The sequence below is a fragment of the Gymnodraco acuticeps genome, unplaced genomic scaffold (assembly GCF_902827175.1).
Source record: "Gymnodraco acuticeps unplaced genomic scaffold, fGymAcu1.1, whole genome shotgun sequence".
Taxonomy (NCBI): Eukaryota; Metazoa; Chordata; class Actinopteri; order Perciformes; family Bathydraconidae; genus Gymnodraco; species Gymnodraco acuticeps.
In genome coordinates this window covers 725,790-869,968 of record NW_022989949.1, presented here as the reverse complement: position 1 = coordinate 869,968, position 144,179 = coordinate 725,790, and the positions used below count along the sequence as shown (strand labels likewise).

The window sequence follows — 144,179 nt, the reverse complement described above, 5'->3', positions numbered from 1 at the left end:
CAAGTATTTACAATAACTTAACCATATGGGAAAAGCACAATGACTGCTATTGAAGTCGACTACTCAGCGTGCGAAAGCTCGAGTGAAAACGACAGGCAACACTTTTCAACTTCACGTCTGAGGGAAAATTAAAGTCTGGCGCTGAGGGAACGTTCATACAAGTCATGAGTGGCAGGTTGAAGTGGATACTTGACACACACACACGGAATTTTTGACAGAAATAATCTGCCAGACGTTTCAATCATCTCAATTTCCTTCATGTATCATTTCTCCTCACAGAGCTCTGTTGACAATAACAGCCATCCTAGACTAATGACTTTCGCAGGATGACTTTCGTGGCTTTTGTTTTGACACCAAGAGACAAGGCAATAACTCATCACATCTGCAAAATGTTTGTGGCGAGGACAGGATCAGGAAGAAGGTAGGGAATACTGCTGAGAGACAAATTCTATATCAAACCTGCAGCTTTTACTAATCTATCTGGTGCCACTTTCTGCCAACATAAGATAGTCAACCTTAAGTTTTGCTATGTTTATCCTGTGCAAATCAGACATTAAAAACAAAGAATGCAGTGGTGAAGCTTAAATTAAGTGCTTGTCAGTTTGTCTAACATCACCTAGAACATTTTTGTATGCATAATAGCCTTTACCCATGTTTAGAAAGTTGGCTTAGCTTAGCAAAATCTCAAGAGGCTAGCCTGGCTCCGTCCAAAGGTAACTACATATTCTCTTCTCTGAGAGTTCAATGGTTGCTTGGCCACCTAACAGTGAAAAACTCCAGGAAGTCACTAATGGAACTTTGCAAGAGCGGGAAGGCAGATCCTTTTACCTTTTAACAGAACCAGGGCTAGCAGCTTTCAGTCCTAATGCTAAGCTAACTGGCTGTTAGCTTCAAATTGTATGGACTATACAAAAGTGGTTTTCTTTCCATCGACAACACAGTAAATACTTGTTCCCCTGAATGTCAAACTAATCCTTTATATGGGTACAACGTAGCATGACCTTTATACTAATTTCAGGACACTTATAGGAACAACCACAATGGTTGTTCTAGTTTGTAAAGGAGACATAATGTCAATCAGGTCTATCCAAATGTACACTTAGTTTGTGGCGGTGGGAAAGTAGGCAGTGTTTAACCTCTCTTTATGTCTTTTTTGACCCAATTAATTGCAACAATACAAGTATAGGACAAAGGCTCTTCAGCCCACCTTCAACTGTGGCCATTCGTACAGCTAACACTTTAGCCCTTCGATATGGTTGGGCAACACCATCAAGTTGAAGCATACTGAGACCTTTAAAAGCACTGTCTGTTTGTTACTTTTAATATTGCTTTGATGTCCAGAGGTTGATGAACAGACACACTAACGTTCAATAGAAATATTCAAAAAAGCTCCTGTTTCAATTTCAAAGAAATGCAATTGACTCTGTAAAATGAGCACTACTCCAATAATGGACTCTGTTCTAGAACAAATGCCATTTATTTTTCCCCGGATGGAAACCTGGCTGTAGCTGAGTCAGGACAAAACTGCCATCGAGAAAACTTTCCAGAGGAGAAATGATAGGTAGGAGTAAGAAGGAGAAGAAAGAAAACCTCCCCACATGACCTGAAAGCAAAGGACGTGGAAGAAGGTGAGCTTCGATTGTGAAGATTTCATCCGTCAGCAGTGGAGAGAATAAAAGAATAAAAGAAAAAGGGAAAGATAGCTCGCCGCGTCTTTGAAACTTTATGCATAAAAAAAGGGCACGGCTTAAATGGAGACGTAAGCTGATGCAGTGATCAACTCAATATACCTTGCGAGGAGGCTTTTTCCTAACGTTGGGGGAAATTAATTAACCAAATATCTGAACGCTTTGTTAATGCTCTCCACTCTTATCAAGAGGCTAATTATCGCTATCAGCCTCCTCTGTTCGTCAGACGGATTATTAGGCTAATCAGGCTTTCCCCCTTTGGAGACAAGGTTTTCACTCTTCGTCGGAACAAAGCTTGTATTGTCCTCCAATGACACGGTGTCAGTGTTGAAGCCAATCAGTATTTGTACCTCGTAATGCTGCTGCGATGGGAACAGGACGAATTTGCGCTTAGTGGGTCTCTTTCAGTTGCCTGCATGCTTGAGAACTAGTTTGACTGCCATTAACATTTGGTGGATCATACTAATTGGATTATATCTGTGATATCCAAACCATTCAAGGGCTTAGTTTGTGAAGCATTTGTTGCTGGAAACCCCTGGAGAAAATGCCTGACCATGAAGTATGTCATTCGATCATTGATGATAATGATAGTGAACTAAAGTTAAAGGGCAAGTTGCTGCTCCAGTGCATTCTGGAATAATTGATATTTTAGCATCTCTACAATGAATTTCTTCCTGTATTATTGCTCAATGTTGTATGCTGTAGAAGTATCTCAACATGCCATCACTGTTATTCACAGGATCCTACCAGATCTGTTTAGCATTGTTAAAATGGTTGAAGTCGGACTTTTAACACAAACAAACTGAGGGACCAGGGTTTAGCAGCCCTGCTACATTAGCCTTGCAAAGTCAGCCTACATCTCACACCAAAGGCAGCAAATCTGATATACATGTGCTGAGATTTGATAAAGCCTGACTAGCCATGTGAATAATGAGCGTACGTTTGACGCTTAGACAGATTGCTTAGCCAAAACGCTGTAAACCGGGGGAAACAGCTAACACTGCTCCGTTTAAAGCTAACTTTATCTACTAGCTTTCTTCTCTTGGTATTTCACTGGCTGGAGTGATGACAAAACACCAGAAAGCCACTGCTATTAAACAAACAAGAAATGATGTACTATAAATGAAACCACGCTAGCTGTTTCCCCTTGCTTCCAGCCTTTATGCTAAGCTAACCAGATGCTAGCTTAAGCTTCAAATGAAACGGAGTGATAAAAGAGTGGTATCACCTTTCCTTTCACTCACAAAAAGGGCAACGTATTTCTTCACAATTAAGTTGTTGAAAAAGCAGCATGATTTTTTATCACATCAGGATATATTTAACACTTCCATAACAACAATGGTTTTCCAACTTCCTCTAATGGGGTAAAGGGGAGAAATGTCAATTAGTGAAAAATACTGCGAAATTGTAGGCTGGCTTTGCAAAGCTACGACTGCTCTGCTGTACTGTACAAATAAATAAAATGTTAAATGAAGCTTCCATACATTTTGTAATATTTGCAAATACTTGAATGTATTTGGTTGAACCTTCCTACAGCATCAGACGGGTAGTGAAGACAGACTGGATGATATGAAAAGTGTTTAAGGTGTTGTCAACTCTCTGTACTGTCCAGTGTGGCAGAGCCCACCCATCTGGCACTCCATGGAGGTCAAAACAATGTATTTGCAAACACTCCGTGTGCCAGCCCGTACTGTCACAGTGGCATTCTTTGGCATGTGAAGGGAATGCAGAGGGCTCCCCCGGCTCGTTTCCTGTGTCGCCTGCCAGCCGAATAAATCCCTGGCATCTCAAGGGGAACGTCATTGGAATTGTATCTGTTTCCAAGTGGAATGTCTGGGTCATGGATTTGTTTTGGATTTCATGAGTGGCCTAGAATATTCACACTTTCTCCCATAATACAACAGGCAGATGCTGTTGTTTCTTTTTTAAACATAAGCTCTCCTCGAACAATGAGCCTAGACATGCACACACAGACACGTGGACGACATTTTCTTCCACAGTAATAGCAAGCTGATTTGCAAATTTGAGTCAAATTGAAAGCATCTTCCCTACGCACCAGATAAACCATATAAGAAATCTTGAAAAGATATATACTAAAAACACTTCACGAACTAAGGCACTCCAATTTTCCATTGTCCTGAATGCTTTCAGTTTGCAGAGAGGTAGAGGCAGATGAAGCTGTGCAAGGCGCCTTATCCACCTCTGCATTGTCACAATGCTTCAAAGGTAGGCGGGAGATGAAAGCAGGTGATATGAGCAGCCTGTTAGGATCGGAAGATGGGACTGGTGATCTGTGTTCTGCTTCTTCAAAGGGAGAGAAACCCGGATAGAGAGGGAGAATAAAATGGGCACCAGCTATTGGTTCAAAGGCAGCTTTCCCACAATACAAAGCACCGCCTTTCACTGGCTTCCGAAGCGGCAGGCTGGTGTATCAATAGGACCTGCAATGATTGTGGGGTAAAACTCACTCAGTGGGTTGATTGATGGGTTTTTTCTTAAAGATTCCAAATGTTTGTTAAGATGGAGGACATAGTAGTGAGATGGTCCTAGACTGTGTTCCTGCGACAAACCCCCGGCCTTGCCTCGTGTTTAGAACCTATCGTCTCTGAGTTGCGTTGGGGACTTGAAGGGCTTGAGCCCCAGTGTCTTGCGGGGGTGAGCCCTCTCTTTGGTAACATCCAGGGGTCTGCTGCAGGCCGCCCAGCCCAGGTCGATGAGGGGCGAATCGGCCGGGTTGAGGGGCGCTATACGGAAGGTTGGCAGCGTGGGGGAACCGTTAGTGGAGCACGGGGCAGAACGGGAGGTGGGAAAGGGAGTGGAGAAGGGGTCGAAGGGAGAAGCCGTGTCCGAGCCGCTCGAGGGGTCAGCCTTGAGGGCGAAGGGGTCGCAGTCCGGTGAGGGGAAGGGGTCACAGTTGGTGAAGGGGTTGGTAGGGGAAGGCTGGTAGCCCAGAGGGTTGCTGTCAGAGCGGTGCGGGCTGCGGCCCCCAGAGGTCCCGCCACCGGCTGAGATGAAGCTCCAGGGGTCGATGCGGGGGGCGGATGGGGGACGGGCGAGGCCGGGGGATCACGCTGACCTCCAGGCGTCGGGTTTTGGGGCTGGAGAGGGCGGGGCTAGGGTGGAGGGGAGAGGGCACAGGAGGCTTATCATCAGGGTCCTGTGAGTCCTGGCACAAGGGCAGGTCCAAAACTGGAGGGAACAGAAAGACAAAGCATTAAAGGGACACCATTAAGGATTACACAAGGTTACTGGATAGGTGAATACAGAGTAGAAAGAATGTGGAGGCTAAGGTGCTCTGATTTTTAGTCACCTAGTAATAATCAAGCTTTAAATACACTGGGTCCTACATTTCCCATAGTGCAAATCAGAAGCATCTTTAAGGTTTTCTGTCAAATAGTTTCAGTCTCAAGCAGAATTCCAAATAGTATTGGACTTCTAATCAAGAGCCACAGAAGTCATTATATAATATGTCAACTGACCAGTACTGTCGAATGATGTATGATATAGGGTATGTCCATTGTGTTTACATGTGTGTTGAGCCCAAACATTGATGAACTTGCACCCAAGATGAGATGCCAAGTATCTGGCTTGAACTAGCATCACAGAGCAGCACACTGAGTTTCAATGGATGATTCCTTCTGCACTTTTTCTCTTGAGACAACAGGGCATGTTTGGTTTGTTCTTTGAGGGAAATTGTTTTTTTGAAGCTGTTGTTGGCCTGTGGAGAAATGTAATCATAAGAGTTGTTTTTTATAGGCAATAATTTAAGCTTTGTTTGTTCCAGGTTTAATATGTGCAATAACTTCATTTCAATAAGTTTTGCAATAAACATTGAACCAGTCCGGCCCTCGACTAGTACTGATTTAAAAAAATGTTGCCCACTGTGTATTTGAGTTTGACACCCCTGCCTTAAGGTGTATGTTTTAAATGCAAGATAGTCGTTGTATTTGAGTTGTTTGGTTTGTTATTATTTTATTTATTAAGGATATTTTAATATTTTCCTTCACATTCCAATTCTGAAGTCTGAATATTCTAAATAATGTATTAAGGTTAATACTGTTTGACACCCTGTTCTTGCCTTTTTATGCTAATATATTATTTGTGGCATAACATTTTCCACATTTTCCTAAACAGACCATGAGATCATTTATTGCAATTATTTCTGGGACAACATATTGTCAAACTAAATAAGTTAATGTGATGCAAATTCATCTTTATTTCTATAATCGTGTGGGTTTCCTTTAAAAAGGACACATTTTCATAAAAATGCTGAATATTTTAAATATGAAAAACCTTCACATCTTCTTCTGTTTCACCTTCTTTCCTAAGGAGGCTCTAATTGTTATTCAAATTCTACTCTCAAACCACTGCAGTGTTGCACTGGTGCTCTTTTGCAAAACTCTCCAATCTAAAATATGCATTTGCGTGCTAAAATTTTGCAAAACACATAAACCTGTAGGATTAAAATGATTCAATCCAAAACATGAAAGTGTTACATTATTAGTGTAAAAAAGAAATGGAACAAGCAAAAAATGTGGATGTAATGTAACTCTCAAATTAATTTCAACATAGGGCCGCGTAACAAGTTGACAGAGCTGCAACAGCAAGTGTAAATTAGCACTGACAAGAACATTAAACTCGGAATAAATCAGCCTGAATGAACATTTGCTGTTTCCAAATGGGAAGTGTCTGCCAAATGGCGTTATTTACATCAACAGCAACTCTCAGAGGCTGCTCGGCTATTCAGCTGACACCAAAGAAAAAGAGCATTCAGGAGTCACACGAGAGCAACCGGCAGTGAAGGATTCCTCTGCATTCATCTCTCTCTTTCAAGCAAGCATTTACTGCCGGCAACCTCGTGGCAGTCTGTCTATGCATCTGAGTCATTGCAGGCAACAAACAAGATGTTTAGCTAAAACACCCGCTGCTTAACTACGTGTGGCTTTTTGCCTCTGTGCGCCCCAATGTAATGAGTGCATGCGGTTTGTGAGATTACGGTTGTTAGCAGAAGGAACAGGCGAGGCATGTCTGCTCAGTATCTGGGGGCAGCGCTGTAAGAGCCTCTGTGTGGAGAATCCAAGCTTTGTGAGACAAATGGAGCAGATATAGAGTGTGAAATGTTACCAGAGGGCACTCTTAAAGCCCCGGTAAAGCCCACTCGCTCTTAAAAACAACCTATACCCACGCCTCCGTCATTACGGCTCTAAACTGTGTCGGAGCTTCTCAGAAATGCACATTATCTCTGGTTAAATACAAGTGAATGTAATGTACAGTGGATTCAAGTGTTGCTGATATGCACATCCCTGAATTTGAACAAAAGCATAAAACATGCCTCATGAGAACACTCCACTCTCATGTAATTATAAGGACGCTAATCCCTCTTGAATGTGATCTTTAGCATGTTTGAATTCTTTACACTTGTTATATAGGCATACAGTTGTCATGCCTCAAAAGGAAAAAGTGCTTGAACTGGAGCGTAAATACACCCGACATGCACCCAGCCAAACTATAACAGGAAGTGACCTGTGCACCATTAAGGCGACTTTGGCTGTGCAGATGTTTTGCATTAATGTTCAACTTTGCTTTAAAAGAAAACTCTGACTTGAAAGAGCAAAAAACAAGAGACGCTTGGATTTGATTGGTATTAGCAGTGAGTATGGGGCCAGCTTTTACCTGCGATATGCAAATAGCAGAAGACCAGCTTTGATGTAAATGAAAAAAGCTTGTGCAGCATTAAAGCCTCCCTTGTGCCAGACAGATCTTCCTTTAGAAAAGTGACAATAACAATTCAAGCTGTGAAGGAACATTGTCATGCTGAAAAGGTACATTTTTCAAGGTTGGATCCAATTTCAGTGCGAGGCCTCCTTAAAATATGCTCTCAAGAAAATGCAGATGAATCACGCAGATAAATTAAAAACCAAATCATGGATTCGATTTGGAGAGGAGACTCATTTTAAAAGGAGCACTCCAGTGATTTAGTGCAGCACTTTCATAAAGTTGAGGAAGAAACAAACAATTTATAAAAAAGAACGTTCAAAATCAAGCAGCAGACATTTGACTTTTAGCCTTTAGTATGAGTCATGCTGCCAAGCTACTGGGCTTCCTTCACTTCCCACAATGCAACTGTGCAATATATACCTGGCTACTATATCTCAGAACTGTTACAGGATGTGTATTTTGTAAATTGTGTAATTTTTTGACATCTCACAACCCCAGTTAGTAACACAGGCTATTATTGGATGTAGTGCCCCTTAAGGGTAGAAGAGTCCCACTGACCTAGCTGGGAGGCGTGCAGGCCGTGGCTGGACCTTCTCCTCCGCTCCGCTCTGTGCTCACAGGACTCACAGCCCACCCCCCCATTAGTTGACTGGGAAATTGGGGTCCATTCCCCTGGGCTGGCCTTGCTGTGCCGAATGGGGGTCCGGGGGCTCTGAGGGCTGTGCGGCATCTGCGGCGTCCGGCGGCCGCTCCTCTCACGGGGGTTTGGTGGAGGCGGCGTCAGGGGCAAGGGCTTCAGTTCCTGGTACTGCATCGCTAAATCTAAGAGTGGCCTGGGGAGCTGCTCCGAGGTGGAAAAGGTAATGAGATCGTCCACCACTGGGGGGTCTGAAATGAGGGGCATGGGCAGGGAGATCTCTGGTTCGGAGGGGGTGTGGTTCTCTAGGGAAGGGAGGTTAGTTCGAGGTGGCACCCTTGGGGGAATATCCAGGCAGCGGCCGAGTCCTATAGAGGCCACGAGGGAGCCGTAGCCCAGTATGGCCCGGTGGGTGCCCTTAATGAGGCCCCTCCTCTCAGGCCTGGGGGAGCCAGCCGGGGAGGACCCCCGCTCCTCGCTGACCGAGTCTCGCTGAGGTATAGGGAGCCGCAGGCTGTCCTTCACTGAGGCGCCTGCAAAGAGAGGAAAATGTTTTAGAAAGACGGAAAAAGAGACGAGCCATTTATAATTCATTTAGCTTTTATGCATAATTCATAGTCATGGCAGCGTGAATTGTAACAGTGGCTAATGGAAGATATGCGGCTGGCGGTTAGCTGCTGATGGAGGCCGTTAGATACCGTTCTGAGCTGTGGGCTCGGAGGGTCTGTACTCCTCAAAGTCATCCTTGGATTCACCCCCCTTGTTGCTGTCGGACTCCAGTAGCTTGGCCCTCATAGACAGACTGAAAAAATAAAAAAGGATTTAATCATGATCATTAATGCAGTAGAGTTCAATCCCACATTTTAAAAGGTTGACATGTCAAAGAAAAGACTGTACCTGCTTTCCTGGGGACTGAGGCGCAGGACTTTGGGGCTTTTGGGGCTTTTGGGGCTCTGGGGCCTCCAGTGAGGGCCAGCCCTCAGGTCCCCATTGGCTTGTTTATGAGAAGGGGCCTCTATGGGGAAGACTGGGCTCAAACCAAACGTCCTGTTGTTGTCACTGGGACTGACTGCAGGGGAAAGAGGACAAAAAGAAATGATGTACGTTGGAAAGTCATCAGTATGCATCCTGCTTAGCTGTATCTTAATGAGGTGTGCATTTTTTAAAAGGCAGTTTACGCCAATAAATCGACGGCAACCCTGTAATGATTTCCTACACAATGACCTTTAATTGACTACTGCTACAGCTGGAACTCAAGTCATGACAATGCATTTTTTCTGCGCATATTTCTGCACAGCTTAAGTTTCGATTAAAAAGTCCCCATTATGCTTTTTTGCTTGTCCCTTTCTTTGCAGTGTGTTACACAGGTACATACATGTAAATAGTCTGTAAAGTCTAAAAGTTCCCTCTCCCGCACACTCTCCCTCCCTGCCAGAAACGCCTCCATTGGACTCCTTTGTTTACTTCGTAACATAGTGACATCACTACAAAACACTCACGCCTCTATTGGCGAGCACTCCAACACATTGCACGTGATTGGTCAACCGCTTAGAAATGTTGCCTATCACAACAGAGCCGGCCAGCTAACCAATCAGAGCAGACTGGGCTCTGGTTTCAGACAGAGGGTGAAAAGAGGTGCTGCAGCACAGGCAGTATGAGACACATAAAGGGCCCCTGTAACTCTAACCTAGTGTTGAGATGACCCATCTTATGGATATAGATGGTAACCTCGAAGTGGTTCGCAGAGCAGATCGTGTGAGATGAGCCAAACCAGAAGAGGTGCAGATTGCTAATATAAAGTTGAGATTTCACATGGCATTCACACACTTTGCACAGGCTCCGTGTCGACGCCGCTCACTACTCACAAGTGTCTCACAAGCTGGCCTATGCAGCTCTCACAAAGTGTGTGAACGCTGTGTGAACGTTTATTCACACCCTGCATGGAGACCCTAGGCTTCCTGCCACAACACCTCCCAATAAACAGACTCCATCGCACCCTTCTGAAAACCTTATGCAGCATTCTCAGCAGTAACACCTGACATGTTAGTCAAAAGAAGAGAACCATTTCAACTTCTCTTTTATTTCACTAAGCTACGGTGCTGCATATTCCCTCATTCATCTGGCTTCATTTCAGAAATGGGAAAAAGTAAATATTCTCTCTGAATGGATATGTTGTATTATTTCCTTTGGCCCTTGCTACACGGCAGGCCTGGCTGCACTTTGCCTCCCATCACTCTCCAATCAAATGTTTTCAAAGCAATCACAGAGGTCAGGTGATAGTGGCAGCAATGCAATTTCATCCCGATCGGGCCGTGGCTTGCAAACACAGCGTGTTCCTCTTTTAAAAAACACAATTTACGCAACGTGTTACTTTTAATGTCATCATGTGTTGATGGGATACTTTCTATTCACAACATTTGTTTTTTTAGACTTCACCATTTTATCTTCTGCCCATACTATTTGGGCTTTTATAAAAACATGTTTACAAGCTTTATTGTTTAAAAGCACTATTTTTCTCATAATGTCCACCTGAATCGAGTTGTAATGGTTATGAATTTCTATTTTAATTAAGTTGTTCAATGTGTTTCAGCACATGACACAGACAGCTAAAAGTGCTAATTGTTCCCAGAGTTTAAAAAGTCCCTAAAGAAAATTGGAAAGTTTAATTTGACTTGTTATCTAAGAAAGGCACAAAGAGAGAGGTAATTTCCAAGAGGTTTCATTGTGCTCTCCTATACTCATTTGTATTAACATAACACAAACCCTGTTGAATAGACTCTGTGGAGTAATACAAATCCATTTGGCAGCTATCTAGACAAATACGTTTGCAGAGCCCCAGCAATAAATCACTGCTTACTACTGAGAGGGCAAGCATAAATACCCACTAAACACATTTTAATGACAAACACACTCATGCCTTAGTGATAGCCATTAAGGAAAGTCATTAGGAAGCAAAGGAAACCCGCCTTCTATTTGAAGAATAAATGAAGCTGGCAGATGTTGCAGATTTACTAACCACTTTTACACATAAATGTTTCACTGCAATTTGTGCTTTTTTGTCAACACCCGCTGGTAATTGTTTGGGGGAAAAAACTCCCTTCCACTGCCTGTTGCTTTACCACAAATGTCCTTTTGGGTTTTGTTAAGACGGCCTTCGACCTACTGGCTACAAATTCCCTCCGAAGGGAAATGATCCCGGGGCGTTTGTCTAGGAGCCAGACAAGCATAAGAGTTCTGTAAAGCTCTGCCTCCAACCCTCCTCAACCCCTTCTCCTAGAGCAGTGAATTCCTCCCTGCTTATTTTTAATTCAGTAAACCGCACTGTAGCCCACTACATGCATATAAAACTTTGCACCCTTTTTGCCTGGAAAATACAGCTCAATGGCTCCCCCCGCTGCAGCACTGAGTGAACTGCAGGCAGGGGGAGCAGAGCGGGGCTGCAGTGGAAAAAAGCTGCTGAGAGGAAGTCAGATAATATTTGGACTGGAAAAGACTGTTGAAAAGGGAAAAGGCTGTGTGTGTGTGTGTGTGTGTGTGTGTGTGTGTGTGTGGTTGTGTGTGTGTGTGTGTGTGTGTGTGTGTGTGTGAGAGAGAGAGAGAGAGCAGTAAAGCAGGGGGGAGCATGGGAAGATAAAAAAGATGAGTGGGTGGTTGAGAGCACATGAAAGGGGGGAATTTGGAAACAGTGAGGAGTAATGCTGCAACAGATACTGTGAGTACACGCAAGAAGACAAAGGATTCTTCGTTCTTCAGAACACACACACACACACACACACACACACACACACAACACACACACACACACACACAACACACACACACCCCACACACACACACACACACACACACACACACACACACACACACACACACACACACACACACACACACACACACACACACACACACCACACACACACACACACACACACACACACACACACACAACACCCACACACACACACACACACACCACACACACACACACACACACACACACACACACACACACACACACCACACACACACACACACACACACACACACACACACACACAACACCACCACACACACACACACCCACACACACACACACACACACACACAACACACACACACACACACGACTTCACTCACGTTGGATTGCACGGAAACGGCGAAAGGAGGGTGAGGAGCCTGAACCCATATCAGGAGAGTTACGCCTCTTCTCCAGGCCTGGGGAAGCCTGCACCGTGATCTTATGGATGAAATCTGCAACACACAAACAAAAATGTTAGACCACCTAAATACATACATTTGTTTAGCCTTCATCGCTCTGCTTAACATTTGTACATTCAGCAGTTGTTAGTTTGGTTGTTAAACTTTTTTTCGGTTCCTTTTTTGTCCAAAATAGTCCGTACTGACTACCAAGGAACTGGACATTCAGAGCAATACATATTCTAAGCTTGGCACACAATGTTTCTTTATGTCAAAGTGTGCCGTGTAAGCAGATTTCAATAGCCTTATATTACATGGCTCATTTGCCTGCTGGCCATTTCATCTCAAACATACCAAGTAACTACTAGCTGTGGCTAACAGCATGCTACTGCTGCTACAACTTGCTAGCTAACACTGCTACAAATCTGCAGAGCTCAACGTGTCAGGAGGGTCACTTTATTTAAATGAATAATAAATCCCTAAACATTTTTATTTCTGCCCTAAATTGACTTTTTATTTAATTAACTTGTAGAGTTGTTTGCCCCATAGCTCCGTAGCAATTAGCTAGTAGAAGTAACTATTGTAGCAGCAGCAGCTGCAGCAGCAGCAGCAGGAAGTACTTATTTGCTGATGAGAGAAGAAGGCAATACTGTTAAAAAGAAGCCTGATGAGTATCAAGAGGGAAATTTAATCTAATACATTATTAATAGATTTAGACATTCATTCTGAAAATTACCTCATATGAATGTGCCCTCAATATATCAATTTCCCCTCCTAAATCTGTCATTTGTACATGTGGATTTCTTAATTCCTTTCAATTTTAATCAAGGGTTTGTGCCTTTAAATTATATATATATGCTTACTTTTAAAGGATATTAGACTGCTCAATTTTATTTGTGAGAGTGTGACTGACACTGACGGATGTAAAGAAGGAGATACCACTAATAACAGTTAATCAACTAATACATGTATCTTGACATTATGACTCAATCAAATTCACTAATTATAAATTCGAGGGTAGCATTTCAGTAAGTGTAATTTTCTCATTTACTGATAGCATTAGCAACTAGCATTAGTAGGGTGAGTAGGGTCTTGTTTACAAAGTTGAACAGTGTTGCTAAACTAGCTTGTTAGCTAAATAAGCTAACATTTGATCTCTGGTTTATTGAGCTGACTTAAGCTATGTAGAACCTAGGGCTGAAGATTAAGAGCCATTTATTTTACAGTTTTACTTGGAGTGCAAATAGATTTTCAGCCATACCACAGCACATATATCTCCCCATCACCAGGCTATTTGTATCTTTATATATTTAGCCACTATACAAGCATGAAGGAGCCACATTTGTGATGCATATGCAAAGCCTGTATTAAGCTTTTAGCACAACCTTGAGCAGTGTTGGGACTAACGCGTTACAAGTAACGCGTTACTGTAACGCCGTTATTTTGGGCAGTAACTAGTACTCTGACGCATTACTTTTTGAATTCAGTAACTCAGTTACCGTTACTACATGGTGCGTTACTCCGTTACTGCGTTAGTTTTTTTATATAGTCAACAGCCAGGCGAACAGAGATGAGAACTGTACTTAAGTACAGTACTTGAGTAAATGTACTTTGATACTTCCTGTGTCACATGCGGAGACGGGCTGTGGGCGTGTTTGTGTTGTTTACTAACAAGACGATCATGGCGGCGGCGGAGCTCAAGTCTAGTTTCTCCACCTGGAGATATTCTCACTATTTCACTTTTGTCGAGCACAAAGAAAATAACGTTTTAGTTAAATGTAAGTTGTGTCTTGGCGGGTCAAAGATCCTATCTACTGCCCAAACCAGTAATTCAAATCTCTTAAAACAAATTCAAAAACAACATGCTGGGACGAAGCTAGTAGCTAAGACCACAGAGACTCAGCCGACGCCACTCCACCTCCACCTAAGCAACAGCGGCTGGATTTTAACCAAAGGACTGCTAGCCAGGGAAAAGTCGATAAAGCCATTGCACGGTATGTTGTAGAACACATGCAGGCTACTGCTACAGTGGAGTCACCCGCTTTCAGGGAGCTAGTTAGCATGATAGCATGTCCGGGCGGCACACGGCATATGGGACGGAAAACTTTTTCCAATACCTGGAGAAAGAATATACAAAAATGGAAAGCCAGCTAATATCGATGCAATCCAGATTGCATATAAGGCATGTCAAGTTGATCAACAGATTGTATTATTCTCCAATGCAATAACAGTACTGAAATGAAGGCTATAAGGGCATTAATGGGAGCCCTCTTTCAAGTAACGAAAACGTTACTTTTCACAGTAACGCATTACTTTTGGGTGCAAGTAACTAGTAAAGTAACTGAGTTACTTTTGCCATGAAGTAACTAGTAATGGTAACTAGTTACTGGTTTTCAGTAACTAGCACAACACTGGCCTTGAGTATACACTTGAGTTTGGATGTGACAAATACAACCATTACATCCTTAATAAGAACTTTTTAAGAATGTTTTTATTTGTATCTACAGGATTAGGCATATAGGAGTTATTCCACAGCGTCCAGATTGCAAGAGCAACACAGGATGAAGATATGAATAATAATGTTGGACAGAGGAAAGGGAAAAAGATAGTCAGGGAGATATGGCTAGGGAGAGAATAAAAGGGGAGCTAGAGGGGAGACGAGTGAGAGAAAAAAGGGTGAGGCAGGGATAACTAAAAGGAAAGACAGAGAGAGAGAGAGAGGCATGGAGCAAGAGTGAGAAAGTGAAGGGAGGCCAGCCAGCAGTGTATCCATAGACAGGAAGTAACAAGGCGTGGTTGGCTCACTCTTCCCTCTCATCAACCCCCCCAACACCACCACATCACCGCCCTGCTGCTGCTGGGAAAGGCCTAAGCACAACACACACACTCACAAACACACACACACAGTGTGTTTACGCATGCTTGCTCAGCCTAAAATACACTCACACACGCATTGAAACATACTGGATGTGAACTGTGTGACTTTGTGATAGTAGAGGATGCTGCAGTGTGTTGGACAGTTTAAATATCTGCTGTAGTCACATCTGTGTGAATGTTGTTTCAGGGTATGGAAACATTTAAAAGAGTTTGACATTGAGATGGAAATAAAGGACAAACCATTTCAAAGGTTTTGTACAACAGCAGAAAATACCGGCAGCCTGCTTTTCTAAATATCGTCTTTAAACGTACGTGATTCCTGATAGGACAGCAAAGCAAAGCCACAAAATGACAGTTGTACCACAAACTCTCCCTCACTTTCACCTCTCTGCTCTGTATTTATTTTTGCCTGTTGTTGTTATCGTTGCTTCTAGAGACTGAGCCACTAATGGCCCTTGAAATGGGATTTCTCGCCAAGATCGTTGGCCGACACAATCTGGCTGGTTGTTGATTTGTGACAGAACGACTCAAAAACAGAACACATAAACACACCTTGAGGCTGGCTGATCTTCTCGCCATTCTTGCACTTGAGCTTGTGCTTCTTAAAGGTGCCCTTCCTCTTCTTCACGTTGGGTTTCTCCTGGTTCTGGTTCTGGTTCAGGTGGAGGATGAGGAGGCTGAGCTCGCGCTCGAACACGTCCTGCTCCCACTGGGCCAGCTCCTGCTCCCTCAGCCGCAGGAACTCTTCCTGGGACTTCTGCTCCACCGCCGCTCGCTTCAGCTCCTCCTCGCGGCTTCGCAGCTCCTGATGGACGAAGAAGGACAAGTGGATGAAAGAGGAGTTTAATAAGAGCAGGTCCCTATCATGTGTCTGGTTTACAGTCTCATCTCAACCTGGTTCGAAAAGAGCTGCCGAAGATTGTTTGAATTAAACGTTTAATGAGCATTATTGGCTAGCTGAGTAGGCAATTTTTTAAAGTGTGAAATATGACAACCCAGTCAGTTTGTTGGCTGCCCTGTCAGAAATCATGGGACTCAACACGCCAGAACTTCCTTTGTAGTAGTCTTTCTCGCAAGCCAATCAGCGCATACTTTTTCTGTGTTAAAGAGAAATGCACTAAAACGGAGCATTTGAGAAAGAGGGTGAAGAAAGGAATATTCCAACTGACTGTGTGACAAGACATTTTGTAACATGGAAGCATGCAAACATGTTCTGTTACAAACTAATATAAGTTTCTGAATATGAGCATGAAATGTCTTCTTTAAACACTGTATTCCCACATGACACCAAAGTCTGACTAAATAAAATCAACCACATATGAGAATCTAGGATATGTAAATGTATGGATTAATACAAAGGGAACACAAAGGGTTACTGACTCCTGCACTGAGCGCCCTTTTACCTTCTCTTTAGCCCGGAGTTCATCGAACATGTCCTGGATCTCCAGTTTCCAGTCCTCCTGCAGGGAGTGGAAGGATTCCTGCGGCATCTCTTCCTTCACCTGCTGTTCCAGGGCCAGCAGCTGGGACAGGATGGAGCTGAAGCTGGGTCTGCGGTGGGGGTCCTGGTCCCAGCACTCTGTAACACAAACAGCGGGTCAGATATTTCCAGTGGTGGGACAAGTATTCAGAGCCTGCACTGATACCACACTGTAAACTCACTCTAGTTAAAGGAATAAAGTCAAAATGTAGTTAAAGCAGTGGCGAACCGTCAGGGCCTTCAAGGTATTCAGAGAATACCCTGGAACACTCAGATAAAACAAACAAAAAATCGATTTAATTATATAAATAAAATGTATATAAAATGAATAAATGAGAATCGTATCCGTGTTGTTGATCTGTAATATTACAGTGTTACGTTGATTTGTTTGTCCTTCTCGGACCATGCACTACGCATTTCAGTGGTTTTGTGTTAGAAAAGAAAGCAACCAATCAGATCTTGTTCTGGGTCTCTGGGTAGAATATCCTTCAACAAGGTATTCTACATCCTTGATAGAATGCCCTGGCCGTTGCACTGAATGAGAGCGTACATTTGGACTGACAGTTTGATCAACCAATCATATATTGATTTGTAGCCAATGGGCGTATTCTTTCAGAGTTTCCCTCTGTGCCAGGGTACTCTAGAAGGCCCGCTAGTTAACTGGCTCGAGACAGAGGATCTAGAACGAATGCGACGAAGCAATTCATGCCGTTTTATTGTTTTTAACGTTGAAATGACAAGTGCAACGTGAAGATGAAGTTGTTGCGGAATTGTTGTGAGTACAATTTTCAAGACGACAATTCAGTGAAAAGACGGACATTATAATGCCGTGGGGGAGGGGCGGCGGGGGTGTGTGTGTCTACAGAAGGTCCAGTTGTGATAGACACGGTTCGCCACTGAGTTAAAGTATAAAACATAAATGTACCCAAGGCAAAAAAAAATCCTAATACATTTACAAAAACTAATTCAATTCAATTATTCAAAAATAAATTGGGAAATTACATAAATGTTTATAAAAAGGTCTATTTTTTTTCTCCTAATCTCTAAAGTTGGAGAAAGAAATGTTGGCTTGTAACGTTTATAACTAAATATCATAATTTGAAACACTATTTTTGTCCAAAAATCTTAATTTGTAAGTAAATAAAGCTTTAATTGAACTATTCATATCTTAGACTGCACTGTAACTTTTATCCATGTACTTTTTTCTTTTAATGTTTAATTGACAGCACTGTAACTTTTATCCATGTATTTTTTCTTTTAATGTTTATTTTATTAGCTTTTCTTTTTAATGCCATTTTCTTAATCTCTTTCATTTTTTGTAAAGCACTTTGAATTGCCTTGTGTTGAAAAGTGCTATATAAATAAACTTGCCTTGCCTTGCCTTTAACAATAAAGTGGACCTATCATGCTATATTTGAATAATATATTGTAGGGCCATACCTATATAAAACATGTCTTTAGTTTTTTTTTCAAAATACCAAACAGATCATGCATTTTAGCCATGCCTCATTTCGCTCTATTTGCTCTTTTCCAGCCCTGTTTTTGCAAGGGCTGATTCTGCTTTTGTGGCAGACTACAGCGCCACTTACAGGCCTGGCATATGTACTACAGCGTCTCCAGCGCTTTCGAGCGGCAATAGAGTGGCGAAGTTCCTCCCCTTCCGGGGGAGCTCCATGGGACCTTATTTCGGAAAAATTATGTATTGAAGTCAATGGAGAGAGAAAGATTATCTTTCGATCCCGTTTGAATTGTGCCACGAATTACACATATGATGTTTGTCAATTTAAAAGATAATTTTGCAAGTAAAAAAAAAAAAAATGTGTCGTAAAACTGTGAAGTAACACATTTGTTTGTGTGAAACGCTTAATGAACTACATCTCTGGTCTCGCAGACTCTCACAACAACACACGTCACCAAGATGGCCGTCACTACTGTCTTGTCAAAAAAGTGATTGACTACCCTCACTATCACCACAAGGAAACACGTCCAGAAGAATGTCATGCAAAGCTGCCTGTCTTTGATTCTCTCTGAACTGCCTGGTCTTTCTAATGTTTAATGTCAACCATTTGTGCAGATAGCATGAAGTAGAAAAAGATCGCCGATGCTAATGTAGCGTTAGCGTTAGCATTTCTCCCCCGGGCTTAAATGGTGTATTATAGAATGATCACACCGGTGTGACAGTACTCTTCAAAGGGTTCACGAAATATGACTACTACTCTGACTGTTTAACATGTTGGGTTACTTGATGTTACTTCATGTTAAGGCTAATAAAAATGACAAGGCTAAGGCTGTAATGCTAACTAACGTGCTTGCTACTAGCTAGGTAACTAACTTGATCCAGCCAGCCACTCCTGGTCCTTTCATCAGATGGGAAGCGAAAGAACGAGCAAGACCCATTGCTGGTATGATTACAGCCTGGTACTAAGCACACAGGAATCTTGTTAAAGTTATCTTATCTTAGCTATCTCTTATATTTAGCGGAGGAAAACAATTGTGACATCAGTTATGACATCACTTACGGGACTGGGATTTGTAGTCTTTGTAGTTGCGTATTTTTAATATAGGCAAGGCAAGTTTATTTATATAGCACTTTTCAACACAATATAGTCTTATATTTCAACAGTTTTACGACAAACTGACTTTTTTGACATGGAAATTCTTTTTTAAGATTGACAAACATCATATGTGTAATTCATGGCACAATTCAAACGGGATCGAAAGATAAGTTTTCTCTCTCCATTGACTTCAATACATAATTTTTCCGAAATAAGGTCCCATGGACCGGAAGTAGATGGGCGTGACTTCGCCACTCTATGGCCGTGGCCCAACCCCCCATTCCCCTGATAGGTGGAGACTTGCCCATATAGGCTGAGCACCCCTTTTCTGACGTCAGAAAAATTCAAATCTGTATCAGCTCCGTTGCAGCCCCGTTTTTAGAGATTTGGGTATGGAGGAAAAGAGAGAAGGTTGTGTTTTCTGACACTTGGTGAGTTCCCTGACACACCGGGGACACATATTCATGTATAAAAGACGTACAAAAGTGCATTTTGCATGATAGGTCCCCTTTAAAGTAAAAAAGGACAATGTTTTGATTTGACCTCTAGTCGAGTAGAAGTATCAAGAGGAAGAAAGATTAAATATGCAAGTAAAGTCAAAGTACCACATTTTCGCACTTAAGTACAACACATGAGTACTTAGTTACTTTCCATTACTGATTATTACTACACCAACGCACTCTTATGAATGGCTGTCCTTGGACCAATACAACATTGAAAGTGATGGACCTAAGCAGATCAAATTGATGTTGAGGATCATGTGGAAAATTGTTATTTTGTTTGGTACTGAGTCGTTTCCTTAAAACAAAGTGGAAAACATTGTCGTTAAACTAGACCCAATTGACTTGTTTCCAGCAGTTTCACTTCTTCCTAGTGTTTTCTTGAATCAAGAGACCTGAAAGAAGGAAGTAGGTCACTGATCATCATATTCCTTAGAAAAACAGAATTTGTGTTTAAAAATAGGCAAACTATATCACCCTTTTTGTTCGTTACAATTATAAGACTTCCAATCCGGTCAAATTACTTACTTAGAAGTGTTTTCCTGCATTCATGTCCAAAGAGTATCCTGCGATGCCTCTCATTTATATTTACACATATTCCAGCACTTCTGTTAGCATAATCTAGAGTCAAGCTGATCATTTATTCAAACTATGATCCTTAATTAACATGCTGTGGGGGGTTTTGCATAATTTGCTGCAACAGTTTAGGCAATACAAGCAGATCAAAAACCAATCCAATAATTAATTAATCCTCCGAGGTGGCTATCGGTGCCTTTGTGCACTGATCGCTTTTTTTCTAATACAATCGTAAAAGACAAGCAGACATCAAGAGACGGGGATAAGCGGAGAGAATGTGAGCGTACTGTGTCTGTGTTTTGGCAGGGGCAGATAACAGCCTGCTAGCATGTTCCGCAGCACCCCGGTGACATTTCTTTTAACTCCAACAAAGTAATTGGTAAGTTGCACAAGGTGGCGTGGGCACACAAAAACACTTCCTCATCTCAGCCACGACATTAACAACATACAGGAATTTGTTTTCTCAATTTCAACCCTGCTTTGAGGAAATGGAAAGAGGAGACTCCGGTTAGATCTTACGCAAGAGTACTGTCTTGTCACACCACTGAGCTGGAAGTCGTTGCATAAACAGAGCAATGAGTTCAATTATGTTTCCAAACACGTGTCCCACCTGACATGAGCTGAGCGAAGGGTTCGGGGCACGTGGAAGGGATGGGCAGGGTCAGCTTGTTCACTGCCACTCCGTAGGCGACGGCCAGTCCATCAATCCCCTTGTAGGGGGCCTCTCCTGTGAGCAGCTCCCACAGCAGAACACCATAGCTGGGGGGGAAACACACAGGCATGAGACAGGACATCAGGACAGGATTAGACACAGCATAGATCCCGAACACGCATTATACACATGTATCAGCACTTTTAGTATAGTGTTATATATGGTGAAATTAGACCACCACAGTATGTTCTTTCATTTGACTTTTTAGACTTCTGCCATTTGAGGCGGTTTACATATCCATAAGCTGTTAATGCAAACCCAGATGCTTCACAGTGAAAGTCTTCCAGCAAACAGATAGACAATGGCTTTGACTGTGAAGCAGGCCCCTTCCCTGTAGTGTGTTAAATAGTAGTTTGTGCATGTATAAGGTGTGCAAAAGGCTCTAATCCAAACAAATGTCACTGTGTGCTCTGCATGTGTGACTATTAAAGAGGGTTTCATCCCTCCGATTCTATCTATCTCTATTCTATTAGAGGGAGTTTCTCTCCCACACACTCTGGTTTCAGACAGAGGGTGAAAAGAGGTGCTGCAGCACAGGCAGTATGAGAACAATAAAGAGCGTTTTGAACATTAAAGCATGGAGACACGTCACAGTAGAGACACTACATACTAATATGAACCTGAAAATGAGCAGAATGTGTCTTCTTTAAACAATGTTGCGTAAAGATTGTATATGGTTATAGCATCTTTCACATTATTGTGTTTTTGTTTGTAGAAGTCTGACACGATTGCAGGGACCCCTTAAAAAAAAATGTTTCTTCGATGCAGTTTGAAAGGAAAATCGATCATCAGAAAAGTGAATCTTAAAAATGTGCCATAAAACTGGTTCAAATTTAATTTAAGACAGCTTGTGGCAGACAACCCCAATGCATATACGTTGCCGCAATAAACAGAAAGATACATAGGGCTCGACATTATAAATGGCCCGCTGGCCCGGAAGCTCTATTTAGACACCCCGGGCCAGCATAACATACTTTCCACTTGCCCGCTCGGGCCACTAAAAATGCTTTAAAAAATATATATTGTCCTGTGGTATTGGTATTTTGACAAGCAATTTTGTTAAATTGTTTCGTTTATTAACGCTACAACATAGCGTTTCGTGAGTCGGTTGTCGTTGTTGGGTGAAAAGCAAACAGCTGTTTGCTGCGGTGTGCAGCGCGAGCAGGCTCCCGTGAGCGTGAGCGCGCTCCTTCACTACAGACTATCGCGCCACCTAACCATTCGCCAAATGTTTTTAATACCAGCGGTAACCGGCCAAGCGCCGGGCAAAAAACTATCTTCAAATAAAAGAAAGTCACCGGAGAAGTTAAAGGAGAGTGACAGGGAGCATGAGAAGAAGAGGGAGAGAAAGTTTCAGCTTGATCGATGGAGTTGGCTTCTAGTGGTGCAGTGACGCGTCCTAAAACCCTTTTATAATCTATCGATTAGATTTATGATTCGAAAATAATAAAAGTAGGGTAGACATGTGGAGATTATCCGGCTGAACAAAACGTGCATTTATCAAACAGGTTTGTTTTCCACAGACCTTATTTCCAGCTATTTTCCAAAACCCTGTGGAGAAATCCCATTGCTTTTTGCCGAGGGAACCAGCAGCTTACTTCCTGGTTTTATGACGCGTCACTGGCTGCACCTCTCAATATGATGTCAATATAAACAAGGTCTTCTGTCTGCTCTGTACATCAATGCCGACCTATGCTGACAAGTAAGTGAAGAGTAGAAAATATAAAGGTATTGGCTATAGGGAAATGTCCCAGCAGTTTAGGATAATGAAGGATCTAATCTAATCTATTACATAGCCATGTCTAACTCCTAATGACAGGAAGGCAGAAAGCGCATTATACAAATAATAATACTCATAATAATAGCAGACATTATTTAACAATGACCACAATATCATTATTTTAATAAACCAAATATGAACAATTGAGGGAAATGAGGAAGAACTGATGATTCAAATATTGTAGTACAAGTAGTAATGTAGTTAGTTCATAAATTACTATAGCAACAAATGTGTTAATTTTCCTCATTATTAGTCGATGTTTTGGACGAATGCTCCGGGCCAGTGGTTACAATGGTGGGGCCAGTGATAATACAATTCCACCGGCCCAGAGGACCAGTGGCATTTTACCCTTAATGTCTACCCCTGTCATTGTTTTAAAAATAATTGATAATGTAAATACTGAACTCAAAATATAAAGCATAGGTTAAGCCTCTTTTTGACTTTTTAATGCAAAAATGTTACAAATGATACCATTAAGCCTGTTTGAAGTGTTTAATTTGGATATGTGCATTATTTCTATTGACTAAAATGTCCCCAGTAAAAGACTAAAGGGACAGAAAAGTCAAAGTTACATGACAGCAAGCCATTATGTTCAACACTGAACACGTCTAGATATGTAATTGGCTATCTACATGTAAATTAAAACTGAACCAATCCAGTCCAAATACATATTTTTATATTGTTTTATACAAAATAAATCTATTGTGCCAAATCTGATAAGAAACGTTTCATGCCTACAATGCATTGCACAAATCAATGACTGGATGTGTCAGAACTTTCTCCAATTAAACAAAGATAAAACTGAGGTAATGGTTTTTGGAGCCAAGGCAGAACGTATAAAAGTTAGCGCTGAGCTTCAGTCTGCAATGTTCAAAACAACAGATAAAGCCAGAAATCTAGGTGTAGTCATGGACTCTGACCTGAGTTTCAACAGTCACATTAAAACAGTTACTAAATCAGCCTACTATCACCTAAAGAATATATCTAGGATTAAAAGACTAATGTCACAGCAGGATTTGGAAAAACTTGTCCATGCTTTTATCTTCAGTAGACTCGATTACTGCAATGGTGTCTTTACTGTACGGAGGCTCAGTCATTGGTACATGTTCATTTACAAAGCCATGTTGGGTAAACTACCTTTTTATATCTGCTCTCTGATCTCTCGACGAATTGAAAGTACTTATTGCCTGAGATCTCATGATGTTGTTTTATTAAATGTGCCAAGTGCTAGGACTGTCTTAGGGAAGAAAGCTTTTAGTTGTGCAGCTCCACTAAATTGGAACAGTCTGCAAACATGTTTAAAACTGAGCACTTTGGTTCCCCTGCATCATTTTAAAACTCAGCTGGGTGACATGCTGTTTGATACTCATGGTACCTGTCTCTGTAAATAGAGTTTGTAAACTGTACCCTGTACATTATGTTGTTTGTCATCCTTATTGTTGTTCTGTTGTTTTTATGTTACATGTGTAACTAATGTCCTGCAGGTCACCCTTGAAAAAGAGATATTTTGATCTCAAGGGGCTTCACCTGGTTAAATAAAGGCTACACACAAACAAACAGGTCTCACTAAAAAATCTATTAGAAAGCTGCAGCTGATTCAGAACGCCGCTGCTCGAGTCCTCACTAACACTAAGAAAGTGGATCACATCACTCCAGTTCTGAAGTCTTTACACTGGCTTCCTGTGTGTCAAAGAATAGATTTCAAAATACTGCTGCTGGTTTATAAAGCACTGAATGGTTTAGGCCCAAAATACATTTCTGACCTCCTGCTAAATGATGAACCATCCAGATCTCTCAGGTCTTCAGGGACTGGTCAGCTTTCTGTCCCCAGAGTCAGAACTAAACATGGTAAAGCAGCGTTCAGTTATTATGCTCCAAATATCTGGAACAAACTCCCAGAAACCTGCAGGTCCGCTACAACTCTGAATACTTTTAAATCCAGGCTGAAGACTTTTCTTTTTGTCGCTGCTTTTAATTGAACTATTCATAGCTTAAACTGCACTGTAACTTTTATCCATGTATTTTTTATTCATTTATTTTTTCTTTTAATGTTTCTTTTATTATCTTTTACTGTTTTTAAATGCCTTTGTCTTTCATTTTTGTAAAGCACCTTGAATTGCCTTGTGTTGAAAGGTGCTATATAAATAAACTTGCCTTACAAACATCCATACAATAATTGATACAAATGGAAAGTCTAAAAAGTGTTGATTTATGCTTTTCAAAGGATAATTGCTCATTGCACCCTGAGTTACTTCTACTTATGGACATTTAGTTTGCTTTGTTCAGCACATAATACCTTACCAATTCATTATCATAGTGGTGGCAGTACAGAACAAAGACATTGTTTAAAGTGAAATATTTTTGCTTTGTGAAACATGTGCTTGTAAACTCATGCATGCAAAACTCGAACAAATGCACGCACACACAAGACTTTGAAGCCACACAATGGGAGCAGCTCTGTGTCCTCAGAAGATGAAGCGTGGACTTGGATCTCCCACACTGTCAATTACCCCTCCCCCCAGACTCCACTGAGCACTGTGGAGGCTGGCTAAGTGCAGAGTGCAGGCCACAGCCCTTTTTTATTTAGTTATTTAATTACAACTTCCACACACACTGGGCAGAAAAACACAGCTCAACGTCCCCGAGGCGGTCGCTGTCTCCGCGTGGCGGCTTTGGAGACGAGCGGCCGTGGACAAAAGAGAAAGAACGGTAGAACAAAGATCACCCTTCAGCTCTTGCGCATTTAGCCGTTTTCCAGATTGTGCTGTGATAGCTGTGAAAATGAATTTATGTGGGATTGTTGTTCAGAGACGTGGACATGGAAACTCAGAGGATGTGTGCGGGACACTGAGGAGACACTGTACACTAAATAGGGTTGAGTTCCAGAAAATTCCTTAAGTGGCTTCCACCATTTTTGATGTCCTCAAAGACGCTTTCTAAAAGGTTCTCAGTAGCAGCATGTTCAATTGGCTTCACGTAGGCTCTGTGTTGGGCTGCAAAGAACCATTTAGGAGAGGATTAAAAGGTCCAAATCCAATGGATTAAAGTTAAACCATAGCATATGTGAGTAAGTGCTGTAACCACAATGCAGCAAAGCCATTCATGTGTATTATTGCTTTAGGAAATCATTTGTCTTTTCCCTATGCTAATTTAACAATGACACTTAAAAGCCCTCATGAATCCCCTCTCAAGTCAGTTATTATAAAACCACAAACGAGGGACTCTTTACACACACACACACACACACACACACACACACACACACACACACACACACACACACACACACACACACACACACACACACACACACACACACACACACACACACACACACACACACACACACACACACACACACACACACACACACACACACACACACACACACACACACACACACACACACACACACACACACACACACACACACACACACACACACACCACACACACACACACACACACACACACACACACACACACACACACACACACACACACACACACACACACACACACACACACACACACACACACACACACACACACACACACACAGCTATTCCCATATAAAAGGCTGTGGTTAGGTCTGGTGTGTGGCCTCCTTCTCTGTCTATACTGGAGACAATGGGACAGTGTGCTGTACAGATGTCCCGCAACAAAGCACAGAGCAGCTCTTTGAAGGCACGCCGTCACATGAGTGCGGCGGTCTTGCTGCCATCCATCATCCTCGTCATCACTCGCGTCTCCCACCCTCTCTCCCCTGCACTTTCACCCTTTCCCCTCTGTTTCTATCACAGACCAATGCAGCAGGACCACTTTCCTGCTGAGTTGTTGCAGATAATTACTACAGATTACTGTTTACATGAATATAAAGACATTTTAATTGTCTGTAATTGCTCTTGGTGTAGGCTCGGTCATAAACATCACGCCAAAAGGCTGTATTGTTTTTTTATTATGCTGATTTGTATTATTACATTTATGATTATATACTTACACTTGCTATTTTGAGTGCTTAAGTGCATTTACACTGAGAAGTATGACAAAATGCAGAGTACCGTGAGTACCTGGAATGTGCGTGCATAACGGTCAAAGAGTTGAGTATGGAATGCTGCACATTTCTTACCTTCAAAAGGTCGGCTACGTAGCTAAATGCAGCGAACACGGTCGCTCCGATAAAGATAGCACTATTCAAAAAGATGTTAACCATGTGGGGGTTTTCACTAAGAACTAATATACTGTTGTTGGATGAATACCATGAAGTTAATCAAGCAGTGACACGTCTCCATGCTTTAATGTTCAAAAAGCTCTTTATTTGTCTCATACTGCCTGTGCTGCAGCACCTCTTTTCACCCTCTGTCTGAAACCAGAGCCCAGTCGACTCTGATTGGTTAGCTGGCCAGCTCTGTTGTGGTTGGTTAAACACTAAGTGATGTCCCGCCCCTTAGCCTATCAAGTACAATGAGTTGGAGCGCAAGCCAAGAGAAGGGCGAGTGTTACATAGTGATGTCCAATGGAGGCGTTTCAGGCAGGGGGGGGGGGGAGAAAAAAACACAGGGATTTTAGCCTTTGCACAACCTACATAATACACTACAGGAAAGGGAAAACCCCAAAAAGTATAAAAGGGCCTCTTTAAGTGCCAGAGCCCAGGGTGTAACTTTAATAGGAATGAATGGGTTGCCATCTTTGAAGTTGGTATTCAGTTATTCCTAACACGTCCAGGGTTCCTAGCCTAGCTTAGTGAATAGTTGATTTTCAGGGGAAAACCCCAAAAAGCAGTGCCAGCAAGCCCCCGGCTAAAGTCCGGGTTAGCCACTTTGGAATGTGTCAGGATTGTGGCAGAATGAAAGCTTTCTTAGCCCCGGGGCTAAGAGCTCACTTAGCCTAAGCCAGTGGTTCTCAAACTTTTTCTGTCAGGCCCCCCCTTTGGAGAAAAAAAAAAGTCGGGCCCCCCCAACACAAATAGTCAGGCTCAGTAGCTCAGGTAGCTTGACGTTTCATAGAGGGTGCTCAAACATTTAGGGTTTCCCATTAATGTACCGGTCGCTACAGTGGAATTTTCTACTGCAACACTCCCCACGCAAATACACAGTGTACCCGCGACTGTTACAATGAAGGCTCGATAATCAGCTTAGCAGGGGTAAAGTGCTATTTTTATAGGTGGTGTGTGGACCTCACATAGGGGGGTCCGGGGGCATGCTCCCCCGGGAAGATTTCATTTTTAAATATTGAAGTTAAATGCATCAATCTGGTGCACTTTGAGAGCAAAATGAAGAGATCTATGGATACATCTCTCAACACGTAATAATACTGTACTGCATCATATTATTTTCGAATCAATAATTTTTAAAATTATGATTTTTTTTTTTTTTTTTAAATCTTTTTTTTTAACCATTTTTCCTCCTGGTCTCTCGCGCACCCCCTGGCATGCCTCTGCGCCCCCCACTTTGAGAACCACTGGCCTAAGCTAACTTAAGAGAGCAAGGGCACAACAGAGGAAGGGATGAGGATGTGAAGATATCATAGAGAGAATCCACAGATTGAACTACAGTAGGAAATAAATGGCAATATAATAGTGATTGGTGTAAATATTGGCCTGCTGCTGAAATCCAAGTGTTGCAGCATTGATTACTTTATAGCCCTTGAGGGATTGAGCAGAGCATTAGTTCTTTCTTTTATTGGTTGGTGTGTTCAAAGTATCAGAATACACGGCACCAGCAACCACCTTTTCCTTTCAGTTGCATTATTAAAGTGTTTTATGCCAAACGTCCTTGTGAAATCCTGCACGACCTACTTTGTAACTCCCTCACAATCAGAGACGTCTCTGTCACCATAGAAACACATATATTAGTCAGCTGGAGACATGTATCACAGATTGGTGCGTTTAAACTAAGATCATTAGACACGCCGCCGTATTCATTGGCTCGTGATTAAACATGCATATATATAGATATATATAGATATATATAATATTCAGGTTTATTTATTCCACTCAAAACATGTCCTTCAAGCGAAGCAGTAATATGACTTTAGTTCTGCATAAAAATACAAATGTAATAAAAGAAAAAAGGTTTTAAGTTTAACCTTGATTTGGGGAAATTAAACATGTTAATTTCTAACAAAAAACACAATTTGTGTCACTTTGACATGTCGGGAAATACATCCAATTGCTTAGTCCTAGCTTTAGCATACAGACATCAGCATGGTATTGATCTTCTCAGCAATAAAGCAAATTTCCCAAAGTGTGGAAATGTTCCTGTAAGGTGCTGTGATAGGTCAAATACGAGTCTTAATATCCGCCTCACAATAAAACCCTGGAACGAGCTTGAAAATGGTTGTGTCCACTCACCTCCAAACGTCGCTGCCCTTGGAGAAGGTGGAGGACTTGATGACCTCGGGGGCCATCCAGGCGTAGGTGCCGGCGGTGCTCATCTTGGTGGTCTTGTGCCACTCTCTGGCCAGGCCGAAGTCCGTGATCTTCAGCGTCAAACCCTCCATACATTCATTCTCTATGGGCTGAGACAGGAGGACTGCAGAGGAAGAGAAAGACATGTTGAAATGCAACGAAATATATCACTGGACTTTAAAACGCTCCCAGGAGGTCATGTTTTAAGATGGGTTTGTTTGTCTATTTGTTTTCCGTCAGCAGGATTACTACTGGCAAGACAAATTAGAAACCTTGGAAGGCTGTAGCATTTGAAAGGAGTTCACTTGCATTTGACAAAACAACATAAATACAACACTGTCCCTTGTGTCCCTGGCTAAGAAATATGACTTTCCACACATAGAACCACTCAAGGCTGTTGTTGTGAAGCAGCTACAGGAATATGGAAGACTTCATGACATTCACCCCGGGATTAAAAAAGGACTGTTTTTGCAATAAAATGTGGGAGGAAAATAATGGGAATCACAAGAAACGACCAGTAATTGCTTTTCAAAACAAGTTGCACCACAGATTTTCATATTTTCAGAGCAGAGAACTACAATTTGCACCAAGAAAAGACTGTAAACTGTGAAGAGTAATACCCTCATGCAACACAAGACAGAAAGCACCAAAGAAAGACAATATGAATGTGTCATGATGACAAGTGTTAACCGCTTAAATTCCCAAATGACTTCCCTCGGGCCAAACAATAATGCTACTCAAATAAAGAACATAATAAAAGCAACCACTGTTATTAAAAAAGGTGAACACACTATGAGCGGTTGCGAATAAATGGACCAGTGATGACGTAGGTTTTCAGTGTTACTGTACATCTGAGTCAGTACATGTTGCAAATTCTCATTCACGGTAAGACGTTTTTTCTGCAGAGATTTGCATTCATTATTGTGACAGAGAAACTGGAGGGTCTGAAACTCTTCCTAAAACCAAACTCCAAAAGCGCCAGCAAGATACCAGTAAGAAAAAGACAAATACTGCCAGTACGATCAACAGCTGTTATTGTTCAAACCTGTATTGTTAGGATTTCTAAGAATACAGAGAAGGAGCAGTGTTACTACAAGTTCACAAAAAAGCCAAGTCAATTATCATGACGGAGCAAACATTCTTTCGTGCAGAGACGATGACAAATCGTTTTTTGGGAGAGAATATTATGTACATGAAGTTTAATAACTTGCAATGCTGGGAAATCAATTCAAGTTAAAACAATATTAAATCAGTAAACACTTATCTTGCTAATGTCAAGTTAGAGAATATTTTCATTTCGATTACTTTAACAACAATTGGTGATTTGCAAGTTAAAACTGTGATAAAACAACTTTGAAACACGTGTGATGGATGTCTTGTAAAGTGTTGCATTTTCAAAAACACTAACTAAACATTTGAATATCGATAAACAAATGCTGTGGAACCAATGACCAAGTGTTACTACATTCCATGTTGGAAGAAGTACTCAGACCCTAAACCTAAAAGTACAAATACTATGATCTAGTATGAGTTCAAAATGTTACTTCAGTAAAAGTACAAAAGTATTAGCATCAAAATGTACATGAAGTATTCTGCACAATGACCCATTTCAGAATAATAAAAGTACAGAAGTATTATCAGCTATGTGTACTACAAGTATCAAAGTATTCTAAATGCAGAATGGATCTTTTCACAATATTATATTATGGTTATTATGTTATCCTGTTTTATACATGTACGAGCATTTAAGTGTTACTTAAATACTGTGTAGATAAGAAGTACAGTACAAAATTACACCATATCAGTGTATCATGTGTATTTGTATGTGCAAAGTGACTAGTAACTGTGAGTATTACAATTAAGTAGTGAGTAAAAACGACTATATTTCCTCTGAAATGTAGTGGAGTAAAAGTATTAAGTAGCTTTAAAAGGAAATACTCAAGGAAACAACAAATATGTCAAAAAAGTAAAGTAAAAGTACATAAGTAAAAGTACTTAATTACTTTCCACCACTGCCAACATTTTTAAATAAAACCTTTAAATTATTTATCTTAATGTAGACAACTTTTGACCTGACCGAAACCACACTTACTGGGACTTTATGAAACCATAAACCAACCGGAATGTTTTTTTTTTCCAGAAATGATTGAACTTTATTGATAGGGAGTGACAAACCTGACAGCAGTGACATCGCTGAATCAGATATAGATGACTGATATAAAGGAATGGGTCTCTAAACATAGATGCAGCACCAAGAATCCAAAATGAGAAAAGTATACAGTGTATACTAAATGTAATAGCCTTACGAAGAAAACACATTTAGGTAACCAGCGTGTTCTGCAACCGCGCAGCGTTGGAAGGCTTTGTTTTTTATGGAAATAGAATATAATGCTGAGGATGTGGGTTGCTGCGGTGTGACTCGGAATCACATGCCTCGGTATGATCGGCAGCCAGGCTCTTCCCCTTTGCTGGCAGCATGGTCACTGATGGCAGGGCCGGCCGTCACACGCAGGGAGGAGGGAAGCGGCAAAGAATTTGACTTATTATAGGGAAGTAAGTCACTTTCTGACTTTCTGGGCCAGGCACTTATTTCCTTTTTTTTCTCCTGCATATTTGACTGGAAAATCTATTTTCTCCAGTCAGTCTCTCTTTTCCTTTTAATTTTGTCTTTTCCAAACACATGAACAATTCTCTCTCTTTCTGTCTTTGTTGTCTATGTCTTTGTCCCTCTCTCAGACATCCTGTGCTGTGACTCGAAGCCCAGAGGCAGCGGTTTGACGTCACAAAGGAATGCATCACAAGAGGTTGTGTTGTCTGCTGTGTGTGTGCGTGAGTGTGTGAACGTTGAACGGGAGATTTGTTGTTTTCGTAATGTCATTGGGCGACAATTTTGGCACCCAGTTCTATTGAAAACAATAACACCTTCAAAGTTGCAACAGTGCATGTGATTTTGTAAAATGACTACGGGTGCAAAGACGGACAATCATTGAAGGCAATGACTTCCCAATCTTAACAGCCGAGGTATGTCCATCACAGACTTTCGATATTGACTTCTGCCTCAAGAAAGCACAAACAACAAAATACTTAAAGTAGCCAATGGGCACAACAAAACACCTCTACAGTAAGGTAGAAATGCCCGCTCATTTAACCTTCGAGCAGAAAATCAATTTATGTCCGTTCTACGGCTGAGTCATTGTTTTCTGTCGATTCCACAAGCCCCTCAGGGGGGGTTGGTGGGGGGGCTTGTAATTACTGCAACAGGCCTTGATCCTTTACTCCACTTCTTTTGTCCGGCTGCCAGTCAGTGTCTGGTAAAAACAAGCCGCGGTCAGTCACCCCTATTTCCACCAGGGCGCTCCTTCTCTGCGCCTTGACCCCACTTCCAGGAAGTGACGCTGGTATCGGCCAATTAGCCTCCGGTGGCTGGGCCCTTCCTTAAAAAGCAAACAAAAACACAGCAGCCGAGTTTGTCGTTTCTCTCTTGCTGTTCATTGTGCGCAATAAGAAAAGCACTATTTTAGGAAACTGAGGTTGAAAGGGGTCACGTGGCACCAGACAGACCCAGATAGTAGGGGAGTCTCGGGGCTGGGGTACACTGAATAAACTGAAACGAATACTTTAATTAAATGTATCATGTCAACAAATTCCACATAACTGTAAAGTCAATGTTTCAGTGTAGCACAGGCTGAGGTGACAGAGACAGAGAGAGGTGCAGACTGGCGATCCTTTTCATATGATTGAGAGAGATGGGGCAGAGCTAAAAATGGCTGCCAGGGCCTAGAAAGCAGAGCACACACACACACATTCCACATTGGAAAAAAAACATGCACACACAGACGCCTTATACAGGACACTCTCACTAGCAGCCAGCTGTACACAGGAAAAATAGTGTGGGAAGGACACGCTTGCCTGCACATCACTGAACCACACACACACACACACACACACACACACACACACACACACACACACACACACACACACACACACACACACACACACACACACACACACACACACACACACACACACACACACACACACACACACACACACACACACACACACACACACACACACACACACACACACACACACACACACACACACACACACACACACACACACACACACACACACACACACACACACACACAGCGTAGCTTCTCTCGCGGTGCTCGCTGCAAAAGTAGAGCAATGTTCTTTTGCCGCCTCGACGGAGCCGTCAGCCAATCAAATCCCGCGTATGCAAATTTGACAGTACAAGCGCTAGCCAATCAAACCGCGTGTATGTTGGGAGAGCCAGACCGCAGTTATTTCCCATATGTCAAAAAATGGAGGAGAAAATGATCGTGGCGGTACTATATGACCAGTCCCTCTTTACATACAGGGATACAAACCGGAGGAGCCAGGCATGGGGGGAGGTGGCAGAGACAGTGGGTGAAACTGGTAGGTTTTCGCCTGTTAGGAGAGTTTATATCCAGTGTACTTCGTTTGAATGGACAGCTAGCAAGCATAGACAGTATATTTAGCCAGCATGGATGTAGCATGAATGCTTTGCTTTGTATGTCCGGGGCGGGACATTCATGTGATTGGTTGTTGGTCGCGTTGCTCTCGTTGACTCCCCAAGCTCAAGACACGCCCACCGCCAAGCGGCAACGCACGCCGCCGTGTGTAGACTCCGTAAAACACATTCACTTATGGGGATGGGGGATATTTATCAGCTGCTTGTGTGACAGTCAGACAATGAAAACTTTACAGCGGCCGCTGCCGCGAGTTAACGGGAGAATAAACACTGCAGCGGGCAGCACTGCAGCTGAACCACATTAATAAACAATACACCATGGCACTCTGGAGAAAGGTACAAGGTTGGAGAAGTAGTTCTTTAATTTAATCTGGCATCGTATAATTAAAAACTACACGACGCAGTCCTCTATTGATGTTGTTGTGAGCGGTGTTGCGGAGAAAATCAGCTACGTAAAACGCCGTGTGGTTAAGGCACGTAAACGGTTACCTCATGACGCAAACGATGACGCAATGACGCAATAATTCACCTTTGAACCTGCATCTGTAACAATGAGTGGACCAAAGAAAATAAAAGTCAACATTGAGTGCCGAGTGTATAATGAGGAGTGGACAGCTAAATATTTTTTTTACCGATCTGCTACTGGTCCGGCCCGTCTGTCCAATTTAAAACTCATAGTGGCCCCCGAGCCAAAAAGTTTGCCCCCCCCCTGTGCTGGAGAGAACGAACACACACACACACACACACACACACACACACACACACACACACACACACACACACACACACACACACACACACACACACACACACACACACACACACACACACACACACACACACACACACACACACACACACACACACACACACACACACCACACACACACACACACACACACACACACACACACACACACACACACACACACACACACACACACACACACACACACACACACACACACACACACACACACACACACACACACACACACACACACACACACACACACACACACACACACACACACACACACAAGTTGCTTAACATACACAAACATTATCAATGTATAGAAATGTCTCTGCACTTAAGGGACACAGATATAGCCTACCTGTACTTGCATGCACACGGGTCAACAACACTCAACACAATCTATACGTACACAGACTACACACACACATGCAACCAAGAACAGAAACTAACATGTAAATCCAGAGAAGTACACGGCGCATTCTTCTTCCACTTCCTGAGCTAAAGCACAGTGCATCCACAGTTCAGCCTCCCTCCTCTCACCACCACCACCGTCACACCGACTGCTGCATTAGTCAGCTGCTTACTGGATGCTATGTGGCAACATGTTGTGTCCAAATCAGCTGCTGACCTACAAACATTAAGTCTGCGGCTGACATCTTCAAAACTCTACTGAAAAGTTTTAAGTAGTGCACTAAAGTCTGGACAAGATAATGTCAATGTGGAGAAAGTCATGAGAATAAATAGCATATTCTTAATAACCTCCAAGTGAGGATTCAAGGAAATGAATGAAAAATTAAAGATAACGGTTTGACCTAATAATAAACTTGGATTTATGACTCATATTGGGCTTATACAATAAGGATACACAGGGTTCTTATCTGCATCCCCTGCTATCACATTTTAAGGAGCTGTGTTGACAAAAGTGGCGAACAGACCAAGAAATCCAGCTCCCCTGCAAAGGGCAACGGTGAGAATCAGGACTAGATCAGTCTTGCCCAGACAAACAGCCTTCCTGATACAGAGGCGAAACCAACAATGTCGCCACAATAACACTGTGACACTTCTCCATGGCAACAGGAGCCTGTTTGGTACTGTTTGTTGGAGTGTGGCAGTTGCAGATATGACTCCTATGAGCAGCCGCCCGAGAATCCCAGTGTCAGGGATTTTTGCAGGGTACGTTCCAGAGCTGATTAAACATAAGCCCACCTGACTGATAAAGTAGAGCCATGTCGATCCTGAGCAAACACCGACTATTTACATTGTTAACCTTCTTCGCATGTCTTCAAAGAAAAGCAGTAGATATATTTGGATTTCATAGCAGCTGGAAAAACTGGAGCTCAATGTGCATAATCAGTTGAAATAGTTTCAGGGAACTTGCTCTGACGTCATTATAAAAAGGAAGGCTGTTGTTCTTAGGGGATTTCTTTTAGAAACTGAAAAAACTAAATTACAAGGTGGGGCATTTATAACTATAAGAATAAAGGTAAGATGCACGCAATGCTTGCAGATATTGTCCCGTTAGCCAAAGTCACCGACGTTAGCAACACAGAGTTGTATGCTCATCTTAATGCCTTTTTATCCACTTAAAAGTAATGATGTACTTTTAAAAAGGTGTACTGCGTAGAAGCTAGTCCTGGATGTTTTCAATATTTGTGGCTAACATTAACAGCTCCTTTGTGCTTTTTGGGGGGATTTTGACTCCAACCATGCTAGCAAACTTTACTGAGATATTGACACATTAGCCAAAGTCGCCTACGTTAGCAACACAAAGTTGTATACTCTTTTTTATACGCCTTTTTATCCATTTAAAACTCAAGATGTACGGTTTGAATAAACAAACAAGTATAACAATTAAACAGATAAACATTTTCCATGTCATACCTTTTATACCTGAACTAACTAGCGAGGTTGTCAAGCATTGGGTCTTGGCGTGGGGCATTTTAAGTAGGCTAAGTATTTTAGCACAACACCATGTATGTAGCCAAGTGAATATTTAAAATCACCTATACAAGGTTGTTGTCCTTAAACAAGTCAGCTTAAAACATTAAAAAGTCGTCAGGATAAAGTATTTACGAAAGAATGTATGAAGCTAAGGTTAGCCTAATTTGAGAGCCGTACTAACATTTCCCTAGGTCAAATGGTAAATGGATGTTTCCCTGGTTCAATTTTGTTGAAATCACCAACACACCTTTTTCCCCTGCATTTGAAATAGCCATCTCTTTGTTCTTTTGCTATTTCAACTGCAAAGGAAACCCTTGCCAATCTCTTAGAATGAGAACCCTGGGAATATAGGGATGACCCCTAATTAACTAGCTTGACCTGATCAAATCTGCCAGCCAGATTTCATTATAGCCGGCACAATTGAACAGTTGCCAGCTAGAAAGAGAAGACTTTTGAAATCTTTCTGAAATCAATGACCCATTGTTTAAAAAAGCAACTAAGCGGCAAATATGCCAGCATTATCATTGTAAATTGCACGCTGTAGGTGCTGTGTGAGAAAGGAAAGCTCTACAGGCGTAGCAACAGTAACTGGAGGGGGCTTAGCAAACATTCACATTTAGAGCACCTGACATACCGAGAAAAGGGTCAACGTCCCGCTCAAGGACATCTGCTGCTAAACATACAGTTCATGCAGTCCTGTCACAAAGTCAGATCCACAAAGCCTCTTCACTCAGCACCTCTCTTAATAATGTGTTCTCAATCATTCAAGCTCTATCACCATCTCTCACCTCATGTTTCTCACGTATGCCATCAATCATCATGCACCTGTAACTTATTTTATATACTTTCCTATGTTATATATGCTGTAGAATATTGTTTTTTTTAGAGAGCATTCGGATTTATCCATGTTTAATATTGTGTATTCCTTGTGATATATGTCTTTTGTACTGTAAATATGTGTATATATGTTTATTTTTATTGAATATTGTTGTCCACCTTTTAAGTATTTGAATGCCTGAACACACTGCTGATGTTACAAAATCATTTCCCAATTAGGGATGAATAAAGTATCTATCTATTGCTCGCTGCTTCCAATCTCTGTTAGTTAGACCGATACATCAGGCCACTATGGGTTGATCTTTTTCCAACCAGAATATAAGAGAGACTTAAATATATGCAACTGAAGGTCAGAGTTATGTCAGATTATACTATGCATATTGGCTTTTAAACCCGGTTCAACCTAAGCCTCTCTACCTTCCTCCCTCTACCCCCTCCCTGCGCTGCACCCGTAGGCGAAAGGGAGAATTCCGGCAGGGTGGGGGCTTTCCCCAGGAAGAACAGGAGCTTTGTCCCCGGAGGGACGAGGCCATAGGCTGACAGACAGTCTGGCAACCTCTGACCAGGCAGCCAGCGAGTGAGAGAGTGAGAAAGAGTGATAGGGCATAATCACAGACATGAAACCAGCGCTGGAGTTTCGTCTTAGCTCGGGGTCACGGAGTGTAGGAAACAGGCAGCGAGTTCACAAACCAGGCCGCAACAGACTTTTTACTAGAATAGAAGATTCAGCTCTGAGGTGCCATTTCTTCCTCATGACATGAATGTGCAGATAATGATTCAGGGCAAAGTGCACCTTCTACACAACAGGGCTGTCATTAGAATAAACATTCAATCACTTATGTTTGTTTTATTATGACATGAGTGTTATTTGACCAGTGCCAATACAAGAGCCCTTAAAGCGATACTGATACATAACTTTATTTGATCGTTTTTTTTCTACATGCTATCCGACAGTATATTCCCATTACAGTAATGGAAACATAGTGGGCAAAATCATAGAAAAAGCCTTTTTCTTTTCTAGATCTTGGTACAAAATATGTGAATAGCAGGTTATTTTCGGTTCACATACAGCTCTAGTTATTTCATCACTCTAGTACATAGTGTGGTGTTTTGACACACTTAGAATAACTATTTTGATGTAAGACAATCTCCATGATCTGCTAAGGCTCAATGTTGATCAGGTTTGTCAGGTTGACGATGACGGTGCGGTCTGATATCCTAACTGAAGTCAATAACACATTTCTTCCTTTAACAGTTGGGTTGTTTCCAAATGCTGTACAGGAGTATTCTAAATGACTGCTCCTCTAAAGTATCTGTTGCCAGGTAAAAGTCTGTAGGGACCTGAAATCGGTCACTTATTAACAATCTAGTGTTCACGAGTTCAAATGTAACCTTCAGCGCCACTTCCATGCACACTCAGAGGGGGTCATCTCTGGCTTGACCCAGCTATAACAGATTAACAGATAGTACTGCACTGACGAACAAAATTCCTTTTGCACTTATTTCATGTAATACAATCAAACCGCATTTAAACTGTGCGCTCAAGATCAGACTGGAGACAAAACCACTTGAAAGATTGCTATCTTCCTACGTTGGTACTTTTCAAAGGGCCAAGGTATATAGATAGATATGTTACTTCAGGGGAAATAAAACATGTTCAATAAGTTGGTTAATACACTTTTAGAAACCGAATTAGTGATTTGTCCAGTAACATTGAGCACTTGAGATATATTTAGAGAATGACCTGTAACTGGGTGCAGTTTGGGAACAAATGTAACTTAAAAATCAGTTACATCTCTGTGGTGAGAAAGAGGCTGAGAGTGAGGTTTCAGACAAGAGAAGCTAACAAACAATGGAGTTCACTCTGGAACCTCTCTACTTCCTGTGCGTTTTGACACACACACACACACACACACACCTCTAAGCGTGAGTGTCCAGTCATTGTGTTGGCATATCTCATTTTGCACCTACAGTACATAGTGGATGTGAAGGCCACACGGTGCCGATACACACAGTATGAGATCATGTATACTTTCTTATCAAAACTAAGATGTAAGCATATGGATATAACATGGATTCAATATGTATCATTACACTGGTTGAAAATAAGGATGAAAAACACAAAGGCTTGTTTCTTAAGAAAAAATTGCAATAAAAACATTTGAAAAGGAACAAAAGCACTTAAAGTGACCGTCAAACCCCTATCAGGATGTTGTTAGCCTAGCTTAGCATAATTATAGCATAGCTAATTGTATCTTTTTATCATTTCAGGATCTATATTTTCCGAAACTGGATATAAAGTGTTGTATAACCAAGAGCTTTAGACGTGTGTTGCTAGGCATGTTACCCCCAGCCCCCCGAACAAGGGTAGCTGTTCCCCCCCTGCTTCCATTCTGTATGCTAAGTTAAGCTAATCACCACCCTGTTACAGCTCTGAACTTTAAGCAGCTCAACCATAGCTCAACGCAGTATAAATCTACTTTGAGTCAAAATTCAAGATATGAACACACAGAAAACTCAGCTTTGAGAAGCTTTGATCTAAAAATACTTTTATCATCATCACTAGCTTTAAAAAAATAAAAAAAACACAGCTAAACACTTTTGGCAATTCTACTGTGCAATAATGATAATCATGTTGATGTGCAATAACATGTCCAAACCTTAATATCTTCATCTTCAGTTTTAGCCATGGATAAGTACTTATTTACCTTTACTAATAAAGGGATTCTGATGTAATCACCAAATCTATCAAGCTCATGTATCCAACAGGAGCTTGTGTTCTCAGCCTTTTCCAAACTAAAGGATAAAGTCAGCAGGAAAACGTTGCATCCAGGCAGCTGTGAGGCGCTTTTATCACCCACTGACACTCACTCTGAGCCGGCAGCCACACAGCTGATCCACCCACCCCCCCCTTCTCTCCTTGCCGGGACACCCCAGGCACCCAATTGGAGAGGCCAATCTGCAAACTGCTGCTGAAGATGGATGGATAACTTCATGACGATGCATTTTCTGCTACCCTTGACAAGAGGTTAGTGATAATAAAAACACTTTGTGGCGTGGATCAAAAGTGCTCGTAGAGTGATTCAGTAGAGATAGAAGGCAGGCTCTTCATTTATATTAGAGTCCATGATGTATATGTTAATGTACTCACTTGCATTCATTTACTGAAATGTCTTATAACTGTTGTTTACACAGCATCAGTAACAATGAGTTCCTTCATTTTGTACATGTGTTTCCTGTTGGTGGTTCACTGCACTAGTGTCATGTTTTCTTTTATTTATCGAGAAATGTTTTCTCTTTCATGTTTTTTTTTCCATTCAAAGTGGCTTTTTATTTCTTTTAATTCATTCCACTTAAACAAGTACAGCCACTTCCACATCTTGGGCCAGATGTTTTAACCATTGAGAACTGTTCTTCAAGGTACTTCTAGTTTATAGTATTTCTATTTCCTGCTTCTTTATAGATCTACTCGACGTCAATTCAGAGGTCAATGTTGTTGGTTACATTTTTTCGGAAGTTTAGTTATTTAGAAGATTGTTAATACAAAAATGGAATCAACAAATAATTGATCAATTATTATTACAGGTTAAGAAAATACAACTTTATTGCTCCCTAAGTGAAATTCACAAGCTTTATTTATTTTTCTTCAATTTTGTATTTCCGTTAAATTTTTGTCTTTTTCTTCTGTTGTGATTTGCTTATGTGTACAAATATTAGTTTATATACTTAAGTGCATTTGTTTAATGAAATAAGTCGATAAATAAAAAAGTATTAAAAAGAGAAAAAAAATTCACTAGCTTCATGGAAGTAAAGTAAACAAATATAGCTCCTTCTTTACCAGCTGCACATTAAAGTGGATGCACACATAAATGCTTCAATAATTATAATTAAGTGAATAATAACACGTTTATCACTCTGAAATTGGCTTTTGTGCAGAACGCGTACTATTTTAAGTACTTAATTTCTACACTGTGGTATTACTACAGTAGTAGAGTATTTTGTCTAGCACTGAGAATACTAAAAAAATAAAACACGGTACAGCTTTCTGTATAAACATATGCTGTAAAAACATCCCTTCCTTCACGCATGCTGCACATCACGCGTAGCTCAGCTGAGCGGAGTGTGATGAAGCGTTGAGGCAGAGGGAATCACCAATATAACAACATGTGTGTGACATCTTCCGTAATGATTGATAGATGTCTAGATATCAGCCAAATTGTACAAAATAACCCTGCGTTTAAGTTACTTAGTAACATGACTTCTCCCACGAGCCAATTTCCATGATCAGACAGAGGGCATATGTAATCTATGTACTGTAGGGAATATCTAGTCGTAGAATAAAGACAGCACGACTTCCAACACTCAACCAAGGCTGAAGGGAAGTAGCATTGTAGCACATGTAGCAGAGAATAAAAGACTGCTGACAAACTGACCGCAAAAGTCTTAACAGGGGTTTGAAAAAAAACGTATTAAAAAAATGCAGTTCAATGCAGATACTAGGATGTCTTGGTGTTACAGCATGATGGAAAAAATGGTTTGCAAGGAATTAGTTATGGATTCTAAACAATGGGAATGTAGCATTTAAGTTATCCTCGGTTAGGTTGTTGTTTCGTAAATCAGAAACTGATGACGCAGCACTGATATATTTTCAAAAGGCTTTTTTCTTACAAAAAATATTTTTGCACTTGACAGTTTTACTGGCAAAAAATAAATGAGAGGGCTTAACTGCACTAATACGGCTGCCATAACAAAATACAGGTGCATGTTCAGATTTTAATCAGGTTTAAAATCCCCCTATTCCCTTTACAAAATACCTCAAATGTCTAAATTGCCCTCATGATTGCTCATGCTGAACAGGGCGATGGTGGTGTGTGTGTGCAGTGGTAACAGGAGTGCAGTTCACCACACACAGGCAAACACCACACACCCAGCAACCAGGGCTCACACACACACACAGGATGTTTTTAGTGTGCTACCTATGTGTGCTCCACTGTGAGCACTGGGGGCCGTGAATGAAAACATGCTGGTAGAGGGATGTATCAGATGTTTGTCCACTCATGAAAAAAAAAAAAAAGGACATGTTGATCCACGATCTAACTGTGGCTTCTTCCTGAAAATAGGCCTTTGAGTTCCAGCCCAGCAAGTGCTTAGCTTGGCACTTTCCCCACCGTTCTAACTACAGCCTCTGCAGGGTTTTATGGAGTGTGTCGGATGCCTATAGCTGCTTTTGCATCTATGAAGGCTTTGTGCAGATAACTACATAACAGTGTAGGGACGGCAGCCGGACTGAATGAGCCTTTGAGGGCTGTTACTGATAGCTCATGGACTGTAGCTGCAGCAGAAACATAATGTATATGTTTCAATACAGAAACATCTGTAGAAAAAGGAAACGAAAAAGCACGATGTAATCAACCATTCGCCGATACGTTTGTCGAATCCTAACTTTTGGACGTGATGTCAACATGGTGTTAACATGTAGTTCCCCTGACAAAATATACAAAATATACTACTCCCACAAATCAATATCCATGTTCACACACAGTGGATATTCTATGTACGTGAAAAAGCACCACTTAACAATCAACCACTGCTGAAGGGAACTAGCATGTAGCAGGTTAGACTAGCAAACTGACAGCAAAAGTCTTTACATGTTGTTCCACATTCATTTTTAGCCAACGAGGGTGAACATTTTATTATTTGATGAAAACAGTAGCAGTTTAACTACGTGCAATTTCTTTTCACTTGGACTCTACAATGATTGAGCGTTTCCTGTATGGCTCAAGTTCAGAGTAGTAAAGCCATGGAACCTCAAATAGAGAACCACCAGATACTAAAACAGAAATGTCCGTAGACTCATTCTCAGAAATGTGGACACAATATTGAGAGAAAGGGGCTCCTCTACTCTCTGTATTTACTTTCAGAGGAATTCCCGTTATGCCCTTTGGCTTCGACCCAAGCGCCCCACCCTGGGCTTCCTTCAATGATCCCGTTTCATCAGCATCTTCCAAACAGGCCGAAGCGCTTCGCTGGTCATTACCTACAACTTGTAGCTCTTGTTTACAAGCCTTCAGTTAATCCATTACAGTAACAGCTGGTCAATAATGCATCTTCTTTTAATATGGTAATATGCGTGGACACTACTTTATCTAATGCTTTGGTTATGCTGATATGATAAGAGTGATCATTTATTATCATTTTTATTTATTTGGGGGAATTCCATTCCTCTCAATACACCTTTTATACTATCAATATGTTCCACTAATGATCACATTTGATTAGATTTAGAAAAAAAGGCCTTAGGCAGATTTCTCCCTGTATGACTGCAGAGCTCTGACGCAAAATGCCAGCTCTTGTGAGAAGAACTTGCTCCATTATTCAGAGAAGCTGACACCACAAATTAAGACTTAAAGTGAATGCCTCATCCCGTTTTCTACCGTCAGCGCCACTGTCTGATTTGTAGATGTTATTTGAGTGTGCATCATTCCTTTGAATTGCCCTTTTGTTGCGGTACTCCTGCACCTGTGTGTTAAACCTGTCAGCAAACCCAACCGCAACTATACCCAATGACCCCTACCCCCCCAACCACCACCACCACAACAGGATATTTCTCAGTGGCACAACAGGAATATGGCTGTATGGAACATGTAGCGGCAGGCCAGGGACAAAGATTCAGAGAAGAATTAAAACAGCAAGAGGCGGGAGGGCGATAGGATCTCCCGGCGCACAGAGAGCGGGTCTGTGTTTGCGTTGGCCTGCCTCATATACAACACTATTGACTTAACTCAACTTGCTTTAGCACTACAGGAGACGCTTTTACACTGGAGAGGCCTTACCGGGAAAAAACCTCACACAAGGGTGGAGATGCCTAAAGGAATGGGAAGAGGAATGGCCGATGGTCAGAAACGGTTATTGCGCAGAAGCCAAAAAGATGGATATGGTGAAATGAGTATGGGAAAAGAAAGCTGGCTGAATAGAGAACCCTTGCTTCAAACAAAGTGTGAATAAAGGGAGTTACCCTTCTATTGCGCCTAACCAAGGTCACATTCTCAAAAACTACAGTACTGAATGTTTTCCTAGTTAAACAAGGTCGGAGCCACCATTTGTATACACCTTTGTATTTTGATATGCGATCAAGATCTGCAGTAACAGAAAGGAGCTACAGAAAAGTTACTAATCTTTTGGACCGCAGCGGATAGAGCCACAGAGCTGCCTGGAATTATATGCTTCATCCCAAGAATGATAATAACAGAGGGAGGCTGCAATTAAATTCAGGTGGCTCAGTGTTTGGGTTAGCGTTGGAGCAGAGAAAAGCACTTGTTCTGCTTCACGAGAGGGGACAGAAAGCTTTATCAGCGGTACGTCTCTCTGCAGGGTTAATGACAAGGCTCGATGCGGAAACACTGACGCAACACCTTTCCAAGAAGCCCCTGCACGGGATCAAAGTCCAAAGTGTGAGTTGTGGCGGTGCTGAGAGGAAAAAACCCTCCTCTTGAATTCCTGACCTAGCAAAGCATGGCCTTTTGTGCTATCAACAACACATATTTGCATCTCTGCAGCCTTGGCCTACATTTGAGAGTCACATGACTGCAAAAACATGCGTCGTTATACCACTGCTTAGTCATGATGTTCCTCTAAAATGGGTATTTATTACCCCAAGACTGGACTTAATATCATGGTACATGATCAAAAGTTAAGAGGTTATTCAATTACTGAGACTAATGAGATGTTTGAGTTAATAATTCTACTGGAGCCTTACAGTGGAGTTAAACAGGTTGCCTTTGTTCTAGATGTAGCCTTGTAAACACACAAAAAAAACAGTTAACTGACTTGTATGAAGTACACCATGTTCCATCACTGCCTTGGGCCATGTGGCTGTGCACAAGGTCCAATAAATATGTCTTGTTCTTTATTTTCATCAATCCAACACTGTGAGACTGGGTTTAAATGATAAAAGACATATTGAAGGACTTACTGTTGTTGGACTTGAGATCTCGATGGATGACGGGGACGATAGCCTCGCTGTGCAGGTACACCATCCCTCTGGCTATCTGCACGGCCCAGTTGACCAAGATGTGGGGCGGGATACGACGCCCTGCCAGAGCCCGGCTCAAAGCCCCCCCAGAGGCGTACTCCATGATGATGCACAGGTTGGGTTCCTGCAGGCAGACGCCTTTCAGGGCGATGATGTTGGGGTGGGTGAGCATGGCAAACAAACGGGCCTCCTGCCTGACGTTCTGAGCTGTCACGCTGATATCCTCATCCGGGTCTTGCCGTGCGGCCTTCACAGCAACCAGCAGGCCTCTCCATGTACCACGATACACCTTTCCAAAGCCCCCGACCCCGATGACCTCCTCCAGTTTCAGATCCCGGAAATCCAGCACGTCGGGTTCGAACTGGCTAACCACAGCCGGGGTAAGCTCTCCAACCACGGCAGTGCACGGGAGCTTTGCAAATTCAGTTGGCTTGAAAGAGCCATAGTTAGATGGGAAGATGCCCACCTTGTTGTTGACCTTACCCGCCCACCAGCCATCATCGCCCGATATCTCAGAGTCCAGAGACAGGACTTCCACCAGGTCACCTTTACGCAAGGTGAGCTCATCTTTACAGGACGCCTCATAGTCGAATAAGGCCGTCCACACAGGGTTGGTGAAATTCCCTTTTTGTGCTTGATCCAAATTTTTACAGTTGGACAGTGGACCACGACTCAATATGTTCTTCAGTGGCTCCATGGAGCCTCAAGCAGATGTTTTGACTGGATCTGATTTTGCACCCCAAGGGTTTGAAAATAAAGTACAAAGGAGTACTTTATTGCGCCTCGCTCCCTTTCCTGTATTTTTTGTTGGTTCATCAGGGACCAGTGAAATGTGTTCAAAAGCGCGACCAACAAGTGGGCTGCAGGAGAGGATTCACAGATAACTGAATAGTAAGTGTCTTTCATTCGTCTTGACATTACATGTTAAGCTCTCCATTCCACATACAGAATCAGTTGAGAGGTTGCTTTTGTTTGAAGTGTCTTAAAGCTCAGAAAGGCAGTACTGTCTGAACTGATTCTCTGTGTTCAAGTGATGTGTGGTTTCCCAACATGGTTTGAGCACATTTCAGTGGGCCTGTATTTAAGAGGCTCTTGAATCACCTCATTATGGGTAAATGAGCTCTTCTCTTCCCTCATTCAAAATTGCCACCTGTTGAGAACTGATTTTAAGTGGAGTGTAGGGACAAAAATAAAGCTATCCAAAGTTTGTTGTAAAATACCAAATTATTATGGTTCTCGCTAGATGTAGCTGTCCATTTTGAGTTGTTGTGTATTTTTAGCCATTAAGTGCACCACAAGCAGGAAGCGCTGCGAGGCGGAGAAGAATAGCAGGAAAGGAGCATTCAGTCCAGCCAACCAGTGTTTTACGACGAGTTTCAGATCCCACCAGTACGCATTAGTAAACCTAAATCTCTAATAACCGCGTGTGACCGCAACTGTGTGGTGCAGGAAATCCTGCATTCCGTTCAGCTTGACTATCCATAAGTTTACGGTGTCATCTGAAGCATGAACTGGACTTTATCAAAATATTAAAGAAACTTTGTATAGAACCGCCGACTTTGTAACAGGAAGGGCTATCCAAACCTTTATTTCCCAGAGAAACACGCAGTAAAAACAAATCCCGTTAGTTCCTAAGTGAAGTTGAGCGCGTGGCCTGGTCCAGTTCGCGGGTCTTGTTGGTACAGTCCAAAGAGAGCGTTCAGGGCAATAACTCCATCATAATGTATTATCATATTCCTCTTCCTCGGTCAGTGTTCCCTCGTCAGGACCTCGAACCACTTCTACGTCTGTGCTTAAAGTCACAGAGGGTGGGGTTTCAAAACTTTTCTCTCCCAACAGGAAAGGAGTCAGATGACAGGCCACGGTCAAGCTACACGCAATAGGCCTACATGACTTCACTTCCGCTTAGTGTCAAAATAGAAGTCGCTTAGACATGCACAGTTGAGACCTATGGTGCTGGTTGAGACTGGTTGAGACTAATGGCCAGTGGTGGAAGAAGTATTGCTAAAGAAAAATACTCTGTTACAAGTAAAAGTCCAAGTCAAAATCTTAATTAAATAAAAAATAATATAAAAAAACACTCAAGTACCAAGAGTAAAAGTAGCCTACTTGTTGTGTGTCTTATGTTTAAATTAATGGATTATGATTGATACTGTTGCTGGATATCTTCATCTATTACTATATGCCAATGTTGATGTAGTTGATTTATATTTTCTAATCATAAACTATAGGAACTAAAGCTGTTAGATAAATGTAGTGGAGTGAAAAGTACAATATTGGCTTATATGTATAAAGTAGCAAAACGTTGAAATAGTCAATGAAAGTACAAGTCTCTAAAAATTGTACTTAAGTGCACTACTTGAGTAGATGTACTTAATTTCATTAATTTCATCACTGCTAACGGTTGGGGGGAATTTTTAAAAGCTGTGTGCAGGAGTTTTCCTAAAGAGGAACAAAATACCAGCAAAGTCAGCACAAAAAGAAAATGGTAGTTCAATGCAAAAACTCAATAGAACGTTTGGTAAAAAGGAAATCGGCTACTGAAATATGATGAAATTCCTGTATCTCAATCAGCCTAAATAATTATGGGCAACAATGTCAAACTCAGATGAGATAGATACAACATCATAAGTATATGTATCTAGATATTATTATGTGGCCGAAGGACAATATATAAATGAAAACAATAACTACATAATAATCAGCCTAATGCTGCGTTCACACCGGACACGATGCGATATTTGGGGGCGGCGCGATTACATGTAAAGTCAATGCAGAGACGCGGACAGACGCGAATTCGCTCCGACGGCGAGCATGAAGCGGTGGACGCGGCGCGAATCACGCGATTGAGGCGATTGAACAGTCAAACGCGAGAGTTCAATTTTTTCAACTCGAGCGTCAAATTCACGTGACGCGTTCTCGCGGAAGCCAATCAGCGGTGAGGATCTCAGCCTGCCGTCACTGACGTTCAAGCCGTAAGAATCAATGATTTACAATGCATTCTCTGTGTAGATTTGTTGGTCATTTTTTATTGATGCCTTCCACACTCAAATAAAAATAATAAAATGAGCCTCGATTCTGGTCATTAGAACACCTATCATAGTGCACAGATGAGCAGTACAATGATTTCATTATGTGGTTCTCATTTTATAATGTAATTCCTATTTGTGAGGTAAAACCACATTTAATTTACTTCACTATGAATGTTTTCTTGACAACATGTGACAGTTTAGCCTTTTATTTTGAAATTCAAACTTCACGTCCTATTCGGTTATTATGCCGTACTTAACACTGGTGATTACAGAGTTTTAAGAACCTAAAGATTAAGATTCTCAAATAAAAATGTGCCAAAAGAAAAAAAAACACACAGTCATTAATTAAGTATAATATAAATATAGTTGTCAGCAAATAATTAACATTTTTCTGCAAATAATGTACCCAAAATGTACTAAAATACAACCAATTCTGAAAGATAGAATACATTAAGACATTATATCCACTTTATACCTGTCTTTAGCAGGTCAATGTACAATTCGGAAGTCATTTTTATGTATATAACCTCTTTTTCAATGTATGGTTATTTAAAGTACATGCCATTTCCTGTATTGGTATTAACACCCTCTTGAATCAGTTGAGCTATTATGCTTAAATTATATTTAGTCCAAGAACTCAAGGACAGTTAGTCATTATAAATTGTCCGCATAGCCAAAGAAAAGTGCTGCTGTTATGTTTCTATGAGGAGACATTTTCTTTTGTCTGGTGTTACTTTGAACAAAAAAGGAGTTCCAAGTCTTTCCTCAAGAAACACATTTAAAATCCTTCGGCGTGCGGCTGGTTTAATGTTCTTCATGCAGTTTGATGGCCTACTTATCCGACTGAGGTGGAAGAGCTGTTATTGAAATTTCACTGAAGTGGAGTCGGATTTACTGCTGTACAGATCCCCTTCGGATAAAGTCAAATGAAGCTCATTTCAAAGTTTTAAATCCTGGGAGAACAGTCTCACTTTTATTATAACCTTTCTATTTTTGAAATACTAAAGAGTTCAGCAGACTACTTCTGCAGAATATCTTAATGACACTTAATGAAAAATGTACAAACTTTTGCTGACCTGGGATGCAATTTTGAAATGTCACTTAAAGGCTACACATTTGTCCTCCTCTGTTATGACTCATTATATCCAATAATACAGCCTATGGAAGCCCATTTCCACAAGGAATAAAGAAACACAACTCCATTATAAGATGCTATGTTATTTAGTTATTTACAACATGCATAATGTTAATGTTCATTTCTCTCTTTTTGGGTGGAAATGGGCTTTATTACAGCCTAGACATTCTTGAAGTATAGCAACATGTAAGATATCTTTGTAAGATAGATTTTTGTTTAAACACTAACAAATGAACACTATCAACAGAATGGGAAAAAGTAGCAGTATGTATTGTGTTGCAGAGAGGAAGGAAGTAAAGCTCATCATGGATTAAATCCAAAATCCAATTCTTGCCCTATGTTGTTAGTTAGATGTTGGCTTTTTTATGTTTTAAGTGATATATGTACTTTTAGATCTTATGGATCCAGTAGGAGAAATGTTGCCCCTATTTATTAAGAGCATGTGACCAGGTATTGCACATTGCACCTGAAGTAAACAGAAACATGCTAGGTCAACAGGCTATGCTAGTGTTTATATGTATTTCCACAGCTATCTCAGGATTTCTACTGCAGATGCAAATCTTAAAAACATTATTTATTTTTAAGGCTAAGTCAAACAAAAAAAATCAGTTAGCTACTGAGGTATTTAACAAGCATTCTCCAACAGGAGGGAGTGGTACCGTTGTTGGGGACTAGGTGTTCCTGCACCAACACTCCCAGGCATGTGGTCAGTGTGATTCCATAGCAAGAGACGCTCTGTCGTTTATTCATGCTCTTTCCTGTGTGTTCCTTTTTTGATTTGAATGTGCTTGGAGTTTTCCCATGTGTACAATAGGAAATGTGCCGTAAAAATAATGTATGCCATGGCTTACTACCTGTGTTTTTGGAATGTATGATAATGTATGTCCAATGATGGAGAGTCAAAAAGTTAATTTACTCAAGTACTGTACTTAAGTACAATTTTGAGGTACTTATGCGAGTATTCTCAGTTTATGCTACTTTGTACTTCTACTCCATACTACATTTTAAAAGACAATATTGTACTTTTTACATTTATTTGACAGATTTATTAGCTTAGGTTTAGATTATTAGCATATACAAAATCTAAACACATAAATAAACATAATAGTAACCCAGTAACTGAATATATATACGATTCTGAAATGGGCCATTATGCATAAGGGGTACCTTTTACTCGTGGTACTTTTGACACCTATACATTTGTATGTTTACCTAATTAATATTTGGAATGCAGGACCTTAACTTGTAACTATCTACTTTTGCTTAAGTAACTAATCTGAGTACTTCTTCCACCCCTGTATGTCAGAATATCCCACCAAACACATTGAAGCAGGGAAATACTGCTTTATATAAAAATAGCCTATAGCACAAATTGTATTAATGAGTTAGTTCCCAGAGTGCATTCTGATTAAGACCACAGTTTGGCTTAGCCACGGAATGCATTTTATGTTTTGTAGACACACAACTGAAGACTTTTATTCTTGGAAAAGGTCAGAGAACCAACATTTTGCCACATTTTCCCAGGTTTCCAAAGCTAGGAGTGGCTGGGAATCAGAGGGCCATTGGCCCCCACGGCAGCCGTGTGGAAACAGTGTACTTCCTTCTGTTCGCCCCTTTGATGCCCCCCCCCCCACTTACCCTCCCTCCTTCCTTGCCCCATGGCTGCCGTTTGTTTGGACACCAACCTCCTAAAGTCAACCACACACACACACACACACACACACACACACACACACACACACACACACACACACACACACACACACACACACACACACACACACACACACACACACACACACACACACACACACACACCCACACACACACACACACACACACACACACACACACACACACACACACACACACACACACACACACACACACACACACACACACACACACACACACACACACACACACACACACACACACACACACACACACACACACACACACACACACACACACACACACACACACACACACACACACCTCGCAGTCCGCTGAGTCAACGCTTGAGCAGGAAGGATGCAGTTGTTTTTGCGGCCCCGGGTTGCTTGAGCTAGAGAGGGGGGGGGTGCATTTACACGACAGAATGGACTGTTTGAAAAAATAAAGAAGGCAGCAGGAAGAGGAAAGGGGCGGGACACACTGTGGGCTAAGTGTGCCGGACATTTTAAAGTGTGTCCATGACAGTGACAATCGCCTCTCTGTGAACAACGTTCCACAAACCTGTACCGTCTTGTACTTATCTGATTTAAATACCAGAGGAGGCTGCTGTGTGGAGGATAAAACGCAGCGCTGGTCTTTCAGGTTCAGGCACTGCCAGTAAATAAACATGATATGAATCCATGGGAAACTTTCAAAATAAAGAACTCAAAAAGTGCAACTGCCTTTCCATGCCTATGAAATGGAAAAATTAGCACTTTGAAATATTTAGCTTTAAGATGCCGCGGGAGTCATGTTTTGCCCTTCCAGTGAATAAAGAACTGTCTAAAGATGAATGCCGTCACAGATTTGCTTGATGTGGAAGGCTTTTCATCTCCGATATGGAAAACACAACAAACCCCAAACAAGCGTGGCTTCTTTTTCTTAAATTGAAATATGAACTTTATTTTTTACCCATACAAAATAAAAAGAATGTTAAAAGTTTACAATACAGTGTCAACTTCAAATGTCTATTCAGAAACATTTCATACTGAGACTGACACATAACTGGGAGCCCCATCTTTGTGTTTTTCAATGGATACATTTAAAAACGAGGTGGGGGGAACAAAATGTTGAAAATAATTCCAAAAATAGGAGGGTGGCCAGAATAGAAATGAGAGTGGACAAAGGAGACAAACAACTTTAAAAACAAAGTTATGGTCCAAGAGTCACAGTGTACTTCTGATGGGCGATCCGGGGGAATTAAATGGTGCTATAAAATAATATATTATAGCACTAAGCTAGGACTGCGTGGAAAAAGAAAATGACCCTGCTGATATGGTTGGCTGTTTACTTGATAAAACCTGAATTAAAAATAGAAACTGATTGAAAAAGGCTGTGGTTAGCTAACCTATCGTAAAAATACACCTGCTTCCTTGTTTACGTTGCAGCCCGACAATCGGACTGACTAGTGAGATGTGATAAAGCCTGGAAGTAGGGCTCACATTAACAGCAGTCACTCATAGCCAATTGATAACGTGGTAATATAACACTTTATGGGTGAGACAATGACCTCCGTTCCCTTTGTCCAGTGTGCATCACCTTCCTAACACTTTGGAAACTGCTGCCCCTGAACTTGTCTCTTAAGGCCTTGACTGCTGCTGATAGAAGTTGTTTTGGGGGGGCTGATCTTGAGTGACTTGTCCACATCATAATGTCTACTACTGGGAATTGAGGAAAAAGAAAAAAAGTGCCAAATGAAAAAGCTACAAAGCAACACAAACCACACCTATCCTGTCCGCGGGGGCCCATGGCAAAAACAGTGACGACTGCCATTTCTTTAAATCAGTCAATGTTAAAAAACAACCTCGTCGGATTCTCTTCTACAATAAAATAAAACTGCATTAAAAAAAAGGAAAAAAAAGAAATTAAAACACATAATATACAGCCAGTTTTCCGTCTCCTGCGACTTTGTCTTTTTTACAGCCGAGGGATTTGCTGTGAGCGACGAAGAGTCTTTCCCTCCTCAGTTGGAGCAGCCGCGAGGACAACTTAAGAAATCTGAAAATAACGTAGAAAGAGTGTGTGTGTGTGTTTGTGTGTGCGAGTAGTAGTGGTGGTGGAGGAGAAGGAGGGGAGCTAAGAGTCATAGTCTTCGTCGTCGTCGTCGTCGTCATCCTCCTCGTTTTTGTGCGGCTCCGGGGCGGGGGGAGGTGGTACGACGCTGATCATGGAGGGGTGGGGGGCGAAGGCCACTGTGCCCTCCGACTGTGCGGGTGCCATGCTGCCCGGTAGGGGCGTGTCCTGGGGGGCTGCTGTTGGGCTGCGGGGGGGGGGAGGGAAGACGAGTCAATCAAATACAATTTAGACTAACTAGTTATTTACAGCATGTAGTGCATATTTAACACATGGTACATATTTAAGGCTGCTACTAATATTTTACTGGGGATGTGTGTGTTTTATTTTATGAGCCTTTGTTTGCGTCTTTTTAAATATATATCTACACTAATAATTGTTATCTTTTTATCTGCACTGTATCTCTGCTGTTGTAAATGTACCTGCTGTGGGACGGATGATGGTTTTGTGATTCTGATACTCCAATGAGTCAGTAAACAAAAATAAATCAACATATTTTATTCCAACAAGTCTGATAAATGTGGGCAATAGATTTAAATGTCACTTCCAATATTATTTCCATGGACCTTCTTTTCTACATTGCAATTGTCCCGGTGATGAGAAGCTCATTCATTTCCATAGTGTCTAGCCACATCTTTTTTTGTGTGTACACTTTATATGGAAACGTATACAATGCAAATATAAAATATTCAAAAAACCTGCTTAAAATACGAAAGTAATGTAGAATTAGCAAGAGCTGTTTCTAGAGGAAAAACAGCGCCACCGGATATCTGAACATCATTTTTTTATAATTTACAATAGGAGCATTGGACTTACAGTGGACATAATGAAACCAAACAGCTCATTCATCTGTTGTTAAAGTTTCAATGTTGAAAGAAGAAAAAACACATCTTTTGTATTAAAATGATAAGTAAAGATATGATACATACCATTGCTCAATTAAACAAACTTTTTCAGATACAGTGTGGCTAATCTTAGCTAAATTCTGACTGATATTGTTCTGTTACCTACATTTCTGACTGCTTTGATAACCTTAGTTGTTGTGCTACAGTTACTGTGATTGTATTGATTTATATGTGATGGGTCCATACCTGTGGAACCTGGATGCAGCCTGCAGGTTTGTGCTTGACTGAGAGCCGTCCTCCTCGTCCCCGTCCGTCTCGCTTTCTTCCGAGTCATCCTGTTTTATCACAAAAAACACACCAGTGAGACTTCTTACCTCACACACACATCACTGCAACTGTACGAAATATCATTTATAGGCTTGGAAATAAAGTATTTTTCTGTGCTCATAATGTCCAATTGCATGTTCCGGATGATACAACTTGAGGATAGCTTTTGTTCTCTGCATGCAAATAAATCCCCACCTCCTGCTCTGACTCTGTGCCAGACAACTTCTTGTCCTTTCCTTTGGAGCCAGCCCCCCCATTCTTGCGGCCAGACCCGGGTTTTCTACCCCTTTGGGAGAAGACAAAAAAGAACATGTGGATTATTCGGAAAAAAACAACAATTCTGATGTCTTTCCAACACAGCTAGAAAACATTACTTTCAGTTATTTATATTCAAAACATGCTCCACAGCTTAGAGACGATGTTTAAAATAAGTTTACAACTCATTTTAATTGAATCACAATTGAATCAGCAACACTCTTTGGGGTTTTCACTTAATTTATGTGCGATTCTCTGCCAAGCCCTCCGCTTCTATTTAGCAGATCAAGTGTTTGATTTGACAATCAATAATGCTTTCTTCCTTCTACAATCCTCAATAATTAGTTTTCTTCTCTTGTTGTTTGAATCTACTTTACTTTTTTGTAAATAATCTATCTAAATCACAAACGGAATGGAGATAAGGGAAAATCGTTAAGATAACAAACATTTGGCCTTAGTCAATTTAAAGCAGCAGCTGGAGCTCGAAAGGCAAAAGGTAACTCTACTTGTTTCCATATAAGGAGTTAAAATGTGTGTGCATGACTTATCAGAAATTAATGAGTGAAAAATCATGTGGTATACCAGATTAATGAATCAACTTCATCTGCACGACAGACAAAGCTATTATTGTTCTATTCCTTTTAGTTATCATGCCATACAAGCTTGTCAGTGTGTGTATGCGAGCGTGAGAAAGAGACACATACCTGCGTGGGACTTTTTCTCCACCCCCCTCGGTGTGGTTCTCCTCCCCCTCGCCCTGCATGTCTGGCACAGTTGCCACCAGGTCTTTCAAGAAATCAAACTGTTGCTCCAGCTCGATACACTGCTTTCTGTGGAAACACAACGTCCAAGTCAGCACACTGCTTTCTCCACAGACTCGCATGCATTCTGCTTTGAGTAAAGAGTCGTACCATCAAATTACATCTGTGGTATGTCAGTCAGAATGAACTGAGCAGAGGACGACTCCCAAACAAGTCCAACTCCAACACAGTGCAATCTAGACCAGGTAATTTATCAAGACACACAAACACACAAACTTACAGATGCGATGTTGTCATCGTCTTTGCATTCCTAGACTGGGTGACTTGACAGGCCTTTGTAAGCAATGATTCCAAAAAAAGCTCCAGGGCTCTCGCTGACATCTTAGATAAGGAAATGTATATGCAACAGGTTTGCTGACTTTATCAATAACTAACTAAATAGTTTAATCATTTTCTGTTTGATTTGTTAACAAAGTTAATGTTTAAACTTCCAGTCAGATCATTAGTTTAATGACCTAAATGCCATGTACACAACTTAATAAAATCAAACATACTTTTGTGGATTCAAAACAAATACTGATGATTGATACTTGGAACATGCACAGTGAAGCTTTTTGTCAGGAAGGATACAGATAATAACAGGTACTGCTGCAGCCACTTTGCCTATTTCTTCATCAGTCTGCATAATCTTCTTTATCCTTGCCTGTAAGGACAAAAAGGGTAAGTATTACACATGTGTGTATAGTGAGTCAATGCATTGACACACATTTGGAAATAATGAAAAATAAACTTTTAAAGATTTTTTTAAATGTATGAACAATGCTTGTTAACTAGGGTAACTTATTTCTCATACACATTAACGGTACAACACATGTTCGGTTCCCTGATACGAGGACTTTCATTGCATGCATGTTTAGCCCTTTTCATCACTGTCCTGTATTTTAATGTGTGTGCTATCAAAACACTCACAAACAACAGATTTGCCAAGATGTATAACGTTAAGTCTCACTTAGCTTGGCATGCTAAAAACAACGCTAACTGCTGGACTCGCTAGCTAACTTGCGTTGCACGCCTAAACTGTACCATAGGTATCACTGGGACGCAAAGTAAATGGGACAACCAATCATAAAAGCAATTCCGTTTTAATAATGGCACTAATACAACTTACATTTGAGTTGTAAAGGTTTGCGCTTGTTAGCTATTTAGGTAAGCAGACAGGCCAAACCCCGGTCAAGCTTGCTAGACAAGTTAGCTTTCCATCACACAGTATGCTAACGCTGCCTACTCTCAACACCGGTTCAGCGAAGTTTAAACTCACCGGAGGGAATCTGGCGTTGTATTTCTTCTTTTTGCTCGGCATAATTAAATAACCCGGGTGGCTTCTCTAAATTAAAATGGAATACACTGTGAAATATTATTCTATATTGTATAAATCAGCCCCACCGCGCACACACTTGATAGCGATAGCTACCCTGCTAACTCGTTAGCACGTCGTCACTCGTTCCCCGTTGGCTGGTTGCTGGGCTTGGTTCCGCATGGTCCCAGTGCCGTCATTTTGGATCAACTTTGTACAGGATTAAAATGTAAACATGACTTTAACAGTAGTTGGACCCCCCTAACTGCAGTGTGTTATAGTTTGTGTTATAGGTTAACGTACATGCAACAATAACACACATAAACTTCGTTTATACAAACCCCACATTGTACTTTATTTGTATTAACACAGCTTGGTCTCATATTTATGAACATATTTAATTTCCGAGGTACATTTGTAGTAGTGCCTTCTCTGTGCTACATTACACAAGTAGCTACTGTTAAACTGTGGATCATTTTGATGGAGTTTGTCATACAACTCTTTGATACAGAGGTGTGTCAGATGTGAGAATACATTGAAGTTCTTTTAAATTATATTTTGGCTGCTCAAAGCACGACGCTGAAGTTGGCTTCCGATTCAGAGCATCCGATTCGGCAGTTAAGGGGAAAGTTAAGGGACATTTAATTTACAGCGCTGAGCGAACAATCCTCCGTGTTTGAACCTCTTAAATCGCTGCAAAGCCTATTTATTTGGACTGGATTATCCCAGAGGGTCTAAAGATTCTTTATAACCCAGTTTGAGATTTGTGAAACCTTTATTCTATTTGTGAAAATACAAACAAGGGAGATTTCAGTGCTTTTTTCGCATCCTGACCACATTAGACCAGGGGCCTCATTTATAAAGGGATATACGCTCAAAAAATGGCGTAAGCCAGTTTCTACGCAATGTTTGCGATTTATAAAATACTAACTTGACGGGAAAACGTGCGGTCCTCCACGCAAACTCTAACCCATGCGTACGCACTAAGCACAACAACGGGAGAGACGAGAAACTGCGACACCGTTGGCAGAAGGAAGAATGGAGAGACATATGTGGAAATAATATAAACAAAATGTTACCTCTCATTTATCATATATGAAGAATTCATTTTCAAACATTGATTAAAGCCAATCTTAAAATGATTAAACAAACGCCTGTTTGAGACTCCTCAGTGCACACAAAAACATAACTTGGAGAAATAAATAAATACGGATATGTTATTTAAAACCACCTGGAATATGTTGTGTTAATGTTATGAAATGTTTTCTCATAAATGATGCGGTTTTGCATTTCTATAGGTTGTAGATACGAGCATGGTTTTATATACTACCATGTTTAATCATGTTTTATGCCGTTTGCTAAGACTTGATAAGTCGCTCATAAAACACAGGAGGTATGGAAACTAAGAACACCATATGTGGTAAATTGTACAGCTAATATAACACAACACATTAGTTGTATTTCCTTTAACTGGTGGATATAGAGTTGCTGCAGTGGAGACGCTGCGCACAGCTGATCGACAGCTGGGACACAAACCACCAAATATAAAAACATAATTCAGATCCAGTCGTCATGATCCACTCCGGAGGGATTCCCCGATCACTTCTTACAGTCTCTCATCAAGGGGGGGTCTCCTGTCCCCGGTACAAACACACTGCCTGAGGAAGGCTGTGTATTTTTTTTGTCATGAACCTTTTTCGGACCACTTATTTATTTATTTTGGTGACGATCCGACCTCCATGCTGCTACTCTGGTTCAAACTGCATCCACCAAACAATATGATTTATCTCCACCTCCCCAAAATAACCAAAATCTGACACGGTGTGAGATGTCTTTTTTCGCTGTTCTGTCGTCATTTCCTGCGATCTTCTTCATAAAGTCAGTCAAAATGAATGAATGAATGAATGGGCGTTTCTTTGACTATTTATAGGCAAATATGGGCGTTACGTGAAGTCCGCAAAAGCTGCACCGCATTTCGAGTCGGTTGTGATTTATAAGGGAAACCGCAACCGCAATGTTTGGTGAATCGGAAAATGTCGGAACATTTCTGTACCTATTTTTTGGATTTCTACTACGTAAGCAACCTTCCCACGTGAATCCTACGCACGGCGTTATAAATTACATTACATTACATTACATGTCACTTGTTAGACGCTTTTATCCAAAGCGACTTACATACTCAATACTGTGGGCAATCCCCACAGGAGCAATTTGGGGTGAAGTGTCTTGCCCAGGGACACAACGACATGCTGACTGCAGTGGGGTTTGAACCTGTGACCTCCTGATCCGAATACCAACTCACAACCCACTGCACCACAGGCCTCCATAAATGAGGCCCCAGGTCCTGATCTAAAACCACTAGACCTAGACTCATCAAAACTGGACTGGATTATCCCACGGAGGCTAAAGATTCTTTATAACACAGTTTCAGATTTGTGAAACCTTTATTCTATTTGTGAAAATACAAACAAGGGAGATTTCAGTGCTTTTTTCACATGTCGACCACATTAGACCATATAGTATACCATATATAGTATATAGTATATATAATTTAGTATATATATAGTACCATGGAAAGCACCATTTGGCCATTCGTGCCAAAACACATAGCCTATTTATAAACTTCAATATTTAACAGAACATATTTCAAAAGGAAATAGCACAACGTGCCGTTAAATAATAAATCTGAGGCAGGGATATTAAGAGCCCCTCATCCCCCTTGCAAATCTAACCCTGACAAGTGTTTTTTACGAACATTATTGTTAATTAAACAAATGTACAGATTAATTAATTGCTAAAACAAACTGTTTGGGTGCACGCATTAATTACTACTGGAAGCTATCACAATAAATCAATATTGTTCTTTGATTTCTTGTTTGTATTTTCACAAATAGAATAAAGGTTTCACAAATCTCAAACTGTGTTATAAAGAATCTTTAGCCTCCGTGGGATAATCCAGTCCAGATTTGATGAGTGTAAGGTCTAGTGGTTTTAGATCAGGACCTGGGGCCTCATTTATAAAGCGATATACGCTCAAAAAATGGCGTACGCCAGTTTCTACGCAATGTTTGCGATTTATAAAATACTAACTTGATGGGAAAACGTGCGGTCCTCCACGCAAACTCTAACCCATGCGTACGCACTAAGCACAACAACGGGGGAGACGAGAAACTGCGACACCGTTGGCAGAAGGAAGAATGGAGAGACATATGTGGAAATAATACCATAAATAAAATGTTACCTCTCATTTATCATGAAGAATTCATTTTCAAACTTTGATTAAAGCCAATCTTAAAATGATTAAACAAACGCCTGTTTGAGACTCCTCAGTGCACACAAAAACATAACTTGGAGAAATAAATAAATACGGATATGTTATTGAAAACCATCTCGAATATGTTGTGTTAATGTTATGAAATGTTTTCTCATAAATGATGCGGTAAGCAGGAGGACAGCATTACTTTAAACTGACGCCGTGTTGCATTTCTATAGGTTGTAGATACGAGCATGGTTTTATATACTATCATGTTTAATCGTGTTTTATGGTTTGCCAAGACTTGATAAGTCGCTCATAAAACACAGGAGGTATGGAAACTAAGAACACCATATGTGGTAAATTGTACAGCTGATATAACACAACACATTAGTTGTATTTCCTTTAACTGGTGGATATAGGGTTGCTGCGGGGCCTCATTTATAACGCCGTGCGTAGGATTCACGTGGGAAGGTTGCTTACGTAGTAGAAATCCAAAAAATAGGTACAGACATTTTCCGAAATTTTCCGATTCACCAAACATTGCGTACCGGCGAGGAAAGTGCGTGCAGCACTTCCTACGCCGGTTTCCCTTTATAAATCACAATCAACTCGAAATGCGGTGCAGCTTTTGCGGACTTCACGTAACGCCCATATTTGCCTATAAATAGTCAAAGAAACGCCCATTCATTCATTCATTTTGACTGACTTTATGAAGAAGATCGCAGGAAATGACGACAGAACAGCTAAAAAAGACATCTCACACCGTGTCAGATTTAGGTTATTTTGGGGAGGTGGAGATAAATCATATTGTTTGGTGGATGCAGTTTGAACCAGAGTAGCAGCATGGAGGTCGGATCGTCACCAAAATAAATAAATAAGTGGTCCGAAAAAGGTTCATGACAAAAAAAATACACATAGCCTTCCTCAGGCAGTGTGTTTGTACCGGGGACAGGAGACACCCCCTTGATGAGAAACTATAAGAAATGATCGGGGAATCCCTCCGGAGTGGATCATGACGACTGGATCTGAATTATGTTTTCGTATTTGGTGGTTTGTGTCCCAGCTGTCGATCAGCTGTGCGCAGCGTCTCCACTGCAGCCTGTGCATCTCAACCCCCCCGCAGCAACTCTATATCCACCAGTTAGAGGAAATACAACTAATGTGTTGTGTTATATTAGCTGTACAATTTACCACATATGGTGTTCTTAGTTTCCATACCTCCTGTGTTTTATGAGCGACTTATCAAGTCTTAGCAAACGGCATAAAACATGATTAAACATGGTAGTATATAAAACCATGCTCGTATCTACAACCTATAGAAATGCAAAACCGCATCATTTATGAGAAAACATTTCACAACATTAACACAACATATTCGAGGTGGTTTTAAATAACATATCCGTATGTATTTATTTCTCCAAGTTATGTTTTTGTGTGCACTGAGGAGTCTCAAACAGGCGTTTGTTTAATCATTTTAAGATTGGCTTGAATTATTATATGAATTATTCATATATGATAAATGAGAGGTAACATTTTATTTATGGTATTATTTCCACATATTTCTCTCCATTCTTCCTTCTGCCAACGGTGTCGCAGTTTCTCGTCTCTCCCGTTGTTGTGCTTAGTGCGTACGCATGGGTTAGAGTTTGCGTAGAGGACCGCACGTTTTCCCGTCAAGTTAGTATTTTATAAATCGGAAACATTGCGTAGAAACTGGCGTACGCCATTTTTTGAGCGTATATCCCTTTATAAATGAGGCCCCTGGTCTAATGTGGTCAGGATGCGAAACAAGCACTGAAATCTCTCTTGTTTGTATTTTCACAAATAGAATAAAGGTTTCACAAATCTCAAACTGTGTTATAAAGAATCTTTAGACCCTCTGGGATAATCCAGTCCAAATAAATAGGCTATGCAGCGATTTAAGAGGTTCAAACACGGAGGATTGTTCGCTCAGCGCTGTAAATTAAATGTCCCTTAACTTTCCCCTTAACTGCCGAATCGGATGCTCTGAATCGGAAGCCAACTTCAGCGTCGTGCTCAAAGCACATGTACCGTAACTGCACGAATAGAATAAACTGCAACATAATCTAAACGGCAACTAGCTTTACCGCAGTCAGTTAGTGCTGCGCGTGAGCGGAAGAACAACACTGGACAACCAACGCCATCACCTGCAGGTACGTTAAGCCTCAACGTCCACAGTTTGCCATCGTACCTATTATCCACATCCAAAGTATTTATATTAAAACGTTAGGTGTGATATCAAGTTTGCGGTTAAGCTACTTCTTCAAAATTGCAAATAATGTAACCGTGGACGATTGTTTAATGGCTAGCTAGCCGCTTAGCTAGCTTCAAATATATTTTCGTGTTTCGCTTCCTGTTAACTGTATAACTTACACACACAATTGATTAAAAAAAGCTTATAGCAATTAACTTTTGTTGGACAAACGTTAGCTTTAGAACTAGGTTTGCTAATGTGGCAGGCTAGTAAGTTAGCAACATTAGTAAACAATCCAGCGGTTCACTTTAGCCTAGATTTGGAAATAGTCCAAACTAATCGATAATGTGCACATTTGATTTTAATGACTATTTTAATAAAGAACGCATTTCTCATTTCAACAAGGTAAGACGAAGGATTTGTTAAATTCCCCTAAACTAACAGCAACATGGAGGAGGAAGGGGCCCCTGGAGGTGTCGAGGTGGCGACTCCCTTCGCTGCAGAGACCTATGCTGCTGAGGCCATGGCTGCAGACATGGACCCGTGGATTGTGTTTGACTCGAGAAGAACTCCCAGATCCGAGTTCGATGCCTGGCTGAAGACCAACGGGCCCTCCCAAGTGGACAGATTTGGCAATGAAGAAGGTGGAGTCAGCCCTGTGGGGTGGATAGCTGTGCTGGGCCTGAACCACTGCCCCAGCGTTGGGGATGTCACTGGTCTGCAGGAGAGCTGGGAGAAACTTTTGGCCAGCGGCCGGCCAGCCAGCTTCCAGACAGTGAAGGAGCTGGCCCTCAACCACGGAGTGCTCACAGGCAAATGGCTGATGCACTTGGACACTGGTTTCAAGTTGGACAATGCCTGGGAGTGTGTGGCGAGAGCGGCCCTGGATGGCAAGATCTCCCTAGTTAAAGTCAGTCCGCATAACCCCAAGGGAGAGGGCAAGCAGGTCATTTGTGCCTATAACGAGAACTTCACTGACGAAAGCGAGGTCTTGAGGCTAGACTCTGTCATCCGTGCCGCAGGGGTCAAGTGCTCTCTCACCTACAAGCCAGATGTGTACACATATCTGGGAATCTACAGAAACAACCGCTGGAAACTCTGTCCGACCATATACGAGAGCAAATTTGACCTGGAGTGTGTGCCCCGCCGTTCACACATTATCAACAGAGTCACCAATCTTGAAGTAACATAAGTCTGTCAGAAGAAGAGGGTAGTTTTGTAGGATGAAGAAGCACTTCTTGATCCCACGAGCCGACAAATGCTTTTGAATGTCAGTCGCTGAATTTTGATCTCAAGTTCTTCCTTTTGGCAAAAAATAATCTAATTTATACATGTGTTTTCATGCTGTTATATTTCCAAAGTGACCAGAACGGTTGTCACATATTTTGTTATGATTATAATGTGTTCATAAGTAAGAAAATGTATGTTCTTCATGTTGTAACACACTAACACTGATGGACAGGGTGAAAAAGCATTTGTTTTTTGCTTTTACAATATGCATTTGTCTAATCTTTTGGGCTTTATTTTTTCATTAGTACTGAACCACGATAACAGAGTTGCCAAATAAAGTCTACGTTTGAAGACAATTTGTATACGTTGTAGGTTTTATTGTCAAGAAAAGTGTTTTGAATTTTCATAACAGCAAAAAGGCACATATACTATGTTTACATCATATCATCAATGGAATCTGAAAGCATTTTTTTTTACTACAGAGTAAAGCAAGTTGACATACAAGTCTTTAAGGTAAACTGCAGCCATAAGTGTAGAAAAACGGACCAGAGGCAGACAGCAAAACATAATCTGATACAGCTCTGAGTGTGAGCTCCTGCTATAAGCATGTACTTATTAATGTAGCTTGATAATTATATATATATATATATATATATATATATATATATAGACCTTCATTTGGTTTGTAACGCATTACTGTACGTGTTGAGACTCAAAGGCACGAGTATAAGAACATCATTTGTTGCTGCTGACCTTAAAAGACAATGTATTTGTAAGTCATAGTCATAAATGTGGATATTTAACTACAAGGACATTATTTGTATAGACTTACCTCCAGGTGTGATTCAAAACCTACTGCGAACTCCTACCGCTTTAACCAAACATACAGAGTTATAATCACATTAACACTGACCAGAGTTACTACAATTGTACAAAAACATGTTCCACAGAAAATAACATCAACAGGAAAACGTTTGATAAAATGCATTCAGCGTCTTTATAGAACAAAGTTAATGATTGATGCTGAACAATGATATCCGGAAAATAAATGCTACTTATTGAATACCAGAAAGATTCCTTGTTTTGGTGTTATTAAAAAGCATGTACACGGTGAGCAGTTTTGCTACATATCATCTTTTACAAGCCCTAATTAATCCACCCTCTTTCCTTTTGTAACAACTAAGGACTTATAGTTCTGAAGGGCAGATACATGTGGTCTTAGTTTGTCCGTATAAAAATCACTTGGACAAACTTTAAGTCGGGTGTCCTGACACAAACCCAGCTTGGCTTCCATTGTTAAAAATGGAAATAAGACGATCCTCGTCTGCAGACATCAACTCGTCGAACTCATCGAGCACGGTGGAGCGGTGGTTGCCGTTGTTGGACGACATGTCAATCATGCCCTCGTTCTGGAGCAGGTGGACAATGCTGTTGGGGTAATTCATCCAGGTGCTTCCTGGGAGGCCGGCGGGGTCAGATGTGATCTGGGATGCTGCGGCGTGAGCAGCGTAAGACGAGCTGTGAGCTTGTTGGCATGAAGCTGAAGCCAAGATCACAGGGACGTTTCCACCCTCGTTCATGAGGTTCGGGTTCAGGAGGTCCTCAAAGTCGTCCATGTTTAGGTTATCCAGAACACCTGGGGGCTGGGCTTCGGAAAAGCTTGGGAACTCTGGGATATCATCGTCCACAAGTGGTGGGTCCACCCGGTACTGAGAGCCCTGCAGGGTGAAGGAGCTGCTGCTCTGTGAGGAGGACGCACCGGCCTGAGAAGCTGCCGTCTCCTGGGCCATGGCCGAGGAGATGTTGGGGAAGAACTCGTGCAGGTCTGCCAGGTTGACGGTTGAGTAGTCCTGGTTGGCGGTGGACGTGGTGGTAGAGTTTGGCACTGGAGTGGCCTTGGGTTGGGAGCCCAGGTGCAGGCTCTCCATGATTTTCCATGTTTGGTTTGTAGTTGCAGCAGAGACTGGCTCCATCTTGGGCTGGACTGAGAAAAGCTGGCCCGGTTGATATGAGTAGGAAGACTGGGGTTTGGCTCCACTGGCACCAGAGGGCACCACAGCTGCTGGAGACACACATGACAAGCAAGAAGGAATTAAAATTTCACTATTGAAAATCACATTATCTTTATGCAGAAGATGACCTACAAATAATCAGTTTATGGCAAAGGTGTGCTGATCGTTGGGGTGACAGAGGGGATGACGTGTAAATACAAACCCAGGACCACCGCAGATGGAACTGAACCCCAGTCCATGTTTTAGATTATTGCAGGTCAAATTTACTGCATTTTGTAACATATGCAAATGTTTCTTTCAGACATATTAAACAGACTCACCAACTTGTGCGTTCATAGATGGAGGCTTGGTTGTGATTGTTCTCCTTGCCGGGCTTATGTGCCGTCTATCTTGTGGAATGGACACTAACATTTCAGCAGACATGATTAGATTACATTGAAACAGAACATTTAAATACAATATTATATATATATAGCAGTGGTAGTGACAGAAACAAATATGTCATACCACTAGAGAGCATGGGCCCCAGCTTCAGGCTCTGGAACATGTCCCCTGTACGCTTCCTCTTCTCATTCAGCCTGTATTCATCTACAGGAGTTAATAAACAAGAACATCTTAGAGTGACTTCGGCATTTATTTGACATTACAGGAATAATGGGAACATTGCCTCTTACCTGGGTCAGAGGGCAGGTACTGGAAGTCCATTGGCTCGCTGACCTCGCGGTCTGAGGGCCGACGCAGCTGCATCTTGACTCTGATGGGCTCGGTGAGGTTAGCATCGCGGTACGGCGGTGTGCGGAACACAATGGCCACCTGCCTGTGGACGTCAGCCTGTGAGAAAGTGCCTTTTCCCTCCCAGGAGTCCTGGAAGAAGCGCACCTCGATGTCCTCTACAAAGGAACACAGAATGGGAAATGTAGAGAGATAAGATAGAGAACACAAACTTCACATTATTAACAGCACAACCAAAATACTGCAAGTGGGTTCTTTGATAATGATCATATCTTTTTGCTTTGTTTTTCTCAGTGTTCTACAGTTTACTCATTTAGCAGGCACAAATACACAGTGCAAAGAAGTTGTCAATGAACATAGCATGTTCATAATTGAATTAGAACATTGGAAAAAGTGGACAGGGGAATAGAGGAAGACATCTTTTGGTTTGTGATTGAAGTCACTTAGAAATAATGTGTCTGCTTTGCATTACACAAAGAAGACCCTGTGACACAACGAAGCCATCTTATTCTTAAGCACACACTCAATAATATTAAAGTATTTATTCCTTAAATATGTAACCCATCCCATTCTCTACAGGCTTATTGTACCTTTTTGCACTTTGTCACACAGTAGAAATATTTCATCCCCTCCTTTGCAGCCTCCATTGTTGCGGTTGACTCGGCAGATCTTCAGCTCAGCTGTGTTTGGCGCCCCTTTTAGAAAAAAAAAAGCATTTATGAAAACTTGTAAATACCACTGAGCTATTGGGCGACCCTGAAAACCTGTAAATACAAATAATTTTTAACCTGACACATTTAAATGCAGAAAGACTCGGGCTATTATTGAAGAATCAATATTGCAAACCTTCGGCAGGAATTCAAAAAATATATTTATTTTCATTGTATCTTTTCTGTTTTTTGTATTTTTATAAATTCATTATTGCTGTTTTCAATAGTTTTTTTTATGAATCTTGATTTGTAGAATTATTTTGTTATTCATTGTATTTCCTCAGATTTGAATCTCAGCACTAACACTTATTCACATTTTGGACTACCTAAAATATGTATCTAATAAAACCTCAACTTCAACACTGCAGACTCAACAGTCAGAGTTTCTGGTAGCCGGTAATTACCGGACTATGACCGGTAAAATATGCTGAAGACCGGCAAATCTAAATCTCTCCGGACAAAATGTCCGGTCAAAATAATTCCCCCTTAGCGCAATATCGCATCAGTTGCGCCACTTATGTGACAGACAAGAACAGTACATTCTAATCTAATGTCTAACATTTAATGTGGAGAAAGAGATTTATCCTCCTGAAGGGGACATTTTGACCCCTCATGTAAACAAATGCATAATTCTGCGCTATACTTTGCCTCCACACCCCGTTGCCAAGCAACGCTTATTGTTTGGTGTCCTTTGATAAGCAGGCAGTCATATCATTAGCCAGAACTAGCTAGATCTGATCGATATGGACAAAAACGCGAGTGAAGTCTAATCGGACACGAGAGAGAGATCAGATCAGCTGCTGCTGACGGAGACAAGCAGCTCTGCATGATCACCTGCAGCTCTACATGATGCAGCTCTGTGATCACCTGCAGCTCTGTCCGCTGTGAAGGACTGGTGAGCGGAGCAAAACACACACTTCAAGTTAGAACTAACACACTTAGCTATTTTATCTACCTCCGGAACAACCTAACCTAGTTATAAATATGTTTATTCTTCACTGTCGGGTCACTCATTACTGGATCAGCGAGCTGCATGAGACGATACTGACAGGCTGTCAGGAGAGGGAGAGAGGGAGAGAGGAAAAGAGAGGCTCCGTTTATTCCTTTGTTATTATCCAAAGTTACTGTATACTTTTGAATAATGTAGTTGATCTACTATAATTAGTTTGTTTAATATAGAGTCGTTATCAATTTGTTTTAAAGCTCAATAAATAACAAAGAAGACTTTTGACCGGCACTTTTCTCATTTTGTCTGGAAGATTTAAACTTTAACGGACTCTGACAACAGTACTTAAATAATCCTCTCTGAAAAGAAACAATATTCATGTTTGAAACAGCATGAGAGCATACAATCATTTCACTTCAACATTTAAATAAATGTTGAAGTGAAATGATTGTATGCTCTCATGCTGTTGTCCAGTAAATGCTGGACTTAGTGACACACAATTCAGGAAAGAGATGCGTACATACTATACATCTATGTATAGAGCTGTGTTTTGTGGGTAGGGTTTTGTGGTGTGAATGTTCAGCAACAGAGTAAGAATCGAGATACTTGCTATACATATATAGACTAATTCTTGTAAATACCTTGGAGCTGACAAGAAAAGTTCAAGTGCAAAGAGGAACAAAGAGTGTCTGAGGGAGTTTAATGATGTTTAGGATGATTGTGAACTTCCTTACACAGAAACAAAAAGCCCTTCCAGGGAGGAGTGTTCCAGACCAGCTTCTGCTATAAACGCTATGTGACTTGCATTAGATAGCCGTTAGTCTATGTAAACTGTATCTGTCCCTATCAAATAACCAATAAATAAAATAAACACTGGTATTTCCCCCAAATTCATGTTAGTTAACACTGTCCAAAAAATATGTCATATTAAAGAGCTTCTACCCAAAAGTATATTTATAAGCCAGGGTTGCAACTACCAACACAAATGTTATTCCTTCAAATGTCAAAAATATTTAGTTTACAATAATATATGAGAAAGAAAGGTACAGAATCCTCTCATTTGCTGGAATCAGACATTTGTTATTAACATCATTAATTGATTATCACAATAGTCCCCAATTCATTTACTGTTGATTAACTAATAGATCAACTAATGGTTTCAGCTCTGACATTAGAGTTCCAACATCTGCAACATATGTGTTGCCAACTCACTGTTGTCAAAGATGGGCTGCGATACCACAGGCTTCAGGGGAATCAGATCCCCGGTAGGCAGAGTGATGGTGGCCTGGACGCAAAGCCGGACCGCGTTCAAGTCAAATTCCTCCTCCCACACCTTTGCATCGGGAACTGCAGCCAACACACAGCAGGGAAAAGGGTGGGGTTCACAATGTGTCTGGCAGAGCATTGCATCCTGTCATATGTAGGCTATTTACATTTCATGATCTTATTGTAACGGTACATACATTACATTGCATTTAGCTGACGCTTTTATCCAAAGCGACTTACAATAAGTGCGTTCGACCAACAAGATAGAAGTTGAAGAAAACAGAATCATATAAGTACATCAGGTTTCATAGAGCAAAAACATTTCAAGTGCTACTCAACTGGCTTTAGAAAAGCCAGTCCTTTATTAGTATAAAAGTGCTTTGTTAATAAATCTATCGCTCGAAGTGGAGTCGAAAGAGATGAGTTTTCAGTTTGCGCCGGAAGATGTGCAAGCTATCTGCCGTCCTGATGTCAATGGGGAGCTCATTCCACCATCCTGGAGCCAGGACAGCAAACCCACATAGACTTGTTTTTCTAAAATACAGAACCGTTCATATCATAACTATCATGGAATTGTTCCTATTTTGTGTTAAGCGTCCACTGCTGTAGATTCAGAGAAGTTAGTAAAACTGTTGGGACACATTCTATGTTTAGGTGGGTATCATTGCTAATGCTAACTCTACCCAGTTAGCTACTTTTTACACATAGCTAAGGTAAAAGCTACATGCAAATGTGTTGTATAAATAGGTAGACAGAGAAACACAGCGATAAAGTAAAGGTACAAGACTCTTAAATTAAAAAAATGTGTATACATGACAGTAGCTAGCTTGATACTTCTTGAACATATTTTATGCTTAGAACCCACTGCTGTGAACTCAAAGAAATGAGGTAAACAGTTGGAATTTTTTGTAGCAGTGGCTATCACTGCTAATGCTAACTTGTAGCTAGTTCTTAACAGAGCGAAAAAAAAAACTTGCTAAAAAATTTAAAAACAAATGTTTAGGGTTAGGACAGAATGACAAAATCATAGAGCTAAACTATCACACTGCCTTCTTGTTTTAGCATATTTAAAATGAGATTCTCCTTTTCTTTTTCTTATTTTAGCAAGGTTTAAGACAGAAATCTAAATATCAGTTCAGTAAAATAATGGCATCACACTTGTGTCCAACTCGCTTCTCTCTGCAGAACTTACTGTTGAAGGGGTTGTTGTTGGTCTGCAGCCGACACGTGATGGCTTCATTCACATCCTTCTTCTTGACACACTGTATGCCCAGGTTCTGAAAACTGAAAGCAAATACAGTCTTAGACCGAAACCAGAAGACAGAAACCACTGAAGCATGCATGTACTTTCTAACTGACGATATTAATTCTCATTGGTTTTACAGTGAAACAAAGTAATCTAGAACAAACACATATTGGTGGTCAAACACTTAGACTTACAGTTAGGTTACAGGTTGAAAGGACTGAGGAAAGTGTGAGTAGAAACATGCTCAGTACCAATATATAAAGATATTTTATACATCCAATATTATGAATATGTTAATGCCTAACTGATATTTCACTAACATAAATGATTATCTGTTTCTGTTCTGTATATTAATGTTGATGGGCACAAAAAACAACGTTTTATTTGGGAAAATAACTCTCTCTCGCCTAGAAGACCTTATTCTAATTGTGTTGTAGTACTGAGACACTAAGGGTGTTAACCACAAGTTTCAAGATGATGAGATATTATCTCAACTATCAGGACAACAATACTATATTTGCTGCAACAATATGATTGAATTTAGGGTTGTGCTAATATTATGATACAATACCCTGTGCCTATTTGACATAATCTTATATTTATAGCACCCGAGAAAAAAGCTCATTCAATACACTTTGACCATTGTTTTATAGGCCTCTTCCAGGCATTTGAACGGAAAACAATCTATTCTTTATGATCAAAGAAATAAAAAAGACCAGTTATGTGCCGCATTCCCCATGATTAACAATTGTTTTAATATTTATAAGGAGGTGTGTTGAAATTAGGCTTGGGAATTTCACTATAATATTTCATTTCATTTTAATTGTTTATTTTAATAGGGACAATGCACATTAATGACTCTTTAGACAAATAATGCTTCAAGTGTAAATATGCTGGATTTTAGATTTGAGCTCATCCATAGTCCCTGATAAAAGATAAGGGTATTTTTTTTCCACTTTAGATTCATGATATTGGATAATTGAATCAATCCAAATGAATATATCATTACACCCTAATATCTACTATAGTGTGTACTAAAATAACTTATCTAGCTTTTTGTTATGCAATGTACCATTTTCGATGTGAAAAAACAAATGACTAATATAAACAAGTGCACTCACCTTTGAATCACAATACACTGACAGTGGTGGGCAGTACACACTGTTTGTTTGAATTGCATCACACTTCTGATAAAGATAGACAGGTCTCTGCTCAGATAGACTGGTCAAATGATGCAATAATAAACCTTATATCATTGAAAAATAGTCTCATTTGCTGTTATTGTGCATTTCTTGCAAAGCCCCCCCAATGCTTTTTATTTTATTTATTTGTAGCAGTGACATGTATGATTGTCAAGGAGGATACGATACTGAACCGCGTTTCTGTAAGTGGTGTGTTCTGTTAATGTTTGACACATCTATAAACTCGTGATGAAACTGTCGACTAAATGTACACGCCAGAAAACACGTCATCTCCCACAAAGGATGAATCAATCAATTTGAACATCATTTCCTCCAGTTTCTCTTACGTGCGAGATGTTTCTGTCACACATTAGCCAGACATTCACACCCCAGTCTACCTGTGTATTCTTCTCTCCTGCAGGTCTGCCTCGTAGTAGCCATGTTTGCAGTCTTTTCCGACCAGTTCATGCGGGTGAGGTTTGTGGGGTGGGTTCTTCGTCACCAATGAGATGCGAACATGCAGGGGGCCACTGTAGTTGTGCACCTGTGAGAGGAATATGCAATAGTTTCATATTTCCAAAAGGAAATCCGAATGACACATGAGCAACGTTTATTCTGGCTTAGAGGCTAGTTGAGGGTTATCGTCAATGGCCGACAACTGCTAAAACTGACACATTTCATGTAATATCTCAAAAGTTATGTAATGTAGCCCTGTTTTACATTGTAGCATTTTTGTTTTGTCATGGTCAACTACAGTAAATTCCATTTAAAGTTCAAATTAAAAATAATATGTTAAAGTTAAAGCTTGACTGCTTTTATTGTTAAGCACTTTGTAACTTTTGTTAAGACAATTCATTTATGTGATGAGTTTTTTATGTCCATTATAGATTACTCTGCCAATTGTTCTTTTTTTTTAATAAAGAGGCCCTAATATAGGCCTTCCTATCCAGAGCACCTCCATTGGACTCCTTTGTTTACTTACTTAACATAATGACACCACAATGTAACTCTCTCGCTTCTATTGGCTAGCACTCCAACACATTGTACGCTAAGGGGCGGGATATCTCTAAACTGTGGACCTATCTCAGTTCATTTGTAGGGCTGCGTGAGTATGGCCAAGTATGTGAGTAAATCTCACTGTAAACTATTTCATCATCACCAAAGTCGGTGATATTATGACCGATCATAACTCAGCTTATGCACCACACCACACAAACACACCACACACACACACACATTAGCATGGTTTTACGAAACGGGCATACCGTCGGTTACAAGACGGGTCGGGTGGTTACACATCACACACCAACACAACACACACACACACACACAACCACAAACACCACACCCACACACACCACACCACACACACACACACAGACACACACAACACACACACACACCACACACCACACACACACACACACACACACACACACACACACACACACACACACCACACACACACACACACACACACACACACACACACCACACACACACACACACACACACACACACACACACACACACACACACACACACACACACACACACACACACACCTGCTATTTTAAAGTAAAGTCAACACATATCGACCCTAAATATAGTCTATATTAAGAATGAGAAAAATAAAGAGCTTTTTGAACATTAAACCATGGATTCATGTCACAGTAGAAGCACAACATACAAATATGAACCTGAAAATGAGCAAAATATGTCCTCTTTAACAGAATGGACTTGTCAGATATTTCTAATTGCATACATTTTTAACAGCAAGAACAGTAGAGTAGTATTGTTTTATAATAGAGGTAGAGTAAAAGTGAATAACATTATGGGCGATACTTTACACCAACTTTGACCAAAGTGTATTATCATGTTATCTAAGCTCCATTAAATGAAACCTAGAAAACATCCTCAATACATGGAGTTTAAGTCTCACCTTGATGGCTGGGTGGGTCTTGGTGGTTTCGTTGCTCTTCTCTCCGGGGATGCTTCCAGCTGACCGCCCCTCACACTTATACCTGAACCTCATGCCCCTCTGCTTCGGCTGCTCGATGATCTCTATGAAGGGGCCCGCTGCTTGGACTGATGGAGAAAGAAGAAGAAGAATGTGACGTAAATGTGGTGTGGCTGTCTTTTGGAAATACAGAAACAAAGTCTCTGTCCAGATTGTGAAAGCATGAATCACAGAATCAGTGCGTCAACACAGAAATCGGTCTGTTATAGGTACACAGTGTCAAATCTTTACTAGTTCAAAGTCAGAGCCGGGTCAAATTAAACACTAATTATTTACAGGAAACCTTCTTACCTTGGTTGTGCGGGGTCATACCCCATCCATACACAGCTGTGGGGGATAACAACAAGAAAAGAAAGGTTAAACGCTTGTTCGTCAAAATCTTAGAGCAATTAGTGGTTCGCCATTCAAAGTACATTGAACACAGAATACACTGGTAGTGATGATGACATAAACCAAAGGCTGCTTTCCGCACATATTTGTGGTTTGGTAAGGGTTTGTCATTGTGTGGCCAGGGTGGAAATCTACTAGACAGAGCTGTGTCCAAAGAGGTCAAAGGTCGCTGAAAAACAAGGGCTTCCCAGCTAAATATAATAAATCGCTATAAATTGCCTGCCAAGTGCAGAAAGGAGAAGAAGAAGCAAACAATGACAGGCAGGGTGTAATATTGGTGTCAGATTACCTGCCTTGTTGTGAGGAGCCTCCATTGTAATTGGAGCGCTCCGGTTTCAGACTTGGTTAATGAATTGTTAAGATTCATAGAAAGAAGCGGGGTGTGACAGAAAGTCAGGAGGCCGAAGCTCCACCCAAAGGCTAGTAGGACTTGTTTGATGTGAAAGCATTGGTAGGAGGATTCCCAAGTTGTAACATGCCTGCTTCCCAGACCCAACTCATAGCATGCAGTGTTTCCCCTAGGCTTACTGCTTTGGGGGGGTGCAGCCTGAGCAGGGGGGGGGTCAAAAACACTAAACTCACAACTTAAAATGAAAGTGTTTAGTTTATAAAAGAGCACATGTTCAATATGAAAAGTGACAGTAGATATAGATTAGTTGCAATTTGGTGCTATATATATATTGAAAAAAAAATAGTTATAAAAAAAAAAAATTATATATATTTTTCAAAACACCTTGAATTTCAAGGGGGGCTCCGTTGGGGGGGCTCCGTTGGGAGGGGGCTCCTTTTGGCGGGGCGCAGCTCCCCTCCAAGACAATGGTAGGGGAAACACTGACATCACAACAGGCTTTGATTTAGATCAATGTGGATCTTGGAATAAGACAAACCAAAAAGGCCACAATAATTACAATTGTTATTATTTGAGAGGCAAATGAGGGCCTGATGTGAAAGTGAAAGTAAAGGCCTCCAAAACTGACTTAATGTACTAATATCAAATCAGAGATGAAGGAAGTGAGACGTTTGTGTGAGTTATTTTTAACTTTAAATTACCCTAAGAAAAGGGGTTTTGACATGGATTTAATTTCACTGTCTCTTTCCTATCCATATGGTAGACATGGAAAAATCATATACAGTATATTAACAAAGTCAATATTTTTGGGAGTTTAGGTCATTGATGTTGTTGATTGTTTATCGTGGTATTTCATGTTATTTGGCTTGCAGACAAAGGTAAAAGTGGAATCAAATAGAAAGATGGCAGTTTTTAAATCATCACAGGATACTCTTCACATCAGCATGCTTTTGAGCGACTAAACAGCCTGTTTCTATTTGGGACTTGTACAAAGTATGAAGTGCTGTTTCCATACGTCCATCCACTAAGACTGAGGTGGGCGGTTCTCGAGCAGTGAGGACCATTCATAATAAAATAGATTTTCAGAGGTGGTGAAAGTACTCAGATCTTGTACTTAAGTAAAAGTAGAAGTACCACAGTGTAGGAACACTCTGTTACAAGTAAAAGTGTATCAAAATGTTACTCAAGTAAAAGTGTACAAAAGTATAAGCATCACAATATACTTAAAGTAGCAAAAGTTAAAGTAATCATTCCACAGATTGGTCCATTTCAGAATAATATATATGATATGTTTTGATTATAATTATAATGCCTTAAACTAAGTGTTATTACACCTGGTTAAGGTGCAGCTAACTTATATTACTTTGAAAGGTAGCTTTGAATTGTATTCCAGGTGACATAAAGTCTTATTCAAGTGTTGATTTCACATCATTAATCCAAATCTGCAAAGTAAACTATTTACCTCTGGATTGAAGTGAAGTAGAAGTAGCAAAACATTGAAATACTCAAGTAAAGTGCAAGTACCTCAAAACTGTACTTAAGTACAGTACTTCAGTAAATCAACTCAGTTACTTTACACTGCTGGTTTTTTAATTGAAACCAATGCTACCTAGTGGGTTTATGTTTGCTGAACTGAAGATAATTTATCAACAACAACATAGTTTAAATCTTTCAATAAATAGATAGTTAGGTAAATATAAATATATAGATTTTTTTTTTTTTTTAATGAGGTTTTGTATGTTCAGTCACTGAAGAAATCCATGAGTTGGACTAACCCAATAGGCCCTTTGGCAGCTCGAGACTGTCAGGTGAGTTAGCTACACACAGAGGAATAAACACACTCAATGTAGCATACTGTTACCGGATGTAGCAGGTATAAGCCATTAAAGCACAGTAATGTCAAACTTCCTACTGTATGGTAGCGTACTATCCGGGAACTGCAGACTCCCAATGTTAGCGCAGTGATAGCGGGGCTTTCCCCTGTGCGCAAAACAACTCACTGTACAATTTCAGCTCCAGTGTCTAATGTGGGTAAACAAGCCGAGCAGCTTAACCCACTTCCACTCACCGTCCATGGCTGTTTCCGTGTCCGACTCACGCTTCTCCGTCAACACCACTGTTTATCTGTTTGTGTTCTCTTGCTAAAAGACGATGCATACACGACAGTGCCAACTCCATAAACTTCTTGACATTGCTGTTCTGTCGCCTTCCTGGCTCCGCCCACCTCGGTGAACGACAGGTAGTAAAGCTGGACGTTGGGAGGGCGGTATGATAATGCAGGGCTTCCGGTGAGAACAGCGCTGAAAAAAGTCCATATTAACTTCAATTAACTTCAAGAACGTGTATTTTACATGAAAAGTCCACTTTACTGTCTTCATCAAAATGTATTGAATCTATTCGTGAATTGCTGCTATTTCCATCAATGTGTCTGAAAAGTACGGTGGCCCTGAAGTGCAAGACACTACAGCATTTCACAAAACGCCACAGCATTTCAGAAAACACCACAGCATTTCAGAAAACGCAACAGCATTTCAGAAAACACAACAGCATTTCAGAAAACACCACAGCATTTCAGAAAACACCACAGCATTTCAGAAAACACAACAGCATTTCAGAAAACACCACAGCATTTCAGAAAACGCAACAGCATTTCAGAAAACACCACAGCATTTCAGAAAACACAACAGCATTTCAGAAAACACAACAGCATTTCAGAAAACACCACAGCATTTCACAAAACGCAACAGCATTTCAGAAAACACCACAGCATTTCAGAAAACACCAGTTAACAATATTTAATAAGAATGAAATGTACAAATACATACCCTTTTTTTTAAATTGTATGAGAAAAAGGAAGACAAAATCAATAAATAGGATAAAATATAAATAACTATTAAATAAATAATGAAAATAAAACCCAAATAAGACATTAATAATACAAAGTTAATAATTAATAAGATTTAAAGGATTTAAACACCAAATTTAAATTATGAAATAGTAAAATAGATAATACAAGTCGAAACCTATAATACCTATAAAATAGAAGTAAGACATGAGTAAAACAATATAAATAATATTAAAGGTGGGGTAGGTAATTCACTTCAGAAACGCTTTTTGTTATATTCCATGGAATGCTCTTAACATCCCGATAGCAATGAATATATTAAATGCTTTGACAATAAATACATAAAAAAACGTCATCTGTGGAAGCCGTGGCGCTGTAAAAAGCACGACCAGCCTAAAATAACTGGATGGCCGTCTGCACTCGAGCTGGTTTCTCCATTCTTACCTACCCTACCTTTAAGGTCCAAACAACTAATCACTGATCTTTAATGATCAGTTTAATGAATATTAAAAACATAGAAGCTAAATTGTACCGTACAATGTCTGTTCAACTGTTAAACTTGATCTTGAAATAGTTGTTTTCGTTGTCTGTGTCAATTGAGGTAATATATCTGATTTAAGTTTTGACATTATTATTTGTGGACATTGTGCTCAGATTACATGGACTGTGTGTGTTGAGGTTATACGGCTTATTTTGTTTTGTAAAACATTTATCCTACACAAGTAGCCTACTAGGTTAATGTTATTACGACATCATTACTGGGTGCATGTGTTTTCACGTCAATTGACCGTTTTATTCTGAAGAGAAAACCATTCTGTTTCCGGTGCTGTCTCTTGGCTAGCTTGACCCAGCTGCAGCCCTTCGCCTTTTCTCTCTCTGCAGTGCAACCAGTGCAACTCGCCACCACCCACTCAAAACAGTGCGGAAATACCCAGATGACGCACTTGAAAGGAAACAAAAAAAGAGGTTGTGAGTGGGAGAGGCGATAACATAACTTCTGGATTTAGTCATAAACTGGAGAGTGTTACACTCTGCTGCTGCTACAATAACATCTATTTCCAGGCCTTGACATTGACAAAGTAGTGCCATTAAACATGTAAGGCTACTACCTCTGTTTATTAAATAGTATTTGTTGTTTACTTTCATTTGTTCAACAAAAAAGAAATGATTTAATCATCATAAAAACAGTTGATCAAGAAACTTAAGAAACACAATTCCCTCTGACCAGAAGAGGGCGCTGTAGGTGAATAAATCAATGGTGTCATTAGCAGCACTGTGCATTATTCCCCTCATACAACATGTCTCTTGTTTATTAGTTTGTCCCATAGGTTTGTCCACACGTTTCATGGGTCGAAAAAAGCGTCTCATAATTACCAATATTATCTGAGTCAGTTGATCATTTCCCTACAAGCTACCAGAAACGAAAGACACTTGAATATTAAACTCTAAAAGTGTACTCACTAAAGCTCACTAAAGTTTTCAGCTTAGTTTTTTACATTTATATTTTTTAAAACATTATTGTATTACTTTTGTATTCGTATTACATTGTAATATCACAGTGACCTGTTGCGAAGGCACTGGATATTTCGATGCCTTCAACTACTCTCGGAAATCCCAATGGGAAGTTAAAAAAACAACAATACAACAACATTCAGTTAGGCAACTGTTGGAAAGTGGGAATTGCCATCAAACATATTAATTATGTTTCAATATTGAATTTTACAATAATATGCTTGAAAGAACTTGTTAAGATCCTTAACGAGTAATTAAAAGCTCTCCGCTTTCTTTTTTAAGGTAGAGAATAGGGTATCCGAGGCACATTGAATGTAGCACAATAGTCCTAAACGGGAGGCCTGAGTGGGAGGCGGGGCCTGCCCTGCCCCTCTGCCTGCTCCACACTGCGGCGGGCAGAGCTGTTAGCTACAGAAATGGCGGAGGGGGAGTTGGACGTCGACTCGCTGATTTCCAGGCTCTTGGAGGGTGAGTTATCAACCATACTATATTTATATCTACCGGTTGTTGACGACTTTAGTGCTCGAGGATTGTCCGGGTTTAGTTTCGACACGAGTCGACAGAAAAACGGAACGCTCTGGAGTATCCCGCTGGAGGAGTAAACAGGACTAGTTAAGAAATAATAACCAGAACGTGAGACTTGTAATACATTAAGTTGAGTGCTATTGAATAGTTATAATGTTATAGTTCCAGGTCAGGTCGAGTATTGGGGAAAAAAAGAACTAATTAAATTATGTTAGCCTTTATTAATGTTGCAATACTTATTTTACACTCTTATTACTTTGACATGTAGCATAAAACCATAGCTTAGATTCTTAGAAGCTTCTACTAAAATATCCTGGCTCTGCTTATATTTCCACAAGCTTTTCACAACAATATACACTGTGGTAATGGATATCTGTCTTTTAAGTTGACATTTCTTTTAGAACAAACTGCAGCTTGGTAAATAAAGTATGCCGAAACTTCCAGCACAATTGCATGTTTTCTAAAGATACTTAACATATTGGTTGGTTTATGCCGCAGTCATAAGTAAAAATGCCAAGTTTCAAATGGGATTTGGATGGAGGGTTTGTCAGCTGTAAAGAATGCACGTCACAGGGCTGTGGTGTTTATATGGGAATGTTGCTGAATGGCAATGTTTACACAAGGACTTGATGATATTCCATTATAAATAGACCTTCAGAGTGTGTACCCTGTAAGCATTACAACATGAATTTAGTCTGTGACTCCAAGTATTTTGTAATCCCAATGCCTATGTTTTGAAAGTTTCACGTGCGAACATAACACTGTCTTAAAAAGTTTCTGTTAAACACACAAGAGTATGTATTAAGCTGTTATCCTTCACATGTTTTAACATGAATGCAGCAGATTATCCCAAGCTTTATCTTCCTGAATTAAAAGATAATAAAATAAAAGCTTTTCCAAATTAGTTGTGAATGACAATAAGTGCCTCTAATGAGTTGCTGTCTCCTTGGGTGGGACAGTTAGTATTGTATGAGACCGCACTAAAGTAACTTCAGTACTTTCGAAGAAAGCATTGTTGCTCCTACAACACTGCTATGTGTTGGATTCTTAGCATCGCCAAAGCCCCTTTCACACCAACGCGGTTCCAGGGCCGGTTCGGAGCTAGAGCCTGGTAAGCACCGTTTTTCCTGTTCACACCGCAGCGGAGCCGGCTCTTTCCCCCGAAAACCTTCTTACCAAGCTCCAAAAAATTGTTGGTCTAGAAGCAAGAACCGCATACGTCACGCTTACGCCGGAGAATAAATAATATTTGTAACAAGCAGTAGCGCTGAGCAAAGTGACTAGAACGCAACCACACACTTTATAAAGTCAGGCAACACTCACCAGGCTTAGTGTGATTCTGTTTATTTGTACCTTACTTTGTCTTTGACCATCCGTTCGCTGTCATTGATCATTGTGGAGAGCAGGCAGACGTTTTGTTTTGTACTATAGCAGCTATCGGATGGAATCAATACATGGGCTGCACAGGTTGTCATGTCCAACCATCACAAGTAGAATCATAATGAAAAATACGCCCGTAAAATGTGCCTGTAGAAAACGGCTTATGCCACAATAGGATAGCAGCAAGTTGTCTAGATAGTCAGTTTAGCTTCGGTTGCTATGCTAACATCACCCATTTTGTACCAGAGAAACTTTCATAGCAGCGTTGTGATGCCAAACCGCGGGCAGCACTGCAGCGGTCGGTAAATGCCGCTGAAACACATTAATAAACAATGAACCACGGCACTCTGGAGAAAAGTATAAGGGTTGAGAAGTAGTTATTTAATGTAATCTGGCTTCGTATGATTAAAAGCAACACGATCATCGACCCGACGCAGTCCCCCATTGTTGTTGTTGTTGTGAGCAGCGTTGGGGAGAAACGTGATCCGACGTAAACAGTGACGTCATGACGCAGCCGTGGGAGCACCAGTCGGGCTCTGGGCGGTGTGAACAAAACTGGGGCTGAAAAGAAGAACCGGTTCCGAACCAGAAGAGCGCAAGCACGGAGCTAGAACGGGTACCGCGTTGGTGTGAAAGGGCTAAGGGATCCTGTATATTGAAATCCGTCTGACTGTCCTCTCGCCTTTTGTTCTCTACAGAGCACAGAGACAGTGTCCCTCTGTGTCTTCAGCAAACATGGAGGCAGCCAGCATTCATGATCAATTGTCGGTCACACTGAAAAAACTGAAACGTTGACTTTAATTAAATATATTAGGTCAACACATTTCGCCTGACTGTATTAGGTTAGTTGAAAGCAATAATATTAGTTGAACCTGATATTTTTTTATATTTTTGCTTTCAACTAACCTAATACATTTATGTGAAATATGTTGATATAATACATTTAATTAAAGTAAACGTTTACATGTTCCGTGCATTACATTACATGTTACTTGTTAGACGCTTTTATCCAAAGTGACTTACATACTCAATGCTGTGGGCAATCGCCACAGGAGCAATTTGGGGTGAAGTGTCTTGCCCAGGGGCACAACGACATGCTGACTGCAGTGGGGTTTGAACCTGTGACCCCCTGATCCCAACACCAAGGCTCTATCTACTGCGCCACACGCCTCCCGTGCACTACAGATTCTGAAAACCACACACACATGCTGGCAGCTAATGAATGACCACAATGTGGATCAGTACCACCTAATCATCTTGATTGATTTGGACTGACTGATTACATAATAGTGTTTGTTGTGTGTCAGCTGTACATTAACCGCAATGTGAGCCTGTGTTGTCAGCTGGGAAAGGCTATGCTGTAGCTAGTTTGCTGCATATTTAGTTGCTTTTTTTGCAGCAACTAGGAAACCTCATAGAGGAAATTGGAGGGATCTGGCCCTAAAGGCTTCCAGATGTGAGCTGAGAATATATCCAACATCCATCTTCTTTCAGTCACTTTCTCTTTCCATCTAAAGCAGCAATATGTGAAGGCTAACTAATTTTTTCGTTTAAAAAAAATAGTGAGACTCAGGTTGAATAGTAATGTCTTTCCTGTAAAAGTTTTCGAATTCTAAATGTTGTCTTAGCTCAAGCCGTACAAGTTTTTTGCCAAAAATAAAAGGTTGTAGTGGCAAAAAGCAAAATCTGTACTGGAGAGTTTGACCGCAAAACATTTTCATTTTTATGAGCAGATTATATATTTTCCATTCTTTTGAATTTGTCTTGTTGTCTATAGACTCTATAGGATCTCAGGAAGCAGTAAAAAATGGCTGCACAGTTTGCAAAATCTGAAGTTGACATGTTCAACAGGTTTCTCACATTAGACAAGTGTACAAAACAAAGCCAAACTAATCATGTCCAACACTAGGAGACATATTCGGACCACACAGGCAGAAGTACACTGTTAAACTGTCCGCCGTTTATCAGTTTGTCTTCCTAAGGTTTTTGTTTTTTTTAAATAATTGACCTTTCAACAACAAGTGTCTCACAGACACTGATGAAATCCTTTGTATCTTTTAAACAGATTACATCTACAGCCTGCTTTTCATTAAGACCTTTACTAAATGGATTTCTTCTGGCACTTAGTTCAAGGAGCTCAGAAGGTTCCCCTTATCCACTTTAATAGGAGGTTGATCCCCCACTTTTTCCTCTGGTGCCAGTCGGGATCTACATACTCACACACACACACACACACACACACACACACACACACACACACACACACACACACACACACACACACACACACACACACAGCTCTCTGATCTCCTATTAAATGTCAACAGGAACAGCTGCCCCTGGTAGAAATTAACTTACCCTTTTGGTGACACACACAGGGGGAGAGTGTAAAAAGGGCAATACAGTAATACAGTAGAATTGACTAATCCTCTCCTGCAATGTTTATTCATTTTGAACATTGATGAGGTAAAGAAGTATTTAAACCTTATTGACAACAAATACAAATAATTAAACTTCCATACAATTCCATCAAACATGTTTATGATATATGTTCACATAGGCGTGACAATAGTGTCTTAAATTAAATAAGAATCTAAAGACATGCTAGCAGCTGAGTTAGCTTTGGGTTTTAGCTAAATGCTATTGTCGGCAAGCTAATTTGCCTGTTGCACAAGTAATGTTGACCAGCATTTAAATCTAGGATGCTAGCAAGCTAAAATTAGGGAATTAGCACTAAACCCTTAGCAAATTATAATAATTTGAATGTCATTATTTTGTCTTGCTTTTACAGGATATGTGGTCATAAACTCAAGTATCGGATGAATTGGAGTAATGTATGGACATCCTAATACATACAATGCACATGTCCTCCATCAGATGTTTAATAGGGGTTGTCAGGCGTATAGCTGACAGGCTAACCCTGATCATCTGACAACATGGTTTAGAATGAGTGACCACACAGTGAAGCTTTCTGGCCTCTCTGGTTTCATTCGTCACTCTGAATACAATGACTTAGCACCTGCTGTCTTATGACCAGGCTAGTGAGTCACAGTTGAAAGCAACACAATGGTGTATGGATTAATTTACCATCACCATTTGTCTGTATTTAATAAAATGGCATTCATATGTGTGTGTGTTTCTGTCTGTATGTGGATATCATACAGTCAGGGTGGCCACACTTGTTCAGTCATGTCACTGGTACCCATTCCTCTCATGCCATAGTCATCAAATTAGAGTGGAATTAATCCATTTGGTTTATTTTGTATTTAAATTGGCCAGTTATCGTTGACCGGATTAAAAAGATATATTTCGTAAGGCGTGTGTGTGTATGAGGGATCAGAGCTGGAAATGGTTTCTTATTGGTCAGAAATATGGCATGGAAAATGTAAAAACAATACTTTTCTTTTAGCATCGACCTGAAAACACAAAACGAGCACCATGGAGCCTAACGCGCCGCAGATACGTTTGTTGATCTTGACAGTATTCCTGCTTTGGCGTTTCTTGCAAAACAGATGCTGAGATGTCAAGCAAACATCGGACTTTTGGCGAAGTTCCACTCACTGCTTACCTGTTGTTTACTGGTTTCATGTCAACCAATTCGGGCGCAAGGAGCCCATACATTTGTTTCCTTTACACCCTGCAATATTGCTAAAGTACTGGCCAATCCCCATGCAGCGGTATTAATGACTGCATCATTGAGTGTGTGCAGCTAATTTAGAAAAACCTACACTACCTAATTGTTGTAATCACTGGGGTGTAATGACCTGTTGCTGCGGTGAGAATCATTACTGACACATTACACAGTGTTGCATGGCACCGTGGAAACCAACCAGTCATCTGTTGTTTTACTACAAATCTCAGTAGCAGATTTCTCAGCAGAATCACTACAGTTGGTCACACAGCATTTGAGCCGACGGTGTTGCACAGCCTCAGCACACTGAACAAACGGAAACGTTGACTTTAATTAAATGTATTATGTCAACAGAGTTCACATAACTGTATTAGGTTAGTTGAAAGCAATAATATGAAGTTTAAATAAAAAAGATTAGGTTCAACTTAATATTATTGCTTTCAACTAACCTAATACAGTTATGTGAAATCTGCTTCCCTGTGTGTTTCTGTTTGTTGATCTCTCCACAAACAGGCCCCTCCCTCCCCCCTCATTAGTGTTTACTAGTGCTGCATGATTATGTGCAGCCATTACAGCCTTCCCAACATGCTAAACCCACGCTGGCCCAGCCTTCCCCACAACAGGCCCTCTGTCTGGCCTGCCAGCACAGGTGGCCCGTAGGCTTTACGCAGCACAATCAACACCACGGCCCCATCCATCAGCCAGCCAGAGCGGGGGGGAGGCAGGACGGAAAGTTGCATTTAAGAGCCATTTTGTCATATTTGTTTATGAGCAAAGATGTCAGCCAAGTTGTGACCCTGTATGGGAACATAAAGTCTCTCAAAAGGGCATTTCTGTGTATGGGCTGTTTATTTCCTGGAATGGAATGGTCACTATTTAAAATGTCCTTAAATGAATAAAAAGTCCAGTAAGATAGTTATTCCTCACATACATTGAACCTGAGAGCCAGCAGTATAGTATGAGGATGTTTGACATGCAACTCAACAATTGTGCATGACAATATTATTCTTTTAGAATTCTTATGAAAATATGTTTTAACATTTAATGCAAGATCTTAAAACATTTGCACCTCAAATGTTGCTGCAAATCCGCTATGCTTAAATGCATTGTAAAAGCAAAAGGAAGAATGGTCATCAACAGATTTAACATTACCATTGTACAGCAATGTGTAGCTAAATATTGTTATCATAAGCTACTGGTCACAGCATAACTTGTATGGCTGTATGTGTTGAAGCTTATGAATTCAACTTTTCATCTCAAATATGAAATAGTCTTGCAGTATCATAACATGCACAATAATGTTTTCCAAATGCTGATTGGTCAGGAATTCTCAACTTTCTCTTCAGCTTGATGCCACTTTTAGGATCTTTTCTGAACTGAGAGAGTTTAACAACAAATTAAGCATTCAGATTTTTCACAATGCATTGTACGTCGGTGTCACCCTCCTTGTTTTCTCCGGGACGTGGAGCACTGCTGCTGCGTTGCGTGGTGCTCAGGCTGCTGGCGTGGCATTCTGTTATGGAAACAACAATGGAGGAGCCTGTGTGGCGGGGAGCGTTCGGCCCCTGGCACCAAACGTGGCACAGAGCTCACCCGGGCTTTCAGCTGCCCGGCGAGGCTTTCCAACTTACCCTCCCTCCAGATCCTTCTATTCACTCCTCCGCCTTCTCAGACTCCCCACTCAAGCTTCACTTTCTCCCTACTTTTCTTTCGTTTTCTCCTCTCCATCTCTCCCACTCTCTGTTTATTTCGCTCTCCTCTCAATTTCATCCTTTCTTTTTCCCCCACAAAGAATGCCATTCAGCCGTGGCACTTAAAGGCGAACAAAACGGCCTCTGAAAATGTGAAGCCCGCACAGAAATGCCATTGCAGTCGGGATTTCTGCCTCAAGATTCGCTCTCTAGCCAGAGTTGCTTTGTGTCTCTTGTTCACTTGTTCAGGGGTCAGTGTTTTCCATCGGCCCTGTGTGGGAGAGGGTTAGATGGAGGAGTGGGGGGGAGCTGCTGGCTTGGTACCCAGTTGGAAAGAATAGAGAGTGGAGGTGGAGAGCTTAAAAAAGGACTGACAGGGCATTTTATTGGCGCAGCAAAGGCCAAAACATGCAAGTCATGCCTGCTTAAAATTCAAGGCTCTGCTCGGCCCATTAGAAGTTCTTTGCATATTTTTGCCCGGGAATTAGAGGAAGTTAGTGTTTCCAAATTTTCCGTTTTTAAGTAGTATTAAGCAGCACTAAGCAATATTTTTATATCAACAATGATAAAAATGGCTACATGTTTTGTGAAAGTTGACCAAAACTACAGAGACTTCCTCTGACAGGAAACTGCTTGGGGCCCCCAAAGAAGGTAGATTACGAAGGTCCACAGCAACGACAACATGAAACACCCTTTAATTTACTGCAACGACATGTCGGGAAACCCCCTCAAGGGGTCCCCATGCATAGCGCACCGTCAAAAGCTGCTTCATAATTTCAGTTTCGTTGCTCCGCTCCGGGGGGGGGGGGGGGAAGAGTGCTGTCGGAGGTGTCATGTCCCTTCGGCTTTGCCTAGAGTGTCTTGGGGCGCCTCTGACTCAACAGTTCGCTTGAGCTCGACTTAGCATTTTAGCCTTTTTTTGCTCTTTGTTTTGGTCTTGTATCTTACATCATCAGTTTCTTTGACCTGTTAAGCCCCATTCCCCCTGCGGGGGAAAAATCGCAACATCTGCAAGAAACAGCGTCTGAGGGCTTCTTAACATTTAAAAACCTATTAATGTGTCATACCCACGTAACGGGAAGAAACTCAGCTATCAGACAGTTTTTAGCAAAAACGAAACATAAGGGTAATAACAAAGGCTCTGAGTTAGCCCTGAGCAAAAAAATGCTAACACACTTAGCACAGAACTCATGTTAGAATACCCTTATTACTTATCGTATCTGCAAAAACAAGATATCGATTAGCAAGCTGAGATTCCTCAGATTTGACAGGTATTAGTATCATTACTGACCGATCCGAACTCGCGACATGAGAAGCTAACAAAGACATCACACCACGTAGCATTAGGTAGCCAACACGGCAATATGTCTTACCTTTGTTGTTTTCTGATCAAAAGTTGTCTTCAATGGCATTAAAACGATAAAAACGCTGCTGAAGGTTAATCCATAGGTTAATCCAATGTGTCTGTGTCACTTTGAAATGATTTCTGATAATCCATCAGCAATAAACCTAGTTTTCAGATTTCAGAGCATAAGATTTGGGCAAACTGTGTGCGCATAGTTCTCACTTCTCAATGGTAACGTGTGTGTATGTGGAAATTCCCCTTTGATTCTATTGGCTCTAGAGGTGGAGTTGTTTTTGCTAAACCTCTCTAAAAAGGTCAAATGTCACTTGTTTTGCATCAATCTTGATACAGGGTGATTATTATATGTCATAGTTTGGATTCCTAAAGCTTTTAGTCTACTATCCCATCATTCAAGGGTGGTTTTCCACTATAAGTAATGGTTTATTTTTAGACGGACACAATCATTTACATTTTTTTACTATGTTCAATCTGAATTTACTTTAAAATAAAAAAAAATCTATATTGATTCTGACTTTTCTACATCCAACTCATAGGTTTATCATTGCTTTGAGAAAAAAGATTATTAATTTACCCCTTTTAGAAGGGAAGTTATTGTCATTTGTTCTGGGAATGTCATTTTCGAGCCTGAAACCTGAAAAACAGGCTTGGGGCTTAACAGGTTAATCTCATCAACCCTGTTTCCAGGTTCAGTGGGGAGCTGTTTTTGGCTAAAAATCTCAATGCAACTATCTGGTGAACACAGTGGAGTAATCGTTCTTCGTTGTCAAAACTAAAATCCTGCCGACACAAGCACCGTTTTTGAAAATGATCCAAAAAAGTCCACATGAAAACCCCAAAACACCATTAATGCAATGTCATGGCCAGAGGGCAGTTTGGGCGATCCAAAACCAACAGCTAAGGTGGTGAGGTCTATGGGAATGTTTGATAATGTGGAAGTGACCCCCAATTCTTACTACTAGTTCCTACATCCAGGACATGGTTAAACTGTACACCCCAGCGCGTGCACTTCGCTCTGCATCAGCCAAATGGCTCGCTGCACCCTCGCTGCGAGGGGGACCCAAGTTCCCATCAACAAAAACACGTGGGTTTGCTATCCTGGCTCCAAAATGGTGGAATGTGCTCCCCATTGAAATCAGGAGAGCAGATAACTTGCACATCTTCCGGCGCAGACTGAAAACTCATCTCTTTCGACTCCACTTCGAGCGATAGAATTACTAACAAAGCACTTATATACTAATAAAGGACTGGCTTATCTAAAGCCAGTTGAGTAGCACTTGAAATGTTTGGCTCTATGAAACCTGATGTACTTATATGATTCTGTTTTCTTCAAGGTTGTATCTTGTTGGTCGAACGCACTTATTGTAAGTCGCTTTGGATAAAAGCGTCAGCTAAATGCAATGTAATGTAATAGTAATAACACATTTAAAGGTTGCACAATTTTGGATAAGTTAGCCATTGCGTTACATTTCGCCTTATACAATGGGGCAAAAAGGTATTTAGTCAGCCACCAATTATGCAAGTTCTCCCACTTAAAAAGATGAGAGAGGCCTGTACTTTTCATCCTAGGTATACCTCAACTATGAGAGACAAAATGAGAAGAAAAAAAATCCAGAAAATCACATTGTCTGATTTCTAAAGAATTTATTTGCAGATTATGGTGGAAAATAAGTATTTGGTCAATAACAAAAGTTAATCTCAATACTTTGTTATATACCCTTTGTTGGCAATGACAGAGGTCAAACGTTTTCTGTAGATCTTCACAAGGTTTTCACACACTGTTGCTGGTATTTTGGCCCATTCCTCCATGCAGATCTCCTCTAGAGCAGTGATGTTTTGGGGCTGTCGCTTGGCAACACGGACTTTCAACTCCCTCCAAAGATTTTCTATGGGGTTGAGATCTGGAGACTGGCTAGGCCACTCCAGGACCTTGAAATGCTTCTTACGAAGCCACTCCTTCGTTGCCCGGGCGGTGTGTTTGGGATCATTGTCATGCTGAAAGACCCAGCCACGTTTCATCTTCAATGCCCTTGCTGATGGAAGGAGGTTGTCACTCAAAATCTCACGATACATGGCCCCATTCATTCTTTCCTTTACACGGATCAGTCGTCCTGGTCCCTTTGCAGAAAAACAGCCCCAAAGCATGATGTTTCCGCCCCCATGTTTCACAGTAGGTGTTCTTTGGATGAAACTCAGCATTCTTTCTCCTCCAAACACGTCTAGTTGAGTTTTTACCAAAAAGTTCTATTTTGGTTTCATCTGACCATACAGTATGACATTCTCCCAATCCTCTTCTGGATCATCTAAATGCTCTCTAGCAAACTTCAGACGGGCCTGGACATGTACTGGCTTAAGCAGGGGGACACGTCTGGCACTGGAGGATTTGAGTCCCTGGCGGCGTAGTGTGTTACTGATGGTAGCCTTTGTTACTTTGGTCCCAGCTCTCTGCAGGTCATTGACGGTCCCCCTGTGTGGTTCTGGGATGTTTGCTCACCGTTCTTGTGATCATTTTGACCCCACGGGGTGAGATCTTGCGTGGAGCCCCAGATCGAGGGAGATTATCAGTGGTCTTGTATGTCTTCCATTTTCTAATAATTGCTCCCACAGTTGATTTCTTCACACCAAGCTGCTTACCTATTGCAGATTCAGTCTTCCCAGCCTGGTGCAGGTCTACAATTTTGTTTCTGGTGTCCTTTGACAGCTCTTTGGTCTTGGCCATAGTGGAGTTTGGAGTGTGACTGTTTGAGGTTGTGGACAGGTGTCTTTTATACTGATAACGAGTTCAAACAGGTGCCATTAATACAGTTAACGAGTGGAGGACAGAGGAGGCTCTTAAAGAAGAAGTTACAGGTCTGTGAGAGCCAGAAATCTTGTTTGTTTGTAGGTGACCAAATACTTATTTTACTGAGAAATTTACCAATTAATTCATTAAAAATCCTACAATGTGATTTCCTGGATTCTTTCCCCCCATTCTGTCTCTCATAGTTGAAGTGTACCTAGGATGAAAAGTACAGGCCTCTCTCATCTTTTTAAGTGGGAGAACTTGCACAATTGGTGGCTGACTAAATACTTTTTTGCCCCACTGTAAGTGAAGCCTCAAAAATATAACACTGTGTTAGACCTGTTAAAGTGGGAATGGGCTTCCAGCTTTTCAGCAGAGCAGCTGTTACATTGTTGTGGATGGAGCCCCGAGCCGCCTGGCTAGTCCTGTTCTTTATCTCCCAGACAGCAGCAGAGCCTTGCAGGGCTCACTTCCTCCTTCCTCCATACAGTAGCGCCCATATATGGTAATGCCTTCAAGAAGCAATCTGTCTGCAATTCACTTATGTGTCGCTCTCCCTTTGTGTTTAGCTCTAATACACAAGTGAACTCTGCTCTTTTAAACACATGGAAAATAGTTGACCTTGTTGACCCATGAGCAAGAAGTGACTCCTCCAACATAGGTTTGGTTAGTTTGTGTATTCAGAGAGTGCCATGGTTTGTGTTGCAACAGCTCTGGTGTGGTTCAACATGCAGCACCATGGTGGGTTGGGCAGTAACCAAGTACCTGCCAAATATCGACTGAATTAATATAGAAATTATTTGACAAAGCCTGGACTTTAATTCGGGGAACTCTGGCTGTTATTACCCAGAAGTATCAACCAGTGTAACGCAGATCATTGAGCAGTGATAGGCATTAGTGTGTGTCAAGACAGGAATAACAGGCTATTAGTGCTTCCCTGGAATATTAAATCACCGTATTAAGTATTATCTTTCTTTTAGAATCGAAACGATAAGTCATCTCACAGAAAATGTGATAATAAATTATTTATCTGTCATTTTTTTAAGCCGAAATATTTTTGACTCCACATTTTCCAATGTCGGTGCTTTTTTTTATTTCATAGTTTGCTAGGGCTGTACCGAATGTCATTTTTTTTTTTTATTCAAAGCTTCTATTGAAGTTTTCAAATGACGCTACCAATCATCAACCTACATTTTGTTTTTTTAAATATGCATTAATGCACAATATTTTTGGGATAAAAAACACATTATCTTTTTCCATTCAATTTGGACTTTTGGGAATTTACATCGGCTGAAGTTTGATAATGGAAATGATTGGAAATGATTGGATCCAACAAGTCGGAAACAAATACAGCCAACTAAATAGTAAACTGGTAAATAGTAAACCAGGAATTAAATCATACGTTTTTTCCCCTATTTCAGTTGTTGTGACTTGCATAAGTTTGATAGTTTTTTGTATTGACCTGAATTAGGCCCAAATGAATCCCAATGATTTATGGTAGTTTTAGTGTTTGTCTCAGCTTTAGATCTGATAACATGTTATAGTTTCCTTGTGCATGCTTTCCTACTGAGGTATCATGTTAGTCACAGTCCTAAAGACCAGAAACAACATTCACTTCTCATACAAATATTTTCAAACTGGTTAGATTCTGATGCGTCTTGCAGATGCCCTAACCAATGTGTATCACAGGCGGCACTGAGAGTCCCTGGAGCCTGAGGGGTTTGGCTCTGAGGGGTCTGTGATCTGGGAGGAATTTAAAAACTCACTCGGGGAGGGGTTCAAGGCCAAACTGCCCTCTGACGTCAGCAGAGTTCACAAGGCTCTGCAGAGGAAGACCGTGACCCAGGAGTTCAGCCGCAGCCAAGAATGAAACTTAAGGATAAATAGATGAGGAGGAAACGAGGGGTGAAGGAGGGAGGAAAGGCGGCCTAGAGAAACAAAGATACAGAGATCTAGCTAGAGGAAGGACACAGAGTTCAATCTGAAGAGGTCAGAGGGTGTCCAAACTTAAACTAAAGCTGAGGCAGACCGAAACATGCACCTGACCAAATTAGGAGATCTTACCCAGGACATAGAGAGCCTTCTCAAAGATTTTCACTAATCTCCCGAAGAACCAGCTGGGAAACACTAGTGGAGCATCAAGACAAGGCTGACAGGAAGTGAGGCAGAACAGCTGTTTTACCCAGGGACGGAGAGAGCAGGGACACTAGGTGATGAACGCTGTGCATCTGTTTGGGTTGTGTGTCTATGAGTGAGTCTTTCAGCTTGTATTGGGTTTGAAGTATGCCTTGGGGCTTGATTTCAGGAGAATTGGACTCAAACACACTGTGGCAGTCAGTCAATAATTCATGGAATCTACGGTAATATAGAAAAGCTTCTGTATTTTATGCATTTAAAACGACTTCACCATTGGATTGTAAAACTGCTTTTTTAGAGATAATATATTCTATAATATTACTACCTAAAGTAACAATAATAGTGTGCCAGAAAACGTTTCAATTTGCGCATATCATTCAAGAAATACAAACTAACTGCAACTCTTTATGTACAAGCAATAGATGAGTGTCTTAGGCCCCGGCCACACAAGGACGAAAACGGCTAAACGCATAGGATTAACGCAATCGCAAAAAAGCTTCCGTCCACACGCAATAGTCATCCGGATAGTGTCTGTCCACACGAGACCGCTCCGTTTAGCTCCAACCGCTGGAGAAGCTGCAGTACATATGCAGGAGCCTGTACGTGGCGCTGTAACTTCCTCCACAAAAGCAGCGAAGAAGCATGGTTGTCATGGTTGCCCTTCTGTTTATTCTCCGCGGTGGGGGCCGAGGGAACCGGGCAGAGTTTTTCGCCAGTCAACGTGTATTAAAGTTTAAATCTTCCGACAAAATTATAAAAGTGCCGGTCAAAGGTCTTCTTTGTTATTTATTGAGCTTTAAAACAAATGAATAACGACTCTATATAATATAATAATAAAATAGACGGAGCCTCTCTTTTTCCTCCCTCTCTTCGGACAGCGCCAGTGTCTGTTTCATGCAGCAGCTGATCCAGTAATGAGTGACCCAGCCGACAGTAAAAATAAACATATTTATAACTAGTTTAGGTAGTTTGAGAGGTGTCTCCGTCCTGTCAGATTAGACTTCACTCGCGTTTATGTCCATATCGAGAGAAAGATAAATAATCTGAATTCAGTGTGCAGTTTACTTTGACGCGGGGGTGAGCAGCAGAGGTGGGGAGAGGCGGGGCTATTGCCTCATCATTATCAGAAAATGATCGTATAGGGCGTACACACGGAGCCGTTGGACCCCCCAGAGCGTTGCGTATGCCGTTATATCCACCTTGGGACCCGTTATCGTTTCCGCAGTCGTTTAGTGCCGTATTCGGTCGTCCTCGTGTAGCCGAACGGTCTATATGACACTAAACAGTAACGCAAACGACCGTTTTCGTCCTCGTGTGGCCGGGGCCTTAATTTAAGGATAGCTTGTTCATTGCTCATAGTCTCGCTGCAAATGATATGGGCTATTCCAGTGGATTAGTATTGCACTTTATAGAGATAGTTTGGATGTTCTGAAATGGTAGAATGCCAACAGCCATCTATTATAGGTCACATACTGACTATGGATAAGTACCTCATATATCACCACTTCAAACAATCTCAACTATCTTGCAAAAGAAAGATAAAAAGAAACGTTGCAAAAACTATCTGACACTCCAAAATGCATCCGAAAGTGTACACAAACCTTGAATCATTATTGAATACTTTGGATATTCCACTAATATCTATTTGAAACCCAACCTTAGCAGTTAGCTAGCTCCACTAGCTAGCCAGTTGCTACCTGTTGCTGTCACTCCTGTTCAGTGTTTGTGTAGAGCAGGAGGCGGGATGGAATGTTTCTGAGACACGCGTTATCTCACTTTTGAAGGTTATTTTTAACAATAGAAATGCAACATATTGCAGGGAATCTGATTGAAACCTGTTTTCTGTGCACGCCTCCTGTAATCACAGTTGTAATGTTAGTATGCAGGGCGTGGGTTGGTAATTACCCCCCCGCCCCCTTAGCAGTAACAGCCTCGTCGCTCACCAACACCTTCCAGGCTAGAAATTGGTCTTGCCTCGTTGCCATGGTGATCAGTCGTTGGGTACCACCATCTCGTTCCTTTTTCTTCTTTTTTGCACGGTATCTCTCGCTCCCCGTTTCTCTACGCTGGGGAAGCTGCAGTGCGGTGGTGTCAGAGTAAAGGATGCTGGCATACCTCCCCCACATGCCTTGTAGTGGTACGATCTGAAGTCAAGGTCACTGTGTGTGTGTGTGTGTGTGTGTGTGTGTGTGTGTGTGTGTGTGTGTGTGTGTGTGTGTGTGTGTGTGTGTGTGTGTGTGTGTGTGTGTGTGTGTGTGTGTGTGTGTGTGTGTGTGTGTGTGTGTGTGTGTGTGTGTGTGTGTGTGTGTGTGTGTGTGTGTGTGTGTGTGTGTGTGATATATTAGGCCTGTCAGCTGAGCCAGCACAGCTCTGTAAGCGCATCATCACAGAGCTGAAGCTGAGAGCGAGGGGTGTGAAATCACCCCCTCGACAGTCACTTTTCACTGGACACACACACACACACACACACACACACACACACACACGCGCCTGTGTATTGTGCTCAGTGTAGGATAGCTGTACATTAAAGTGTTTTTATTTGAAGGGCACAATGAGTCAGAGGTTTTTGCGGCATGAATTTGGATCTTGATTCATGTTTTGTTTATTCCCCCCTAGAAATCGTACCTTTTGCACGGTCTAAATATAGCCCCTAATGTGCAGGTGGGGCGTGACCGGGGGTGAGACGGAAAGGTCTCCAGGCAGATTTAGTGGGGTCATGTTGTACATGTACACACACTGGATTAAAGCACCTTTAGAATCTCAGAACACACACTCTCTCTTCTCTGTAAACTGTAATCAGTATAGATATATATAAAAGTAATCTAGAGCTGATCATTATTATTTTCTGGGGAGATCAATTATTTAATATATTCGATCATACGTCAGAAAGGCAGCTATAATTGAATAAAGCCAGAGGTCACTTTAAAATGTTTATTTTTACCTGCGCCTTTGTACAGCGACTTTGAGTACTTAGAGAAGCGCTATATAAATGAAATGTATCATTATTATTCATATTTTTGCAAAACTAATAACCAAAATAATCTGAAACCAGAAAAAATATGTTTTTGCCTAAAAACAGACTGCAATTCATCAACTTTGCTACCTTTTGGCTACTGGATGAAACACGTATTTGTGTGTCCCACGTCTTCTCGTGTTCAAAGTCTTGTTTACTTCTTTTTATTTAGAAAATTCTGCTTATTTTGGCCTGTAGTTTTTTAGGAACAGTTATTGTATTGATCATTTGTATGCCGACTAAATAAAACAAATTGGAGCAGTGTAAAAGTCGTAAGGATATTGAAAACATCATTTTGGAAGGATATTTAAAGTTAGTTATCCTGTTAATAGTTTAAGATAGAATACTTGATTTCGTGATGCAGTTTTGAATAGATGTGCAGAATGTATGTTTATTCATCTCATACGGCCTCATTACTAATTGATGAATGAATGGAGTCACTTCATTTATCAAGTCTTCCAAATCCTCCACATCTGATGCCTTACTACAGAGTGATCCCATCCCTTGTTCCTCTAACATGGATCTACATGCTTCCCCTTTCTCTTTGCCTGTTACACAACAGGAAGTCCTGTCCAAAGCACTCCCAAAAACATCAACAGTCCCTTCACAAGCTATTTCCATCCTCCGCCTGTTGCCTAAACACCGCCTCCCATATTTAGTTTGAGGTTCATTTCAAAACTCATCGTGTCTGGGATGATGTGAGCGATATGTGGCGGTCAACAGAGTCATATCGTTAACCTTCTCGTCCACAGTGCGAGGATGTCGTCCAGGGAAGATCGTCCAGATGTCGGAGGCCGAGGTGCGCGGCTTGTGCATCAAGTCTCGGGAGATCTTCCTCAGTCAGCCCATCCTGCTGGAGCTGGAGGCTCCGCTCAAAATCTGTGGTCAGTATTCTCCAGGTTTCTCCTTCTAGGGTTTCATTATGGTCTTATAGCACTTTAAACCTGGAAATGTTGAGTACCCCAACGTTTTATGATAGAAATGTACAGTACGGGTCCCCAGCACATAGACTCTGCTGTATGCTAACCTGCATATGTTGGGCAATTTGCACAGTTAGCATAAGTTGTGTTAATTAGCAATAGATTGAATTAGAGCCTATGCACACAATAGATTAAAAAATGGCTTGGCTGATTTGGACAATTCTTGAATGATTGTGGGGTTATTGAGGATGCTGAATGCATATCTGACATTTTCAGGATAAGAAATTGCAGTTTTATCAAGAAAATAGATAAGTGGTAACTGGCGGGCTGATTCTGACTACCATAGTGTTTCGACCATTGGATATTGTGAGCACAAAATGAAAATGATTACCTCTACTGTGGACAGTTATTTTTCAAATAAATAAGCCTGTCCTATCCTAATGATCCAGAGTCAACTAAATCTTCAAAGTCGCCCGAAGATGAATCAAAATCAGCCCACAGAGTACAGATGTGGCCACTTTCTGTTTGAAATGATGCATTATGGATCCTGAAATCAGAAATAGATTCAGCATCCTCGACAATGACCCTCAGTCATGTTTGAACTATTGTCCACAGGCTATAATGCTAATGAATGCTAATTAACACAACTTATGCTAATGGTGCAAATTGCCCAACGTATGCAGGTTAGCATCCGGCAGTTTCTATGTGCTGGGGACCCTTACTAACATCAATCTCTGGGCTACTCAACCTTTCCGGATTCACAACAGGGCTGGAAACTAGACTATTATCTGCTCCCCCTTCCTCCCCCCTCACTGCCTCCTCCCCCTCCCCAGGTGATATCCACGGACAGTACACAGACCTGCTCCGGCTCTTTGAGTACGGCGGCTTCCCTCCAGAGGCCAACTACCTGTTCCTGGGAGACTACGTGGACAGAGGGAAGCAGTCTCTGGAGACCATCTGCCTGCTGCTCGCCTACAAGATCAAATACCCCGAGAACTTCTTCCTGCTCAGAGGCAACCACGAGTGCGCCTCCATCAACCGCATCTACGGATTCTACGACGAGTGTGAGTGCTCTCGTGGAAAGGGAGGGTTTCATTTTCACTTCCTCCCCAAGTCTTATTGTGGGACAGATGTTGGCACACACCTGTGACCAGAACAGTAGTTGCAGGAAGCAGGCAGACAAACTTAGAATAAACTCATGTTGGGGGTGAAATGGTTAACAAATGGGATTCTTTGAATTGCTTTAAATTGGTGATATCTTTGGCTATACTGTGATAAGCCTAATTATAATCACACAAAACATATTAAGATTACCGTTTGACCTGCTCTCCAAAGTAATTAAATAGTTACTTATGGAACTTAAAATGTAGGACATGAGATACTTGTGTAAAAGGTTTTTGGGGGGTTCCCCTCTCCTGTAGTTTGTTCTATAGGTTTTAGTGCATGCCAATGGTCTGCAAAAGCTAGAATCCCCAAGCTCCCTATCCCCCTTTTAACATCAACTTGTATGGCTCCTAAAATGACTTGTATTTTTACATCTTACAGTAACTTTGAACTCTGAGAGCTTCTGATACAAGGAGTAGTTTGTAAGAAGTCAAATGTGTTATATAATGTACTTTAAAGCCTTAAAAGCTTACATCTGTATTTTTTTCTAAAATTGGAGCAAAACAGACTTGTATTTTCATGATGGTGCAATAATAACAGTTGTCGATCTATAGTTCCTATTTTTCAAGAATATAGGACTAAATAACCCAATCTATAATCAGCGCACCTGTAATTAAAAGTCGTAATTGGTTTATAATGAATCAGGTAAATGATGAATACACTAAATCCATGGCCTGCTCAATGGATTCGATTTGAGTGTGGAACAGGGGGAAACGGGACATGGCCCTTTGATCAGGGTTAAACCCCTCTCACAGCCTCATGTGGCTCTCTGCCTCCTGTCTCACCTCCCTGTTGGTGTTGCAGGTAAACGCAGATTCAACATCAAGCTGTGGAAGACGTTCACCGACTGCTTCAACTGCCTGCCCATCGCCGCCATCGTGGACGAGAAGATCTTCTGCTGTCACGGAGGTACGAGGCCGGCACATGAGTTCTGATATTTGCAGCATCTGGAGGAGGAAATATAACGAGAATGAAGCTTCTGGTTTGACTCTGATGTGAAGTGAATGGGTCGCAGCATGTTAATAGTATTAGTGATATGGGTTCATACCTGCTGCAGACTTATGGAGGGATGAATCTGTGACGGTTTGTCGTCTCGTCCTGTGCAGGTCTCTCTCCAGACCTGCAGTCCATGGAGCAGATCAGACGCATCATGAGACCCACAGACGTGCCCGACACAGGTGGGACCACACACACACACACACACACACACACACACACACACACACACACACACACACACACACACACACACACACACTTAATTCAACAAAACATGTTTTTTGTCACATTAACGTTGAAATGCATTTATCAATGATTCCGTTCACATTCAACTGGTAACTCTTTTTATAGATAAATAATTGGGTCCGACCATCACATCCAAAGATAGTCAGTGTACAATGACGTCTAAAAAAAGCATCAAATTATCCCAATTATGATTTTATAACTAGAGAATCTTTGACTTTTATGCCTAATAAACGTCTGAACAAGTCATCTAAAATCTGTTGATCGACTAATCCTTTAAACAACACAGGGTCCTGGCATTTTGAATTGTTGTGGTTTTATCATCTAATTTAAAAGCAGAACTATTCAGCTGTGACAAAGACTGCTATACTTACTAGCTGTATTTAGAAATAGAAATATATGTATCAGATGGATAGGGAACACCTTGTAATAGGAGTTCCATAACTAGTGGACTTCATGATAAGAATGATCACCCTGTCCTGCCATGTTACATATTTTGATAGGGTTAGGGTCAAAACAAACCTGCGCAATATTTATCCAGCTTCTCAGGGTTTAGTAATCGGCCTTAACTGGCCCAAAATGCTCAGTGACGCAGGTTCGGTCCTCTTTTAGCCCTCCGGGTAAAAACTATTTATCTTAAGTGGGGAACTTTTACATCTGCTGATATTTAAGGAGAATCACGCACACATCCTGTGCAATATACTTATTTATAACATTGAGGACACCATGATTCCATCCCTAATAACTTCTGCTCATGATGGATGTGTGCTAGTAAAGTGGAAGTGAGTGTTTGCCCCTCTTCACTAGAGCGGGTTGTTCTTGTCCTTATAAGGCCGCCAGTGTTAGACCCTAGCAGCCTCGGGCTCTCAGACCCTCTTATGGTCTTCAGACCGACTCAGAGTGGAGGTGAAGAATGTGTGTGTGTGTATACATGGGCAGCCTTGATGTTTTAATACCTGACATAATGTAAATCTAACATAACGTTAACCTAAAGCAGTTTGGAACAGCAGAGCACATTGTTCTGAGTGGACCAGGTCTAATTGTCTTGCCTAAATGCAGCGGTGAAGACCTCCTCAGGTGTTCTTTTGTAGTTTATATCCTGTCTTCTCTTCCTGCCAGGCCTCCTGTGTGATCTGCTGTGGTCGGACCCCGATAAGGACGTCCAGGGCTGGGGGGAAAACGACCGCGGCGTCTCCTTCACGTTCGGAGCTGATGTGGTCAGCAAGTTCCTGAACCGCCACGACCTGGACCTCATCTGCAGAGCCCACCAGGTACGGCAGAAGCTCAGTCCTTGAGACTTGGCTTGGGAAACAGAGGGTCACGGGTTCAAATCCAAGAACGGACCAAGTATGGAGAGTGGACTGGTGGTTTGAGAAATGCCAGTTCACTTTCTGGGTACTACTGACGGGCCTACATACAGAGACTAACTTTCTCTTGGTGGTGGTGTGTGACGATTAAAGTGGAATACTCCATTTCCACTGACGTCCCCTTATCATTTAACCATTTATATAAATAGAAATGGATTCCAGGACAGGTAATGATATTTTTAGGCTTCCTCGTTGTTCAACACGTTCTATTTACAGTTTACATATTGGCATGATCTGCTGCTGTCCATATCAGATGTCGATGATCTGCTCTCCAATGACTCTGTGTCTGGCGCCCCCAGGTGGTAGAAGACGGTTATGAGTTCTTCGCCAAGCGGCAGCTGGTGACTCTGTTCTCGGCTCCCAACTACTGCGGAGAGTTCGACAACGCCGGCGGCATGATGAGCGTGGACGAAACCCTGATGTGCTCCTTCCAGGTAGGACGTCACAGCAAAGTGCCGACATGGCTGTGCTCTAGTTAGCATGCAGGGAAACAGCATAACTTATCACTTAGTATGGGTACAATCTGGGTAACTTACCGAGGTTATCTGTCTGTAAATGAAAATATGTGTTGCCAAAATTAATTATGAGATGACAATCTTATTCTCTCAAACTGCACTTTTATTATAAAGAGCCAACAATAAAGTAATAAAATATAGGGCCACACATTAGTTCAAAAACAAGTTGATATATCCTTGTTGTCCTTTTGTGAAAACAATTCCATAGAATTATTAACACCGTCTCTTTGTAGCAATTGGAGTTTTCCGAATAAAAACAAATGATAGTAAGGTGCAAGCTTACTAATAGCAGGATGAAATGAGTACTAGAATATCTGTAATCCATGTGCAGTAAACACAAATTAAATGCAGTGTTATTTCAACAGAAAATGTATTGCGATGGTATCTGGTATACTGCCACTCCTGTTACATTAAAGAAGGCTACACACTACATTGTATTGTGTAGCCTTCTTTATAGTGTCAGTAGAGCGTCACCTCTCTGGAGCTCTGCCCTCCCGCATTCATGAACGCACCATCAGCTTCTTTAAGTCTGATTTATTTGACTGAATTTCTTTAGTTTTTTGTGAGTTCTTTAAAAAGACTTGTAATCACGCAACTAGACATGTAGCATACTTATGGTTAAAACTCCAAAATAAAAAAATACTTGTAGGCCCCAAAATTGCTTCACTTTGAGAAGTGTTGGACACTTGGGAGTGATTTCCTACTCAGGACAGGACACAAGGCCTGGATTGTGAAGTATTTGAAAAACAGATCGTTTTTCTGTGAGTTAAAATATGTCCTGTGTCTTATCCTAGATCCTAAAGCCATCTGAGAAGAAAGCCAAGTACCAGTATGGAGGGATGAACTCGGGTCGGCCCATCACTCCTCCTCGCACAGCCCAACCTCCAAAGAAACGATGAAGAAGAGAGGGAGGAAGAGACGCAGAGAACGAGAGAGAGACATGAATGTCAAAGATTGTCTCCTGTTGGCTTTCCACAACACAAAAGAAGTCAAAGCAACACTTGGCAGAGGGAAACCGAACACAACTATTTCAAAAGAGACCCCACTGTCTTTCATCTTCATTTCTTCCTGACCCCCTCTGAGCTGCTGTCACTCTCTTCTTCTTCCTCAAAGCTTTTTCTTCTCATCTGCGTAACATTTTTTAAAACAAGTGTTTAAAAGGAAAAACAATACAGGGGTTTCATTCAGTAGCATATCGGAGTGTTTTTGACTTTTGCTTTTTTCCCCTTCTTGACAACAGAATGACAACTAGTTTAGTTTACCACATCTCCTTTACCCCCCCTGTACAGACACAACAGGTATTAATGACGACTGCTGGGTTTTCAATAAATAATACAGGAAAATGAACACTTCTCAATGTTCTGTGTGGTTATTCCAGTTAAATCACTTCTCCAGGGAGCTCATTTGAAAACTGAAACGTGACACATGAAATGCAAATAGCACAAGGAAGCAAAGAAGATACATCTTTTTTTGCCAAGTAAATCTGTGGCAGCTGTACAAATCCAGATCATTTTATTCAGGCTAATGGTTGATTTTGGATTATTTTAATTGGCAACAAAAAATTACTTTGACTACACTTAACTTTAAATGTACTTTTGTGCCCAAATGTCTGATATTGCTATTGGTGCATCTCTATTTTACAGAAGGTACAGGTATTGTGATGATTTCTCAATTTACATGTGCAAATCAAAAATAATAAATATTGACATGTTTGTCTATTAAGATTGGTTACTGAACTCATTTTTCATCATTAAAATATCGTCCATCAGCACTGAGCCAGTCAGTTCATCAAGAAGACTTCATACAAGACCATTCAAAAGGTCCTATTATGCTCTCTGGGGTTTTCTCTGCCTAGCCAATAGAAGCGTGAGTGTAACAGTGATGTGATATTACAGAATGAAACAAAGGAGTCCAGTGGAGGCGTGTCGGGGGGGAAGTGTGTGGGAGAGAAACTCCCTCTGGAGGGAACACAGGGATTTTAGCCTTTGAAGAACATTTACATAAAAACCATATAACACACTACTGGAAAGGACATACCCCCAAAATCCTAATAGGGCCTCTTTAACAAAGTCCATGTCCACAGGTCATTTAAAAACATGACTCATGAAGAAGAATAAATAGTTTGAGCATTTCAGATTCAAAGGTTTGATGTCATAACTTATATCCCATTTAACAGCATACAAATGGCCATTTACAAACACTAGTTGAAAGCATCCATTTATTGACAGTCAGATCTATAAAGAAACATGATGCACATGCATGGATTCCCTTTACTGATGATCCTGTCTGTATGGAGCACAAGTCAGCTGCACATAATGGATCACATGACCGCAGTGTTAAGGATGTGAAAACACATTTGAATGACATGTTGCTTTGGATGCATGGACCCAAGATTACTCTGGTGTTGTTGCTTATGTTAGAGGACTGTTCTGTGCTCCATGTTAGCACATCTGGAATTAGCACCACAAGCACACACACTACAAAGAGGCAGGCAGCAGTATTTACAGCCAATATGATGTGAACACAACATAAAACTTAAAACTGGGTTTCATTATTATTAAGGCTGATTATCACGGTTACATACTGTTGTATTATTTCCCAGGTAACTCCAAAAACCTACATTCGTCAAGTGTAGAAGTAGAAGGGGAAAAAGTGTTGTTTGTTTCTTATAATACATAGGATTTGTATAGCACTTTTCCTAGTGCTCAAAGACGCTTGGGTTATGTCTTTGAACTACACATAAGGATCCCGGGGTTAAATCATGGTCCGAGTTCTCCATCCCAAAAACCGATGCTGCATTCACATTCTGTCAGAAATATGGTTCACCTCACTTCCTACTGAAAGATGTTGTTCATCACCTGCAGATGTGTTTGTCTACTTTGGGCTTACATTGCCTTAGTTGTTTGCTGTTAACCATCAAGTCAAATATAAATGCATGTTTGTTCAGTTCAAATTCCCACTAAATGTGAATGCAGCAGGAATCAAGTAACCTCTAAAAGTCCCATTAATATCGCTCCTTCATCAGGACTCAGCCCTTGGTTGGAGGCTGTGGCTCAGTGGGTAGTGCGCTGAACTTCGAATCAGGGGGTAGCAAGTTCGAGTCCCACTACAGAGCATGTCGTTGTGTCCCTGGGACACTTCACCCCTAATTGCTCCTGTGGGGATTGCCCACAGTATGTAAGTCGCTTTGGATAAAAGCGTCTAACAAGTACCATGTAATGTAATGTAATGTAATGTGCATTTGAAACAGCAGCGGTCAATTTTCCCCTTTTACATGAGACAGTAAACTCACACTCATCATGAATCTCCTTATTTACATCATCACAAAATCTAATAAAAACACTTTGAATCCTAAATGAACGCTTTTTGAGCAAGTAAGCAATACATTCAACCTATATAGATATCGTAAACATAAACAAATCTACACCATTAAGTTGATTCATATACATTTGTGTGCACTACAATAAGAAAACAAATCATAACAAAACTGTCAGTGGAGCTTGGCACATTGGCAGCAATGTCTAAAAAAGTCCAATACTATTTGACAGTTAAATTCAATATCTGTAAAAAAAAAATCTAATTTCCACATGATTCAAATGCTTTTTTGAATGGCTTACAGCAACAGCAGCACCACTACATGTGTACAGTTAGTAACAAAATTGCAGCGGTTAGAGTAACTGAGAGTTAATCTACTTCCTCATGTCAGCAGAAGAATGTGGTCCTACTCATATAACCTGCTAACCGTAACCCAGGTCCACTTCCTGTCTGTCAGCAGTGACCTCAAAGAAAATTCATTCCTGAAGGGTTTACATGTGTTCACCAGTAGATGGCAGTAGTAGCCAGGAGGCTAAAGAAACAACTGATCCCGTTTGCTGCACAGAGAGAAGAGACAGGCAAGTCAAATGATTCATCTTGAGTGTCCTTTTGTTCATTTTGCATTTATATCTGTTAGTTTTGTATGTCTTTGTAGTAATTGTATGTGTTTTGTATTCATCTTGCGCCACTTTGTGGTAGTGTACATGTCTTTGTCATTGCATGTCTCTGTAGTAGTTTCAGTGTCTATATGGCATTGGATTTACCTTGCAACAGGAAATACTGTCACTTCAACAGGGGTCCGGGGCCCCCGACTGCTTGGCCCTGTTTATCAATCTACACAAGCCTTTGAGGCGGGTCCCTAACCTTCCATTGGGAATTTAACATTATTACAACATTTTTTGTTCTACATCCGTAACATAAATCTATTGTATTAAAAAAAAAATTAATCATATGAAGGAAAATACATCAGAAATACCTGATATAATACATGTAACACAAAGCATTCAAGCCATCAATCAAATACAAAAATATAGCGTAATGCCCTAAAGCGACTAACCTTAATTAAACAAAAATACATCTAACCATGTAGAAATCTGAACAAAACCAGTCCTGTGTCAGCTGCACGGAGAGAAGTGTTTCCCAACATGTGTTTTAGCAGCAGGTAACAAAACCATTCATACCGTTTATCCCTTATTCCTACTTTCAACAGGAACCCTGGCGCTCATTATAACACCTAGCGAGCCAATTCACACACAGCACCTGACGGATGAAAGAAGAGAGGAAGTCGTCCTGGAGAGACAAAACAAATCTGATTCCTCCTTTTGGGAAAATATCCTACGGTGTTTATGCAGTGCTGTGTGTGTGTGTGTGTGTGTGTGTGTGTGTGTGTGTGTGTGTGTGTGTGTGTGTGTGTGTGTGTGTGTGTGTGTGTGTCTAGACCAGAGCCCTCAGGGGGAAGGACAGGGCGGCTCCTATGGACAGACCGAGGGCCAAGAAGAAGGTCATCAGGGCTCCAGCAGTCTCTCCGTCCTTCTTATCCACCAGCCTGAGGACGGAGGAACACAGGGTCAGACATGATCACCACACTGGGGCTTTTGTTGAGGCTCAGCTTGTTGTTTGTGTCGCAGGTACGCAATGTTGCCATGGTGATAGAGCTCAAACAGAAGTGATTTTGGACACACCTTGTTGGTGCGTTCAAGGGGACTCAGAGATGTATTAGTTGGCTGCTGCTTTATGGGTTATATTTTAAGTTAGAACCATTACCGTCCAACATGTTGAAATCATCTTTGGCTTTACTACACGACTTACAAATAAAATAGTATAAAAATAAACAAAAATATGGAAAGCTTATATGCATTTAAATACAGTTCAATTAAGCAAATTCAGCCTAGGGTGGATTAAAAAAAGGAGTCCAGCGGAGGCGTTTCAGGCAGGGAGAGGGGGGGAGTGTGTGGGAGAGAAACCCCCTCTGGAGGCAACACATGGATTTCAGCCTTTGCAGAAACCTATACAGAACCACACACACCTATACAACACACTACAGGGAAGGGAAAAGCACAACAGGGCCTCTTTAATAAACGTGTTGGTATTCAATATGTCTGCCGCTTCTTTGTTCCCTATCATTTCCCTGGACATTTGAATGCCTCCATATTTTACATTCAAATGTCCGTAGCGTAGAGTCCATGTCCTAAAACAACAAGCTTTCCAGCAGATTCCTGCAAACCATTTCCAGAATATTCTGACACTGCTGAGGTCTTTACACTTCCTAAGTACATTTAAGGTTATAATTCTTAAGCTGTTAATGACACCTTACCTCTCTGTAAAGAAGTTCAAGTTGCTTGTTCTAACTCACTGGTCTTAACTGTTGACTGTCCTACAGCTGTATTCAGTTACAGCTGTGTAACCCGACCTTTCCACTGCTGCTGTTTCACATTCAGGCATTCAGCGTCAATAAATAGGCCAGGGTGTCTTGGCACAAGGACCTGGATGTGTGCCTGAAATGATATGAAACTATTTAAAATCATAAGCTACAAACATTTACAGGAGTAGTAAGAATGGTTTGAGTGGGGATCAATTGGTGGAGTATTATCTATGGTTTTATTCTGTATGTTTTTAATATTTAGTTTCCACTTGAGTTAATGTTAGTTATTTTAATGCACATTCTTTTTGTAAAATCTCCATTAAGGAACACGAAGAAACGACTTGTATGACAACTTGGTGCAGTTTCATAAAGCATTGTTAATGTCTGCAAACAAAACTTAGCTCTGTCTAAAAGTCTCTTTTTGGGTGTTTTACATTTGTAACTATATCATTAAGCTTCATACATTGAGCATTGAGCATTGAGCATTGAGCATCCTTGAACATAACATGATGAGCTGAAACAACAAACAGTCAACATACTGTAGTTGGGTTTGCTGCAAAACCAACATTTGACACAGCAGTATTAGGTATGACGTAGCAACATTAAACCAGAACCAAAGGATGACCACATAAGGAAAGAATAAATGGTGTAAAAACATATATGAGAGTTATTATAGTTGTGCAGTTGTAACTATGGACGAGTATTGACATGTGTGTTTTTAATGTCACATCTATGCATGAAAGATTCAGTAGTTTGGACTCACTGAGGAGCGTAGGACATGGACAGGCAGACGAAGTATCCGCTGGACAGAGAGAAGAGCGTCATGATGAAGGCGAAGGCAGCGTCGTGGCTGAAGAAGACGGGCAGGAAGTAGCGGTTCTGGACGTTACAGAGCATCAGCAGCGGGACGAACACCACCCTGCAGACCACGAGCAGCGGGAACAGACGAGACTCCTTAGCAGGCTGCGAGGAGACAGGTGGGAGGAGATGAAGGGGTTAAAAGCTTTTAATGACATCAGGGCGGGAAGTAGATTTGAAACAGTTGGGGATGTTTTTAAAAAGAATAAGAGAGGGAAAGGCAATATATCTTACAGGTCATTCTAAACTATCACATTCCTGCGTGTGCAATATTTAGAAATGTCAGCAGGGAGTGACATACACAGTTTCCATTGTAAACAATGCTTTGTGACCTATGTTAAACTCAAATTACAGATATATAAAGAGTAGAATTGTTTTATTAGATACTTACCCAACATATGAAAGTGGTGACGGTCCGACCGAACCAGTCGTTGAGGTTGAAAATCAAGAAGCAGCACACTGAGATGAAGAAGCGCTCTGAGGGGAGAACAAGCATCAGGAGGAATAGATGTTAATAAGAGATAAACTGTTAATACACGAGTATAGATATCCAGTAGCTGAGCAGAGATCTGACTGGAAATACCCCATTTTCCTGGGAAGGAGGTCTTGACATCTACAGTGACAGCGGGGAAGACGGACAGAGTGACCGTGAACACAAACGTCACGCAGAACGCCATCACCCAGATCTAAACCAAAGAAAACAGACAAAATATTTCATACACTTAATGGGACTTAGATGCTTTGATTCTAAACAAAGACTAATAATAAATATGTTATTGTGTTATTATGTCACAACTGAACCCTAAAGAAAACTTTATTTTGTAAATAGAACTATCTTAGTTGTATTATTATTATAATAATGTATATTTGAATAGCAGCTTTCATACAAGAAATGCAGCTCAAAGTGTTTCACAATAAGGGAATATATACAGTATGTAGAATATATATGAAAAAAGCAATTGACTGCTTTAACTAATACAAAATGAACATTATTATTGTAAAGGAATATTTTAGTCTGATGTCTTTGTGTTCTTAGCTGTCCTGAGAAACTTTACATGACCCAGGTTGTATGGGTTCTCTTTCCCTGTGTGGGGGAAGGGTTTACTGCCCGATGCCTCTTTGTTTGTTCATCTGGAATCGATTGGGGTAAAGACCCGCGTTTCTAGGCTCCGCCCCTTCTCAGAGACCAGGTTCGAGCGGTTCCGTCTTTGTGTGGGCAGAATTAATTTGGCAGCTTGCATTAAACAGTGCGAGTTGCTTTGTTAGTCCTCCGGCCGTTTTGTCTCTCAATAAATATCAGTGTATTGCCTAAGGCGAATCCAGTTTCCCTCATTTCAAGAACATTGGCTCAACATTGCTGCAAAGAACGTTTCCATATCAATTATTATTAACATTTTTTAAAAGTGATACAAAAATGAATGTAATGGATAGAATCTTCAAGACATGATAAAACGTATTTTTTTATCTAAAAAAGTTGAATCAGTATTTGCAACACGCACATATACATCAATAAGAACTATAGCAGGATGGAAATCTGTACCCTCTTCTCCACTCTGCTCTTATGTTCTCATTTATTTTCTACATCAGTGGTGGAGATTTGAATATTGAAGACAAAATAAATAGTATTTTGCCTTGTGGGTACTCTGTACCAATCGGTGCTTAGGTCTCGGAGGCTACATATAAACCCAAAAGGATCTTCTTTCCCAGCCTTGAATACACTGAAAGAGGTATCTTTCAGCTACTTCAAAACGTGTTCCCAAGGGTGAAACCCAGTGTTTATCTGTGTCAGGCCCACCCTGAGAGCCTTGGGAGAAAAACAACACCTTGTGTAGTAGCTGAGATAAGTCTTGTTGTCACAGTCAAATCTAATGAATAACCACTGATTGAACTTAACACTTAAATTGAAATTTAATAAACACATTCAAAGAATTGCAGCAGTGAATAAATGTGAAGCACACAGAAAAGAGTAACTGTTGTTACCATCAAACCTCAAGGTTACCTTCTTAAAGACCTCTACGACGGAGGCTTTGGCCTGCCCCTTCTCCTCCTGCTCCAGCGACAGGAAGGCGGGCTTGGGCCGTTCTGTCCCGGGGTCTCCCTCCACCTCAGCCCCCCCCTCTGGGCTGCTGCTGGTCGCTGTGCCGTTAGCATGGCCGTTCAGCTTGCCATTCTCCACTGTGCTGCTCTCTGAAATTCAACATTTAAAAAACGTGTATTTCACTGTTCCATTACCACATAAAATGGTTGTTGTTCATAATGTATTGGGAGGAAATAGATCAAATATGACATGGGAATTTGTGAATTATTAGTTTTTGAGCATCCAAAGAAAACAGCCAAAAACCACAGTGTGGGCCTCTTTGAGTGAGACACTCTTTGTCTGCCAGGACTCTAAATTGGATAAATGGAGGGACAACTCACTTAACGAGATAATGTCCACTGAATGGGTTTCATTCAACCAGACAGCGAGGCACAGAATTATGGACTAAGTCGCAAAGCAAACACGAGTTCTCTCACTGTCAGACAAACGATTCCTTATCTCGATTCTACAAACAAAATGAGCTTGCACTTTAAAATTGGAACAGATGATGAAAGGTGTCCCTTTGGTTCCCACTTGGATGCAAATAGCATTCATTCAGAGGGTGTGAAAAAGAGTTTGTTGAAGCCAAAATCCCACCTTTCAGCAACTCGTCCGTGGTGCCTGCCTCATACTTGACGCTTTTGTTCAGATAATGCTGGGCAAACTCCTGTGTGGAAGCAACAGACAGCAATCAGTTGAACTCACAGCTCAAATAAAACATGGAAACAAGTAAAAACATGATTGAGGCTGTTTGGTTAATAGCACTATAAACTAGAAGTAGATCGGACAAACATTAGAGTAGATGTCCCCAAGATACTCCTGTTTTACATCTTTGATAATGAGCTATTTAGCTTTATTGAAATGTGTGCTGAAGTTTTTACAGACATTTTTCTTCCCAATAAATGAAGCAAACACTTTCTTAAAAAGCCTGATTGTGTATTTACAAATCATGGTTCAACAAAAGAGATGATAGCCTAGTTAAGGTAAGATTGAGTGCATTGTGGGTAATGTAGTGCTGAGTTGGGAACTGACCAGGCGGGGCAGCAGGACATAGCTGCCCAGCGTGACCAGCGTCCCGACACATGGCGTGATGAAGTAACCCAACGCTGCCGTCTCAGAGTCCGCGTCGCCTGAGTGACAAACGTAAAGAGAGCCGATTAGGAATTCTGGGAGAGAGAAACAGGCGCTGTGTCTTTGAAATGAAGCAGAGTGTGCTGTGTGGTGTCACGCTGATTTGACAGCCACTTTGAATGTCTTCTGTTACTAAGCAACTGGGGATTTGGCACCAGGGGGAGTTTTGTGTGTGTGTGTGTGTGTGTGTGTGTGTGTGTGTGTGTGTGTGTGTGTGTGTGTGTGTGTGTGTGTGTGTGTGTGTGTGTGGGTGGCTCACTGGCGATGGCGAGCAGCATGGCGATGGCAGCGAAGGTCCCGGCGAGGCCCTGGCCACTCATGAACACTGTGCTGTACTTCTGAGGCAGGAGACCCACCAGGCCGAAACAACTGCCCTGCAGCACGGCCCCGAAGGCTGCGGAGAAAAAGCATCATTTATCATCGTGTGTAACGGCCATAGACTGTATATGGTTACGGCTGTATGTGTTCCCTGTGCATATTCCCCCTCCAGTAGCTCCGCCCAGGTGTGCTGCATTGTTGTGACGAGCTGCCCTGCGAGGTGCACCTGGCCAAGGAAGAGCTCAAAGGCTCCACTGCCAGCAGCAGAAGAGGATTTATTTTTGATTGGTCAACTGCTTAGCGATGTCCCACCCCTTAGCCTATAACAAACAATGTGTTGAAGCCTAAGCAAATTGAAGCATGACTGGTACATAGTGATGTCACGCCGCCTAAAGGTGGGACATAGCACACTCCGGTTCAAAGTAGAATGTAGTTTATGTGCTCAACGACAGACTGTGGGACCTGTCGCATACAATAAGACTAGGACATTTCTAATGTAAAAAATTCAAACTTAAATTTACGAGCTTTAGTGTGGTGTGCAGAGGTCCTCGGGTATGGTGTGAGATTGATAACACTATAAAAAATGTTATTTTTAAAAGTTCTTTAGGCAGCAGTTGTTAGGCACATATATCAGTAAGTTTGAATACAATAAATGTCTAAAGATTTACACAAGTTTATCTTACTTTGGAATGCATTTATATATATATACCATTATTTTCCCTTGTAATGGGTCTGTGTTTAGTCTGATGAAATAAATGTCTTGGGACCATTTAGGAGTTATGGCGCGTTTCCACTGCAGCGGGGTAGCCCCGTTTAAGCGTCCCTAAGTGTCCTCGCTCTGGCCTCGGGCTGCCTCGCTGGCCGGCCCAGGCCGTGGCGCATTTCCATTACAGTTTAGGACCTGGGGTAGCAACGCAGTGTAGGCGGGGCGATCGGCTTTGTTTTTGTTCACATTTCGAGTTGTTCCGTCGAGCTCCCGCTGGATTTGATCATCCCCAATGAGATGTAGGAACGTCGTCACCTCCTCGGTCGACCACGGTGTGCTTTTCTTATTAGACGTAGCCATTTTTGTAGCTCATCCGTTTACAAAATGCTGTTTATAAAAATGCTGCAAGCTTGCTTCTAGATATATATGCGACGCTAGGGATGAACTCGCGCGCAATCTTGTGACGATTCTCTCTGACCAATCAGCAGTCGAGAGTGTTGACGTCACTAGTTCAGCCCTGGCCCTGGTCTGAGGGAACCACGATTTTATGAGGCCGGAAAAAGTACCCGCTGGCCGGTACTAGGCTATATGGAAACGCCACCAAAAACCGGCCTGGCCGCTTGAGGACGGTTAAGGACGCTTAAACGGGGCTACCCGCTGCAGTGGAAATGCGCCATTAGTGTTAGATAAGTCTAGTTTGATGGTGTGTGGATGGTGTTTAGCTTGAAATGTTTCTGTATAATACATGAGATCGGACCGATTCATTACATTTACGTAAATACCAAGCGGCAAACTGTGGGGTAGAGCCGGGAAGCCAATACGGAAGTGCCACACACTGCAGTTCATATATTGGCCGATAGGCGATGGCTGCAGAAAGGAGCAATTTCCATAGACCCCCATGTTAAAATGCCCAACTTTACGGCAGAAAAAAAGATGTTTTTACCCCTGGCTCCATACATTTTATTATCGATATAGTTAGATTCCACCTTCATGATTATGGATCTGTGAGTGAATTGTTTTCTAACGCGACCCTTTTATTTATATTAGGTCTTAAAGTGTGTGCATAAATTAGGGCGTGGTCACATTGAGTGACGGCTCTGTCAAGTGCCTGCCGCTGTTAGCTTCTTGTCTCTCTGCTACCTGCTCGAGACTATATGCCCTGGCTGCGGAACGCGGAATGGGGCGGGGTCGGATGTGGGCGGGGTCGGACGTCCGACCCCTCCTCCGCCCCATTCCTATAGGCCCTGGCTGCGGAACGCGGAATGGGGCGGGGTCGGATGTGGGCGGGGCTGGACGTCCGATGGGCGGGGTGTATGGATATCCTAATGACACAAACAGCATCATCTGCTGGACAACTACAATAAGTACAAATACAAATCTGCACTCGACTAAATATAATTAAAAAACTTCATACTAATTAAATGCATGAATGTATTTAAACATGTGGTATAAAAAGTCATATTTTCTATTAGTGTATTTAAGTTCATTATTTAATATTTGTTTTAATTGATTATTCATTTAGTTAGTTCTGTGCATACTCATATCTAGTCCATATATTTCAAATGATACATTGCACTGCATTTCATAGAATGATAGAAAAAGTATTTATTATTTACAACATTTATCATATAACAGAACAATCATTAAGATAACAGAACCGAAAAAGCAAATACAGTAAATATAAAAACCAAACCAAGTATAAAAAAAAAAAATCTATACAACAGTGAAAGGCTTTGCTGATGCAAACATTCAACCGCGCTCTTCAAAACAGGCATGAACCTTAAGGTTTTCTTTGTCAATGCACTGCTCAAAAAACATTAAATAGTCCGACTCAAATTTGAACCTGAACATAAATGGGTCCATCCTGTCTTCCCAGCTGTCTTCGTCCCGCAGGTTGCTGGCTTCACCAAGGTTATGGAGAGCTGCTTCTCTGTCCAGTGGGGCCATGGAAAGAATTTGTGGCAGGATGACTTTATCTCCCATATTCTTTGCAGAGCACCACTGAGATGCCGCCATAGCACTACTTATAAAGGGGTGCTTCTCCTACAGCAGTGGTTCTCAAACTTTTTCTGTCATTCCCCACTTTGAACAGGTGGGCCTTTTCAAGCCCCACCTGTTCCTCTTAAGCTTCATTTTTCAATCTTAAAATTGTCAAATGTATCGTTCTATAACAGTCTCCAACCTTTTTTAGGATGAGAGCTACTTTCCAAAACTAAAACTAAAAAAAGAGCTACTTTTACTTTTTGTTGCACATTTTAACACTATTATATGCTACCTTTAACCTTTGTGTGCTGCAACTGACAGTGGCTGACAGTTAACAATAGTTTGCAGCTCTTTTTGGTAGCAATACATGTATGTATGTAGTGCTTATATGCTTATAGATGCAGTATATTTACAGTGCATATTTAAGGCTATTTCTGCTGTACACCAGTATAAAGGTAATACCTCAGTTTTCTACTTGTTTACTTTTACCCTTTACTAGTATTTTAAATATGTATCTTTCTGCCTTGCTTGTGCATCACTTTCCTTTGGGATAAATAAAGTACCTATATATACATATGTATGTTGTCTGTTCACATGCATTTTGTTTGTTGTTCAAGTTATGCCCTAACATTGGCTTTTACCTTTATGTTTCACCGTTGCATGATTTTGTATGTGGTTAATCACCAAATGCCTTTCTGCAGTCTTATAAGAGCAGAATGGGCACTGATAAAAAGGTGAACCGGCAGACTTTAGGGGCACAGGTTATTCTCCCTCAGTAAGAATGGTATGGTGTCTGAGGAAGAACACAAAATGGAATACATTCAAATCAGAGTCTACATGTATCAAATGTTGTTATTTCTTTAAGCAGATCGATTCAGTTGGTTTGTAAGAATTAAAAAACACATCAAGATGAACAATGTTGATATTCTACATCTATGGATTCTTACGAACATTTCAAGACCAAGCATGCTGCGCTAATGTATTGGTACGGCCATACAGACAACTTACAAGGTAGGAACTTGGCAGCGAATGTCTACTGGGTTACATAATACATAATTTATTACCTTCGGTCGTTCCCTTCCATGATAATGATGATGTATGATCGTCTTCAAATGTAATAACACGGACAAACAGACCAACTAGGTGATCACATGGTTCTTCTATCTTTTTTTTTTTTCTTTCTTCTTCTTCTTCTTCTTCTTCTTCTTCTTCTTCTTCTTGGTAGGGAAACAGCTGATGTGTAATGTGGACTCACAAGGCGGGGTCGCGGAATGGGGCGGAGGCGGGGTCGGACGTCCGACCCCGCCTTTTATCCGACCCCGCCCCATTCCGCGTTCTGCAGCCAGGGCATATAGACTGTGCATGAATGCGGTCAGTGAAATTTGAGTGCTTTATTTATGTGATAATGATTTTAATCAGCTACGTAATGAATGGTAAGGCTTGGGTTAGCATGTAAGCTAGTGGTAGCTACATCGGTGCTAACGATGCTAATCGTAGCCTCCAAGTTAAAATCATAGACTGTATATATAAAGGTTACAATGAAATAGACAAGTGTTAAGTGGGATAATACTGTTGAACAAACGGCTTCTGTTTGAGGTTGATAAAATAAGGTTACATCCTTGTAACTTAGAGATATTTTATTATGTAGGTAGGAACTGTATGCATCTAAGGTTAATTTAAATTGGCTATGCTCAAGTATGTAGACAAGCTAATGTCGAAGTAGTGTATGTGAAATCAACCTCACAATAAGATGTGTGTATATTACAATTATTAATGTCATATTTCAAGATGATTACTTAGATATTACAATATGGTTGGTTGAGCTGGAGTTCATTATTGAGCTTACACGTTAACGTCACAGTCATCTGAAGAACAAACCCAAACCTTGTTGTTTTTATTAATTGCATTACCAAATGGGTATCAAATAAACAGTAAGCATTGGTAACACAACTTCCAAAGTTACAGTAAAATAAAAAGGCCCCTGACTCGGACAATACACAATCCAACATGTTCAACAGAAGAGAATCAGTTATATTGTTTGTACACATGGTACTTTACATATATATATATATATATACATATATATATATATATACATATACATATATATGTATATATATATGTGTATATATATATGTATATATATATGTGTATATATATATATGTGTATATATATGTGTATATATATATATGTGTATATATATATATATATATATATATATGTGTTTGTTTAAGGTGTCCAGGTGATGCAGACAGGCTGGACCAGAGAGTGAGAGACAGAACTGGACTCCTCACAGCAGTGAACTTCAGCACAGGTACAAAGACTCTTTTTTCATACTGTACAAAGAATCAAGAAAGATATTGGTTTAAATGAATGAAGTATTGACTTGAATACACTGATATACATTCCATTAAACAATACTAAATACTAGATCACCTACACATCAGTGAAGTTGAGGGTTTTTTCCATGCAAAAAGTTACATTTAGATATTTAGCAATATGACTTTGTCAGCTTTCTAATTTAATGTATTGAAGGCAAAGATATTTAACACATAGTGAGAACTGCTACTATTTATCTCTCAATATTGTCTGTAAAAAACGTGGTAAAAGTTATTCTTTCAGTGAGACAACAGAGCAAGCTTCTACAGTTGCACTACGTTTTGATAACAGTTCAATATTATTTTGATAATAACATATATTTCAATGTTGATGAACTTCATACTGTTCATTCATAATCTGATTGTCTTTGTAGCTCATTGTTGAAATAAAAAAAAAACATTACAATTACAAAATAATTATATCTACAGCCCCTAAACACACAAACACACCGCTTTCATAAATAACACACTTGTTCTGCAATAATATGTTTTATGTTTCCTGTCATTTTTGTTAGGAAAAGACATGCCTGAAAGACACGACATGTTCTCCTTCTCTGAGGGTCAAGAAGAACATCCAAGAGGAACATTAAAAGCTGATGTTATGAGATTTTAAGACCAGTACAGGACATTCACTAAGAAACTACTTTTATTGTAAAAACAGTCAGCTGATCGAATGCAGCTATTTCCACATCTACATTCCATCCGCTGATTATTTCTATTTGCCTCACTTTATGAGCTTCACATCACTTGTGCCTTGTACTGCAGAGTTTGCAACGTCACAAATAAATGGGGCCAATCTTCAGTCAGATGTGAATGTGTAATCTAACATTTTCAGTAAGACTAATGGACAAAAGGAGTGCAAATACAAATACAATTTATTGAAATGTGAACCAAAAGTTAATCAAATGTTTTAAATAAAAAGCACATATGGACAGAAGGTGTAAACCTATTAAATGTATTAAACACATTTAGTCAAATAAAGTGGTATCAGCTTTGCCCAGCATGGGCTCCTTCATCAGCCCTGGTCCTCCTCGCAGAGGAAAGACCCTCAGTCCTCTCCAAACCAACAGACAGGACGTCCATCACACGGAGGTTTCTCCCTGAAGTCTCTGCTGCTATCTGGACACCAGGCTGTCTCAATCCGTCCACACTGAATATGAGAGGGGGAAAATGAAAATAATAAATGCTTTAGACAATAAGAAACATAAAGTTGACTGTTGAGTTGCTCAGTTTTTTTAGATTGTCAATACTATTACTGTATAACTAATATCTCAGGTTAAGAGGCACATTCAAATAAAGATTGGTCTTTAAATACATTTTGTCTTTTGAATTGTTTGTCTAAAGTCAAGGATCTAGAACTGGTACTTAGTTTTAATGATATAGTCTGGTTATTATGCTGTTTGGAGGAGGCCTCACAGGTAAGAGCACTAACTAGCTTCCATCACATGTACCTTAGCTTGACTTAAATGTATTAAACGTATAGTTAAGTGATATCAAAATATAAATAACTAATGTCATGCAAACATATTAATATTTGCTTGATTCCAGAGTTGAATTTAGCACAATTGCATACAAACGTTAAGGGGTTTTAAGATTCTGAAGTATTATGCTAAAAGCTCAATAACTTAGATTATTATTTATAGTTTTGCTGAATAGTTTCATGTCCGCTTACCTTAGAAACGTAAAATGCGACGGCAGCGTGCAGATGGGGAGCATGTTAGCTTAGCTTGGTAGCTTCAGCTAGCTCTGGAACTTCCAGCTCGGTGGCAGCAGGTCCCGCCTCGGCTCCGCCTCTTTGCCCTTATTTGGAGCAGGCTGGAGAAGGCGGGAGTTGAACTTTGACGTCACTGTTGAGCCGTTAGTGGCCGACTCCGCCTACTAAGGGCTTCACGGCAACTCTGCAGAATCCTATGGGTGACGTCACGGACCCTACGTCCATTTATATATACAGTCTATGGTAAATACTTAATGTTTAGAGTCTGGGCCCCAATTCTCATCCATTTCACATTTCTCCATTATGACTTGTGATTGTTTTTTTTTAAAACTTGTAAATAAATCAAATTAAAACACATGCACTCTCAGCCTCTTTTTCTGTCAGGCTTCTACTCTCACACACACACTGACTTACAGTTGATGAACCAGATAGTAGCCATGGTGACGGAGAAGAAGCGATCTTCCTCCATGGGCACCTTGACGATCACTGCTGTGAGGATGAAGAGCAGCAGGATGAAAACCAGGCTGCCTGCGATGCGCACTGCCTCTGATATCCTGAAACAAGAAATATGTCATTCAAACAAACATCAAAATGGATAAGATATTAACTTGATTTATTTCACATATTATTTATTTTGTAGAGATCACTTTAGTAGACTATTTACACAATTATGTATTTGATCAATAATCATGTAATGACTGTTAAAAAAGGTTTTTAAATGACATGACTTTGCTGTAATGCAGCCTTTAATACCAGGGAAAGACAACACTTAAGATATTACAATATCTCAGATCTAACAAGATATCAAGTCTCATATTAACATGGATAAAATATTGATGTGTTGCCCAGTCCTATATACACCACAGACGAATATTTTGGCACGGAAACACGTTATATGCAGGGGTGCACACAACTTTTTTGCCCTGGTTCTCAAAGGAGCACCTGGAGATGTTGCTTGGTGCTCATCCTTAAAATGAAATAAACTGTAACTTTTGAGGGGGTCTTGACTTTATTTGCCAGACACACGGCACTGAACACAAATGCAGAGGTGAACACAGAACACACATGCAGAGGTGAACACAAGACAACATTAGCACGACCAGTAATCCTACAAGCTGTCATCACTACCCTCCTGACTGTTCTCCTCTCTGGCCCTTTCTCATTTCATCAAATCCCCCTCCTCGACTCCTCGTTCCTCCGGTAGTGACCCGGAAATGAATTTCAGTGCGCCATGTTGAAGGACATCTAATTTCTCTAAATGTCAGACATGGTAGCTGATGATGTAGGCCTATTACTTTCTCTCTGGTTGAGTCTGTGATTAGCTGCTTGCATCCACAAGTCAACAGCTGGGTTTGGGTCAAAAGTCTCTGTTGTCATCTTAGACAAGTGGATGTAATCAAATAAGTATGTGAACATAACCAATAACCTACCATAGCCAACATTAATTTGTTATTACTTATTTTATTTAAGTATTTCCTCCCTCTCTCTCTCTCAATGTTGGTACGCAAATGCGCCTTTTTTCAAATGACATGGTGCTCTTTTTTTGGCGGAGGTGCGCATGCACACCTGCGCACCAGTTATGTGCAGCCCTGGTTATATGTCGACTTTGTTAAGGCAAATACCTAAAGTCTAGGATTCACAACAATTCATTACTTTTATTGAACATAAAGGAAGATTGAAATACTTCTGTGTTTCGAAAAACAGCTTTATTTCCTATAAAGCTTTTGGCGAGTACCGATATCAACATGTGTCACTGACCTATGGTACAGGAAGGAGTTGAGCAGGGTGAACAGCAGCAGGGGCAGCTGGGACAGCAGGGTCATCCAGTTGTTGAAGTAGTACTCTTTGCTGACCACCGTGGTGCTGTTGCTCAATTCTGTCGTGTTGAGGCGAGCCTGGAAATACTGCAGCCCAGAGGAAACGAGAAGTTGGATTATTACTGTCAAATAAACCAGCATACAAATACTATATCAACCTACCATGGGAGATGACTTACTGTTGTCAGCATCACCTTAACATTCTATTCTGTTTTAAATGTACAAGTTCAGTCAAGATTTTTAATTTGTAATCCAATTGAGTTTATTCACTCAAAACAACTCCCAGAATGCTCTTGTCTTCCCGTCTGTCACATTAACTTACATCTTTTGGACCACAACAGATATATTGCACATACCTTTTAAAGTATTTTGTCCTTACCTTATTGTAACTTTTCTATTGTATATTTATGTATGTTGACTTTTGCTATATACATTTCATGCAATATTATTATTCTCTTACAATGTTTATAAGTAAGTGAAAACCTAGTTGGCAATGAACCTGTATTTACTTGCGATAAAACCAGTTTGACCACTCTGCTTTTTAAGTGCAGGAATAGTTCAATTGTTGCCTATTTGAAAGCTGTACTAATTTTCCTTTACATCAAACATGACAATGATGACTGCGTCGTGTGTGTGACGGAGCGGGTCACAGAGTGACTGACTCCGCCACTGACAGCCGACACACACACCAAACATTTCGGAGAAAAGGGGAAGGCGCATCACTTCCGTGTTTTAAATTCCTGAAATGAACCATGCAATTTATTATTTATTGTGTGTTTGTTAATTTGTTAAATGATTATGTTAAGAGGTGGTTAACCTGTTTTATGTTTGGGTTGGATTTTTTTATGTTGACAATGTGGTTTGAGGTAATTGCGTCACCTGTTGACGGTAAGCCTGTGGGAGGGGCTATGGGTTCAAAATGGACGGTTTTTGGCCCTGGAGGGGGACTCGGAAGAATGTTGCAATGAAGGCAACAGCTGGGACATGTTCAGGAGATGGTTGCAGAGAAGGCAACACCAGAGCATGTTCACTCTTTTGAGTGATGGACGGTTTGATTTGGACATTTATTTATTTTGTTTAAATTGTGCTGGTTTGTTATTTTTTGTTTTGTTGCTGTTATTAAAGTTTTGGAGCTTAACCCAACCGACTAGGCCAGTGTTGTGAACGGACAAATAGAGCCCCGTCACATATGGTGTCAGAAGTGGGATGGCTAGTCGGAGGAAGCTGGGCGGCATTGCGGAGCGGCGCATGGGACTACGATCCCGGCGTCAGCAGCAGGAGGAGAGCGTGGCCGCCGGGTCGGAGCGGGCATGGGAGACGGATGACAATGATGACGCATCCTGGGTGAGCCCAGCGGCTCCTGCGGCCTCGGGGTCGGCCAGTGAACCAGGGCGAGAGGAGTTCCTGTTGGCGGAGCTCCGGGACCTACAGACTTCAGTTCCGGTTGGTGGTCCGTTTCCTCAATCGGACTCCGGTGGCCAGCCTGATCGGCCGGCGCCTGGGTGGAGGCACTGTGCGGTGCGGAGATTTCACAGTACCAGTGCGGTGAGGACATGGAGAACTGTTTGTTGCGGTTTTGGACGCATTGCCAAAGCGTGGAGGTGGCGGATTACCTTTCCAGGTTGTCGCACATCGCCAACCTTGGGGAGGGGGAGGATAATGTGACGGAGCGGGTCACAGAGTGACTGACTCCGCCACTGACAGCCGACACACACACCAAACATTTCGGAGAAAAGGGGAAGGCGCATCACTTCCGTGTTTTAAATTCCTGAAATGAACCATGCAATTTATTATTTATTGTGTGTTTGTTAATTTGTTAAATGATTATGTTAAGAGGTAGTTAACCTGTTTTATGTTTGGGTTGGATTTTTTTATGTTGACAATGTGGTTTGAGGTAATTGCGTCACCTGTTGACGGTAAGCCTGTGGGAGGGGCTATGGGTTCAAAATGGACGGTTTTTGGCCCTGGAGGGGGACTCGGAAGAATGTTGCAATGAAGGCAACAGCTGGGACATGTTCAGGAGATGGTTGCAGAGAAGGCAACACCAGAGCATGTTCACTCTTTTGAGTGATGGACGGTTTGATTTGGACATTTATTTATTTTGTTTAAGTTGTGCTGGTTCGTTATTTTTTGTTTTGTTGCTGTTATTAAAGTTTTGGAGCTTAACCCAACCGACTAGGCCAGTGTTGTGAACGGACAAATAGAGCCCCGTCACAGTGTGCGATATGAAATACCTTTCACTTAAGTCTTTATTCCTTTTCAGCTTCACGGAGCATTTTAGTGTCTTTCAGCTTACCGTTTTGTTTTTTATCGTTTGGGAATTTACCGTTTGAGTTCATTCTTATCATTGAAAACAATCCTGTTTATAGACACAGCACACAGACATTTCCATTTGTTAAGTTCAAATAAACGTATTGTACACTTCGTATCCAGCGCCAAACAGTAAACGGATGTTCGCATTCAGCTTTTGAACATAGGGGAGCATTTAAAGAAAAGGCAGATATTTCCCTCAGGAGTTGTTGGTGAAAACCCTACCATGTGGATCACATGTTCCACTGAGGTAAGCCACATAGCAGGGATGCAAACTCAATCAGGTATGAAAAAGGTGACAAGGAACCGAGCCCCCCGACCCCACGGAATATCGGCTTTAAAATGAGGAATAACAGGACTTTAGCAGTCAGAGCAACTAAAGCAGCAGGTAATAATAACAGAAACGCTAAAGAGTCACATCTAATAGAAATATATAAAAGCAATTATTTTAATTGTGTAGCAGTCAGTTTATATTTTTGGCAGCATTGTTGAGCATTTTGAAAATGTATTGTCATGCCTCTGTGCAAGGCTTAGTCTTTCTATTGTTATAGCCAGCGGTGTAAAGTAACCAAGTTCATAAACTCAAGTACTATACTTGGGTACAATGTTGAGATACTTGTACTTTATTTAAGTATTTCAATGTTTTGCTACTTTGTTCTTCTTCTCCTCTACAGTTCAGAGGTACATGGTGTACTTTGACTCCACTACATGTATTGAATACCTTTAGTTACTTTACAGATGTGGATGAATGATGTGAAATCTAATCAAGTGTTAAATCAGACTTTAGTTCCACCTGGAGTAAATCCACCAGCTACCCTGCAGTATACAAAGTCATTCAAACTAGCTGCACCTTTACCAGCTTTGAGAACACTTTCATGATCAATCATTATAAAACACATCATATATATTATTCTGAAATGGACCAATCTGCACAACGACTACTTTTACTGTCGCTACTTTCACTATATTTTGATGAGAATACTTTTCTACTTTCACTTGAGTAACATTTTGAATGCAGGACTTTTACTGTAACAGAGTATTCCTCTGGTACTTCTACTTTTACTCAAGTACAAGATCTGAGTACTTCTACTTTTACTCAAGTACAAGATCTGAGTACTTCTGCTTTTACTCAAGTACAAGATCTCAGTACTTCTGCTTTTACTCAAGTACAAGATCTGAGTACTTCTACTTTTACTCAATTACAAGATCTGAGTACTTCTACTTTCACTCAAGTACAAGATCTGAGTACTTCTACTTTCACTCAATTACAAGATCTGAGTACTTCTACTTTCACTCAAGTACAAGATCTGAGTACTTCTACTTTTACTCAAGTACAAGATCTATACTTATACAACCTCTGTTTAATTTATAGCCTATGAAAAAAACTATTAGAAAACGAAGGCTAAAGCTAATGTTAGCAGATAGTGACAATGTATGCTAGTTAGCTAGGTCAACGATTCCTTAAATAATATTGTGACAGAAAAACTTTTCAGTGCACATCACGCTCTGCCCATAGGGCTCTGCCGCTCCGACAGGGAGCTCTGCTCTGAACACCTGAAAGGCCCGTTCTCACAGCTGTTCACCAGCGGTCCAGTCTGTGCCACAGTGACTCCGGACCGCACAGTTAATATTAACGAACGCACCCGTAATGTGGCTGCTGAAGCTAGACCATCATCGCGGAGCAGCAGAGCCTTATTATACATCCATGAGCAGAGCCGACAGGCAGGAAGACTCGAGCACACAGCTCACGCTTCATTATAATATATAAAAAAAGAACACCATGCGTGTATGATGGCACATAACAGCTCGCGGCCGCAGATTACTCCGGGTCCCAGACCCCCCCAATACCCCAAAAATATTTTTATTGCAAATCTACATGAATCACACAAGCGACCTATTTTGGATTGAAAACGGCGAATTTCGCCAAAAGGTGACAAGTTTGCATCCCTGCACATAGTTACCTAAAGTCTGGATGTGTGGGTCGCTATAGGTCATTACCCTTTAACACCCTACACAATCTAGATATTTTCTTGAAAGAGATTAGTATCCATAAGCCGTAGTCATCCATTTAGCATGTGATTCTTTAAGAGGTTCAGGTGAGGAACCACAACATGTTCCATCTGAATGGGAAATGCTGAGAAACTACCATGTTTTTGACTGAGTCTGTTTCTGTTCATGTTATAAAACATGGAAAGGCGCAGATAATGGGTCAGTTCCACTGTATTTGAGGGATTAAGTCATTGCCATGTTTTTACCAATGAGGCAGTCATGAAGAAGTTCCATGGTAGCAGCGTTCCCAGGCCCAGAATGAAGAAACAGATCCCCACCAGGCAGCCCCTGTACATGGGAAGTAAAGATCAATACATTGAAAATGGTTTACAATACAGAATGTAGCAGTACTGGAAATGTAATGTATCAACCAGGGCTGTCAATGATGAATCGTTAAGGCTCGCGATTATTCTGGAAACATTAAAGCGTTAAAAAAATATTGGAAATGTATCATATTACAAAGTTTGACCCCAATTACCTCCTACATATCCAGCGCAGATTGGAGCTGGTCCAAGCTTCCTGTATTGATTTGACAGGAGATCACTAGACGACTAGACGTCAGTAAAAACCATCACCCACTCTGTGTAACACCACAGCTTAACCATGACAAAAAGGTTCCGCACTCGTTCGCTTTCAGTGTGGTAGAAACGGAGGAGAAAGGCATTTTGCTGAACCATGTACTCGCCATTTGTATTGAAGTTGTAGAGGAGTGGGAACAGTAAGTGTTCGCAGTATGATAGCGGTATAGTGCCTGGCAGCGCGCATTATACAGAGGGGAATGCTTAAGCTTAGTGTAGGAAAATTGGCGCACTAATTCAGAAATCATTTAATAGTGAATTCAAAAACCCTCTGATTTCTCTTTCTAGTTTGTCATTCATTTCTTTACTACAACATCTCTCACGTTTTTGCCTCACTTCCCACCAAAATACAATATTTAAACTTGTGATTATCATAATTAATTATGAAATGTTTTAATCCATTGACACCACTTGAATTAACATTCTGATATAAACTCTATTTACGGTACTTTTCCAAAGCTGGATTTAAAGTGCTTTTATATGCAGGAGAGATTCACATGCATGTGAAACAATGCAGCTTGTAAACCAACACCACTCTAATTTGACCCCATATAAACTTCACTCTTTACCCTCCTACATCCGTTAGGGCTGTATTAAAGAGCCATCTCCACTTCTTGGTAAAACTCTAGCTATTGTCTCTAAACTCTATTTTCTAACAAGCGGTACTTAATGTAATATCCATGTCAAAATGAGTACAATATGTCATAATACAAATATTTGAGATGGGATTATTTGAAGTATAATTATTTTTAGTATTGAAATGTTACATCCTTGCCTGACACAGAAACTGCGGTCGAGAGCAAAACAACAGTGAGGAACTCTGGTCGAGAGCAAACAGGGGGAAGTGAGAGTCTCACTTGCATCAAACTCACCGGTCCTGAGGAGCATCTGTCCGTTCCTTCATTCTGATGTATGAAGTTCTGGCAAGACTGAAAGGGCAACAGGAGAAAAAAAAGGTCAGACACATTTGTATGAGTAACAAAGCCAGTAGTTGGTTTTCTAGACGCCCTTCTGCCGGGGTTTCACAACTTAGAGATGCAAGGACCCATTTACATTCTAGCAAGAGGCTGCAAGGAGCTTGCGAGGGGCTGTCAAAATCTGTGTCCTAAGAAAGTAGAGTGTGTGTCTAGGAATTATGGAAGTAGAGTATGTTGCATAACTTCTACTTATTAGAGTTACCTTAATTTCTTACACCGTGTAGTTTAATGTCAGAAAGCCACTTGGAGAAGCAGTCACACACCACCTGACTAAGTGCAATCACTTTCCATTGAGCCTTGGAATCAGAACCCTGACAACAAATTGTTTTCCTGTTGAATGTACATTAGTCCACAATCAGTTCATCCATACACACACACACACACACACACACACACACACACACACACACACACACACACACACACACACACACACACACACACACACACACACACACACACACACACACACACACACACACACACACACACACACACACACACACACACACACACACACACACACACACACACACACACACACACACACACACACACACACACACACACACACACACACACACACACACACACACACACACACACACACACACACACACCACACACACACACACACACACACACACACACACACACACACACACACACACACACACACACACACACACACACACACACACTTTCAGAACCTGCACTAGTTCCCAAAGTACAGCGCAATAAGTCTTACACAAATTCAATACAAAGAAATGATTACGCGGGAGGAGGATGTGGCCCGCCAGACTAACACTTCTTAGTCCAACTGACACCACCCTTTTTTTTTGCACTAATGTTTATGTTTCCAAGTGTTGTCAGTGCTGTCTACTTCCCTAGGCATTGCCAAACTCCTTCTGCCCACGTAAAAAAGCAGGTGTGACACAGGCGTTGGTAACCAGGTAACAGCTCTGCAATGACCAGAGGCAGATGAGTCAACATCCATCACACCTCCTTCATTTCCATGAATCACAGGGCGTGGGCACAATGCTTCTGATAGTGAAGTGAATATAAAAGGTTGGTTGCACAGCCTGCCTTTATCTCACAAGAAAACATATGGTTTTCAAAGTCTGCAGGCCAGAAAAGCATTATCGTCAAATCTAGAAAGCAACAATGTTTAAGGCAGCGGAGCAGAACTAATGAGAGCCAGAAAATCATATACAAAATGATCTTTAGGTCATACAGCACCGTTAATTGGATCAAACAATGGACAGGATGGGATCAGACTCCAATGGTGCCTGTTACACTGCTTGGCTAGAAAACAATTAGAATTGACCGCCTGCTGCGTTAAAGCACCCCTAGCTTTGGTTGTATGGCCAAATAGAGGCTGGGATGTAGAGTAGACAATAACACTGCATAAGGGAGCAAAACCAGTCACACAACCGGCAGGGGGTTTGCTTTCTGTGTGTTTGATACAAGAGTGCACTGAAGTCAACACAGAGAAATGTCCAAGGGTAAATTCAGGGCTCAGACTTTTCAAAGGTCCACTGTGTCAATAGGAATGTCAGCTAATGTAATCTTATTAATAGCCTGATATAAGCTGCTTAACATATGTGGATGAGCAGAAGGGTCCATTCCTTTCAAACACACATGTCAGTCTCTGTTTGTGAAGCTGAGAAAGAGAAGACTGTATTGATCCCCAGAGGACAGCTTTGGTTTGTGTAGAAGGAGCACAAGGACAGAATAAGTACCAAAATAAAGAAAAGGTAACAAAAAAAAGCTTGAGGCTAAGACATCGATGTGCACACAGATAACTGTTGGGATGCGATTGTCAGCAGTGTACAGCTATGTGGAGCCTGTGGGTAACTCTCCTCACACAACAGATGAATGTGAAGCAGCTGAAACAAGAGAAGCAACACTTAGCAAAACAGAGGCGGAGGACTTTAACATTCCAGTCCTTTTCTCCTTCACGTCATTCAGCAACAAAATGCACAGGGCAAACAGGCTAAGCGGTTTCATGTGTAAGACACCTCCTTCTTCATTGAGGAAAAACATGACAAAACGTGAGAACAATTCTGAAGAACACTGAGGTGGAATGTTCAAACCCATTTGCTGTTGTAAACAAAGCCATTACACTCTTTAGGTCTATCTACTTCCAGCAGCTCGTTACACATGGTACACATACACTTCACTGTTTTGTGAGCATATTCAGTATGTGTGATAATAATACCTCTTGTTTGCCGACACTTGTTTATTTTGATGGTTCCCACGAAGACATTTAAATGAGAATGTGTAGGATGAACAGCAGCCAAAATGGCCAAATGCTGTTGGACCCATTTATTTAGGGATAACCCTGATTCATTTCCAGACAGCCAACTACTTACTGTACACTTTATCTTACTCAAGCCACTCTAATTTACATTTTCCAAGAAGCTCTCACTTATAGTAATTGAGTAACACGCGCACACACTTCCTTCCTTTCAGTAGTAGCATTTTCTCTTATGGTGTATTCATCTATGGTAAACAACATTGTTAAAATGGAGGGAAACAACGCAGACCGCTGGAATCAGTTATACACACTAGGGCTGCACAATATGTTTTCCCCCTGCGATATATATTGTGGTTTTTTTTTAACTATATTTAACCGGATGAAGGATTTTAGTCACGGACGTCTGGATCTTAACCAAGCTTTTTTCCTTTAAGTATGACGTTTAACAAAAAGTCGACATTCATCAAAATCTATATAGCAAATCCATGAGACCTTTTCAAAATCTCTTGACTGCAGTTTTCTCTCTTGAACACATTACAAAAGTGTCAATCAAATTCTAGAAGGCTTCTGTTTAATACTGAGTCACAGGAGATTAGAGCTCCTTATAATAAACCAGGCTGAGTCACAAAGACCATGTGTTCATGAGATGGCATGGGCCATGAGGCTTTTGCAAGTCTTTACAAATAAAGTGCAAAATCTATCTAATCTAAGGATATGGTTTTCAAAGTCTGCAGGCCAGTAAATCATTATCCTCAAATCTAGAAAGCAACAATGTTTAAGGCAGCGAAGCAGAACTATTGAGGCCTTACTAATAAAGTGCTAAATATATTGCCTGCTGAGTGATATGTATAGTCGTGGTGTTAAATGAAGTTAATTCATTGTCTCACTCAGTATGCCTGCACTGTAACAGGAAACCTAATAAGCAGCAAATACACAACCAGAGATAGAGGAAGTACTCAGATTATTTACTCTATTAAAAAGTAGGAATATTAGTGTTAAATACTCTGCATTCAAAATTGTACTTAAAAGTACTCAAAATGCAGAATGGCCCTGTTAAGCCCCAGATATGTTCTTATTATTTGATTACAATGAATGGTGCATTTATGTGTTCATCACTTGAATGTTGCACTTGGTAAAGGTGGGGTATTTGAATTGCTTTATTCACTACTGGGTGGCTTATGTGTATTGATTCATGTATTCTATAAGAACGTAAATCTGCAAAGTAACCACGTTTGTAAAATAAATGAGTTGGAGTAGAAAGTGCAACATATTTTTTACAATAGTTTCTTTTCTTTTTTTTCGTTTTTATTACAATGTATCTTCTTTAACTGTGTTTATGTAAGCACCATATTATACACCAAGGCAAATTCCACGTATGTGTAAACCTACTTCATAATAAACCTGTTTCTGATATAAAAAAGGATATTCCTAATGTTTATATGGCATGGCTAGCTTAACAATACACCTGCTCCGTTATGCGTAGAACAAATAAAGCACCGAAAATAAACCAACAGGAGGCTATCATAACTTAGTCCAGTAATGACATTCATTCTATTTAAAATGACTGTTGTTAAATTAACGTTATATTTTTGGTGCAGTAGTTTGTACTCAGTCAGTCTGACACAGTAATAGTAACGTTACTAGAGACAGAGGGAATGACAGCCGTGTTGTCGTCGACATTCAGTAACCAGTTTTGTGACGCCATTAAAACTGTAAATATAAAACACAGCGTTGCTAATATAAAACAACACTGCCGTATGTTAACATAGCCCTGTGTAAAGGCTAACGTGACAGAGAGACTCACCTTGGAAAATGTTGCTTTTAAAACTGTATTTTCATATTGTTCCCACGGTAATGGGATGCCTTGTGATATCCAAAATGGTTCAAAAATGATTAAATAGGAAAAACAATTAACGGCTTTGTGTATTCATTGCCCATACAAGTGGGCAAATGGCTACGGCAGTTTATAAATCAGCTCGCTGTGTGGTAGCTTCCACATGAGCGTCCATCGTCATAGCATCAAGGCTGCAAGGCTAGCCCACCCTCCCCGAAAAAACACTTCCGGGGTCGTGTCAAATTGCACATAACCTAGGCATTGTAAAGCAGGCATGGCGGGCCATGGGGTATATGCTATGCTATATGCCATGTGTCTTCCCCTTATATTAATTATTTAGTTTATTGGTCTTCTGCGCCCTCTGCTGGTCTACTCTGGGAACTGAAGGCATTTGAAAAGCACTGAAAGCACTTTGAATTGCCTTGTGTTGAGAGGAGCTATATAAATAAAGCTCCTCTCAACCATAGACTGTATATATAAATGGACGTAGGGTCCGTGACGTGACCCATAGGATTCTGCAGAGTTGCCGTGAAGCCCTTAGTAGGCGGAGTCGGCCACTAACGGCTCGACAGTGACGCCAGAGTTCAACTCCCGCCTTCTCCAGCCTGCTCCAAATAAGGGCAAAGAGGCGGAGCCGAGGCGGGACCTGCTGCCACCGAGCTGGAAGTTCCAGAGCTAGCTGAAGCTACCAAGCTAAGCTAACATTTACGTTTCTAAGGTAAGCGGACATGAAACTATAAATAATAATCTAAATTATTGAGTTTTTAGCATAATACTTCAGAATCTTAAAACCCCTTAACGTTTGTATGCAATTGTGCTAAATTCAACACTGGAATCAAGCAAATATTAATATGTTTGCATGACATTAGTTATTTATATTTTGATATCACTTAACTATACGTTTAATACATTTAAGTCAAGCTAAGGTACATGTGATGGTAGCTAGTTAGTGCTCTTACCTGTGAGGCCTCATCCAAACAGCATAATAACCAGACTATATCATTAAAACTAAGTACCAGTTCTAGATCATTGACTTTAGACAAACAATTCAAAAGATAAAATGTATTTAAAGACCAATCTTTATTTGAATGTGCCTCTTAACCTGAGATATTAGTTATACAGTAATAGTATTGACAATCTAAAAAAACTGAGCAACTCAACAGTCAACTTTATGTTTCTTATTGTCTAAAGCATTTATTATTTTCATTTTCCCCCTCTCATATTCAGTGTGGACGGATTGAGACAGCATGGTGTCCAGAGAGCAGGAGAGACTTCAGGGAGAAACCTCCGTGTGATGGACGTCCAGTCTGTTGGTTTGGAGAGGACTGAGGGTCTTTCCTCTGCGAGGAGGACTGAGGGTCTTTCCTCTGCGAGGAGGACCAGGGCTGATGGAGGAGCCCATGCTGGGCATAGCTGATACCAACTGCACAGGCCTAGTCTGTCACTTTATTTGACTAAATGTGTTTACTTATACATTTAATAGGTTTACACCTTCTGTCCATATGTGCTTTTGGTTCACATTTCAATAAATTGTATTTGCACTCCTTTTGTCCATTATTCTTACTGAAAATGTTAGATTACACATTCACATCTGACTGAAGATTGGCCCCATTTATTTATGACGTTGCAAAACAAGGTACATGTTGTGAAGCTCATAAAGTGAGGCAAATAGAAATAATCAGCTGATGGAGTGTAGATGTGGAAATAGGTGCATTCGATCAGCTGACTGTGTTTTCACAATAAAAGTAGTTTCTTAGTGAATGTCCTGTACTGGTCTTAAAATCTCATAACATCAGCTTTTAATGTTCCTCTTGGATGTTCTTCTTGACCCTCAGAGAAGGAGAACATGTCGTGTCTTTCAGGCATGTCCTTTCCTAACAAAAATGACAGGAAACATAAAACATATTATTGCAGAACAAGTGTGTTATTTATGAAAGCGGTGTGTTTGTGTGTTTAGGGGCTGTAGATATCATTATTTTGTAATTGTAATGTTTTTTTTTTATTTCAACAATGAGCTACAAAGACAATCAGATTATGAATGAACAGTATGAAGTTCATCAACATTGAAATATATGTTATTATCAAAATAATATTGAACTGTTATCAAAACGTAGTGCAGCTGGAGAAGCTTGCTCTGTTGTCTCACTGAAAGAATAACTTTTACCACGTTTTTTACAGACAATATTGAGAGATAAATAGTAGCAGTTCTCACTATGTGTTAAATATAGCTGCCTTCAAAACATTAAATTAGAAAGCTGACAAAAGTCATATTGCTAAATATCTAAATGTAACTTTTTGCATGGAATAAACCCTCAACTTCACTGATGTGTAGGTGATCTAGTATTTAGTATTGTTTAATGGAATGTATATCAGTGTATTCAAGTCAATACTTCATTCATTTAAACCAATATCTTTCTTGATTCTTTGTACAGTATGAAAAAATAGTCTTTGTACCTGAGCTGAAGTTCACTGCTGTGAGGAGTCCAGTTCTGTCTCTCACTCTCTGGTCCAGCCTGTCTGCATCACCTGGACACTTTAAACAAACAGATATATATGTAAAGTACCATGTGTACAAACAATCAGTGGCGTTTTCTCCCGGAGGCCAAGGGAAGCCAGGCTTCCCCTGTTTTTTCGGATTGTAGTTATAATTTAAATAAATAAATAAAAACACTTTGTTTTGTTTCTGTAATTCTACTTTCCTGTGTGTTCCTGCCGGACCGTCTCTCCCCCATTCTCATTGAGTATTTTACAAAGAGTGAAACAGCGCCCCTCTAGATGTCATGGTGAAACAGTAGATTGCATTCACTGTTGCGAGAGGAGGCCAGCAGAATCTAGCTTCCCTTGGTGAAAAAAAATTGAGGGATTAACCAATCAGATGAGGCCCACGTGATGCCCCTGCCAACCTGTGATTGGTCAGGGCCATGCCAGGGGAAGCCAGCCGCCTCTAGCTTCCCTTCAGGGGCGGCTGGCGATTTGATTGGACACTGCCATCCAATCACATCAACATCAATTTTAATACTGTAACTGTCATCACCGCCGTTAGAAATTATCAAGCAAATGAAGCATTATGGAGGGAGGAGATTTGGCGTACTTAATTAAGCATAACTTCACTAAACTTCCGCTACAGCAGCAACTAAAAATTAAAGCAGATGGCAGGACAACGCCCACACTCGAGCTGTGTACACAGAGGAATAAGGGATCTAATCGGACGTTCAATGAGGACAATTATGTCCGCACGGAGTGGCTACCTGGAAGCGCTAAACTTCAGCGTCTATTTTGCTGGCCATGTCTTCTTTTTGACAAGGGTTCGTGCTCCCTGAACAATCCTTGGGCAACTTCAGGATTCATCGACCTTGCCAACCTGTCACGGGCAATTGAGAGGCACGGTAAATCTAAAAATCATATAGATTGTGCTGTGAAATTAAAGCTTTTTGGACGCGTCAGGATTGACGAGGCTCTGGATGTAGCAAGAACCATTAGCACAAAGAAGCACAACGAACAAGTAAAAAAGAACCGGGATATTCTGAGGAAACTCATCATTGCTGCCCTGTACCTTGCACGTCAAGAGCAAGCATTCAGGGGACACAATGAGGCCGCTGGCAGCTCTAACAGGGGCAATTTTGTAGAGCTGGTACGTGCATTTGCAGAGTTTGACACTGCACTCGCGGAGCACTTGGGATCGTCAACAGTCTTCAGCGGTATGTCAAACACCATACAAAATGACATAATTGAGAGCATAGCTCGTTGTATCCAGGATGAGACTAATAAAGAAATACGATTATTATTATGACCCAAAGATTTGCAGATATGGAGCACCTGCACTTTTTTCGGATACTGGAACACACATCATTCACATCGTTCTGCAACCCTGATGCATTTCCCAGCAGTGAGCTGGCTCAGCTTAGGGCTGTGCGATTATGGCAAAAATCATAATCACGATTATTTGGGTCAATAATTGATATCACGATTATTTTGACGATTATTCATTGACCATTTATTGAACTTTACCAATAAACAAGATCAACAAATATGTTGGAGCGCACTTCCAAAACCATACTAAACATACATTATTAATATGATAAATAAAAATAAATTAGACCAAAATAAATTAAATCAAATATGATGCAGTGCACTGTCACAACCTACTGAAAACTCCTTAACATATAGCCAACATTTTGGTCAAACATATTCAACATATTCCACTCAGTTAAACGTTGAAGGCTGGCCAACCGTCATGGTCCAGAAGTAACAGGAAATAAATGTTGAACTACAATTTAAGACCAAATAAAAATGTTTTGGCCACCATGGCAAATGCTGGTAAGGCTGCTCATGTCATCTCTTAAAGATTTTTTGCAAGAAACACCAGCCTGTTTACATGGTCTGGTTTCAGAGATGAGCGCAGGCAGGTGACAATATCGCCACCTGTACTGAAGACCCTCAGCCACGCCCCGACACATGGGGTGACGCCGGCCAATCACAAAGCTTTGATGCGTTCAAGTGCATTATTCTGGCACAGGAAGATTATGTCACAGGACATAAAACAGAATATTGTTGTTCTATTTTTAGACACATCTCGCGATCGACTGGTTGGGCACCCCTGGGCTAGACCATAGGTCTGTTGTGGTGGCAAAGTAGTCAGCTGAAGCCACATCTCTCTCAACTTCCCCACGGCATTTGTCATATAGTGCAGGCAGCGCAGCCGCAAACCTGCTGAAATAATACCGAGACGGCATCGCGTAACGCTTGTCCAACGTGTTGACAAGTTGCTTAAAGCCCTGGTTGCTAACAGTGCTAACTGGGCACATATCTTTAGCGATGTGAAATGTAATGGCACCTGTAATATCTCTGTGTCTCTGTGAGCTCGTCGCGTAGGCCGTTGCTCTGTACAATGCGTCCTGAATCGATGACTGTGATGATGTGGTGGATGAAGTCGAGCGGGCATCTGCTTTTTGTTGTATTACTGCCCGGTCGTATTGCACTTTGTGGTTGTATTTCAGATGATTAAAGAGATTGGTTGTGCTAGCGTGTGGTGCCAACACAACCTGGTAACAAATCCTGCACTGTACTTTATTTTGCTCCACGTCGGACTCCTGAAAGCCAAAGTACTTCCAAATAGTGGAAATAGTTTGACCCTTCTTTTTAACGAGTTGCTGCTCTTGTTCTGACATCTTCGCTCGCGCTGAACACTCACAACACATGTCACTCCCACGTGGCCGAGTGGGCTTTTAGGGAGGGGCGAAAGCGCACCCAGCAAAATAATCGTATTTTGTCAATTATGCTGTTTTCATAATCGTCGCAAGCCATAATCGTAATCGCGATTAAAATACGATTAATTGCACAGCCCTAGCTCAGCTGATCAACACGTATCCATTATTTGATAAGCAGAAGTTAAGGAATGAGCTGCACACGCTGTACAACAACAGGTTGTTTCACAAGCCACCAGGAGAGCTGATACAGCTTCTTATTGAGGATGACCTACAGGGCACACTCTCCGAGGTCTACAAGCTGCTCCAGCTCATGCTCACGATACCAGCCACCAGCACATCAGCAGAGCGCTCCTTTTCCTGTCTAAAAAGGATCAAAACGTATCTGAGGAACACGTGTGGACAGGACAGACTTGTCAACCTAGCCACAATATCCATTGACTCTGTTGTTGTGGAGGACCTAAAGGCCGCTGGGAAGTTCTATGACATTGTTATTGACCACTTCGCTACCATGAAAGACAGGAGAATGGCCTTCCTCTTCAAATAGGGTGAATGAAATGCACACCCCTTTCTCTCTGTGCATACCTGTCAGAGATGTTCACAAGTCTTTTTTTGCAAGTCCAAGTCAAGTCTCAAGTCTTTGGTCACGAGTCCAAGTCAAGTCTCACGTCTCTTCTGGTTGTAATAAGCCTTCTATTGTCTGCTGCTATCCAGTCTGTTAAGAATACTGCACAGCTATATCTAAGAAATTCAAAGCATTTACTGTATTATTATCACTCCTATATCTATTAGCATACAGTATCAGTACTGATTAGTTGTTTGTTATATGATCACTTTAAACAGGCTATTGCAATGCAATATGAGGAAAAACATCACACTTTAGCTAAATGCAAACAACTTATAAGCAAAACACTTCAGAATCAGAAATCAGTATCACAAATACTTTATGAATCCCCCGCAGGGAAACTGTGTTAAAAGTACTTCAAAGTAAACATTTGTTCTGTGCCATTTGCAACTAAAAAACTATTGCTGCAATATTATCTGAAATATACTGAACTGGTGATATTAAAACATGACCTGTTCCAAAAGAGATATCTACCATTAACACCATTTACCAGCCAAATGCTGGTAAATAATGCAAGTGGCTGGTACTGTATGTTGCACGCACCAGCCAAAAATAACAATGGCAATCTATTGAGTGGCTGGTAACATTTCAACATTCACTAGGCTAGCCATTTGGCCAGTGGACAAACATGTTAAAATGTGACCTCTGCAACCGTATTGTTTAATTACACTGGGTCTCTAATGACATATTTTAAGTCTACTATAAATAAACATATTCCTATATCCTCTCACTCAAACCCAGTGTAATGGTAACCTGATAAACCTGTAACATTAACGTTACGTGGTCAACAATAAACCTGTAACATGCCTATAAACCAACAGATGTATTTATGTATGTAACTATGTATTTTTCTACGTTTAACGTTAGCCAGTAGATGGTGGCAGCGGAACGTAATGATTAACGTTACCGACCTTTTTTATGTCATGTCAAGAGTTGGATGTCAACGCCACTCAACGCAAACAAGTGTGACAAGCAAACATTCACTCATCTTTTCAAATATTCAGTTACAAAGCTAGTAGCAAGCTAAGTTAACATTACATAGCTGATGCTGAGCTAAACATGTTTGCTAACCGTCCAGATGCGTTAATGTGACTGACCTCTCCGGGTGAGTTTTCAAGTGCCTGATGAAATTTGACGTTGTTGCACCAGCATCCTTGATTTTAATATTGCAGACTTTGCAGTGTGCGCTCCTTTTGTTGGTGCCGCCGGCGTTTTGTTCGAAGTTTTTATAGTTGAACCAAATTACAAGCGGTACAGCTGCAGGTGTGCCGCCGGTCGCCATGGTGTTACCATGACGTTAATGTTAATGTTAAAGGTGGGGTAGGTAAGTTTGAGAAACCGGCTCGAGATACACTTTTTGTTATATTCCCTGGAATGCTCTTAACATCCCGATAGCCGGCCCGGCTAAAGTAACTGGATGGCCTACCTGCCTGTCAGCCTCCCATCGGGGCACAAATTTATCTCGTGCCCTCATTGGTCATGTGCGCGTTCGTGTGTGTTGGAGGAGGGGCTCTGTAAGGAAGTGGCAGATTTTCTCCGGTTGTGTATTTTCAAATTCTAGCGATCTCGAGCCGGTTTCTCAAACTTACCTACCCCACCTTTAATACGCAAAAAATAGAAAACACAATGATTGTTCACGAGTCCCAAAACACGAGTCCAAGTCGAGTCCGAAGTCTTTTGAGCAGGAGTCCAAGTCAAGTCTGAAGTCTCTGTGTGTGCGACTTAAGTGCGACTCGAGTCCGAGTCACAGACTCGAGTCCCCATCTCTGATACCTGTTGCCTGAACTGCCCGTGTAGTTATGTGTGCAATTTCTGATGTGGTTCTGTTGGTTATTGTGCATTGCTTGCCTGGATTTAGCTGCAGGTGTTCAGTCTGAAGTAGTTGTTTTATTGCAGTTGTTTAATTAGCACAGGGTGCTGCTATCCGAAAATCAGCACCGCAGATAGCATGCCATATAGGGCCCGATCACCTGAATAGATGAGATTGTTTATATTTTTGTGTTACTTTTGGACTACGGACTGAACTAATTACAGAGACGAGGACTGTTGCTGCACTTGCCGTGTGTGTTAGTGTAACAGATGTAAATATGCAGTGGGGTTTCTTTTATTTTATTTTGTATAATCACACACATTCTGTGTTTTATATTATTTTATTCTGTGTTCTTCATTGTATTGAATGTTAAATACCTGGCAAGGTCGGAGAGCTGTGCTCAGGAGTTTATTGTTGTGAGGACTTTCATTTCCTTTCTTTGTGATTTTACTTTTTGTATATATTGTGTCCCTCACGTTTCCTCTTCCCTTTTTGTAAACGTTCCACTGAGAGTAGTCACTGAGGGAAATGTATGTAAAACTGATCATTTGATCTGTTATCAGATTCAGACATTAAACAGAGATCGTCTCAACTTTACGCTGACTCGGCGGGTCTCGTCCATTATCAACACAACGCATACTGATACTTTGATGTGAACGTAAAACTTTAAAGGTCTCCTGATTTAGTTTGTGAATGAATGCTTCTCATTTATTAATTACCGAATCTGCACTGCGCATTGAGCGGCTGGTATTGCATTGGTGGGGGGAGGTTGGCATAAATTAATAAGAAAATGCTTAAATTAATAAGAAAATGCTTAAATTAATAAGACGAGAGAGTTTCAGCTGGAGAGTGCGTGCGGACCTGTCGCTTAGATAACAGGCGTGTACAAGTCCTGCATCTGTGTGATACAAATGTGTGTAAAATGTTACCGGGCGCTGTAATCACTCATCTGGTTACGTTATTGACCACCCCCCCCCCCCCCCCCGACCCAAAAACATTGGCTTCCCCTACATTTTTCCCCACCCCACGCTACTGCAAACAATATAACTGATTCTCTTCTGTTGAACATGTTGGATTGTGTATTGTCCGAGTCAGGGTCCTTTTTATTTTACTGTAACTTTGGAAGTTGTGTTACCAATGCTTACTGTTTATTTGATACCCATTTGGTAATGCAATTAATAAAAACAACAAGGTTTGGGTTCGTTCTTCAGATGACTGTGACGTTAACGTGTAAGCTCGATAATGAACTCCAGCTCAACCAACCATATTGTAATATCTAAGTAATCATCTTGAAATATGACATTAATAATTGTAATTTACACACATCTTATTGTGAGGTTGATTTCACATACACTACTTCGACATTAGCTTGTCTACATACTTGAGCATAGCCAATTTAAATTAACCTTAGATGCATACAGTTCTACCTACATAATAAAATATCTCTAAGTTACAAGGATGTAACCTTATTTTATCAACCTCAAACAGAAGCCGTTTGTTCAACAGTATTATCCCACTTAACACTTGTCTATTTCGTTGTAACCTTTATATTCTATTATTTTAACTTGGAGGCTACGATTACAATCGTTAGCACCGATGTAGCTACCACTAGCCACTAACTAACCCAAGCCTTACCATTCATTACGTAGCCGATTAAAATCATTAACACATAAATAAAGCACTAGAATTTCACTTACCGCAAAACCGCATTCATGCACCGTCTGTTTTAACCGCAGAGCGAGTCACAATAGTCCGATATATAAGCATGAAGAACAAACAACCACGGCCGGCTACAAGTTGTGTTTCCTGGATGAGCTGAGCAGACAGAGTCCCTGTAGCTAGCTTCACGGAGCAGCTAGCAGAGAGACAAGAAGCTAACAGCGGCAGTCACTTCACAGAGCCGTCACTCAATGTGACCACGCCCTAATTTATGCACAAACTTTAAGACCTAATATAAATAAAAGGGTCGCGTTAGAAAACAATTCACTCACAGATCCATAATCATGAAAGTGGAATCTAACTATATCGCTAATAAAATGTATGGAGCCAGGGGTAGAAACATGTTTTTTTCTGCTGTAAAGTTGGGCATTTTAACATGGGGGTCTATGGAAATTGCTCCTTTCTGCAGCCATTGCCTATCGGCCAATATATGAACTGCAGTGTGTGGCACTTCCGTATTGGCTTCCCGGTGTTGTGTCACATTATGCCTCCCCGTCATGAAATGCCCCCCTTGTCACGGGAACGCGCATTTCTAAATGACACGTTTACACCTCTAAATGACACGTTAACACCATAGGTTTACACCTTAAAACGATGTTTAAAACGAAAAGTAAACGTTCAGGGTTTTTATTAATGGTAATTTTCAGACTGTGAGTTGTTTAGTGGTAGCTCATAGTCTTGATTCTTCTGGTTTAACTTTTCGCTCCGTATTTGAGGTGTCGAAATTCGTTCGTCACTTCCTTTTCAGTTTGTTTTTTTAAATGTTTTTTTATCATTATTGTTACGTCCTGTCTGTATAAACGTGCTTTAAAATGTATTGTTTAATTTTACATAGTTGTCATCTAATAATCTAAATATGTTTACAAATGTTACATAGTCTTTGTCAGCATATATGCTATGCGTACAAAATAAAAGTGTGACATTCATGAAACTTGCTCCATTTATTGGTATCAGTCCTAGAACCATACCCTGAAAAATGCTTGAGGGTGGGATTCATAGAAACCTCTTTTGGTGGGGGGGGCATTATATGACAGGCCTGGCCATCACAATATGCCCCCCCCTTGCTATCTTACAAAATAAAAGTGTCACATTCATGAAACTTGCTCCATTTATTGGTACCAGTCCTAGAACCATACCCTGAAAAATGCTTGAGGGTGGGATTCATAGAAACCTCTTTTGGTGGGGGGGGGAATTATATGACAGGCCTGGCCATCACAATATGCCCCCCCCTTGCTATCTTACAAAATAAAAGTGTCACATTCATGAAACTTGCTCCATTTATTGGTACCAGTCCTAGAACCATACCCTGAAAAATGCTTGAGGGTGGGATTCATAGAAACCTCTTTTTTTGGGGGGGGGGGCATTATATGACAGGCCTGGCCATCACAATATGCCCCCCCTTGCTATCTTACAAAATAAAAGTGTCACATTCATGAAACTTGCTCCATTTATTGGTACCAGTCCTAGAACCATACCCAGAAAAATCAACCAGCGCAATGACGGTCAAGCAGCTGTTATTGACAGCTACGCTATGACCGCCATCTGGAAACACACATTTGGAAGAATCCGGGTATGTACATGATTGGAATAACTTTGCTTTTGTAAATGTTGCAAATGTGCATTTTTCAACAGGAATGTAATACTTGTGCAACTACTCTCAGGTTGATCCAATGGCACACAGTCATCGTGGGAATTGTGAACGAGAACCATCATTGGATGTTGGTGGTGAGAATAGGAGCATATTTTAAGCTCCAATCTGTATCTATAGTGCTGTATACACCATATATAATTAGTGATTTGCAAGATAACCGGGCCACACATACATGCTGTCACTTATTATTGATCAAATCTAAACAATACCCTACATCGTACCTGCGTAATGTATGGTTCCTGCCTAATGCATGTTGTGTTTCCATGTGAATAATAAAAGGTAATGTACCCCCATGAGAAGAAAACCCTCTTCTTGGATCCACTTGGAGAAGGGAAAGGCAAAACGAAGGTGTGCCTGCAGTCTACAAGGTACATTTGATACAGTGTACTAGTTCCGGTGTTTTATGAGTATTTTGACAATGATGTGCTGCATCTTGACACATGTACTATATACATACTGTAGAGCCTTTATGAGGATGAAAGGCTGCAAGGTGTCAAGATGGACATGCAGCACCCTCCCCCATAATCGCCAACAAGACAGCACATCCTGTGGTGTCCTGGCCTTAAAAGTGAGTGTGAAATGCATTTAGCCAAACATTACTCTCAAACTCAAATTCAGTAGCAATTAGACTGAATATCTTGACTTGCTTTTATACATCTTGATCAAAGATGTATTGAATTGTGTCAAACTACACATATACAACATGTCATTCTTTAAATCTGTTGGGTAATTTGTCTGTATTCCATTTGAGGGTAAAATCATAGACCATGCAGTCCATATACTAATCAAGGTTCTCTTCAGTTTGCAGAGAAGATTTTACTGGGGGAGTCAATTGAGTTTGAAAGCTCACAGAAGGCAGTGCACGAGCTGAGGCTGGACATTGCTACTTCTCTCCTCAGAGAATCTGGTTTGTTACCTTTTCTCAACATTGTCAATGACTTCATGTAGTTACTTTTATTAATTGTATCTCATAAGTATGCATCAATAACCTAGTATATTAATAATGTGCCATGCAAATTGTTGTATTGTATCACTGCTTGGACCATTGGTACTGTTGACCAGGGACATTATCAGGGTTTTAAAAGCAACACAGTGGCTTAAGTATAGATTAGGGTAAATAGTCACTACATACAGTATATTGTGTATCTCAACTCCAAACAGATAACATATGAAGCATCGCAGGCAGGCATCTTCAACTGCAATTTCATATAGGCTACACACGTCACACTCTAACACACCCTTTCAATTCTGCGGTTTATTTAAGATGTGAGATTTCCACATCTTCCTCCTTTCAATGTGCTCATTGGTGTTTATTACTTTTAACTGATATCCTCAGTTAATTTTTACCTTGAACTTATTATAATCAAAGCTGTAAAGCTAATGTGATGAACAACAAAAGAACCATGAGAACCAAACTTAAATTGATGCGTACAGTGCGAAATACGTTTTTGGATGTTTTGTAATGACATTGTGCAGGTTCCCATTCTACAGAGGGTACGGAGAGGGTGAAAGAAGGAGCAGATGGCTCCTCTGTGCTCAGATTTAATCATTTAGAAAATCTGTGTGTTTGTGTGTGTTTTGCCTTTTCTTCACACAAAATAATAAAAGACCACAACAAATGTGTCCTTATATAATTGACCTTTTAGTCAAAAATTGGAATGGGTCACCTTGACCCCAAATCTGCAATGTGGTTTATCTGAAGATATTGATTACGTTTTGTCTCAACAGATGATCTAAGCAGGCTTTGCTTTTACTGCGGGATGGAGGAGCAGGATGAAGAACATTGGGTAATTTCCTATTGCACATTACAAATAAAGAAAATTAGCAGAAATATGTTTCCAGACTTTATCAACATAACATTTGCGTTGGTAATTGCTACTATATTTGGCATCTTCAGCATTAACTGAAAAAGGATTAATGTTTTGCTTGTTTTTCCATAAATTTTTGTTGAAAATGTATTTCTTTCTCATAACACAACATTTATGTTTTTGAAATATTTCGATAATTGAAGGAATGGTTAGAATGTTAGTGGGAAATACATTAGAGATATTCTATTATCATAACAAAATCCCATAATGCATACCTTACATAACAAGTATTTATTGTTTTCTCAGATTTGCTGTGACATTTGTCAGCAGTGGTACCACCACCAATGTGTACAAAGGCCTCCAGTGGATAAACCGTACTTGTGCCCTGGATGCACATAATGCCCCGAAGGAACCATCATTAAAAAAATGCACCCCACCACAAAAGAGGTTTCTATGAATCCCACTCTCAAGCATTTTTCAGGGTATGGTTCTAGGACTGGTACCAATAAATGGAGCAAGTTTCATGAATGTCACACTTTTATTTTGTAAGATAGCAAGGGGGGGCATATTGTGATGGCCAGGTCTGTCATATAATGCCCCCCCCACCAAAAGAGGTTTCTATGAATCCCACCCTCAAGCATTTTTCAGGGTATGGTTCTAGGACTGGTACCAATAAATGGAGCAAGTTTCATGAATGTCACACTTTTATTTTGTACGCATAGCATATATGCTGACAAAGACTATGTAACATTTGTAAACATATTTTGATTATTAGATGACAACTATGTAAAATTAAACATTAGGCCTACATTTTAAAGCATGTTTATACAGACAGGACGTAACAATAATGATAAAAACAAATATTTAAAAAAACAAACTGAAAAGGAAGTGACGAACGAATTTCGACACCTCAAATACGGAGCGAAAAGTTAAACCAGAAGAATCAAGACTATGAGCTACCACTAAACAACTCAGTCTGAAAATTACCATTAATAAAAACCCTGAACGTTTACTTTTCGTTTTAAACATCGTTTTAAGGTGTAAACCTATGGTGTAAACGTGTCATTTAGAAATGCGCGTTCCCGTGACAAGGGGGGCATTTCATGACGGGGAGGCATAATGTGACACAACACCGGCTCTACCCCACAGTTTGCCGCTTGCTCCCAACACAAGGCCATTCAAAGTGCTTTACAAAAATGAAAATGATTACATTAAGAAATAGTGTAGCGGTAACACATCATAAATGGCATTTAAAAACAGTCATTAAAAAGCAAAGAGAATAAAAATAAACATAAACCAAGCCAATATAGAATAACACAGGTTTAGATGACTGAATACAGTAACATTAATTTTTTTCTTCGCTACAGCTAACTGTAAAATAATGTTTATGCAATTACATAGCTCCATGTTATACACAGATTTAACCATTATATTCTTGTGTAAAAACACTGTATACCGCCAAATTAAATCCATCAGCAAAGAGTGAATTGTCCTTACCAAATCCTTAAAAATAAAATCTCCTTTGGGATTGACTAAAAGTAGAATAATGCTATAAAGCAAATAGTAACAAGTAAGCAAACTATTACTGCTTTACAGCAATCTAATAAAGCTAGATGGTTGGATTCTGACTGGAGCCCGTACAAAACACTTTGAATATTAACTGAAATAACCAAATTGGCAATAAAGTAGACAGAATGAATCATTGTGTCCGTGAATAAGAAGCTGAGTAAGTTTATGTGTATGTCACATAAGAAGACTAAAGGGCTGCAAAATATCTGTGTCAGTGAGAGGGAGGCTGAACATTCAGCGGTTTGTGGTTTAGGGTCTTCCTGTCATTCTCTTTGAACTCACTGACAGTCCAAAGTAGTGCACACATTAATTCTGTTTTGTAGACCTTATCGAAAAATACCACAAATGCAGACTCACTGCACCATGCAAACAGCTGTCTCTAGAGCCACCTTCCATTGATAGGTTCATTATTGAGTCCAGAGATTGCTGGTTCATTCCTCCATGACAGTGCCCCAAGTCATTAAAAGCACAGATTATAAAATAAATGTGTCAAAAAATGTCCAGTTATTACATTTTCTTTATCTTTTTTATTTCAAAATGTCATGAACACAAAACCCCATTTTCGGTACTGTTTTGGTTTATGGTCTAATTTTTTTACAATTACTTATCTTACCTCAATTTGTAATAACCTCTACATTGAGAAAACTCAGTAATGTGACATTTGTTGACATAATACACTTACTTAAAGTCAAAGTTTCAGTTTTTTGAGTGTATGTGATATTATGTATTAGCAGGACGGTTGTGGCACAGGGGGTACATTTGCGTCT

The 144,179-nt window shown here is 40.8% G+C and overlaps 7 protein-coding genes and 1 long non-coding RNA gene across 13 annotated transcripts in view; 3 read left to right on the top strand and 5 right to left on the bottom strand.

Moving 5' to 3' along the window:
* LOC117542711 (mitogen-activated protein kinase kinase kinase 11) overlaps positions 1-47,039 on the bottom strand; it is a 50,519-nt gene extending 3,480 nt beyond the window's left edge. Inside the window, 11 exon segments of the mRNA XM_034210528.1 lie at positions 1-4,724; positions 4,726-4,877; positions 7,965-8,576; positions 8,742-8,845; positions 8,941-9,112; positions 12,181-12,294; positions 15,670-15,922; positions 16,521-16,696; positions 20,839-20,987; positions 29,073-29,253; positions 45,162-47,039. The exon segment at positions 1-4,724 is cut by the window's left edge and continues 3,480 nt beyond it. Coding sequence (XP_034066419.1) covers positions 4,278-4,724; positions 4,726-4,877; positions 7,965-8,576; positions 8,742-8,845; positions 8,941-9,112; positions 12,181-12,294; positions 15,670-15,922; positions 16,521-16,696; positions 20,839-20,987; positions 29,073-29,253; positions 45,162-45,918 — 3,117 coding nt within the window. The 5' untranslated portion in view covers positions 45,919-47,039 and the 3' untranslated portion in view covers positions 1-4,277.
* Positions 47,040-51,977: 4,938 nt separating this feature from the next.
* Positions 51,978-56,914, bottom strand: drap1 (DR1-associated protein 1 (negative cofactor 2 alpha)). The gene is made up of 7 exons (XM_034210519.1): positions 56,684-56,914; positions 55,996-56,068; positions 55,646-55,739; positions 55,309-55,434; positions 54,545-54,635; positions 54,269-54,357; positions 51,978-53,364 (listed from the first exon to the last, which is right to left on the bottom strand). The coding sequence occupies exons 1-7, from the start codon at positions 56,723-56,725 to the stop codon at positions 53,181-53,183; spliced, it is 699 nt and encodes a 232-aa protein (XP_034066410.1). The 5' UTR covers positions 56,726-56,914; the 3' UTR covers positions 51,978-53,180.
* Positions 56,915-62,016: 5,102 nt separating this feature from the next.
* Positions 62,017-63,776, top strand: cunh11orf68 (chromosome unknown C11orf68 homolog). Of its 3 annotated transcripts, none has more exons than XM_034210548.1 (2): positions 62,017-62,149; positions 62,596-63,776. In XM_034210548.1, exon 2 carries the CDS (start codon positions 62,639-62,641, stop codon positions 63,380-63,382), a length of 744 nt encoding a protein of 247 aa, XP_034066439.1. In that variant the 5' UTR covers positions 62,017-62,149; positions 62,596-62,638; the 3' UTR covers positions 63,383-63,776. The 3 variants fall into 3 exon arrangements, with proteins under 3 accessions (XP_034066439.1, XP_034066441.1, XP_034066440.1); XM_034210550.1 differs by having other exon boundaries at positions 62,067-62,149; positions 62,635-63,776; XM_034210549.1 differs by having other exon boundaries at positions 62,100-62,149; positions 62,601-63,776.
* A 4-nt stretch (positions 63,777-63,780) lies between these two features.
* On the bottom strand, positions 63,781-76,501 carry rela (v-rel avian reticuloendotheliosis viral oncogene homolog A). Of its 2 annotated transcripts, none has more exons than XM_034210546.1 (11): positions 76,341-76,501; positions 73,825-73,860; positions 73,456-73,601; positions 71,912-72,057; positions 70,279-70,370; positions 69,033-69,167; positions 66,755-66,859; positions 66,107-66,322; positions 65,940-66,020; positions 65,753-65,836; positions 63,781-65,482 (listed from the first exon to the last, which is right to left on the bottom strand). In XM_034210546.1, exons 1-11 carry the CDS (start codon positions 76,345-76,347, stop codon positions 64,674-64,676), a joined length of 1,857 nt encoding a protein of 618 aa, XP_034066437.1. In that variant the 5' UTR covers positions 76,348-76,501; the 3' UTR covers positions 63,781-64,673. The 2 variants fall into 2 exon arrangements, with proteins under 2 accessions (XP_034066437.1, XP_034066438.1); XM_034210547.1 differs by having other exon boundaries at positions 63,781-65,479.
* Positions 76,502-78,945: 2,444 nt separating this feature from the next.
* Positions 78,946-102,080, top strand: LOC117542741 (serine/threonine-protein phosphatase PP1-beta catalytic subunit). The gene is made up of 8 exons (XM_034210575.1): positions 78,946-79,097; positions 95,903-96,034; positions 96,904-97,134; positions 98,039-98,143; positions 98,341-98,412; positions 99,596-99,747; positions 100,143-100,277; positions 101,153-102,080. Exons 1-8 carry the CDS (start codon positions 79,046-79,048, stop codon positions 101,255-101,257), a joined length of 984 nt encoding a protein of 327 aa, XP_034066466.1. The 5' UTR covers positions 78,946-79,045; the 3' UTR covers positions 101,258-102,080.
* LOC117542740 (equilibrative nucleoside transporter 2) lies at positions 94,444-129,310 on the bottom strand. Of its 2 annotated transcripts, XR_004568478.1 has the most exons (14): positions 128,997-129,310; positions 124,828-124,884; positions 123,584-123,665; positions 118,960-119,105; positions 117,616-117,755; positions 110,361-110,495; positions 110,003-110,100; positions 109,568-109,637; positions 108,893-109,080; positions 107,477-107,579; positions 107,285-107,370; positions 106,799-106,998; positions 105,029-105,219; positions 94,444-94,473 (listed from the first exon to the last, which is right to left on the bottom strand). XR_004568478.1 is itself a non-coding variant. In XM_034210574.1 (13 exons), exons 2-13 carry the CDS (start codon positions 124,857-124,859, stop codon positions 105,108-105,110), a joined length of 1,392 nt encoding a protein of 463 aa, XP_034066465.1. In that variant the 5' UTR covers positions 124,860-124,884; positions 128,997-129,310; the 3' UTR covers positions 103,241-105,107. The 2 variants fall into 2 exon arrangements, 1 of the variants encoding a protein (XP_034066465.1); XM_034210574.1 differs by lacking the exon at positions 94,444-94,473 and having other exon boundaries at positions 103,241-105,219.
* LOC117542742 lies at positions 112,706-114,611 on the bottom strand. Its single transcript, XR_004568479.1, has 2 exons — positions 114,173-114,611; positions 112,706-113,901 (listed from the first exon to the last, which is right to left on the bottom strand). It is a non-coding gene; the product is annotated as an uncharacterized LOC117542742 (long non-coding RNA).
* Positions 129,311-139,801: 10,491 nt separating the features above from the next.
* LOC117542759 (PHD finger protein Alfin1-like) lies at positions 139,802-142,265 on the top strand. Of its 2 annotated transcripts, XM_034210595.1 has the most exons (7): positions 139,803-139,954; positions 140,046-140,109; positions 140,315-140,403; positions 140,498-140,603; positions 140,837-140,942; positions 141,764-141,822; positions 142,150-142,265. In XM_034210595.1, exons 2-7 carry the CDS (start codon positions 140,101-140,103, stop codon positions 142,240-142,242), a joined length of 462 nt encoding a protein of 153 aa, XP_034066486.1. In that variant the 5' UTR covers positions 139,803-139,954; positions 140,046-140,100; the 3' UTR covers positions 142,243-142,265. The 2 variants fall into 2 exon arrangements, with proteins under 2 accessions (XP_034066485.1, XP_034066486.1); XM_034210594.1 differs by having other exon boundaries at positions 139,802-140,109.
* The last annotated feature ends 1,914 nt before the right edge of the window (positions 142,266-144,179 follow it).

What these genes read in the sequence shown, in the direction of transcription:
- drap1 (XM_034210519.1), bottom strand. Translation starts at nt 56,725, where the DNA reads ATGCCGAGCAAAAAGAAGAAATACAACGCCAGATTCCCTCCG. An exon ending in ACAACGCCAGATTCCCTCCG is followed by an intron (nt 56,069 to 56,683) that starts GTGAGTTTAAAC and finishes TTGTCCTTACAG; the next exon opens with GCAAGGATAAAGAAGATTAT. An exon ending in GCACAGAGTCAGAGCAGGAG is followed by an intron (nt 54,358 to 54,544) that starts GTGGGGATTTAT and finishes GTGATAAAACAG; the next exon opens with GATGACTCGGAAGAAAGCGA.
- cunh11orf68 (XM_034210548.1), top strand. Translation starts at nt 62,639, where the DNA reads ATGGAGGAGGAAGGGGCCCCTGGAGGTGTCGAGGTGGCGACTCCCTTC.
- rela (XM_034210546.1), bottom strand. An exon ending in TATGACCCCGCACAACCAAG is followed by an intron (nt 73,602 to 73,824) that starts GTAAGAAGGTTT and finishes TTTCTCCATCAG; the next exon opens with TCCAAGCAGCGGGCCCCTTC. An exon ending in GTACCTGCCCTCTGACCCAG is followed by an intron (nt 66,021 to 66,106) that starts GTAAGAGGCAAT and finishes TAACTCCTGTAG; the next exon opens with ATGAATACAGGCTGAATGAG.
- LOC117542741 (XM_034210575.1), top strand. Translation starts at nt 79,046, where the DNA reads ATGGCGGAGGGGGAGTTGGACGTCGACTCGCTGATTTCCAGGCTCTTG. An exon ending in GATTTCCAGGCTCTTGGAGG is followed by an intron (nt 79,098 to 95,902) that starts GTGAGTTATCAA and finishes TCTCGTCCACAG; the next exon opens with TGCGAGGATGTCGTCCAGGG. An exon ending in TCATCTGCAGAGCCCACCAG is followed by an intron (nt 99,748 to 100,142) that starts GTACGGCAGAAG and finishes TGGCGCCCCCAG; the next exon opens with GTGGTAGAAGACGGTTATGA.
- LOC117542740 (XM_034210574.1), bottom strand. Translation starts at nt 124,859, where the DNA reads ATGAAGGAACGGACAGATGCTCCTCAGGACCG. An exon ending in ACAGATGCTCCTCAGGACCG is followed by an intron (nt 123,666 to 124,827) that starts GTGAGTTTGATG and finishes TCCCATGTACAG; the next exon opens with GGGCTGCCTGGTGGGGATCT. An exon ending in ATGTCCTGCTGCCCCGCCTG is followed by an intron (nt 109,638 to 110,002) that starts GTCAGTTCCCAA and finishes GCTTCCACACAG; the next exon opens with GAGTTTGCCCAGCATTATCT.
- LOC117542759 (XM_034210594.1), top strand. Translation starts at nt 139,990, where the DNA reads ATGTTGCAAATGTGCATTTTTCAACAGGAATGTAATACTTGTGCAACT. An exon ending in TTCTCTCCTCAGAGAATCTG is followed by an intron (nt 140,943 to 141,763) that starts GTTTGTTACCTT and finishes TTGTCTCAACAG; the next exon opens with ATGATCTAAGCAGGCTTTGC. An exon ending in AGCAGGATGAAGAACATTGG is followed by an intron (nt 141,823 to 142,149) that starts GTAATTTCCTAT and finishes TTGTTTTCTCAG; the next exon opens with ATTTGCTGTGACATTTGTCA.